General features: G+C 32.0%; 1 protein-coding gene across 1 annotated transcript; it reads right to left on the bottom strand.

The window, feature by feature from the left end:
- Nucleotides 1–80116: 80116 nt before the first annotated feature.
- Nucleotides 80117–140931, bottom strand: LOC124531989. Its single transcript, XM_047106595.1, has 8 exons — nt 140861–140931; nt 103211–103374; nt 88617–88828; nt 85566–85701; nt 82876–83009; nt 81949–82179; nt 80967–81138; nt 80117–80533 (listed from the first exon to the last, which is right to left on the bottom strand). Exons 2-8 carry the CDS (start codon nt 103272–103274, stop codon nt 80388–80390), a joined length of 1095 nt encoding a protein of 364 aa, XP_046962551.1. The 5' UTR covers nt 103275–103374; nt 140861–140931; the 3' UTR covers nt 80117–80387.
- Nucleotides 140932–144179: the final 3248 nt, after the last annotated feature.

Below are 144179 nucleotides of genomic sequence, written 5' to 3'. Positions count from 1 at the left end.
AACTGGTGAAGAAATTTGCAATCTTTTTAAATTAAAATTTGAATCCATTTTTACTCAAGATAAAAGTTTAAACATTACCAACATATTATCTTCACATAATACCTATCCCCATTTTTCTCTAAGCTCTGTATACATTAGTGAACGTTCCATTCATAAAATTTTGAAATCAATCAATCCAAGTAAAGGAGCCGGCCCTGATGGAATACCTTCCATATTTATTAAAAAAACTCACAAAAATCTAACTTTGCCACTAAAATTAATTTTTGAAACTTCTTTTAAGACCGGGGTATTTCCGTCAGTATGGAAAATAGCTAATGTAATTCCGATTTAGAAAAAAGGTGATAGAGACTTAGTCGACAATTACAGACCGATATCCATACTTAATCATTTTGCTAAAGTATTTGAATCCATTATTTGTCAATCACTATCAAAATATAGCTCAAAAGTTATCTCAACAAAACAACACGGTTTCTGTAAAAATAAGTCAACTATTAGCAATCTTGTAAGTTATGTTACAGATATCTCCAAATGCGTTGATAGCGGTGTTCAGGTAGACTCCATCTACACAGACTTTACTAACGCTTTTGACAAAGTTGATCACTTTATTTTATTACACAAGCTAAAATATTATGGAATACATGGGGAGCTACTGCGATGGTTAGAATCTTAATTAAAAGACAGACTGCAACAAGTAGTAGTTAATGGTTATATTTCTCAGACTTATACTGCATATTCGGGAGTTCCGCAAGGTTCCCATATTGGTCCTATACTCTTTCTGTTTTTTATAAATGACATCACAGACTACATAAATCACAGTGAGTGTTTAATGTTTGCTGATGATCTAAAGTTGTATAGACCTATTGAAACTGTTGATGATATAGTACTACTTCAGCGAGATCTGAGTGCTGTGCATACTTAGTGTATTAATAATAAAATGGTACTAAATATTAAATGTCAGCATATTAAATTTACTAAAAAAAATAAAAACTTAATACCATCGACTTACTACATAGATAATCAATTATTATCCGAAGTTGAAAAGATACGAGACTTGGGTGTAATAATAGATAAAAAAATGCAATTAAAAGATCACATAGATACAATAGTAAAAAAATGCTTCAAAATGATGGGTTTTATTAAACGAACATGACATGATTTCAAAAACATAAATGCCGTTTTAACTTTATATGCTTCATTATGCCGTAGTATCATTGAATATGCATCACCTGCATGGAATCCATCTTATAAAATTCACATTAGTCGCATAGAAAAAATTCAAAAAAGATTTACAAAGTTTTTGGCATATAAAGATAGAGGTTGTCCATATCGCGCAGACTATAATACACGACTGAAACACTTTAAACTTGCTACTTTGGAAAAACGTAGGTGCAATCACGACTTAATGTTTCTACATAAATTAATCCATGGTTCAATAGACTCGCAAAAGTTACTTTCTCAAATCTACATAAATGTCCCAAGAACGATTCCGCGTCATCCAATACAAAACACCTTCGCTATTCCCAGATTCCGTACAAATGTTGGAAAGTTTTCGCCTATGATCCGTTATATGAGCCGCTACAATAATATCACTTCTCATGAGATTGATATATTTAGCCATAACAGCAATAGTTTTAAGAAAAAAAATAGACTTTTTGCTCAATTAGTATTAAGATTTTTTATTTTTTACTTTTATTTGTTTTTAATTTTGAGTGATTTATTAATTGTTTTTTTTATTCCTTTATAATTCTTGCATATTTTTGTTTATATTTTAAAGATTTATTAATGTAGGAGTGTAATGTTTTGTAATTTGAAATGTAAAATGTAAACGCCTGTAGTGGTGTATCACACCGTACATGAATTTATTTCTTGCTTTTTCTTAATGTTTTGTGAATATGCCGATGGTGTTTCGAAAACTATAAATAAATAAATAAATAAAATAACATAACTCAAATTTACAAGATAAAAAAACAAAGGCACGAGCAAAATCTTTGAAGGTAAAATAATAAGTAAAATAACTAAAATTAACGTCCACTTTTGAGATATATGAGAACTACTTAATTATTCCAAGGAAACACAATCAATTCAGAAAAGTGAGTTTCTTAGAATAGTGGCGTCAGAATTTAAGTGACATTATTGCTTATTAACTAATATTATAGTAATAGAAAATCACAGCTTTCTTTTGGTCTAGTAAAGATATTTTTTTACAGATATAAAATGCTGTGTAAAACTACCCAAAAACCTTTTAAGCATTGCCACAGAATTAACAGAAGTAGCTATACTTCCTTAAAAAAACAAAAAAAAAACCATAAAACAAGAGCGTTCATCAGCCGAAAAAAGATTACAGTGGCGTGAAATTGAAGAGACCTATGACTAGCAGGGTTTAATTGATTTAACATAATGAATAAATATATAAGATTTCAACTTTAACTCTTACGCGATGAGTAAAATGCCACAGGCGATAAGATTTTTCAAGAAAAAACTGCTATTCACAGCTTAAATAGGTCTGGTCTTTGAAGAGATTGTGGGAGATAAAAGAACGTAAATATCAGGTACAGCGACATAATGGCCGCCGTTTCAAACCAAGCGTTATCCGGATCATATGCTTTCATTCGAGCTCCGAGTACAGTAGCGATTAAAAAATAAAAAAGTAAATATGTTTAGTTTCATAAAAGCAATTTTTTTAAATCGGTATGTACTTGTTCGAAATTTAAAAAATTCTGAACCTATAATATGTACTTTATATGTGACGTATATAGATTAATAAAATAATATATGCAACATAAAATTATCGTAAAGAGGATTCTTTCCAAAACAAGTGGTAGAAAATTTGATAATGCATTATTGTAGAGTTTACATTAGGTAATAAAATTCATTTGTTTTGATTTAATTAGATCTTTTATAAATAAGTCACACTAAACATTTTAATCTAATAAATATAAGTGAAAATAATAGAAAATTTTGAATGGTTAAGTACTAATACCAGTATTGGTTTAGTCATATCGAAATCAGCTTCAATATTACCCATTCGGTGCGGTAAACGTAAGTCGTATTTTCTTTTGCATCTACTGTGATTGCGAGTTTCCCACATTGAATGCGGTAAAACTATTTGGATCAGTGTTTCAGACCTTTTCAATAATGTTTTAATAACAACAGTGAAAATATGAAATAATCCTAAGTGAGCGCCGAGCGCTGATATCGTATGATCCTAAATATATGTGGCATTGATCCTATTTATTAGGACATTTTATTTAATTAAGATATTTTGGTGGATACTAACAAAGTTCGAAAATTGACAACTTTATATTTATACGTTTTAAATCCAACAGTGCAATTTTGTTGTGGCAAATCTTTATGTAAGTCTGTGAAAGATTATGTAGTACGATCTATTTATAATCTTGGAGCTCGAGATTCCCTTCGGGACGCTTCTAACAAAGTGAGAATTTATTTATAGTGGTATTAACATGAGATTTCATAAGCAGTAAATAAACGTTGTAACTTATAATATCAAGTTTTCGGCTCCATTAAGTTAATCATCCTTCTTGTGGCTTGGTATTTATTTCTTTACTTCAAAGACATGTCTATCAACAATTGTATTCTTAGTTTAATAAAATACTGATTAAATAAGACTAATTATGCGTAAAAATATTGAAGATCAGATAAAAAGTAAAGTATGACTGGATTAGTAAATACTTATTTAATTATTGTGTACAAGCCAGTTCAAATAAAAACTGTTGATTGTTTGTTGAATTTTGGTTTTCACGCTAAAAAAGCTATGCTTGCATAACCTAAGCAGCCTTTTCGCGTCTAATTATACAAGGTGACAAAGGTTTGATAACCAGAATCATATATTTTTGTTGCACTTTTTTCATATTTCACTCAAAAAGTCATCAAAGTGGTGTCGTTATTATAAGCCTGTACACATATCGTTACGATACATTATTAAGAATATTTCAAGGTTTTTTTTGTATCATTAAATAAACTCAAATTACACATGTAAGTCATAAAGATCTAGAGATGGCTAGTCATCCAAGAATATCTTGTAAAAATTCAGCTAATAAATTTTGCTAGCTACTGTAACAACATACTGTATACAAATGTTTTGACACGATTATAAGTACAACCCGAGGGACACCGTAGGTATAACCTAATTAATTCTGCACAGGTGGAGTCACAAGCAGAAATTAAAAAAGAATTATTTATTGTATATATATAATATTTAAAAAACGATTTATTTTATTTAAATGCCCCCATTTTCAATGAAATATCATCCTTTCGTGTACGTATTCCTTTCAAATTTTCAATAATTGGCATGAATATGGTATCTGTCTTTACTTTTTAACATCATTTTTCGTTTTCATTACAGAATTTCTTGTTTTTCTTAAATAGTTGTATCTCAAGAGGAATCGGAGCACGAGAGAAAGTTGTGACTTAAATCATTCAGGTATCCAACCTCAATTTTGCTCTCACTTGAAAATATATGGCTTTAATTGCATCCGCAGAATGATAATGGACCAAGAATTTTGAACAAACAGAATGTCACGTGTAAGGTCCGATTGGCCCATTCGAGATGGCTCAGTAGCTGCAGTGCGTTCATCTTAACCGATGATTGCGGGTTCAAACCAAAGCAAGCACCGCAAATTTTCATGCGCTTAATATGTTTTTAAAATTCATCTCGAGCTGACGGTGAAGGAAAACATCGTAAGAAAACCTTCATGGATCTAATTTAAACGAAATTCTTCGTTCGACCACCAATGCATTGGTGCCGCGTGGTGGAACATTCTCCTAATCTTCTCCTCAAAGGGGAAAAGAGACTTTACCCCAGTAGTGGTAAATTTACAGCCTGTTATTATTATTAATGTCCGATTACTTCGAGTACTTACCTCACCTAAGCTAACTTACTCGGAATGGGACTGAAGGTAGGAGCTAGGCGAGCACAGTACTAAAACATTCATCGTAGGAAAAGTGGTGCTTGTATCGTGTTGACCATTGAGACCTGGTACATGCACTGGCCTCTTGCAGTGCGCTAGCGGTAGAGGCGACGACTGGAAGCAAATCTGAGTAAAATCCGTTAGTCTGACAAGTGAGATAATTAAGGGAAACTACTATTTAGGAATTGTTTAATATTCTACACGCTATTAGTTGAATATTAGATTGTGCAATTTGAAAATTGATTTATTCAATTAATTTTCCATTTAATTTTGTCAACGTGTGGAATGCCATTCGCGCTTTGATATGGTTTTGATAGAATTATAGGTATTTGTAATTTCAATAGCTCAACTATAAACAGCCATATACATATACATTTTTCGTATATATATAATTATATATTCATATGTATAATTTTTATTTTAGATTAATAATTAACAATGAATAGTTATCATTGGTATCTGATCGTTTAATTTTTCCCATTTACTTTCCTAGAATCTCAGAAAAACCTTTAAGCTTGAAAAATAAGAAGCCATATTATGGATTAATTAATGGTGTGTAGAATAATTAGTGCATAATATTAATTAACACAAATCATGTAATATAAGTATAAAAACGATATAAATCAAATTATAGTAAGTTTTCTTTAAAATAACATTTTGTCATTTTATAGAATTTTACTAAACATCGGTTCGGCATGTAGATTCGACCGAGAAAAACTGCCAATAAATTATTCTATTTTTATCCTGCCTGATAGATGTTTACAATCTGTATAATCTTGAGTTCAATAGTATGCGAAGACGGTTTGAATTTATGAATTGAAAAAGGTAAGTTTCATTAAGACTCTCCTCACCTGGCATGCTGGTTCCTGTAAATTGTAATTATTTTCAATCAAGAAAATTATATAAAAGGGTAGTCAACAGGGGATGAATTCTTTGAATCTTATTTCAACGAATACCTCCCGTATGGCTATAAAAAGTGAACAAAACAAGTAATATTCATTTGATTGACAAGACAAAATCAAAGTTAAATTGTAATAAGAAATAAGAAATTCCAAACTCTCTGTTATAATATGTAATACGGTTTTCCTGTTGATAACAAGAAAACCGGCCAAGAGTATTTGAGTAGATTGAATCAAATTCTTCAGAGATCTAAAGACGCTGGACTTATATTATGAAGAGGAAAATGTAATTCTTTCCAGCGGCTTTACCTGATTTCGGATATTTCTTTATAACAATGTATTGCTTTCGTAAATTTCCTGTCAATTTCAAGGATATTGTCAAGATAAGGATTCTTACGTATGTACTGTAAAGGTATTTTTAAGTAAATCAAAATTGTCTGTCGTTGACAGAACCTTTAACTTATGTGTAAGTTTTACTATAATACACACAAGGATTTGTTTTCTTTTGTCATCCTGATATATGATAATTAATTGGACAAAATAGATAAAATATTAGTTTTATAAAGGGTATATTAAAAATCGTCAAAGTAGCATACGACAGCAATCTACGGCACCTACCTAAAAGATGAAATGTACCAATTGTTTTTTATTGAGTATTCCGATGTATAAGGGTACACTAGGTTACCAAACATGGGATTGGGTAAATGCGTGTATTTTTTCGGCTGATAAAAAACGGGTTTATTCTAAATGAATTCCAGAGAGAAGAAGAAGTACTTATTTTAAGCCTGCTTGTCAAGAAATTTGTTCAAATATTAGTCTACTATTACTCCAATATTATCGAACATAATACATGTCTAGTTACATATTTTCATTGATATGTATGACAGTGAAATGTAATCTTTATTAGCAAAAATATATTATGTACTCAGGCTTAATTTATTTGTTCAAAATCAAGATTGAATTTAGCAATTACAACCGTGATTAAATTGAAGCTTGATGTTCCTTTTGAGATTTTAAGGGATTCCTTTTGTTCAATTCTTAGCCATACTAAGGCAGAAATTTTAAAATAGGTGGCGCGCGTGTAATTTTTGTCATGTTAAGACTACACATCAGCTAAAACACTCAATTGAAAGTTTCCTGTACCTACTTATACTGCCAGCGTGCGAATTAACTGCGAACCTCATACGATGTATTTCGCAAGTTTGCCGATTTTCACTAGATGGCGTTGATCACTAGTTTTTTTGTAAATATTAGAACTATTCTGTAATAATTATGTTCTGTTTTGTTAGTTTCTATGACTAACGGTAGATGACTCTGTAAACTTACATAAATATTAATAATATTCAATTACAGATACTTGTAACAATATTTTTTTTACATTTTGAATCAAAATAATTACCTAAAATGAACTATTAAAAATGTATTATACTGTATACACATTATTGTTTTATGTTTACTTATTCTTAACAACTTTTTTTTTTTTTCGTTTCACAATACTTCGGTATGGCGTAGGCGAAAACGTAGGCGAAGGCGTAGGCGTGCCTACGCGTGGGCGTAGAGTAGATATAGTAAGGAGTGTAAACGCGAATGTACTTCTAAATAGTTAGGGTAATGTTGACCCTACCCTTATTTTAGTTAATTATCAAAAACGGGAACCTAAATAATATGTATGTAAAAATGTATAAGTAGCTAATATATTATTAACGTAAGCCTATTTTTGTCCCAGTGATTATGGGACGGTTGCACATGCAAAAAATCGATTATCTTCTCATTTTGAAGAGCCTTAGATGTGCAAAAATGTAAAGGAGGTTTAAGTAATATTTTTTTATGAATTAACAAAGAAGTAATTTGAGAGAACGGAAAATAGCTACTATCTATTTAGACAGCAGTGTAACAGCTAGAGAAATAATGAAAACGATAACAAACATAATTAAAGTAAATTGTTATCAAAATGTTTGAATTTTAAACGGTACTATTGAGTGTCAAGTGATTTTAATAGACAAAACCTAATCTCGCCAGTAATACTTGCTGTAGATTGTGAAATTTATGTATTCCGTAACAGTCGGCTAAGATATTTATTCTGTGAAATTAATTTGAATCTCCACGAATTGAGCCTCTCTTTTATTTTACCCTTACCTAGTATCCTCCTATCGAATTTTGTATCGTTTGTTTGAAGTACTAGGCTACTTTTTATGCTTAACACGCGTCGACCGACCGCTAAAACACGAGCAAAGCTGCGGACGATACCTGTATAATTTTATATTATTTTTCCGCTTCCGCATCTCTTATTGATCTGTGTCAGGATTCTTTAATCAAACATCCGAAATCTTACGATTTAATATTCCTGGTCGTGAACAAATATTAATATCTTGCGGTGTTTAAAAACATTTCAGTGTTTGTTGTCAAATCTGCGGACTTAAGAGCTGTCAACAAAGCCGTGATCTGTGATTATGTAGGTCAATCATGGTATTAGACTGGACGAAACAAAGCGTGTGGGTTAATCTTATTAATAAATTGTACTTTTTTATTTTTTTTATTTTATGTTATAGGTTAGCGGACGAGCATATGGGCCACCTGATGGTAAGTGGTCACCATCGCCCATAGACAATGAAGCTGTAAGAAATATTAACTATTCCTTGCATAGTCAATGTGCCACCAATCTTGGGAACTAAGATGTTATGTCCCTTGTGCCTGTAGTTACACTGGCTCACTCACCCTTCAAACCAGAACACAACAATATTGAGTACTGTTATTTGGCGGTAGAATAACTGGTGAGTGGGTGGTACCTACCCAGACGGGCTTGCACAAAGCCCTACCAAGGAACAAATTATTTTTATTTCTTAATTGTGTCCTTTGTAAAATTATCACATTAAATGGTCAAAATGAAACACAAAAGAATATTCCCAATTTCGTATGTCAGATCAGTCACTATAATTATTAGTTTCTTTTATAATATTTCTGTACTGCGTCTTCTATTTTAGTGAAGCATCATTAAGCTAAATATATAGATGTTTTGTTGATAACTACTTTGGGCCATCACCACATCAAACTAATTAACATTAATAAATGCCGCAGCGTCAGATATTTAAACACTTTGTATTATTTATATTGTAATCACTTACTTTTACTTTGGATTCTGGATGCCCAGTGAGGTCAGTCGATGTTTGACGTGTTAAAAAAAAGAAATGTAAGCTGTCAAGAAGCATAAGACAGAGGGTGTCGTGGCCTATGGAATTTAGTAAAAATCAATATACGATAAACCAGCTACCGATTTGTTGTATCATTTCGTAAATATGTATGACGATGATTGTGAAGCCGAACCAATCAAAACAAAAATAATCTTGCCGACTTACAATATAATTATATTAAATGGCATTTAAAATTACATAATATTTAAATATTCATATGTACACGTACACGTCGATTATCGCAACATGAATGAAATCAATTATGGCAAGACAAATAAATAAATGAGTAATTTAATGATAGCCGGTCACTACCATCATGAGATGCTGTCTCAGATATTAACTATTCATAACATCGTTATTCAGTGAACCTTGGAAACTAAGATGTTATCTTTCTAGCGTCAACAGCATAATTATATATCGTCGTCTTCAATTAATCACAAACCTTCATACATCTTGTACTAAGTACTACTTTTCAGCTCACGAACTTGAACAATAAATAAATAAATAAATATGAGACAACATCACATACATTACTCTGATCCCAATGTAAGTAGCTAAAGCACTTGTGTTATGGAAAATCAGAAATAACGAAATTACCACAAACACCCAGACCCAAGACAACATGGAAAACTAATGATAATCTATATCGGCTCGGCCGGGAATCGAACCCGGGACCTCGGAGTGGCGTATCCTTGAAAACCGGTGTACACACCACTCGACCACGGAGGTCGTCAAATAAGCATTGCGAGTATACCAGTAGCAAAATATTTTAAGTATCTTCCTTGGGGTTAGAGTTATATCAAAATTGCATTAAATTCAGTTCATTAGTTTAGATGCATAAGCGTAACAGATAAACAGATAGATTTTCTATTGCATTACTAGAAGTGATTGTTACCAATCATTTCCCAACGCGAAAAAATATAATAATGTTATGAAATCCAATAATAAATACACAATCCTTTTATCTCACTGAAGACGCGTCGGATTCATTATTCAGGAATAAAAAGGGTGCGTTGCTGAGCTACGACAATACCTATCGCTAGTCAGCTAGTAGACATTATTTTGAAATCCTTCGTAATATTCCGGTATTTGTTATCAGATAAAGAGAACATCTTCAATATTTTCTCAGGGAAAGTCTTTTCGCATTTGCAGACCTCAAACGAAGCTACAGAGCCGAAATGGCCAAGTAGCTAGAACGCGTGCATCTTAACTGGTGATTGTGGGTTCAAACCCAGTCAAGCACCACTGATTATTCATGTGCTTAATTTGTGATTATAATTCATCTCGTGTTCGGCGGTGAAGAAAAAAATCGCGAGGAAAACTGCATGTGTCTAATTTCATAGAAAATGTGTCACATGTTTATTCCACCAACGGGAATTGAAACAGCGTAAGTAGAATATGTTCCAAACTTTCTTCTAAAAGGGAATGAAGGCCTTAACCCAGCAGGAGGAAATTTACAGGCCGTTGTTGTTGTTGAACGAAACGACGTAAAAGTTGTTATTGATATCAAATTTTAACCCCGATCACTTTGCTTTATTTGTTTATGCGATCATAGCAATCTGGGCTTGCAATAGTATTAACAGATTGTGAGTTAATCGTAATCGAATCGAAACGCAATCGTCGCCCTTCTAACGCAATGATCCACTTGCGGTTCGGTCAAAGTTGGATCGGATGGTAATCAATCCGATACAAATAATTGGAATTAGTCCTCAGTTACGATCAAACGAGCTGAGATGGCCCAGTGGTTAAAACGCGTGCATCTTAACCTATGATTGCGAGTTGAAACCCAAGCAAGCACCACTATATATATGTGCTTAATTTGTGTTTATAATTAATCACGAGCTCGGCGGTGAAGGAAAACATCGTGAGAAATCGCATTGGAACAGAGTGGTGGAATTTGTTCCAAACCCTGTCCTTAATGGAAGAGGAGGCCTTATCCCAGCAGGGAGGGCTTATCCCTACGATCAAAATGCGATTTTTTTTGTGAGGAATAATCAAAATCGAATCGACAACATATGACATACGTTTTCATACGAAATAATAAATAATGTTAAACTCAGGTACCTGAAAAAATGCACTTAAAAACTGATGTTTGCATTATTATTTCCATAAAAGTTCACTATTTGTTAAAATAAAATATGTCAATATTAAGTTTTAACGTCCAGTGGAAATAACATAAGCGTACAAAATTTTAGGTATTCAAAAAAAAGTACTCTGACCACAGCTAACGCTTTGTCCTTCCGTTCTTTTGTTCTATTTCCTCTATTATTTCAGAGTACATACACACTATTTCTGTACATTCAAATAAAATTGTACAAATATATATCATATGTTTTTGTATAAAACAAAAGTTATCAATGAAACAATTTATGGAAAACTGAATTTTTGGCTTAGAAACTAGCAAACTATGCATTATTAAGCACAAGTTTATGCGCCAACACAGGTGTTCTATTTATTTCCTCATTCTCATTGTTATAAATTCGGTACGACCGTAGAGAGATTAGGCACATGATTTACAGTTTGCGTGTTTTTCAGTCATTATCTGGGTTGCTATCTGGTATTTCTTAATAGAAAAACTTAATTGGTTCAACTGATCTTTCGATTTCACTTCGAGACTCATTATGACCCTGATGCAAAGGATATACACTAGATCAACATGGAATTTAAGGTTATTTAATATAGTATTGCAGAGTTATCTTGATAAATTTCCGGAGCAAGATTATGAATCATAGCCATTAGTTCAATGAGGTTCAATGAGAAGAAAACATTATGTAAGTACAGTTGAAAATTGTTGTTATTCAGTGAAAAATGTTTTTTGGGTTGTGTACCAAGCCGGATTTAAACAGTGATATGTCAGAAGATTATAATTTTCTCTATATAGAAAAGAAAGACTTAATCCGACAGTATTATTATTACAATAAATTTGTAAATATTATAAGGGCTTAAATTACAGCTGGAACAAAAACATTCAAAATATTTTTTTTGTAAGATGTGAAACATTATGATCCGAAGCTTACTTATAAGCGAGCCATTAGTTCTACGAAGTTTTTAATGTAGGCCTTATGTACAAATGGAAAACAGTTTTCTATAAAACATATTGATCATTATACATAACAGAGAGGCGTTAATGATAATTGATCGCGCCCGACCTAAACGTGCAACCTCATTCAATCTCGGAATTAATTTAATCGTCCACTGAGATTTGGCAGATCGCCCGCCATGCTCAACAGGTCAGCGAGAACGACCGTTTACTGTCTGTACGTCCATTGTAAACATTTATTTATTTACATAATATACAAATTGTACAGTCTAATCACATAATTTAATTATATGAAAGTAATATTAAAAGAAACTTATGAAAATACAGAATTATAAAGTTTTATTTATATTAAGCATTACGAGAGTGATAGAATAATTATTATCTATAAAATATTTAATTATTGAAAATAACAAAGCAAGCATTTCACTTGAAAGAACAAAAATATTGTACATCGTAAAAATTTATTTGTAAATTGTTTCTACAGTAATGTTGTTGTTGATGTAGTAACGTAATACTATATAAATAACCCAAAGTTAGACCAAACCTCATCTTAGTAATAAAATTCGGTCTGTTGCTGATATTTTCCAAAAAATATTAAATGTTAGATACCATTTCATTTTTTATATTTGTAATAAAATTTATTATTCGTTAATAAAATTTAAATATTACTATTTAAAACAGATGTAATTGTCAATGACGTCATAATGTATTATGTAATAATGAATTGCAGATACTTTTTCATTATCTGTATTTATTCATAAAACTAGGTGTCGACTCTATCGTTTCTTTGAAGTTTTGCTTTTGATCAGCTGATCCAATTATTATCTCCAGCCTGTATTACTTTGCAGCGAGTTTGATCCAGATGGTATCCAAAGGATTTCGTTTTCAATTACAACTACAAATCCGTGATCATTTACAAATGAAGACAATAGGAGTAACTGACGAAGTGGTTGTTTCGTTATCTTTTAACATTGTCTGTGCTTGTAATAATGGCGTAATTGTCATCCTATTAAGGCTAAATGCTTAGATTATTATAACTATCGAAAAATAGTGGCCAGTACATGCTTACTAGTAAAATAGGATTTCAAGAGTGTAGCTGATTCTCACACTTTTATTATGTAGTCTCTTTGGAATACGTCAAATTAAATTATTATTACTGGACTATCATCTACATTACGGATTAAATAGCTCTATATTTATAATGTTAGTGAAGTAAGCAACAACTTTTATACTTCAAAAGTTGTTGCCTTCCGTTGATACGCGAAAAATCCGACACTACTTGGGCAGCCACTATTGCAAATAAAAACACAACGTTAGGTTACATGTTTCTCAATACATTTGATTTATCAGGCTGACCCCGTTCATACTGTTACTGTGTGTTAAATACTGAAACATTTACATTACATTACAATAGTAAAAATTAATACAGTCATTGTTTTACGAATGAAAAAATAAAGAGTCTAATAGCTCGTTTATTTCAATAGCACTACACCCGTATTACTTTGAAAAACACAACAGGATTAATTGCATGGGCTTTGTTTTGATTTTTTATCGTAGGATTACGTTTTTAATTTCTCATTTATTTGCGTGTGTTGTTTACGTAACATTTAAATAATTTACTAAAAAGTATTGATGGTTTGTTTGAAATTGGAACTTTTGTCGAATATAAATCACAAGGAGCAAAATGAAAACATGTGGGTATCTCTTGTACAAACATGGTATCCCGTATTTAATAACTGTAATAATAAAAATAACCATGTTAATTTAAAATCTTATATGTGGGGATCACAATATTCTAACGTTTTTCTACCGAAAAAGGGAGGGATCGATGTTCGAGATTTGTTTTTATTTTATACCATCGATTTCTTGGAAACGAAAAAAATGTGAATGAGTTATCGAAAAAAAAACCGAATTGCAAAAATTAACTCAATAATAACAGAGTATTTAATTAGTTAATTTTTCCTACAATGACGACTAACGACTGACACAACACGACGACACGTTACACACTGTGTAACGTGTTCCTGGGTACAGCCACAGAATAACTTTTATAGGGCGTTATATAATTTATATGTCTGCATATTGTTATATAATTTCTTTTAATTTATTATTTTACTGGAATATTTCGTAACTTTAAGTGTGTTAATGTCAAGTCTGTCGGTTCGCGGTTTGTCACTATTAGCGCTATTACAAATATTAACCATCCCTTACTTCGCCAATGCATCAACCTTGGGGACTAAGATGTTATGTACATAGTTATATAGCATGTAGTTACACTGGGTCACTCACCCTTTTGACCGGAACACAACAAAACTAAGTATTGCTGCTTGGAAATAAGAAATGACCATCCACTAAGCTTGGTAAGGAAGTGATTTTAACGGACCGGAACACAATTATATCAAGTATGGCTGCTTGGCTGTAGAATATCTGATGAGAGGGCTAATACCTACCCAGACGGGTTTGACGGGACAAAGCCCTACCACCACGTAAATTAATAAATAATGACGCTTCCACAAAGATTCATGGCTTCAGCCATATTAAAAATTATTGTTTTATACATAAAAATCAACATAACATGTTTTCATAATGTAGTTATTACAGCTTTATAAATTCAGTAACAGTGATATAAAATCATATCGGAGGGAATAAACGCAAAAAAAGAGTAAAAATCCGTTGAATTGCGCAATAAATTCATTAGGAGGTGACCTTAATATTCTCTGTAACCTTTTGCTCGTGTCGCTTTTCGAGTGGAGTTTTATATTTAAACTCATTCCGAAAGGCTTTATTTTGATTTTACGAATTCGTCAACCTTTTTGTTTTTTACCAATTTACTCATCAGTTGCCCGTTTGATTTGTTTAATATCTTTACATTTCATCCCATTTCGATTTGGAACATGTTTACAGATACTTCGATCTAATGGAATTCGAACTGTAGGTATTCATGTATCATATCAATTACCGTATCATGTTCGGTCAAATATCTCGATAATTATTACCAATTATAACATATCATAAGTACGATCGAAATTTGTAGGTCATTCATGTAATTGCCTTAATTGTAGTTTGTAATTAGAGTAACAGAACACATTTTTTAAACTATATCAATTGTCACAATCGAAGTTTATATTTTATGTGATACATTTCGAGTGTATGGAATAATAATTTGTAATTGTAGCCCACAGTTTGGTCTTTACTTAATAGGACTTATCTTAATCCACAAAGACGCCTCAATTCGGTCGATGGGTGGTTACGTTTTAGGATTATATTAGATATTTGCAGATTTCTTTTATCGCAAAGTTCAGATTAATAATAATTTATGCAGTTTTAGCTGTTCACAATAGATGATTTCCACATAAGGGTGGCGAGTCTTACTACTATGAAATTAATAAGTAAATTTAGTATTAGGACCGACATATTAAGATATTTTAGTTACCATAGAATAAGCGAACAGGAAGTGAGTATTACATTAAGTTAAGGAAATAATCCCTTTTAGTGGTAACCTGTTAAGTACAAATAACTGTACGACCTTTTCTTCTAATGGTAACGCTTAGTTTTATTACGAACTACTGAGATTTTTGCGGCTTCTTCTTGATCTCGTTGTTCTATATACCAGAAGTAGTGTACTTTTTAATCTAATCTTGTAAAATGTCAGTAGAAAAGCTTTAGTTTTCTTGTTATCAACGTGAATAAGCCATATAAATTAATATTGACGTCAAAATACATCAAATTAAACTTTGCCAAGCAGTTAATATTATAAGCATATAAATGTTGTATTACATAGTATTAAAAACAATATATAAATTTATGTATTATTAATATAGTTATTTAAATAACAATGAATTTTAAACGCTGTTTTCGATTTAGGTGACATCGGCTTTGCGTGTTGAACACATTTTTGCCACTAAATATAAAATTACACAAAGTATTGAACTTCAAAATTAATAATGTACTTGTTAAAAACACTGGTATTGTCACAACATAAGAGTATGGCAGGTATATGAGGAGAAATTGGCATTTTTAGGATGTTCACACGCGCTATAGACCGGGAGATGATGACACGAAATGTTCGGTCATTTGCACCAGTTTATGGTATGGCGGCCATTGGGAACTGACGGAAAAGTATGGCAAGGTGATTTTCGCGAATGGCTACTCGACGATGATTTGCTAATCAATAATTAGCCTGGTACAAGTTGAATTGTTTTATTAAAATTAATGTATTCGCGTCGGTATGGCGGGCTATGAGTCACACCCGAGAAGTATGGCATTACGCTACCGCCTGCTTCTTTTTTTTCAACTATCTGAAAATACAAGCGTTTGGTGGAGCAAAAACGCAATGCATTCGATTAACACACACGTGATTGGGCCTTTTTGTCTTTACGTAATTAGACCCCTGTGGTACAAATGACCAAATATTTTGTGTCATCATCTCCCGGTCTAATAATAACTAGTAAATTTAATGAAAATAATAAACTGAATTAAAATATTTTCAATGTAATCTTAAAAAAGTTTATTTTAGATTTTAGTCGTAGTATATTCTGATGACGTTTTTCCTCATATTTTTTTTCATAAATATATACAATTAAAAAGAAAAGCGAATACATTTTTTTTTTCATTTTTATATCGTAGAACGTATTTGTACGTATACGTGAAAACTTTAGCTACTGATCTATAATATTAATTGAACGAGATACTTCAAAGTTTTCCTTGAAGACTGTTACGTGTTGCTTGGATCCGAGTTAGTTAAAGTGAAATAAATACTTTAATACAAAAATGAACTTGGTGTAGAAACCTTTTAAATGTATTTTTATACTGCGTACAATTTAAAATATTCGTTAGAAAATAAGAGAAAATACCGATTTTCATTTAGATTCTATCTCTCTAGAATTTGTTACAAATAATTAAAATAAACTTGTAACCATGACATTAAATGTTTATATTTTTTGTGGTTAATTACTTTTTAATCTATAAATGTAATACAATTGGAGTGTATATTTGTAATATGCTGTTTACTATGCATATGTATGTAAACATAACATTTTTAACAATTACTGTCTGTCTATTTTTTCCGGCTATAAGGAAGGGCTAGACGAGGATTTTGACGGGACTTTCACTAGCTGATAACTGATGTAATAGGAGTAACTTAGACTACTTTTATTTTCAAATTATATATAAAATTATAATACAATCACGTTGCAGTGTTCATTTACTGTTCAGTTACACACACAGCTCGTTCTCGTGCCACCACACTGGCACGCCGGGAGCCCACCAAGGATTTAAAACCACAAAAGCTGCCTAATACAGAATTAATAAGTTTAAGTAAAAACTATAATGTTTTTGTTAAATTCAAACGAGCATGAAGTCACGGGCAAAACTAGTATTCAATAAGATAATATGGGCTGGTTCTGTATCTGGATATTTATTTCTTAAAACCATTGGACTGATTTATGGGTCGAGTTTATAAGACCGCAGTTTTCGAACTCTACGTTCGAACATCTGTCAATGTTACTCGATTTTTCTGTAGCAATTCTCGGTATGAGCCTGAAGTCTGGAAGTTGGTAGTGTACTAACCACAACTTAAGTTACTTTTTCGTCTGTACTTAAGTTTCTATTAAAGCACGTAAACATTTGGGTTCTACGTCGAATTACGTTACGTTTATTAGTATTGCCACTCGGTCGCAATCATCGCCGTTTAATGCCCATATACTCGTACACATATAGTTCACTTAAACTTATTATTGTAATTCTTACAAATAGAGTTAAAAAAATTACATAGTATAAAACAAAGTAACTCGCCGCTATATTACGTCCCTCTGCTTAGATCATTAAAATTACGCAACATATTTTGACGTGTTTTTTTATTAGATAGAGTGATTCAAGAGAAGAAAAACCATGATCATTTTAAAGGTTTCCATAGTGATGTCTTAAATAAACATATTCTGTAGTCCAATTAGTATCAGCATTGCACCCGTGCAAAGCCGGGGCGGGTCGCTAGTGAATTAATAAATTGAAAACTAATAACATAAGACTAATTCTTTAATCAAGATAAAGAAAGACAAAGGTATAATGTTTTACGAAATTTTTCACCAGCTTTGAATTTACAAAAATATCATCGTATTATATTTTTGCATTTACAAAAATATGAGTCAGAGCTACGATGTCTTGACTGCATAAGCAGAAATGTTTATGCGGGTCACGCTTGAAACTTACTTAGGCAATGGCATGAGTGCAGTTTTAAAACGACATGTATCTATATACACACACAATGTACATATATAACGTTCCTTATTTAAAAATCGGAACTTCGACCATTTAAATGAAATGATATGAATTATAGAGGTGTTCATAAATGATTCGAAAAATTATAAGTTTTTTTTATGAAGGTATATCATACTCGTATATAAAGAAATGTATCATTCTGGCTGTACTGTTGCACCATGATAATCTATTAGAATCTCATCATCGGAAGTGACAAATGAGGTAATCCGCAACGCTGGTAACAATCTTGACCACAATTATCAGTAACGAGTGATTTCGTAATATTCCCAAAAGTGTAGAAATATTCCACAACCAAAATTTAACACTTGAAATATAATTCTAGAGGTCAAATTATATGGAAATACTTTATATTTGTATTGTATTTTCGTAGTGATTTTAGGAACATTTCGACTGAAATCGTATCATGATAAAGGTCGGGTCAAACCTTTAAAGTTCACCCTTATTGACTTTAATGACTTCGGTGTAGATTTGTATTTTAAGCATAATTACAGCACAGCGATTTTTAGTCTTAAGAACTTAGATCCGTTAATAACTGGTTAGATAACTGGTGTGGATATTTACAACTGATTCATCTTTGACAATTATGTGTGTTACGTAACCTACAAAACCGTATATTGTAATATAACTATCATTCATTCTCCTTATTCCAATTTACTTGGGCTCGGCACGGTATGTGTTCTTCTTCCATACCTCCTTATTTGAAGTCATCTCACAAGTGATATTCTTTTCAGCCATATCATCTTTCACACAATCCATCCATCGTTTCATTGGTCGTCCCCTTCTTTATCCATCCACATTTATGCTAAAGACCTTTCACACAGTATGTTCATTATTCCTCCGCATAACATGATAACTTTTCGAAATTGTAAGCACTATATGGATTATAAACAATGATATTTCAAAATCAATAAAAGTACACCAAGACCACATTAATAAATGAACACGTACTCACGTTGTCCTAACTGGCCAGGAATTAACGTTCAGTCAATAACAATAAAAATAAAAAGAGAGTTTTTGTACTGATTAGAGAATTATCAAAGCGTTAGGGGAGAATGGCCCGTTTAGAATCTAATGTTGTTGATTTCATACTCGTAATCAATTTTGATTTGGTTGGTCATTTTCAAAATAGATTGCAAATAGGTTTCATAGATATATTTGTTTATTACGAGAGTTTGTGAGAAATTCAATAACTATGACAGCCAATCAATGTATGAATGTTTAAAGTTTATTTTTTTTTCTTAAATACTCTCTACTCTCTCTACTCTCTCTTCTAAAATACTCTCTGATACGTTCCAATGAAGATCATCATTATTGTATCAAATTATTATAAAAAAATAATCCAAAGGCATAACTGTCATTTTTTTATGACCAGGGATAAAATTATTTTTGGTGATACACCATGTAAATCACCATAATTTTTCTGATATATTAAAAGTTAATAGGATATTACTACCTGTAAAAAAACTATAACATTTCAAATAAGTAAAAATTAATTCAAAAATGTTAACTAAACGTATTATTTTAAATACTAAGCTTTCACTAGAATATGACAAAACAATGGTGCTAAATACATACCTTTATCCGTATTCTATTTTTTACCTAAAGCAGTCGATTGCATGACACACACACACACACAACTTACTTGCTTTATATTAGCTTTAGCAGAAGGGTATCAAACGGGAATCTCCAGATCTTGCTGTCTTGACATTGCTTCATGCTTGAATCAAAGTGGTCAAGAAGTTTCCATTAATGGAATTGAGGCTGGACTCTACGGCCTTCAACAGGGATCGATAAGCTGACAGAAAAGAAAAGGATTTAAAAACAAATCATATAAAAAATCATGTAAAAGCAAATTGAAAATATTGTGTTAATCATGCTTAGTTATAAAATAACAGTGCATCAAGAGCCGAGATGGCCCAGTGGTTAGAACGCAGGCATCTTAACTGATGACTGCGGGTTCAAGCCCAGGCAAGTACCACTGAAGTATTCATGTGCTTAATTTGTGTTTATAATTCATCTCGTGATCTGCGATGAAGGAAAACATCGTAAAAAATCCTGCCTGTGTCTAATTTCATAAAAATCCACATGTGTATTTTACCAACCCGCATTGGAACAGCTTGGTGGAATCTGTTCCAAACCTTCTCCTCAAAGGGAGAAGAGGTCTAAGCCCAGCAGTGGGAAATTCACAGACTGTTAAAGTACCGTAAAGTGCTTTAAACGAATGTTGGGCATTTTTATTGCCCTTTTTGGGTTCTTGCTCATAGTTTCTACCATAATGTGGAAATACCATTTTCAAATTTGAACGTTTCCTGTGTTCTATGATGTTTAGTCTCTTATACATCTAGTGACACTAACTCACTCATCCTTGAAAACCGAACCCAACAAAAGGTACTGTAGCGAAGTTTTTACGTTTGTTAATTAAATTTAAGCCTCTTTTGTATACAGGAATTAAAGTATTGATATTTTAATTTTATATAGACATTTATACATATTGTGTTTTTATCTTCAAACCTTAACAATAAAATACATTTTACTTCACTTTTATTTTTTAAAGCAACATACATAAAATTGTACTTAAGAAAATGATGTTACCTCACATACCTTAACTTAAACTCTTTCTTATATAATCATATCAAAAAAATACATTAAATTAAAGGATCATGGGGTTTCATGATTGTTGTGCTCTTTAACTCTGGATCACCATTCAAAACCAAAATAAACTACAGAAAGTGAGTACCAAAAAGTGTAATTCATGCTCTCCTATCATTTGGGCAGGTGAGCGGATAATCGAGCAGATAATTGGCACAGAAAGTGAATTTGGGCTTGCCCTACTGCCACCTTAGTCACCATCAAGTGAAACTTGGAACAGGTACCTTTGAATTGATTATAGGTATAATATTAAATATAGTCTGTAAATATGGCACTCTTCTATTGAAAATGTAGTATTTTCTTTCACAGCAAAGCGCGAAGACATAAACTCAAAAGTAGTGTTTATCCAAACTAGAACCTGCGATCCCAAACAAAGGTATTATTATTATAAAGAATATGTAATTGATATAATATAATTTATACTTGCCGATAAAAAAAGAACTTCTAAGTATAAAAATTTAAAAATAAATTACATACTTGGGCTTTGCCACGTGTGTAAAAGAGTAAATATAAAAAGAATTACCATCGCTTGAGCCTCATACAAGTCGTAAGAGCTGCGGCGTGGTTGGAAATGTGACTCAAATGACGCAAGAGCTGCTGCAATCAAAGTTTCACGCCCACTCGCAATCGCAACTTTACAGCTTCTAAGGACGCTCTTCTTGTTCGCTGCTGATGACGTATTATTCGTTCATTCTGCACCGACCATAAAGGTTTCCTATTTTACATAAAGACTTTTTTCTTATCTAAAACTAGCAACTGCCACGGCTTAGCACGGTTAAAATACTGTTAGTAAATATTCTATAAAATATGTGTTTGTTTTATACAAACTTTTAAAATGATGAGTTTCTTTACTATGTATTATATACAAAAACCTTTCTCTGGAATCACTCTAGCTATTAAAAATATTGCATCAAAATCCGTTGCGTAATTTTAAAGATCTAAGCATACATGGGACAGACAGCTGTAAGCGACTTTGTTTTACAATACGTAATGAAGTGAGACTGGTAAATTTATATCATGATGGTATCATCACGTCCACCAATATTGTCACAGTGAAAAATACTACTACTGATCTTTGGAAGTAAATTGTTTTATCCCTTGTACATATTGTCCCTTGTACATATCCCTTTTATCCATTGATATATTGGCTCACAGAATCTTCTAACCGGAACACAATAATACCAAGTATGACTCTTTCCCAGTCGTATTGTGTGGTACGAGTGCTCGGTATCCAAACAGGCTTATACAGTTCTACCATCAACTTAAACAAGACCATAATAAAATTATTATATTACATTGTTGTTAGTTTAAAAATAACAAACATTTTTATTTATAAAATGGTTTCAGAGCAACAGGTTTTAAAACATTCATATGATTTTATTACAGCTCTACTCGTAAACATTTAAATTTTATACGCAATTCAGTGTAACAAGATGACGAATTATTTAAGTTTCTAGAATTTCTAAACTAAGTTTTAAGGAAAGTCAAGTTTAAGCCTCACTATTTTCACTTTATTTTATGTCATACTGAAACATATATTATATACTAGTTGATAATTTTATCGTGTTATAGTTCAGAATATTCATCGTTAAACAAACATATATAATTGATACTTAAGAATTAAGCAAGTATACTCTAAACTTTATTGGATCAGCGTGGTGGAAAAAGATCCAAAGATCTCTCAAGTAGCGAGGAGACCATCGCCCAGTAACATGTAGACTTCGTCAACTGATTTATTTAGGAATACATTAATATATCACAATAAACTAGCGACATGTGTCAGTTTCGCATGGATTCAATTTATTAGTATAATCTCTACATTTAAGCCCTCAATATTTGAGCTATAGGGTCGGAAAAAAATATACTTTTAAACGGTGAAAAAAATATATAGAATTACTATATGTTGTGGATTATGCCCCTACATACAAATAAACAAACTTTAACTCTATATATTAGCATAGATTGTGCATAGTTGGATAACTATATTTAAAAAAATCCTGTAAATATTATCATTCAATTAAAACACGAATAATAAATCTAAATGATAAGAGTCACGAACACTTTCAATCTTCTGATAGGGGCTTAAATGTTTATTAAAAATTTACATAAAAACCAGCGCACTTCTCCCTTCCATAATAAAAATGTTTGAGCCGAAATTAGAGGACGACTGCCAATTTTTAAATGTCACGACTCATTTGATCGCCGAGGGTTTTAAATAAAACAGAGGTCGGAAGGGGCGATGATGAGGTCATCAAAGAACGTAATTAAATTAGGCCGACTAAAGCCCGGCTAGTAGGGATTTGCGCGAGAGGGCTTAACCTAAATGTCTTCTACTGTATTGTAATGGCTAAAAGGATACTGTCATATATCCAGACATGGATCTGGTTAATCTTAATTGCTCTGCCCCTCTCATTTTTAGGGGTATTTTTTAGATACGACTCTTAGTTAAGAATCATTTTTTATTCGTTAGTCAAAAAGTACATTTCAATTTATTTATTGTGAAATTAAAAAAAATGTTATGTATTCGAAGTGTCTCAAGTAATTCCATCTTCTTGTTTAAGGCAGATTTCCGTATACGACGAATGTATGTTTTGCGGAATACATAATTTTATTCAGATGAATTAAGCAAGTATTAATAGTCTGTTTACGAAATAAAAACATAGAAAAATGTAGGAAATTATCTGACGCAAAAAAGAACACAAAAAAAAATAGAAAAAAAAATGTTGGTATATGTACAGTGAATACATTCATATGCATTTACCAAGAAGCGGTTATTTTAATGTAACAAACAAACACATAAATTAATTTATATTATAGATATAGATATATAATTGTGTAGGTACACATGTATTGTCAGCGTGCTCTATCTTTATACCTATAGGCGAGTTCTACACGGCAGAACTGAGGAAATTGCATGTCGATATGTAAGCATTGCGAGCAACGCGCTGTCAGCCGTGTGACATGATTTCCGCCTTGTGGAGTTGAAATCATACTAATATTATTAAGTGGAATATTTTGTTTGTTAGTTTTATTTTCATTGTCACGCATGTGATATTCAGTAATCCCGTTTGGAATAAAACGGGATATTTACCATGCTTTTTATTTTCATTTCAGGAGATTTACGAAACCTTATCGTACATAATAATAATATAAGACATTCTTAGATAATGACGAATTATAGAGCTCCACTTATAAGAGTAAAAATCATGGTAAATACCCCGTTTTCAATACTGGTAGTAATAAAGTATAAAGGTCCTGAGAATGAACGAGGATGGATATAGAGGATAGGGACAACCAAAGAAACCATGGATGGATTGTTTGAAAGATGATATGGCTTGGAAAGAATGAATGAACCTGTGAGATGATATCAAAATCAAAATAAACTTTATTCAAGTGGGCTTTTACAAGCACTTTTTAATTGTCATTTAACAATTAAGTGAAGCTACCACCGGTTCGGAAAGTAGATTCTACCGAGAAGAACCGGCAAGAAACTCATTAGTTACTCTTTTCCAACATTTAAAAACATATAAAGTCATGTTAGTTAATACAATTATTTAAATTAATATATCCTCCCTGGAAGTCAACAGGTATTAATTCCACGCTTTTTTATCATCTACAAAATCTTGTATCTAATAATATGTCTTTTTTGCCAATGTATTTTTTACAAACGATTTGAATTTATGAAACGGCAAAGTTAAAAATGTCTGCGGAATTTTATTAGAGGGAAGTATGGAAGATGAAGACATGCTGTGCTAAACCCAAGTATATTGGGATAAGGGCAGGAGGATGATGATGCATGATATACAGTAATTTGATCGGCGAGGACTTTTAGATCGGGACAGCTGTCTATCGTAAAAATATAAAGTTGTATCTTCAATTGCCTCATTAATCTTTTGTTTAGATATAGACCGTGTACGATGGTTATGGTATGGTTTTTTAACCGACTTCAAAAAAGGAGGGGATTATCAATTAGTCTGTATTTTTTTATGTCTGTTACCATATAACTTTTGACTGGGGAAACTGATTTTAAAAATTTTGTAAAAATACCAATAATTGTAACTACATAATATAGTCGTAAATCGACTTCAAGGTAGTCTAATATTTTTCAATTAATTCAAAATGAACGAGAAGCTGCCACTAGTTCTTAATATAGCTTTTTATATAGTTTTTGGTGTAGTTTAGGTTTGTTTAGGAATCTTTATCTTGTGGAATAAGATCTTATGTATAACTAATATTGTCTGTTGTAGTTAAGGAACAGATTTTTTACCCCAGGAAGTATGTTCTGACTTTGCGGCTTACAAAGTTTATGTTTCTATAAAATCTGAACATATACATAATGTTTAGAACATACTTAGTAGGCGAATCGCAACTTTACCCGCGCGAAATTTATAAAACTTTACCTTTATCACACAAACGTCACTCCCTGCCCCATTTATCACTTCAAGGAGTGAATTAAAAAGGTTAGCCTTCCCCGGGACTGAAACTATCTCCATAGCATTTTATAATTTTATCTAAATCGATTCAGGTTTAATCGTAAATAACCGACAGGAATGGGTTGGCGGACGAGCATATGGGCCACTTTATGGTAAGTGGTCACAATGACGCTGTAAGAAATATTAATTATTCCTTACATCGTCAATGCGCCACCAACCTTGGGAACTAAGATGCTGTGTCCCTTGTGCCTGTAGTTATACTGGCTCACTCACCCTTCAAACCGGAACACAACAATACTGCGTTCTGTTGTTTAGCGGTATTTACATTTAGCGGTATTGAATCCTAAGCATATAGAAAAAAATTAAAACTATTAAAAAATAAAACTAATTTGGATATTTTAATTAAAAATAAATCTTTAATTTAGATGACAGCATCAGCGCTGCCTAATGTGTAGCGTTTTTAGTTAACCGATAAAGCAAATATTGTCAATCGAATTGAACATAAATAATAAACGAATGAATTCGAAATCACAAGCCAAAGTCAAATGAATATGAAAAGTTTTTCAATAAAACAGCTACGGAAATTACATGTACCAATCAAGGCTATTTGTTGTGATTACATTGCATGTGATACTGGCATCAGTTCAGTGTTTTTCTATTATTTTGAGGCATCAATCTGAACCAAAGACTGAAAATTCAAGCGCCACTGAATGTTAGTATTTTCTGTTAATCTGGCAATCGAAAACATCACAAGGAAACCTACATTTTTCGGATGAAATTTTCTACATGTATATTCAACCTGCGTTGGAGCAGACCTGAGACTTGAGCTAAACACAAGTCAAGTGTGTTATGCACACAAAAATAATAAAGTTGAAGGTTTTTTTTTAAATTATTCCTACTCAATTTACATAGATAAATAATTTAAGGTTGTAGTATACACAGCCTTAAAAAAAGATAATAAACATGTTTAAGACTCATCAATGTATGCTTGTTAAGGTTTTAATTTTAATTTCTCGATAGTGTTACAATTTAAATTTGGATATTTTCCGCCATGCCTCAAAAATCCTTTAAAAAATGAACTGGTTTCAAAATGTGAGGTGTATAATGATCAAAGAGCGAAAGAGATAGAAATAGAACCCTCTATTTCACCCGAAGATAATTGTTTACTCATTTATCAATAATTGTTTTAATATTTACTAATATTATTTACAGATAAAAGCAATTAAACTAAGATTCGTATCATATTAATAATATTGATTATAACGAATATATGGAAAAAAACCTGTAATATTCATTCTTAACGTAAAGTTTCTGTGACAGGTTTCAATATAATTGTAAACTGAAGACGTCTCTTCGCGCGGTTTACATTTATTTTTATGCGTCGGCCTCTATGTGGCCAGTAACTTTTTTCCGCTAAATCAAGTAATAACAATTAAAAAACCTCTTTATTTTTCAGAACATCTAGCCCGTCGTAGTCGAGAATTATTTCTAACTTGATATTAAAGATAGTTTTTTTCAAAATAACCCAATTGTTTTAATGTGTATTACCAAGTTGTCTGAGGTAGGTGCCAAGTCTGGAGAATGTACTTTAATATGTTTTACTTAGCAATCCTGTTTACATTGCTTCAGAAAGTTCCAAATAACATGTGAAACCTTTTAAATGCAAAACTGAAATGAGCTTTTAATTACTATAGAGCGACTTCTATTTTTGAAGTTTTAATTAATTTATTTTATATATTTTCAATTCGATTCTTTATTTCTCTTTAATTATGATACGAGACTTGAGGAATCAAAATTCGAATTAAAAAAAAAAACGAAGTGATAACCAGATGCAGTGGTAGGTATTGTCTCCACAACATTCAACTGAAAGTGTGAGTCGTAGTCGTTCGTAGTCCCCCGGTATTCACTTTCCATCAGGTGAGCCTCTTGTTCGCTTACTTCTTTAACCATAAAATACAACATACTACCAATCTAGTTAGTGCCTGTTACTCATCCTTCATACAGATACAAAACTATACTAAATGTGTTGCTCAGAATATACGGTAATTGGATAAATAAATAAATCTAAATATTAGACAAAATCACATACATTACTTTGATCCCAATGTAAGTAGCTAAAGCACTTGTGTTATGGAAAATCAGAAGTAACGAAGGTACCACCAATACCCAGACCCAAGACTACATAGAAAACTCATAAACTTTCTACATCGACTCGGCCGGGAATCGAAGCCGGGACCTCAGAGTGGCGTACGCATGAAAACCGGTACACACACCACTCGATCACGGAGGTCGTCAAATATAAAAACCTAATCAGACGGGTTTGTACAAAGATAATGAGATAAATGTAGGGGATGCTTAATATTAATTAAATTCACACACATACACTTGCATCAGGCCGATTTGTCTATCAATTTTAAATAAACAAATTTCATCATTATTTTACAGGACAACCTTAACTTTGAATTAACGTATATTTATATAAATATAAAATTGACGATCGTGTTTATTTTAAAACCGATTCGTTAATCCTATTATCGTTACATGATCCCAGTCGTAACATGCAAGGTTAGCGACGAGGTTGGCATCTTGCCAAGTAGATCAACAAGTAAAGAAAACTATGGGACATATTACCTTCTAAGCATTTATAGGCAATGGGCCAGTTTAAATTAGACAAGGGATATTACATCTTAATCTCACGGTGTAAGGTTCAAATTTCCCACTATCTATCGTGACAATTAGCTCTTTTTATAATAAAGAATGGAAATATTTTACAGTTTGCGTTTACAGCTTATAATTTCATAATGTATTTATGCATTTTCTCTAACCCAGATACCCGCTTTACATTGTTTAAAAAAACATCGTTTTCAGAATAATTTACAAGAAAATTTATAACACAATATCAAGAAGATATAATAAATACACAAATATTTAACTAAACTAAAAAAAGGTGTAAAACCTTTTTTAATTGCCAATTTTTGTGTCACTATAGAATATGACGTAAATAATATGACGTAATGTTAAATATAGCATACCTATACTAACACTGCTTACAAAAATTAATCAAATAAAAAAGTAATTTAAACCTTAGGTATCGTAACAGTTACAGGTCACACCGTTAATTACATTGGAAAAAAAAAGGCGGACAAGAGCGATTCGCACGCACACCGAAGATTCCGTATCACTAGATAGACAAGCAAACAGACACTGATGTAAAAAGAAGTTAACAATTTTAGACTTTTTTTCTTTATTTTTGTTACAACATATTACTGCATGCCATATTTCACGAATCTTGGTCAACGGGAGATAGAACAACAGCCTTTGTCGGTTGGTGGAATACGGCAGGATATCAATGAAATTAGACAGGTGTAGGTTTCTGATGTAGACATGAGTACGAGATGAATTATAACCCCAAATTAAGCACATGAATATGAATGCTCAGTTAAGATGCACGCGTTCTTACCACTGGGCCATCATGGTCATCTTACCATGGGCCAAATAAATACGATATTTAACTTAAACAGCCATCTTTAAATATATTTATTTGTCTACACAAGACAAATATACTTTATATTAATTTTTTTTTACGGACTGACGGACAGACAAGGAATTGATCCAGGTACAAGTTACAATTAGGGTTACTGTTTTACTTAAGCAATACGGAACCTTAAAAATAATAATTCAAAAATAGACATGGTATGGTAGCACCAGTTAAATAGCTATAAAGATACCCATAAAGATAGATTGGTATTTACCATACCATTAAAGCCTCGATCGTGGAATGAACGATGCATTTAACCTTACGTCATATATAATTTTAGATAAGGAAGAAGACCTTGACGAAGATTAATAAAAGAAACATTACTTAATGTGCATGGAAAATAATAATTTATTTACCATTTAATTGCATTTATTTTGCATATCAAAAATAACGCTCTAAAAATTAAAATTGATGATGAAGTTGTGTTCACCGGTAACTATATACATTCTTCAAAAAAGATTTAACAATTTCTTATACTACCATTGCGTCAACAACAAGCTTAGAAGCTCTGATGTTATGTTTCTCTTAACCATAAGTTCACTTGATCTTCAAACTGAATCACAAACATACATAAGTATTGCTGTTTGGCAATGATTGGGTGCTACCTTCGACGACCTCCGTGGTCGAGTAGTGTGTACAGCGGTTTTTATGGGTACCCCACTCCGAGGTCCTGGGTTCGATTCCTGGCCGAGTCGATGTAGGAAATTTGTGGTATTTGTGGTACCGTCGTTACTTCTGTTTTTCCATAACACAAGGGCTTTAGCTACTAACATTGGGATCAGAGTAATGTAGGTGATGTTGTCCCATATTTATTTATTAAAAAAAATTACCTAAGCAGACAGGTTTGCACGAAGCTCTACGCAAGTAAGTTCTAACATTTTATTGTTCACATATTACTCTCTATAACTTAAAATTTCCTAGTTAGTTTAATACTCACTGTTAAGTCTAATGATAACTTAATACAATTCCGAAGATGTTATTGTATTACACGAATTCCGTGAAGTGTAAATATGTAATTATTCTTACCCATTTCTTATTGCAACATTGGTATTCCAAGCGTTTAGCTTATGAGATTGTTGATTCTACAATGTTAATTATTTCTTAGAATAAGTGTCAAATTTACAAATAAAAAGTTAAAGTAAAGTAACAGCCTGTACATTTCCCACTGCTGAGATAAGGCCTCCTCTTCCATTAAGGAGAGGGTTTGGAACATATTCCCCCACGCTGTTCAAATGCTGGTTGCTGGAATACTCCTGTGGCAGAATTTCGATGAAATTATACACATGCAGGTTTCCTCACGATGTTTTCCTTCACCGCCGAGCACGATATGAATTGTAAACAAAAATTAAGCACATATATATAGTGGTGCTTGGCTGGGATTGAACCCGCAATCATCGGTTAAGATGCACGCGTTCTAACCTCTGGGCCATCTTAGCAATTTACAATTAATAACTTTTATTCATTTATGTTATTAAAAAGGGAGAATGATGGCTTATTTTGATTAGGATAGCGTTATTGCTCTGATCAATGTATTATCCTCGATGGATTTTTACATAAATTGGTATGCGAATTTTCATAAATGTTCCCGAATTGAAGGAAAATGTTTCCAAACAATAATTTATGTATTTTTTGTTATCATTATATTTACACATACATTCCAATTGTCAGTCAACTTACCTATAACTTAAAAAAATGACAAAAGTAAACCTAAGCGAAATAATTTATAATATATTGACTGGTATAACACCTTAAATTAAAAAAAATAACTCTTAAGTAGTCATTTTGGATTAGGAAAAATATAGGTTTATCAAATGTTGCACGAAAAATATAAGCTATGTTAACAAATATAAATAAACTGTAGGTATAAGTTACGTACATACTTTATATTTATTAGACTGTATTCTTAATGTATTTTCCTGATAATGTTTACTTTCAACCTACGTATGTAACGTAAGGTCTTGTTTTTATAGATAGTCTTGTTTTATTTATTATTATTCTAATTACAATAAACATTATCGTAATAAAAATAGTCAAAGAGTAAATCATTGGTTCAAAGGTTGCTCAGGTGAACGTCAAGATTATAATAGATTAACTATTTTCATCGGCGATAGGGCTTTGAGCATGGGCGTGAATGCGTGCTTGGGTGGGTACTGTAGAAGCTTCGGTACTAGTATATAAAAAACTTCATACATAACGTATTGTTTATTTATTATATCCTACTAATATTATAAATGCGAAAGTTTGTAATAGATGTATGTGTGATTCTTATTCTTTCACACAAAAACTAGGGAACGAATTTGGATGTACAGTAATACAGGTTATACATCAGAATAACACATAGGCTACAATTTATAATTATTTTATGCAATTTGGTCATAATATAACGATACATATCAAGTACCTTTGCGAAGACGGATCGGATCGCCAGTTTTTAATATGAAGATATATGTACTTACAAATCCAAAATATCGAACCCTGGTATCGGAAGTTATTCAGTGAAAAATGTTTTTTGAGTTGTGTATCCACCAAGCCGGATTTAAACAGTGATATGTCAGACGATCATAATTTTCTCTACATAGAAGAGAAAGCCTTAATCCGACAGTGAGTAATTAAAGGCTATTACAATACATTTGTAAGTATTATAAGGGCTTAAATTATAGCTAGAACAAAAACATTCACAATAAATTTTTTGCAGGATGTGAAGTATTATCATCCGAAGCTTACTTATAAGCGAGCCATCAGTTCTATGTAGTTTTTAATATAGGCATTATGTGCAAATGGAAAACAGTTTCCCATAAAACATATTGATCAGTTTACAGAATAGAGGCGTTAATGATAATTGATCGCGCCCGACCTAAACGTGCAACCTCATTCAATCTCAGAATTAATTTAATAGTCAACTGAGATTTGGCAGATCGCCCGCCATGCTCAACAGGTCAGCGAGAGCGACCGCTTACTGTCTGTACGTCCATTTGTAACTGTTTTGCGATCTTAATTTTAAACATATTTGGTGTTTGATTATGGAATAGTTTTTTCGTTATAACTATACTTTTTAAATTAAGATATAAAAATTGTGTCAGCGCACCGTGGTGTCAAGAATGATGTCGATTTTTTTTTTGTTAAATAGCAGTTTAGATTCTGCCAAGGGGCTTGGCATGCGTTTTACAATTAAAATTCCGCAGACATTTTTAACTTTGCCGTTTCATAAATTACAATCATTTATAATTAATTCAAAAGTGCTTGTAGAAGCCTACTTTAATAAAGTTAAAATATTTTGACTTTTTGAACAAGCAAACAATCTCTTTTTTGCCAACTAAATATAAGTTTAGTGGTCATATACCCTTGACAGCTTGTTACATGTGATTCTTAGATATTGGTTTTTTATAACATTTCATTAACATTAAGTAGAATTAATAAAACATTTGTATATACAAATATAATTTTTGGAATTTAAACGTTTTCACAATTGTTGCTAGTTCTTGTATACTAAGTGAATAATACACCACTCGTTTCCAAGACAAAGACAGTTTATTAATGTGTATTTTCCAGTGTAACATATTTTCCTTTGACAAAGGATATCGCGATTTAGAAAATCAAACTTTTTGAACAGCGACATCTATTGACACATGTTTAAAAATTATACATTCCGCCCACCATGGACAGAATGTCCATTGCTCTCACCCACCTTGATCAAACTTTTTATTCGAAAAAATGGACTGTATAAGTTATAATCGTATTTTTTTTCAAGGTGGTTAAGAACAAAAACTTAAAAATCTTAACCCAAATTATGGTACTAAAACAAATAACAATTATTTATAACAAATAAATAATCTTACTGACTAATAGGCAAAACACAAATTTTAGTTACTGGTCGCTTCAACAAGACACCTTTACATTTTAACGTAACCACCCTCGTAATATCGTCTAAACCAGGATGTTTTTCTATAATTCTACCTAAAAGCCATTTAGCTGGTGGGAGATCATCCTCTTTTACTAAAACTAAATTACCTATCTCAGGTTCAGGATTTTTGTTTGCCCACTTGTAACGATGTAGAAATTGAGTAAGATATTCTCTCGACCACCTACGCCAAAAATGTTGTAGCATTTTTTGTGTTAATTGCCACCGTTTTAAAGATGAAATAGATGATGATTCGTAATTTTTCTCTGGAACAAGTTTTATCGGTTCACCTATCAAAAAATGTGCTGGAGTCAGAGGTATGGGATCTTGTGAATTTGAACTTATTTGTGACAAAGGCCTGGAATTTAAGCAAGCTTCGATTTGATAGAGCAAAGTCGTAAGTTCCTCAAAGGTTAATGTCGCATTACCTATTACCCGTCGAAGATGATGCTTAGTAGATTTAATTCCAGCCTCCCAAAGTCCGCTGAAGTGTGGGGAATGCGGTGGAATAAAGTGCAAAGTTGTACCGTTGTTTGCTAAAGCCTCAGCAATATCTTTTGTCAATGTTGACTTCTCTTGAGCAAACAGAATTCTGAGTTCCCGTGCGGCACCAACAAAATTTGTTCCGCTGTCGCTATATAAGTCAGCACAATGACCGCGTCTGGCAACAAAACGTTTGAACGCAGCAATGAAACTTTGTGAAGTGAGATCACTCACAGCTTCCAAATGAATGGCTCTTGTTGCCATGCACACAAATAAACATATGTAGCCTTTATAGGCCCTCATACCTCTACCTTTAGACGTTCTGATCTGTATAGGGCCTGCGTAATCCACTCCACTACGATAAAATGCTCGAATTGGCGTTACACGAACCGGTGGTAACTGCCCCATCAATTGATTCCTTGTTAGTGCAGCGTGTCGTGCACAGACCACACAACTGTGTGGTCTGTGCACGACACGCTAGTTTAATCGCGTTAAAATGGTTGTTCGTAACTACGAACAACCATTTTAACGCGATTTTTTGCATCAAGAACCCAGTATTTACTACGAAGATAATTTAACATTAATTGTGGTCCGCCGTGTAATGTGTTCATGTGAGTTTCTGTCAGAATTAGGTTGGTAAGATGAGATTTTGAAGGAAGTATTATTGGATGTTTTGTGTCAGTTTTTATTTCAGCTTGTTCCAGTCGCCCACCAACTCTCAAGATACCTGCTTCATCTAGAAATGGATTCAAAGAGGTAAGTTTGCTCTTCTTGAATACTTTATTGTTATCTTTAATATCCTTTAATTCTCGCTGAAAGTTCACTGCTTGACATTGCTTAATACAAATATTCAGAGCCTCATTCAATTCATCACTAGTTAGCCATACTGGAAATTGACTAATCAATAATTTTAACTTCTTTATAAATCTTCTGCAGTATGCTAAAACCCTAACTAATTTGCGCAGAGAAGAAAATTTAGTCCATAATTCTAATTGATTTTGTTCTATTACGCAGTATACTCTATTAACCTTTTCTTCTAAGTTAGTGTCTATTGAACTTGTTCTATCAAATTTTATTGATCGATTTTTCAACCATGCTGGACCTGATTTCCATTGCTGAAATTCTGCTACTTCAGATGGATTTAACCCGCGCGGAGCACAATCAGCTGGGTTGTCACCAGATGATACGTGTGACCATTGATCTCTATTTAAGATGTTAAGGATTTCTGAAACTCGGTTGGCTACAAATGTTTTCCAACGACTTGGATGGTCGCTTAGCCAGGCTAGCACTACGGTAGAGTCTGTCCATGCGTAGATACAAGTTGTTGATATTTTTAATACTGCTGAAACTTCCTGTAATAATTTAGCCAAAAGTACAGCTTCACACAATTCAAGTCTAGGAATTGAGATTTGTTTAATGGGTGCTACTCTTGTTTTTGCAGTCAACAAGTGGACATTAACGTTTCCAATATCATCTACAATACGCATATAAACAATAGCAGCATATGCTTCATTGGATGCATCGCAGAATCCATGTAGTTCTGTTGTATTATTTGTCTCGCTAAAATTAATCCATCGTGGAATACGAAAATTTGTAAGTTCAATGAGTTCTTCCCGATACTGAGTCCAATCATTTAAAAGCTTAGATGGTAATTCATCATCCCAATCTATTCCGCTTAACCATAGCTTTTGAATAATTATTTTTGCTTTAATTATTGCTGGTGATAGCCATCCCATAGGATCAAACAGTTTTCCAATATCTGAAATAATTTTTCTTTTTGTTACAGGTTTACTGATAGGCGGCAGTTGTACCGAATACTCAAAGTTATCAGTTCGTCGGTTCCAGGTAAGACCTAAAATTTTTACTACTTCATCATTTTTTAATTCGATATTGCTTGTTGTTGCTTTATTCCCTTTGCTTATTTCATTAAGTAGTTCATCATTATTGCTTGACCATTTCTGTAATTCAAAACCTCCTTTTTCTAATAGTTTATTCATTTCTAGGAATATTTGTTTTCCTTCGGCTACAGTTTGACATCCGGTAAGTAAATCGTCCATATAAAAATCATGAAATACCCTTGAAGCTGCTAGTTGGAATTGGTTTCCTTCATCATAGGCTACTTGATGTAGTGTTCTCACAGCTAAGTAGGGTGCTGACGCGGTTCCAAACGTGACTCGAACTAAACGCAAATGTCGTATCTCCTTGGTATTGTCTTCTGTCCACAGCAATCGTTGATAGTCTGCATCTTGTTCTGTCACTTTTATTTGTCTATACATCTTGACTATATCTGTTGACTAAAGCTGTTGCCAATACAACTTGACAGTTAGTATTAGATAAACAAGTGGTAATGTTGTTGATGTTGGTCTCGTCTTTTGGTGTTTCGTTAACTAACATATTGGTACTGGTGTTATCAATTGTTGCTTCATGCAGCAAGGAATGATGTTTCCGTTTACAAATTCTACAATGCGTGGGCAAACGACACGATGTTACAGAATGATTAGCTCCTAAGCAATTGAAACACAAACATGATTTTTGCACGAAGTTACGTCGTGATGGCAAGTTTTCATTCGTAAACTCTTTACAAGTCCCGAGCTTGTGATTTGTGTCAGAACAATATATACATAATGACATTCTATTTCTACTGACATTATTGACAACGTGATGAGACTTAGTGACATTACTTTTTGTAAATTTACTACATAAAAATTCAAGCGACCTGAATCTATGCTCTATAAATTCTAAAAATTGTTTTAATGTTGGCAATTCATTATTAAAACTACAAACCTTAGCTTCCCACTGCTTGCGAGATTCATTATCTAATTTAGAACACAATATGTAAATTACAATGAGATCCCAACTGTCTACATTAACACCTTCATTTTTTAAACCATTAAGACATTCGTTAGTGGTATCAAAAAGCTCTTTTAAACAGTTAGACGATTCAGTTGTTACAGTTTTTTGACTAAAGAATCTTTTAAAAATACAATCAGTTATAAATTTCTTATTATTAAATCTATGTTCTAAAGTATTCCAACAAGTTAGATAGTTTTCACTGGTAACCGGTAGATGTCGCAACAGTTGCTCAGCTTCGCCTGTTAGATAACTCTTCAAATAATGGAGCTTCTGTACGTCATCCAACGAATTATTCTTGTGTACAAGAGACAGGAACAGATCTCGGAAGGTAGTCCACTGAGAGTAATGACCAGAGAATGTAGGTATAGAGATTCTAGGTAACTTCACGCAATTCTGGTTACCGTCAGCTTTCACACAATCTGAAGTGGTTGTATTGATATGATAGTATAGATGATCCTTCATTGCTGTTTTATAATCTGTATACAAATCTTCACCCTTACTATACATATTACTTGTGTTGTACTCCGACTTCATGTACTCTTCCTTCTTAGACTCAACAATTAATTTACGATGTGTTTCTTCAAATGAAAACCATTGCTTTTCTAAAGATTCCATTCTTGTTTCAATGTAGCTCATTGTAATTCTATCTTTTGGAGATTTCTTAAAGTTTATATAGCTTCTTTCTATTTTTTGAATAATGTCATCTTGTAATCTGATCCAGGCATCCATTTTATTTTTTCAAGAAAATTTCTTTGACAGTTAAAATTTGCTAAGATAAAATTGCTCTAGTTTTTCTAAGTCTAAAATTAGCAAATTATTCTAAGTTCAATTTTCACGTCTTTTTTTTTTAAGTCCAAAATTAGTAAATTATTCTAAGTTCAGTTTTCACGTTTTTTCGAAGTCCAATATTCACAAATAATTGTAAATGTTTGAAAGATTGACTTAGACGAAATTTAACATGGATTCCTCGGACGTCACGATAAGTCAAATTTTTCTAAGTCCCAATTCACTATGCTTGCTTGATTGTACACTACTTTATTATTAGTTACTTACAGTTTATTCTTCTATGACACAATCACATTCACTTAACTGCCATTTTTATATTGACACTTCATCCGACTCGATGCGACCATGAATAAAACACCACTCGTTTCCAAGACAAAGACAGTTTATTAATGTGTATTTTCCAGTGTAACATATTTTCCTTTGACAAAGGATATCGCGATTTAGAAAATCAAACTTTTTGAACAGCGACATCTATTGACACATGTTTAAAAATTATACACTAAGACCCTTATTAAAGAAAGGGGCTCAAGTAGCTATGACTTATCCTACCTACCGTCCTACGGTACATATAAAATATCTGTAGCTATATGAAATACTTCCGTATATATGTGTGTATACACATCACAGGTCATAGAAGTACTTATTGTATAACAAAAAAATGTTGTCTGCTTATTGTTTTTACTATTCGTTGAATATTGTTTTCATTATTTATTTATTTTTTACTTTATTACACTAATATGTCACAGTCTAGTTATAACAGGAAATAAGTGTTTAAAAGTAGGCGTCATATGTATAGGTACTACATGTGAAAAGAAAACTTGGTACTAAAAAAAAGAAATACATAAAGGAAATCTCATCAAACTGGTTTTCCTGAATATCTTTCTGAATTAGAATGAGTTCTTTTTTTTAATCTAATAAATAAGTTTATAGTCAGTAAAATTTTTAAAAATTATATAAATCCGGATATTTATATCAAAGCTATTTAGCTAACGTAATTTATCCACATAATATTATCACCCCTTTTCAACGAAGTCAGGACGAAGAATTGACTAAAAATTCCACACAGTTTATTGATTTGATTTAAAAGGGAAAACGCTCCACTGAACTAAATATGGACAGCGACGGGGGTTCTGACGAGTGGGACGATGAGGGATAAAAATGGAGGCAAAAATGTAACTAACGTTACTGGTGGAGACAGTAACGTTAGTTAGTTAGTTAGTTCACCCAGTATCTATTTTGTCCAAAATTGTATAAGTTATGTTATGTTGGCCAAAATTTTTGGTAGAAAATTAAAGTAAAAGCCATAAAATATTCTAGTGTTCGACATAGGTTTCTAAAAAAAGATTTGACGTAGTACAACCTTGGTTGGTTGGTTCATGTACATTGAAAAACCATTGTTTTACGAACATGGAATGAACAACAGTCACGAATTAATTACATGACATAACCTCAGTGGAACTTACCTACCTATTCAGTTAATATTCACGGGTTTTGAGCACTAAGCCATCTCGGTTTCTATAGTAATAAAGCGCTTGAAATGAATGAGAAATCTTTTTAATTGCTATTTTTTTTTTGTGAAATTATTAAAAAAGAAAATCTTTTTGATCATGCATTACTTGGGAGCAACATAATGGCTTAATGAAAATTCGCTTCGCATTTTCTTGTCGTAGATATTTCGGGTCAACGTAAAGAATAATTTTATCCCCGGTTAATGAAAAGAATGAAAAGAGGGGATGGAATTCAAAACTCCTTATCCATATTTAAATACGAAGCGAGCACAGCTATTTGTATAATTACGAATATACAGAAGTTTAGAATGCTATTTGTATACACATCTTATGCAGGAAATAGTGAAAATTTAATATAAAGATTTACTTCTATCGCTAGTTAGTTATATAAGTTTGCAAATTATCAAACATATTAAATATTATGCAAAAAAATCAATGAGTAGTAATTAAGAGTAAGTAATTTGTGTTTAATTGGAATCCAATTTTAAAGAAATTGTGCCACATGTATTTTCATCATTATCATCATCATCATGAGCCTGTATTTGTCCACTGGTGGACATAGACCTCCCCAAGGCGGCTTTATTTTCGTACAAATTCTTTGCAACTTCAGGTATTTGAATTTAATTTAATATATTTTTTAAATTACCGAATTGCATTGGACCTGTGTGATTGAATGAGTTCCAAATCGACAAAAGTCCCAGCCGTGGGCTATATACAGACTGTTACTGTACTTGTAAGAGTCTACTTGAACTTACAATTTTACATTCTGAATTATAATTTTGAACCTAAAGTGGCAGACAATATTTAAATTAAAATTTTATTAAATACCAATGTAAATTAAACATCATATAGTCAGTTCAAAGGAGGAATGGCCGAAACGTCAAAATGGTGCTATTGGAAAATGAGTCCTAAAACTTTTAGCTTTAAATTTCATTTCCCAAGTCTACTATTCGCCGTTTAAACATATTTTCAATTTCAATACAATATCATTACCAACTAAGTATAAAAATTATTAAAGTCCATTGCTGGGCATAGTTCTAATTTTCCTCTTAAGCTTAGTACTTATTACTAAAGCACTCTGTTCCAATGAAGATTTATAACATAATAAGTCTTTACTTAGACAAACACTGCTAACAATATAAAAAAGACAAACATAATTGAAACAAAAGAAATAACTTACAAATAACAAAAGAATAGTGTCGCAAATAGGAAAACCACTCAGCTTATGTCGGTAACCTAAAAGCCACATCGGGCTCTCGAATTCCAACGCTGATTTCCAGTGACCGCCTTACAATAATTGACGCCTACGCCGTCAGGAATAACTTATAATATATTTATTCATTCAATTTATATAATCTTAATTTGGCGTAGAATATAAAAGCGATATTTAAAGCGACGATATTCGATGAGGATTGACAGGCTACAAATGAAATTAATGTATTCCAAATTTACTCTGTGTCTTTATTAGGCCATTTGTGTAGGTATCCTTTAATTCATTTCCTCTCGTCACATACACTTATTGCGGTTGTGTAATTTTATAAATAAAGAACTTAAAAACACTTCGTTACCAAGCTTAGTGGATGGTCATTTCTTATTTCCAAGCAGCAATACTTAGTTTTGTTGTGTTCCGGTTATAAGGGTGAGTGAGCCAGTGTAACTCCAGGCAAAATAGGTGTAACAGCTCAGCCCTCAAGATTTTTGGAGCATTGATTATATAAGATTTGGTTAAAATTTCATACGGTGTTTATCTTTGTGGGCAGCGGTGACCACGTGCTGGCTGAAGGCCCATCGTCCAATTGGTCAGTCTACTTGCAAATTTCTTTTATTTTTAATTAAAAAAGAAGCACTTAAAACTCTACATTATTAGATGTATATATATTTTACCAACAATTTTATAACATTAAAACCGCCTGGACCAAATCGGCTTTGTCTTCCAATTGCGGTTTCGAGTTACTTAAGATTTAAGTAACTCCCTGGGCGATTATCCAATCAATTTTATCTTGTTAAGTTTGTTAAGTATATTTAATCTTACAATCATTTCCATCGTTTTTCCTATGGGAACTATTCGGTGTTGAAATTCGGTTACTATTTTAGATAGTTTAGTCGGTGTTAAACTAATTTGATGCTCAGATAGTATCAACTTAGGGTAGGTTAAGGCTCGTATTTCTACGGCATTGATTACGACTTTATGACTATTTAATTATAATAAAATGAAAAAAAATGTAGTTATATTACTGTTACTTGTTCACATTTAAACTACTGACCGATTATTGGAAAGTGTTTGACTCCCAGGGAAGGACTACTTACTTATATAAAATCACCCTTCGAGGGGGTAAAATGGGAGTTGATGATTAAATAATTAAGAGTTCAGCCTCCAGGTGGGAAATTAATCCTACTACATAACGGCTTCAAATCAATTTCGATATTTAACGTTAATAATAAAAGTAAAATTATAAAAATATGTATTTTCTTAATACAAAAATTTAAAGTCAATTTCTCTTTGTACTGATAACTTTGTATTCAATAATAAGACTTGCTCATATTTGCTCCTAACACTTCCAATTATGGGGTCAGTTATTAAATATAGAGTCACATTTAATAATAATAATACTTAAGTTAATATAACGTGTGCTAATGTAAAGGTTCCTTATTTAATTGATTATCTAATTAATACACTCATTGGTGAATGTATGAATGACAGAAAAGTGTATAGAATCAGTTAAGGATAAACGAATGCCGTACATTTTTTTTCTACACTCTACTAATTTACAATACGAAAGCGAGTTAAAGAAATAATAATGATTATTTTCTAAACAAAAAGAGTACGTGGAAATCACGAGACAAGGGTGAAACAACAAAAACTAAACTCTAAATTGTTACATATTGCAACGTTTCATACAAATTTAAAAATTTAGTTTTATAATTTAAAAAGGTCAAAATTTGAAGCTGTTATTAATTAATATTTGTTCAGCAATGAGTCGTTAATAATGAAAGCATCTAGTAAATATTAAGTGATGATGTACAGTGAACGTAATATTGGTAGGAACTATTTCATTATGGCGGAATGCCTCTGTGGGCAGCATTTAAGCATCTATTGCATTTAGAAATGTTTACTTGTAATAAAATGTAAATGCCTGAACGCTAATTTATAAATAAATGTTAGGTTGATTGCTACGTAAAAAAGCATAATAAGAATCATTTTTATTATTTATAAGTTTCTACTGAGTTCCTACTGAGTGCTAGTTAAAGTCTATTTGGATGAGGAATTAAATTAATATATAAAATCATTTTAAAACGAACCTCATTTGAGTTATTGTTTCAGTATTAATGTGAATTGTTGCATCCTTTGTTTGTGTATGTATTGGTTTGTAGAGTGATTGAACTGGTGCTATTATAAGCACTATCTAGTGCCTACATTAGCACTACTATACGTCTCTATGTAACAACTCAGCTTATGTAGTTTGCGGTGCATTAGTAGTCTAAGTCTAGTCTAAACCATCTTTTCTACCAATTTAATTCTATATCACTTATTAGGTCGTTTGATTTAAAAAAAAGAACATGATAGTAAGAGCTTTTTATACAATTCTTTTACGAAAACTCAATTATGATAACATTGTAACAAATGTTGGTTTAATGTCTTCCCTGGAAATCTTATATGTAAACACTAATAATTATTATAAACCACCTTAAACAATTTAGGAATACTTGATAAAAATCATTCGTATCGCAATATTCCTCGTTATTGATTCAGAGTTATTTATATATCGCGTAATGCTTAAAAATATACAAATATGAAACTAGTTACTGTATAAATCTTGATCGCGTGGAATGGTGGCAAGAATGCTAGCAGCATTTCCCCGTTGAATCGCAATTCCGATCCCCTGGGCAAAAAACGAACCGGCCTTCCTGTCACCAGTTGAGGCTATGAGGCGAGATGTTGTAATTTTGATGAAGCTTTTTGCACCACTACTCCAAGGGCCAAGCGTTTCGACAGCTAATGGATAACTTCGAAAATTTCGTGTAACTACAATTTTAAATGTTTCTTTTAGTTACACGTGTTACTAATTTAAAACGGGTAAAGCTGCGTTTTTATCTAGTACATAACAAATTTTTTTAACCATGTAATAATATAATGTATTGTAAGTTTATTTAGATGGTGGGATAGCCGAAGTATAAAATTTGCATTTGACTGGTCGATTGTTAGAAATAGATTTTAGATTCGTTGTTCTCATTCCCCTTTCATTTAACTTCTACTACTAAGATTAAAAATAGTTTTACTTATCATTAAACATTCTTTTAAATTGTTCCAAATTAGTTAAATTTTCGATGCAACCATGTATATTAACCATTCATAACATCACTAATGCGCCATTAACCTTGGGAACTAAGATGTTAAGCCCCTTGTGCCTGAAATTACACTGGCTTGCTCATATTTCCAATCGGAACAAAACACTACTGAGTACTGCTGGCCGTAGATTATCTGTTGAGTGGGTGGAGCCTACCTAGACGGGTTTGCACATAGCCCTATCATCAAAAAATGTCATTTATTTATTTTCGTGTGCGCGCAAGTGTTTATTTTTACCCAATAGTCAGGGGCCATCTGAAAATCAGTGCTGTGCATTAGCACAGCCTATACTGAGATGAACCCCTTGCCACCTACACTGTATTCTTTAAATTTAATTATTTTCTTTTGTATAATCTATGTAATGTATGTGTGTAGCAAAATAAAGGGTTAAAATGGTTTAAAAATAATAAAGATGATATGTTGAAATGTTTCAGCCTTCGAACTCGTTTATTTATGAAATACATTTTTATAAAAAAATCAAGTCTCTTACCTTTTTGCGAGGCTGTTGTATAATTTACTAATAGTGGCAAAATAAACTATGACTTACTAAGAATTTGCATTCCTTTACACTAGAATGCTTAATCAGATCTTAATGTACAGGCAGTCATTGATGTAACATTGTATCAAACGATTAAAATATAGAGTTACTTCCAATTGAATAACGTTATAGCATTATTGACTTGTGTACAGTAAAAAGTAAAGTAACAGCCTGACTAAGGCCTCCTCTCCCATTAAGGAGAGGGTTTGGAACATATTCCACCACGCTTTTGCAAAGCGGGTTGGTAGAATGCAAATGTGTCAGAATTTCAATGAAATTAGCCACATACTGATTTCCTCCGATGTTTTCCTTCACCGCCGAGCACGATATGAATTATAAACACAAACTAATCACATACATATATATAGTGGTGCTTGATTGGGTTTGAACCCGAAATCATCGGTTAAGATGCACGCGTTCTAAACACTGGGCCATCTCGGCTCAATATTGAATTGTGTTATTAAATCTATTCGTTAGACAAATTCAGATGTAAGTTGCATTGGTGCAAACGTATATTTTATTCGCTTCCTTTACATGTTATAATTTATTTATTAGTAAACTTTATTATCTTTGCATTCGTCATCTTGCCTCATACAATTTCCACGTGTCATGTGGAAATAAGTGTCCAAAAAAATACGAAAGAGATTTTTTGGATCATATTTGATGAAGATGAAGGTTATTAGATATAGAAAGGAATTTAAAACAAACCTTAAAATGTAAAATGTTTCCAACGGTTCGTCAGTTGATAGACGAAAGTTATAAATACGCTGAATTCCAAATTCCCAACTAGTTCAGAAGTGAGTGCGCAGTAACTCATATCCCTGAAACTTTGTCTCAGTCTAAGTTCAAGAACTGTATGTATGATCACTTCATACATTCAGTTCAATGTGTGGGTACGAAAGAATCGGTCAATTGAATTTGTTCCGGGTGTAATTTGGGTAACGAGGCGGGAATGACAAGGGTACGAAATTTTTCAGTTCTAAATATTTGTACATAATGTATACAGAATAATCAAAACATACTTTATTAAAGTTTTCGAGAATACATTTCAATTAACAAGATTAAATACCGAGAAGGACCAATAGTAATTACTCTTTTCCGATAACTAAGTTGCATGGATAATAAAATAAATTTTATTTAGACTACCTACAAATCAAAGACTGTTTTAACATCAACATGCTTTCTGTATTAACAGCTGAAGATTTAGAAAAGAACTATTGAAATCTATAACTTATCAAGTCTTTAATAAGTTGAATTATTTCATTTAAATGTGAGGCAGTTTACTTTCTTAATACGAAATACTTCTTTTTTTAGGTCATAGATGGATGGATCAAATGGTCACCACTGGGCATATGAGCACACCTACTAATATTTTTCCGTTTCGCAACACTTCCCTTCTGATCTAACTCCAATCACTGAAATTATTATTTATTATTAATTCTTGAACTCTTGAACAATGGTTCACCTTTATCAAATATTTCGCTATTCGCTACCCGACTCAGTATATGTATATAAGCACTGCGTCATTCTCGCCAAAAACGTAAAGATGGCTCCGCGACCCCGCTCCAGTCCTAAGCTATACTCTGATTTGATTATATTTGATGCATTATTATAATTGTAACTTTGAATAAATATGCAAGATTTAAACAATTTTTTACCAATTTTTTGGAACAGCGTGGTGGAATATGTTCCAAACCCTCTCCTTAATTGAAGAGGAGGCCTTATCTCAGCAGTGGGAAATTTAGAGGCTGTTACTTTAATTTACTTTACTTTAAACAATTACAAATGAATATAATTAAATGTAAACAATAAACTCTATTTGACCAATACTTACGGTATAATATTGTTACCATTCTGGGTGGTTGGGTGTAAAGAAACACTATTAGGTTATAATTTTTTTAATGCACATTAACATAGTATTTTAAACAACCAATAACTTAATTTACTAGTTACTTATGTTACTTCTTTTAATGACTATTATATAAAATTATGCCAGCTAGACTCAGCGTGGGTCACTTGGGATAAAAGGCAAGCTTGAAAATTCAATGTTTACTAATCCATAATTTAAGGTTGAAAATTAGGCGCCACTGACGAATAAATTAATTGATGTGGTTTGAAGGAATACACCGTTCGCCAGACCGGTGTAAACGAAATTTATAATATAATTAAAAGGGGGTACATCACCAAAGTTTCCAGCACGTGGATACCGTCAACGGCTTAGGGAACAGACCTGCCGTCCTTGGAGTTGCACCAGCCGCTATCTGGGCACACTCAACCAGGAACCTGGAGCTATTCACTCTTAATACTTCCGTTCAAGAAGTCCACGTGGTGGGTAAATCCCATTAAAAAAAAACCTCCTGTAATACGAAATATACAGGTTCAATAAGTTAAGCAAATAAGCAAATGATAAATACCTTTAACGAGAGATGTAAGCACGAATTTACCTTCTGGAGGTTCAAAGTCCTGCTTACACAAATTGACGATCTCAACTCCGGAGAACCATTTCAAAGGGTCACTGTAAACCACAATTTACACATGACTACGACTTATCGAATTGCAAACCAATGCACTTAATCAAAAACAAGAATAAAGACTTACAATTTTTTACGAGTCGGTAAACATGATATAAAGTTCTGTCAAACTTCAAAACTTCTTTGTTAATATAAATTCTGAAAAGATAACTGCTATTAAAGCACTGAATACTAAACAACCACAAATTAAGAAATGCAATTATTAAGACAACTCACCGATATATTCAGTATATCGAATTAGAAGTTTGGATTCGGTGTGAAGCCGATAGTTCCAAAATTCAAAAAGAACGAAATCGAAAGTTCACGAGCCTTTGAAAGGTTATCGAGGGTGACCAGTATCACTACCAAAATACCCTTAATGAAAAAGGAATTATATCCATAATTAAATCAGGGAAATAATTTTGGAACAATTATTAAAATTAAGAAAAGTCAAAAATGAGGCAAAGTAAATTTATCATAACTAGACTCCGACACCTACATCGAAGAACTAACCTTTAAACTGGAAGACAGCTATTAAATTAATCTGAAACGATGTGAAATGACCTCTAATAAAATTCAACAAACGAATTAGATGATTAAAATCTTATTTTAATAATTGTTTTAATGCACCTTTAAAATAAATGTAATTTATTTTATTAATTAAAATTTTAGAAAATGCCAAGTTGAAGCGTTATACTAGCAACACCGACATAAATTAAGTGGGAAATGGGTCAATGGCACGGAATTTAGCGAATTGACACTTTTTTGACGTTTTATATAATTATAAAAAAAAGTTAAAATTATGAAAATAATTTTTAATGTAACAATATTATAAATACATACACCTTTATTAAATACTAGCTATACCCGCCCGCTTCGCTGGGCATTAGTCCTAGAAAAATATTTTTTTAATTTTTCATTTTGTAATTAATTACTGATACAATGTACAAATAATCAAGACATATGCGAGATCAAATACTTAAAATTATTTCATTTAATATTCGTCAATGATGTTCTCGATAGGCTGCAGATTGGTCATAACACCCATAAACTTATTTATCAAGATCATATTTTCTTTTTTTTTGAATCCGGAAACAGATGTGATTTATGAGAATGTTTTTGTTGGTGTAATCTCGATGTAAAGTCGGTACGATAACATTTTTAATTAAATTTCTATAGTCCAGAAAAGTTTGTTATCACACCAAAAACAGAGGACGTTTTTGGTGTGATACAAACTTTTCTGGACTATAGAAATTTAATTATTATCCGGTTCTATAAAATATTCATGTTATAATATTTACAACCTTGTCATCTGTAAGTATCTCGTAAATAAATGTACCCTTAGGCTCGAAGTTTTGATTGGTTGCATCGAATGTAGTTTAATCCTTCGTTCTCGACCATAGCGTACATGTCAACAATGAATTGTTAAAACAGTTACTTATAGATTACAGATACTTCAGAATATGGTTAGATTGATTATCTCTAATTATACGATACAGAGCCAGTCGTGAGATTATTTTGATACAGTCCGAGATGATGTCCATCTTCTGCTCGCATAATCATAATTGGATAATCGTAATAATTGTCATACGATTGATATTTTTTAGCGACACCTTGATTGTTTTTGTGTCGCTTAGTGATAACAATACCTCGTTTTGTAATTTCTATACCGACAATTACAGTTGTGACTTCAAGAGCTATGGAAGCTTTAATACGCCTTTTATGCTCTGCGTTCTATCTGCATTGATAATTGCTTTGAATCATTCGTTGTTTCACTATCTAGAGCAGTTTTAGGCATAATCTTAAATTTAGCGATGATTTATCGATTAGTTGTGGTACTGAACATGCGTCGAAGATCAATCTTATTCTACGTTGTCCGTGAAATAAATGTCCAGAAATTGGGGTAAATCCCCAATTTCTGGACATTTAGATACTGGAAGAAGTGAACCAATCATATGATACACTTTAAACGTAGACGCGAAATTATTGTATTGTACAATATTTGTTACTCCAAAAGATGTCATTTAAAAGCATGAATTGTAATTTCTAATATACTGAAGGAAATATTTAGACTCCTTAATAGTTCCCGTAACGTAGTTAAGAAGAGGTTCTAGTGGTTCAACCAGTTGTGGGAAATACATTTTACCAGTGGAGTAGCATATACCAGCAGTTTATTTAGTGTGACAATATGGACATACTATATTCATTGAACCAATGATCACATCGGAGATTGGTTCTAGTTCTTGACTTAGTCTTTTTTAATCATTCATCATCCAGTAATTGGGCTTGTCAGGTTTATCAGGATCTTTTGATAAAGAATGTTGTTTGAAGGTCTGGAACTTGATCATTTAGTTGACTAACTGTTTTGGCAGCTCTTAAAGTAGAAATTCGGATTCTATTTGTTTCTAAACGTATTTCTTGTTGGTGTTTTGTTTCCGTAGCTCTTTTGGATGACGCTACGCCTATATTGTTGATATTCCGATCTTTTGTTTCTTCAATGGCATGGTGGTTTCTATTTATATAAATAAGTTGTTTTTTTTTTTGTTATGTGTCTTACGTTTACATTTTATACTAAATATTCATTGTTGTTGGAGTTATGAGTATACTTACCAATTATGATTATTGTTTACTTTCTTATAATCAAAACAGCTAATCACTTCTTCCCTTATATGTAATTTATATAATTCTCTCATTTTAAAATGACAATTATTATTGTTGTGATTATTTTATGTTTATTGGTGGCATATAACGGAAATTAAGTTAGTTGTTATGCTTTTTGAATAGATTTTCATTTTTTATTTTATATTTTATAATTATCGGTTGATCGGAATATAAGTATATCGTGATACACGTAAGGGCCATCTGTTGGTTATTTTTAATGATACGGATGAAATAATTACTTTCTCCATTAAACAATAGATAAACATACCAATTTTAAGAAAATCATTATTAAAATGATGATGATTTAGATCAAATAGTTTCTGAGTTTATCGATGACACACATACAAACACATCCTTTTGGTTATCTATATATACTTTTGTATGTATAGATAGCCTATGATTTGCGAAAGTACATGATTTTCCTGTATGCCAATTTTTATAATGATACAGAGACACAAAAATTTCAAAAATGGTAAAAATTAAGTCAGTCATAGAACACATGACGAATTACGACAAAAATAAGTGCACAGCCAGACCATAGAGATTTATATAATAGTATAGATTTAGTACTCACGTGGGATAGCTTTATTATTAGCGTATTTTATGTATAACTTTGGTGTTTCTATACCGATTTCTATGATTTTTTTATGGAATAGTTAATACTGTTAACTTTTGTAATTTGGGATGATTGAGAGTGTTATAAACGTAGGAATAGACAAATATACAACAATAGACACGGAGTGACACGTGTTATTGTGACTCAACCATAAAAGATAGACATAGGCTGTCATGGGATATTTTTTGTAACACGCGACGGAAGCTAAAAATATGGGATAACTTTCCCGTTTTTCAGACATTTCCCTTCAGTGCTCTGCTCCTATGGACTTTAGCGTGATGAAAAGTATACTATAACCAGCTCAGGAGTATGAAAAATAATTGTACCAAGTTTCGTTAAAATCCGTCGAGTAGTTTTTGTTTCTATAACGGTTATATGGACAGACAGACAGACAGACAAAAATTTTACTGATTGCATTTTTGCCATCAGTATCGACCCCTGATCACCCCCTGATAGTTATGTTATAAAAATATTTCATGTACAGAATTGACTTCCCTACAGATTTATTATAAGTATAGAAGTAAAAAGTTATATAAAAGTAAAAGTTCATTTAGACATTCCCTATTGTTATTTGTGTTAATCGACTATTGGAATAAACGATTTTTTTATGTGACCAATCTCTTGGAACTCGTTATTTATCCGATAAATGAATTCTGTTAATTTATGTCCTGTGATTTAGCTCGGGTGGCCATTGCTACGACAAATGTTTACCTAGATCCTTCTCTCTCGATATAACTATTTCGGAACGTATAAAAATAAACCTAACCTTAAGAATACATTTTTAGATGATATTATATTTTCAACCGACTTGAAAAAGGAGGAGGTTATCAATTCGTCTGTATTTTTTTTTCTCATAACTTTTCACTGGGTAGACCGATTTTGATAATTTTTTTTTGTTTGAAAGGTATTGCTTCCCGTGGGGTCCTATTTTTTTTTTATTTTTTTCCGATGATGGTATCCATATGAAAACTACTTAAGTCTTAAATTTGCATTATGTATATGCGCGACAAATAGGTGAATAACTGAAATTCACGTTAACCAATTTTGATAATTCTTTTTTTATTATATAATATATACCTCAAGGGTAATTTGGTGAAAGTTTGGTAAGGTTCTGAGCACAGGATCCATGACAAAGTAACGGAACGAAAGGGAACAGAACAATTCTGAGGAGCACGTTAGCGATACTCAGTCGAATCTTTTATTTATGGGTTATTTGGATATTTGAGTCACCTTCCGTAATGTGGTTATGTTTATGTAATTATCATAGTCGAATATTATAATCAACTAGCTACCCACCCCCTTTTCGCACGGGTGCAATACTGATACTAAATATACTACAGAATTTGTTTATCACATCGCAAACTTCTAAAATTATCAGTGTTCCTTTACTATATTGTTCATGTATTATATACACAAACCTTCCCCTTGAATCACACTATCTTTTAGAAAAACCGCATCAGAATCCGCCGACCCGGGACAGAGCCAATAATACCCTACAGTATATCTATCAAAAAACAATACGAGAATACTTTAACAAATATGTTTTTTACAAATTACCTTTTACACAATAATATACTGGATCAATCAAGGGGCTCGTATCGCTTCTTTCTTTTGATTGTTGGGGCAAGGACACCGTGGCTGACACCGGCTCCAAATATACCAATAACTATAACTACATTATATAATCGTAAATCGACTTTTAAGTAGTCTAATATTTTTCATTTCATTTAACTTAGGAAGACTCTAAAAAATATGTTGAATACACAATTATTTTTATTACTTTTTTGTGCATATTCATTTGTTTTAAAATAGTGTTTTGTTTGAAGTCGGTTTTTCTTTTTGTTAATTTTTTTATTTATAATCATTTAAAATGAATATAAAGTAATACAGTTATTATATAAAATTTATAAACAACGTTAATCGTAAAATAAAGTTCGAAAAGTAAGTACTAAACATGTATTTTTTACTATAATGCTGTTTTATTTGAGCAGCGAGCTTAGAAGACTTACTTAATTATTTAACATACAGAGTTCATACACTCATTTGCACTAAGAGCTGAAAAGCTATATTTTTATACAAAAAACAAATGCTTTGCCTACCTACCTATCCAATTCAAAATTTGTAAATTGAAGATTTTATATGATTAAGATTATTTTTGATTTTTCGCTTTACTATTCTACAAAACTAGAGGTTACAATATTGTAGTATTTTTCTCTAGCTTTATTTATTACATAAATATTATTACTGTAATAATGTTTTTGGGGGCCATTTTCTAAAATGGCGACGCGAGTGGCAAACTTACGGGGTAGCAAAATAATAATTAAAAAAATGCACGTCATTTAGGTATTTATCAATTTTCTTAACTCTCGGAAAACAATACACCACCTTTTAATTTACGTACCAGATGATTGCACTATACATAGAAGAATACTTTTAATGATAGGGCTTTGTGCAAGCCCTTCTGGGTAGGTACCACCCACTAATCAGTTATTCTTCCACCAAATAAAAGTAGTCAGTATTGTTGTGTTCCGGTTTGAAGGGTGTGTGAGCCAGTGTAACTACAGGCACAAGGGACATAACATCTTAGTTCCCAAGGTTGGTTACATATTGACGATGTAAAGAATAGTTTATATTTATTACAGCGTCATTGTACATGGGTGATGGTGACCACTTACCATCAGGTGGCCCATATGCTCGTCCGCCAACCTATACCATAAAAAATAAAATAAAAATGTGTATGTGAAAATCTGTATCATGCTATTTCAGGCTAATAAATATACTAAAAGCATCACTAGGTTGTAATTTATGATGAAAATCGATAATGTTCATTTATGGATTCTTGGTACTGAGTACCTCGAGCAGTTTCTCCGAAAAATCATAGTTGACATATTATATGAGAAAACTTTGATTTATTAAGTGAATTTCGTATTTTTTAGTATCATAGTGGGTATTTTCTTTTTTTTTAATTATTCCTTTTATAGAGTTATTACAATATTTTTTTTTAACTTGTAATATATATTAGAGCGTTTATTTAAATTGTATTTAACTATTTGATTTGAAATATTAGAACACAATAAAAGACGATATGCTAAGTTTTTTACTTTTCTGGGATTGTTACAAAGCTGATAAAAATATCTCTTTATGATTCAATGTTCACAAATTGCACAAGAAACTAATTAAAACTAAGTTGGACTTGGTACAAAGAGCGCATTTCCTTTAAGGAATATTTTACTTCTACTTTTGAAAAACTAAAGAGACCAAATATAATATCAATGGTTTCGTGGTACTGGAAATTATAAAAACCCACATTATATATGTTTTATATAATGTTATGGTTAATAGTTTCACGTTGTTTGACTTTTTATCATGACCATTGACACATGTGCTGTTGCCCACCAGAGATTCTATTTTGCGATTAACTTTGTCATAATTTGGTAATTTTTACGAACCGATACGATTGGGGAACCTTCAAAAAGTGAGCGTACTCCTTCCTTTAAGGCCGGCAACGCACCTGCAAGCACCCCGGTGTTGCAGATGTCCATGGGCGGTGGTGATCGCTTTCCATCAGGTGAGCCTCCTACTCGTTTATTACATAAAAAATAATCGTCACGAGGTGGCGTTGTGCTACAAACTTTATAATTATTTAACCAATCAACAAGGCCTTTGATAAATACTAATAGCTAAGACGAGGTCTGCTGGATGCTAATAATATATATAGTTTTTGGCACTGTCACCAATATAGTCACTGTGACAATTCTTCTTCAATTTTATTCGACAAGGCTGTAGCTGGTATGTGTGTTCGTATTTTCATTAAAAACACTATTTCTTTGTAATATACTTATGATTAATAATTATAATACTGACAGACAGCCAAACCACAAAACAAGCGACAAGTTAAAATTTTAAAATCGATAGAACACCTATTCCACCTCTATCGTTGAAATGTACGTCATCAACGAGATATCCGTGGAAAATTTCGTGACCTTTGACCCCGCGTAATTAGCGATACTCGGTTCTATAGGGCACGTTGAATGATTCATTTCAATAATGGAATTGCAAATTTTCGAACTCTGCTATGTGAGTATATTTTGTGTGAGTTACTTTTTTTTACACTGATATTTATCGTAGACTGTAAGCGCCGAATATAAATGTACCAACTGATAGCCAATATTTTTTTCGACACGTTCTCAGCGTTGATAATCTATCTACTTATAAATAAAATCAATCGTGAGAACTCACATTTATTTTTTAGTGTCTGTCTCGCCATCGTCGTCTTCGTTCAGTGAGAATTTTTATATACCCTAACAAGGTCTACAAATGTCAAGTTCTCACTTTTTATCTTTAATATTATCTGGTAATTAGTTATATGCCTTACACAATGTATTTTTGACATGGACTTTAAATTTTTAACAGGCTAAGTCAAAAATATCTGTATCTGTTTATTGTAAGTAATGCGGGGCCTCAGAAGGATTAAAAAAAAAGGCTTTCTTTCCAAAAAGTCTTCAGGTACTTTATGCATGTATGTACATATGTTCCCCTAACATCCTATTTAAAATATCTTATATTGATCGATTAAGTGTTTAAAACGAAACACATAACAAATAACAATAAACAAACAAAGCCATTTTGATATTAAAAATATGAGTTAGGATAGTAGAGAATTAATTATCGTTAAAAAATACAAATTACTCGTATTGTAATCCTAAAACGGGGTCACGTAAATACGTCATATTCTTTGAAATCATTTTTATAAGGCAGAAAAGAATACTTTACAGCGGGGTTTTTTTTTAATTAATTTTGGAATAATTGTTACTCTCAAGTTGTTCGAATGCATCAGAAATGTTTGTATGAAATGTCTTTGAATGTTTGAAAATTTCATTGAAATTAGACACACGAAGGATTCCTCGCGATTATTAATCATGAATTTTTATTACAGCCCTTTATTCCGAACAATAAAGTTATTTGTATGTATATAGTTGTATTGTTGTTATAAAATGTCCCTCTGTTCGGTGTGTCTTTTGACATAGGCCTCCTCCAAGTGCTTCCAATTGTTCTCTGTCTGTCGCTACTCTGGTCCAGTAAGGTCCCAAGGCTAAGCGAAAATCATCATGAATGATGAATAATAAAGACAAATTAAACACATGAAAATTCAGTGGTGCTTGCCTGGATTTGAAACCGCAATCATCGCTTAAGCTGTATTCGTTCTATTCTGTTCCGCCAATTCGGCTGTCTTTAACGTTTTTCTTTACTCGATGCTATTAAATAAAAACTTTTGATTTTTTCCTCTGTCCACCGGAGAGTTTTCAACTCCATATCGCGCTTCGAAAACTGAGGAAGAACTAAAATGTTGAATCCGACCCGATTATGCTTATCATTTACGACATCGCAAGGTCACAACTGCTATTTCGGGTTAAGGCATTGTATGGAAACATTTCTATAGACCTTCAAAACCTTGATTCAAAATGTACGGTCATTTCAATCCTCAGATCGTTGAGAAACTTTATTTCACCTACAGTGGAACTAGAACAAAAGAAGAACGAATAATAGTATAATCATATCCGTTTTTAATGTGTTTATCTACTTAAATAAAATTTTCTTCCAGCGTTATTAATACACAAATCAAATTTAATTCGCAGACTATTAAAAAAAACAGCTAAATGGCTTCAAGACTTTTTATTTCTGTTATAAATCATTTTAATTGTTTCGGTAAAGGGTTAACGACTGAAGGGTAAGGAGTCGCGGCGTAAAGAACTTTGACAAATGGTAATAACAGATTCTACTATAAATGTTAATGTTTAATAAAATATTAGGAAGAGCATTCATAATTATATTAGCTTAATGTGTTATGATACTTGAAGGGCGCTTGCGTAAATTATTATTCAATGTGTTTTCAAAAACAGCTTAAACTGAACATTAACTATATGTGTTAAAGCATAAAGTGGATATAAAATTACAACAGAATAAGCTTTTATTCTAAGCTAAAATTATTTTTCCTTTTAATCTTAGAAGTATTTTGAATGACATTTAAGCCCAATTTATATATTATATATAATTTACATACAATATTTGTAAATATTGTATATTCGGGTTTGTCATAAAAATAACTTCTTAAAATACAAGATTACGGATCCATGCTGTGGACCTACAGTTAGCAGCTATTGATTTATAATTTCCGATAGCTAAAAAGCCATCTTTAGTTCGTTGCCTCGAGGGTACATAACATTACGTTTAAGTTGTATTGGCACTTAGAAAAGCGACTTGAACTCATATGGCAAATATTGCAGAATATTTATTTTAAGTGGTAAATCACGATTACCAGTATGTTAATATGGAGCTGCCTTGTTAATGAAAAGTAATATTCATCTTAATGTACTCGTATGTGGTGGTGTGTAGAAATAACCAAGCTCGACATTAAATATGCAGATTCAGATATTTTCTTAATAATTTCCAATGTAAAAAGTGTTTAAAAAGAGATAAGCGAGAGAGCCAAGTGATAACTCTGTTCAACAGAGCATGTTTCTGTGAGGAGATATTTTCTGCAAAAATGATAGTTATTTCCCAGTATCAGAATACTTAAAAAAAAATATAGCCTGTTATCAACTTTGTGAAGCATACACGTAGTCCGCAAGCCACAAACTAACCCACAGAATAATTCAATTCGCTTCAACGAAATAACTGTATTTCAAACCGAAAGTTGAGCATTGAAACAAATACGTTACAAAACGCGGAACTTCACATTGATTCGCATAAATTAAAACGGAATTTGAACTCCTTTCATTAAAATTTACGCTATAGCTTATTACAAATGGCGCAAAGTGCAATAGTGCTAAGTGTTTATTAAGTCTATGCACGCCTGATGGTGGAACTATTAAGATTATACTTCATCTTCTTATCGCTAGAAGCAATCCGCCCCGGTTTTGCACGGGCGCAATGATATGATATCACCGTAGAAACTTCTAAAATTATAAATATTTCTTTTCTATATTTTCCATGTATTATATATAAAAACCTTCTTCTCGAATTATTCTGTCTATTAAAAAAAAAAATCAAAATCCGTTGCATAGTTTGTTATATATTTTTATAGTTTGCTTTGTTTTATACTATGTAGTGATGTCACAAAAACCTTAGTTACCTATTTATACTTTATATATTTTACTCGATGGTAGACTTTTGTGCTAGTCTATCTGACTAGGTACCATCAACTCATTTGATATAAATTCTCCCATTCAACAACAATTCGCAGTATGATTGTTGTATTCCGTTAGGAAGAGTGTAACTACAGACACAAGGGACTTAATTGCCACACTCAAGTGGCAGTGGGCGGGGCACATCGCTCGAAGAACCGACGGCCGATGGGGCCGATGAGTTCTCGAGTGGCGACCACGGACCGGAAGACGCAGAGGTGGTACCATCACAAGGTGGTCCGACGACCTGGTGAAGGATCTTTGGGGGAGGCCTTTGTCCAGCAGTGGACGTCCTTCTGCTGAAATGATGATGATGGTGATGATGAGCCAAGAACGAATAACTACTAGTGTTATAAGAAATGATTAGTATTTCCTCTATGGGTGACATGTTAGTTTTGCGCGTACAAGAAATAAAGCACTCATAAGAATACAAGAAACGCGAAGCTTGGCGTAGAATTGATCTTGATATTTCAGTCAAAATAATTAAAAGATGTTTATCGACATTTTTCTAAGTAGACGAAGTGCCCAAACTTCACACAGAATAGATTTGCTTATTAATAATTAATAACGTCGCTGACCCATGTTGCTTGCGGATAGCTATTTATACGCGTCTAAATGTAGAGTATGGTATCCACAAATATCTTTATTGGATACAAGTTTGATGAAAATTTCGATCGATAATAAAGTTATTTGCCTAATTAGATTCAATATGTTGATTTTTAACTAATCCCTTGTTTCACGTTTTTTTAATGAATAAATACAAAGCAATCTACATATGCTCATATAAATTTATCGTTTAAAACACAAACATTGACCGAATTTTGTGAATAAAAAACCCCTTGAAAACTCCTTCCTCCTCTTTTCAATTCTGCCACATGTTTACCAAACTTTTCCTGGAACCGGTTGCAATTTTTTTTTTGGGGCCAATGTGGGAAATCTATGCTTAATTGTGGGACGTTAATTTTTTTTTAATTGCTTACAAACGTCTATAAATGTATATAAATAATGAATAAAAATATATATTTGGTATATATAGTCTTGTAATATTATCTCAGGAAATGTCCTGTATTTTTTTAATTTAAAATTCTAATCTGTCTCCGTTTACCCAAATGAAGTGGTAACAATAAATCAAATGATTCCATAAATCAAGGGACGCCCATTAGTCGCCTATTGCGAGTACACCTGAGCCGGCGTCGGCATTGTCTGTTCGGAGTTTAGTTTATGGTACATTATATATCTGTATTGCATATATACATATATCAACGTAAAATTCTAATAATATTAGAATATATACCGCCATGTTGTAAGCCGTCAAAAGATTGCAAACGGTGTCCCAAGCTACGATAAGAAATATGAAATATCGTATCGTTCGGTTAAGGTATTTGTAACTCAGCCCGAGAAAATTGTAGAAATTGAAAGCTCACGTAGGCGGGCCTACCGTCAGGTCGTCACGTTAGCAAGCGATCCTGTGACGTCACCCGAAAAAACCGAGTGAATACCTCTTATTTTATTAATAGCTATTCATGTGTAAAAAACGCGTAATGCGTTTTTTCAGTGTAAACAAAGGCATTTGTAAGTTAACAGAAAATCATTGATCAATATAAAAATCTTCTTCAACTCTCATAATTAGGCGACTACCACAAATAGCTTTCTTATAGACCACAGAATTTTAAATTTCAACTGCATTGGCAGCAGCCCTTAGCCACATGCCTAAAAACATGCAAATACATAAAGAAAATTATATATACATACACACATACATAAATAACTTGCTGTTATTTTGAATTGAATATCAAAGTCCTCATAACAAATGGCTACGAAAACGAATGTACAGTTTTATGTGGGATACTAAAATTTAAATTTAAATAAAAGCTATTGTTACAACGGTATTGGGAACATATCTCTTGCGCGTCAAAATGCTGTTAGGACATTTCAACTTTATGCATCCGTAGTTTTTGAAATATGGTAGCTACGCCTCTTGGATCTACAGTGAAATTGTGTGGGTACTATCGGGAGCAAATAAGTTTATTTAGTTTTATTTTTAGAATTTGTATTGTCTTTCATACTTGTGTTGTGGGAAACGGACTGTAGTAATATTTTATTTTGACATTTATTTTAGATGTCATTTTAATTTCTTTCAGGAGGTCTGGTTCATTTTTTGTCTTGGTGATTAGACTCGTTATGATTTATATAGCAGCTATTTGTGATTTTTATTTTATATATAAAAGTAAAGTAAAGTAACAACCTGCAAATTTCCTACTGCTGGGAGAAGGCCTCCTCTTCCATTAAGGAGTAGGTTTGGAACATATTTCACCACGCTGTTCCAATGCGGGTTGGTGGAATACACAAGTGGCAGAATTTTGATGAAATTAGTTATGACATGTAGTTAACCTAACCTAACCTAACCTAACCTCAAGATGTTTTCTTTCACCGCCGAATACGAGATGAATTATAATCACAAATTAAGCACATATATATATAGTGGTGCTTGCCTGGATTTGAACCCACAATCATCGGTTAAGATGCACGCGTTCTAAACACTGGCCCATCTCAGCTCTCAGCATTTTATATATTTAATGTATTTTTCAAATGATACGAGAATATACTTGTTGTCGCAAAGGGTCGTGTGTAAGCGATCTGATTTGTTGTTTATTTCTGCTATATTAACTATTTCTACATATAATTTAAACATAGAATTTTTAAATTAGACATTTAATTCGAGTAATCTTTAATTATAAGATAGTAACAACTCTTTTACAATTAAACAACTTAGCGTACTTAAGGTTTTATTAGGTTTTGGGTCGTGTAAGTGTCTACCGTGTAATATTTTAAAACTAAGCTATAAAGCTTAACTTGCTATTAAAGTAGTAAAAGCACAACACTAGTTAAATCAACATTATATGATCCTTTTATACGAACATTTAAGTTTATTCCCTTTAAAACAGTGTGATATATAACATACTATATACTCGTTCCAGCTTCACATAGATATATCCACGACTATAATGACTATACACAACTGTTAAAAGAAGAAATTTAAAAGTGAAAATTTTTGCATTTTTCAGGCTACAATGGTTGATATTTCCAAATTTCCTAAAACATTATATGGATGTCTTGTTCATATGAAACTTCGACTTGAATCGTTCAGTTTATTGATGAACTGCATCAAAATCTGTTGTGTAGTTTAAAAATAAAAGCCTGCAGATAACAAGAAACGACTTTGTGTTAGTTATGCAGACACAATACATATTTTTTATCCCATATACAATTGTTGTTTGAAGTATCTACTTAATTTTGTTTTTTATGGTATAGGTTGGCGGACGAGGACATATAGGCCATCTGATGGTAAGTGGTCACCATCACCCGTAGACAATGAAGCTGTAAGAAATATGAACTATTTCTTACATCGTCAATGTACCACCAACCTTGGGAACTATGATGTTATGTTCCTTGTGCCTGTAGTTACACTGGCTCACTCACCCTTCAAACCGGAACACAACAATACTGAGTACTATTATTTGGCGGTAGAATAACTGATGAGTGGGTGGTATCTACGCAGACGGAATTGCACAAAGCCCTACCACCAAGTAAATTATAGTAATATTAATGGTCATTAAAATATTAAATTGTTAGTTATTATAGTTATTTTAGTAAATATGCCTAAGCAACTGAGACCCTAATTTGAGCCTCGCCTTTGTTTCTAGCAAAGAAATAAATATAATTGAAGTGAATTTGCCCTTTTAAGTCTATCTGTATGTTCAGAGTAATATTGAAAACGGATAAAATACAATCTTAAATAATTAATTGATATTATAGTGAATATTTTTGTATTCAAAAATTTAAGAAACCGTTAAAGCTATGCTTTTTTTTAAAACATTTATAATACAAAAATGCGGGTTACACTGCGGGAGACTAAATAGTATTAAACAAGGTTAAACTTACATACAAAACACTGAAACATAAATGCAAATATTATGAAATTATTATGTAACAGTAACGTTTAATCCTAATTCTATCAAATGCTGACAATATCATGTCAAAGAAAAGCGAGCGCTTTCTGATAAGTGTTTTCGTACTTAAAAAGGAAGACCTTGGTTTTATTATTTTCCTTATACAGACGAAATATTTGTCTTTATGGCGAGGTAGTCTACCCTAATATAGAAAATATTAATATACGTCGAAGAACATTCGAGAAATTTTATATCAATATCTTTTTTGTTATTCACAAGTCACAGCACACCCGACTCGTAAAACTGACGGCGCGTATGAAATGCCGCCGTTTTCATCGTAGTCAGCGTATAGTCCAATCACGACGGGTTTTATGAGAGGGTCCAGACGCAAATGTATATCGAGTAGCCTATTATGCAAAAATAAATTTAGAAGTCCTATAGTAATTGTTAATTAACACATAACATACAAAAGACACATATCATAACGAAATCATCAAATGTGAATACTTTTAAGGATAACTAAAATAACTTTTATCAGCATCAGTAGCAACCCATATTTGTCCAATGCTGGACATAGGCGTCTCCAAATGCACCACTGTAATCTATCTTCGGCTACTCGCATCCAGTATAAGTAAATATGAACTCCATTAAATGTTTCGTTTAGTAAAATAAATATAAATTCATTATAATTATTAATATTTACTACTGGTAAAAATGTAATAATACAGATGAAATAGGGCTAATAAATAACGCACAAACAAAAAAAAAATTAAAATTAGCCTTGAAATATCACGATTCTAAAGGGCTTGTAATAGCCTATTCAAGAAAAATACCTTGAAAAGGCATTTTTCGGACAGACATGGAGAGGGCGATTAGTGCTGCACACTCTCACTGTACTGGACGTCTGCGCGTTTGGACACCACTACCATTGGATGGAGTGGAGTCATATGCCCATCCAGTTAATAATATTTAATAAGAATTTAACTCCACTCACGTCTGTATGCAATAAACTCAAAATCAACCAAACGGATTTCTATTCGGTTTTGATAACTCCAGTTGACTATATAAACACTACAACAAAATTAAAAAGTAAACTAAACTCTTTATCTGTATAAATATTGTTAGAGTTATTTTTTGTTACACATTGTATAACTATAATTTATTAGAATAATTTAGTTAATAATATGTCGATTGATTATTTTTAGAAAATGTTGTAATGTAATATTTTAATTTTTCACGATTATTACGGGCCGTTTGTCTGATACTGGCCGGTAAGAAAGATAATGTCAAGAAATCGAATGCGGCGGCAATGTTTGGTGATATTTATTTTATTCATTTGGAAATAATAAGAATGAGAGGCTAAATTTAGAAATACAATAGGGGATGTATTGTAAAACACGTATTAGTGAATAAAATTAATGTGAAAATCGTGGTAATAAATAAATCTGGAAGAATATCGTTGTTTAAACACGTGACCATCCTAAGAATATGTTCAATACATTGTGCTTATTTTTCTATATAATTGCAAAGATTTAAATCGTTAGATGCGCCCTCACCTTCAAAAACTGTGGAATATTTTTTAAAATGCGTGTGTTGACAAGTCGCTTACGCGCTCACACAGATGCATGCGAAGTACGGTCAACAAATTCATCAAATTGTAAAATGTAAGAAATTAGGTTGTTTTAATTATTTGTAATAATTGCAAAAAATAATACACGTTATTACATAATATTTATTCTCCACGAAATAAAATCAATTTATTATACTTTTGCCTCTTTGTTCTCTGAACATTTTTATGAATATGATGAAGGCGTACAGCAGCGTAGCATTTAATTACGAACTTAATTAAATGTATTTTATGGATCCAAGTTGTTGTTTGTTCTAGGCAGGACAAACTCGACTAAATTTCGTAGGTGACCACGCCTCATCTCCCTGGTCTCGCTGTATTACCTTTATCCACTATTCTTTCCAAGCTACTAGATTTCTAAGAGCAAAAATATTTGACGGACTAATATTACAAAAATATTACAATGCAATTTAAAACATTTTTTTTAATATAATATTTAAAAAACATAATATGCCGACGCTACCACAGTATTTTCGCTGTTAATGTCCATTTATAGATGATCCCTTTCCAAACCACTTCCGTAGTACTTCCGTGTATCTAGTTATATTAGTTAATAGAATGGTACTGAGACAATAGTTTTATCTCTGTTAATTATATAAATTATGCCATACTACTTTCTCTGTCGCACAATTTCTTTCATTTCGTGGTCTTTTCGGACATCGGAATAAAATAAATTCAATATTAAAATAAATATAAATAGTTACGAGTGAAATGTTTCACCCTGGGCTTTATTAGTATTTTTTGAGTTGTGATTACACTTTCGAAAGGCACATGACGGCATTTTGCGATTTTTTTTGGATTATAATTAGAGCATTAATTACAATGGATGACGTCTGACTGTCACTGCGTATAAATGAACACTGGTAGTGAATGAGTAAGCTCACTCATTTCAGGATTGACACATTTTATAGCGGTTATACTATGGCAGGGGCGCATCTAACGATTTAAATCTTTGCATTGTATAATTGTAAAATTTATTAAAAAAATTTTAAATGATTTTGAATTAAGCTATTGTAGTAATTAAACATATTTTAAATATTTACGTATATGGTTAGTTTCTTGATTAATATTGAATGGTCGGTATTTGTAATCGTATTGTGATAATGTTTTAGTAAGCTTATTATGTGTTATTTGAACTCGATCTAAATTAGTTTTAGCTGCTGATCCCCAGACCTCTATTAAATAATCTATTCGGAACTTGATCAGGGTATTATTGACCGACAGTGTAGTGAGTTGGATACGGATTTTTAATAGGAAATTTCCAAATCTGGACTCTATTGGCATTGAATAAAATTGTAATGTCTGTTTGTAAAATTAAAATAATCGTTTCATACAAAATTAATTTTTTTTACAATATTAAATATATGGTTTTACACTTTTTGTTCGTCAGTTTATTATATCTAAACTCTGGAACGATTGGACCTATTTTGAAGGGGCTTTCATTGATAGATAGCTGATATAAAAATAAAACATATAACAAAAAATAATAATAAAGGCACGCTGAAATGTCAAATACTGTCTCCTACCAAAGACTTAATATCACAAAGAATTGCCTAATAAAGAATTAATAAGTTAGAGTAACGTTTTTGATAATTTAGTTTAATATATACTTATTATACATTGGTACATAGTGATAACCAAAAATATTTATATTCTTTTATATCCATTTAAAATTAGGTGTCCCTAGATATGATTTTTTATTCATAATAATTGCAGTGAGTACTAAATGACAACATTTAGCATTTAATGTCTCCACTAGAATACTCTACTGATAGACAACGACAAACACAAAAGCAATTCTATTAATATATAGATAAGGATTAAAATACAGAAGCAAATTCATTATTCATATTTATCATAAATAGAATCTTTCTCCTTGATGGACGTAAAGATTAACGTTGTAAAGTGCTCTGTCTGAATACAGCTGTTCGCCTGTAGGGATTGTATAGCAAAGATTTTTAATAAAACGTGACTGGTTTTCACTTGTATTTCCATGTCATTTACTAGTCGTCAATTCCACTCGATTCTAAATTCGAATTCATTGACAGATGTCTTATGCGAATAAATATTTCGTCGAACATCTATAAATGTCGATATTAGATTTAAATATTACACTTTTATTATATGTATCTTGGTGGTGGGGCTTTGTGCAAGCCCGTCTGGGTAGGTACCACCCACTCATCAGTTATTCTGCCGCCAAACAACAGTACTCAGCATTGTTGCGTTCCGGTTTGAAGGGTGAGTGAGCCAGTATAACTACAGGCACAAGGGACATAACATCTTAGTTCCCAAGGTTGGTGGCGCATTGATTATGTAAGTCTTTAGCGTCATTGTCTATGGGTGATGGTGACCACTTACCATCAGGTGCCCCATATAATAATAATAATAATAATAAACATTTATTGAGCAAATTACACTACTTTCACACAACATAAACAACGAAACATAACAAAATATCACTTATCCTAAAATACATTAAAACAAAAAATAAATAAAACAATAATAACTAAAAATACAACTACAATAGAACAAGTTTTGAGAGTAAAAAATTAATAATTAAAATAATATTAAACAATAAATAGTGTGCAGCAGTGTAATTTAGCCAAAAATGCATATGCTCGTCTGACACCCTATTCTATAAAAATGTACATTGTCGTAATATCGATCGTCAAAAAAGGTATTATATCTATGTTCAGCAAGTATAATTACAGGTAAATGGTTCACCAGCCTTTGTTTCTTACATTGAAAAGTATTTTGTAAATATAAATTTTTAATTAATTAACTTGTTAATAAAGTACGAGGATCTATATGAATAACAATTGACCCGAATCTCACGACGAAATCGAGATGTACAATGTACATACGAAATTTGTTTTGTATATTTTTTATATTGCCGCTAAAGATACGCTTAAGGACGAAAAATATATCCCATCAAAAACATAAATGTAAAATGAGAGCCAAGTTCAATATTATGAAATATACCTTGGTTGTTTACTACAACTACAAAAGAAGTGAGATCTAATTGGGTGCCAAGTTCCATTATCCTTCCTAAAATCATTTAATACATATATAATAACATTTCTCCTTATAACTTAGAATAATGTAGTGTAGACTAAGGTCTGACTTGGCTAGTTTTCATATACGAATTGTATTATAGCTATTATATACTGTTGATTACTATTTAGTTATTATTATAATTAAAACGCAACGCAACGCAAATGCAAACGCCTGGGTTTAGTTGACCATGGACGATGGTAAATGCTTTCCACCACGTGAGCCTCATGCTGTTTGCTACCCATAACGCCAACCAAGCCTAACACTAAGCCATCTCGGTTTAAGCAGTGTCGAAGTCTCTCTCTCTATTCTTAGATATTTTTAAATAAATAATAATATGAGACGTAAGCACACAAAAAATATGCAGAAAGTATGTAAGGAGGATTCTTAATAGAAATTTACTAAATTGTTCCAAGTTAAAAAAAATATTTCATAGAGGTAAAGAGTCACTGGTTAGAGAGGCTGCTACGGCTATATATGTAGGATTATTATAATAAATGGCCAATTAACACAAATGCTATAAACAGCCGCAGTTAAATAGCTCGTAGCTCACTTGTGGAATTTGGCAAATTGACTTGCGGTGTTACTGTACTTTGATGAGTGTATCCCTAAAATGGTATTATTAATATAATCAATACACATCGTAATCAACTGTAACTTTTTTCCTTTCTTGAGGAAAAAATTTGAGCTTATTCCAATAATGCAGGTCTAATCGGGTTTTTAGGTACATAATATGTGGCATATATTTTCCTTAACCGTCAAGCCCGAAATATTTTTTTACATAAATTAAGTATACGAAACGTCAGAGGTGCTTACTAGGGTGTGATTATAGAATGCAAATATACAGACACACACTTACAAACACGCGTGCCCACATAATAGTAAATGTTATTTTAATTCATTGCTTAAATTGGTAAATATTTTTTTGTGTATTTGATTATTATCATTATTTTCACAATTTTTTTTTTCATTTACTTTTATAATAAGAAACAAATTTGCAATCTAACAATTAGAATATCCAGAACCGATTAAATACGTATCTACTTTTTTAATCAATTCTTACAAAAATAATCTTTAACATTTCTAACTTAAAAAATAATGGACAGACTTTTTAAAAATCCTTTTTTTGTGAATGTCAACTCAATAAAACGAACCTACTTACCAAATTTTATAGCTCGAGCTTTAATAATTTACGCTCAGCAAAGATTAATCAGTCAACCAGGATATAGAATTTTATAAGTATAGAAGATCAAATCTTATAAAACAGTGAAGTAACGTTCTTTATTGTTACTATACACGATAGTTTTATGAAAAGAAGTACTTAAAGTCAGTTATGTATTTAAAAAGATTACCTTATGTAATACTGTAGAGTAGGAAATTTCACAAACTACCAGTCTGATGTGAAAAATCCTTTCTACGTTAGATAGCCAGTTTATAGGAGAAGGTTATGGCTACTTAACTTGATGCTAGGACCCTAAGGAGTGGAGCAGTAACCGTAAATGTCAACCAATCCGGCAACCTGTAGGCGAGTTGGAGAATTGCGCAAAAAACTTTTTTCTAAAACATTACGTGAACTAATTTCATATTTCACAATTAATGTGTAATATGATTAAGAAATTATTAATTGAAGTATTACTATTTAGTCTAAACTTTGTTAATTTCGGATGTTATTAGTACCGAAATGAAAACAGGCTGACAGGCCCGTTGTTTCCCATGGCGGCACCGACGTTACATACGCCAAATATATTCTCCTCCTCTCGATGATCTAGAGGAGGAGATATAAAGATTTACAATTAAAAAAAAACTATACGAATCTTTTTTTATGACTAACTGGCGATTTTCCTTGTGCAGCTTTGCATACAAACTTTCAGTTATTTCTAGGTAGGTACAACCCAATCATCACAGTTTGTACTACCAAAGAGTAAAACGTGGTATTATTGTTTTACTTTGAAGTGTTTGAGCATATCAAACAACACCAAAACTTATGTCCTTGTTTTGTGCGACTCCAACCTTTTATTATTAAAAAATAAAGAGTTACAGTGACGCTGTAAAAGATCGGTCATATTTCTTAAAGCATTAATTTGTACTGGTGTTGGTGACTACTTACTAACAACAACTTAAGGAAAAAAATTATAATTAAGTCATAATAATCAGTAGTGACTCCTGATTTTCATTAGCAATTTCTCGGTGTACTTTGTAATTGTTATATTATAACTGTCACTTTTGTTAGGAAACCCATTCCCCAGACTGATTTCTCTTTTTATTTTTATGAAATTTTAAAAAATCCAAAGACAAAAGCCGTGTGTCCCAGCCAGTAAATAAGACTTTAGTAAAGATCAGTATTAAGCTGATCTCTTATCGGTTGCCCGAGAGCGAGTTTTAAGTACAAACAATTATTAATGTCACGTCTAATGCTACAATCAGTAACCCGTCAAGCAATTTATCCAACCGAGCTCAGGTAACTTGAGAAGGGTAATATGTAAAGGAAACCTAGGGGAGGACCCCTCGTGGGATAAAAATAAGTGTGAAGTAAGCGTTTTTTATTTTTGACGTGTCATGTATTATAATTAGTATCGTTAGTCAAAAAGATAGTCATATATACCTGGTCTTTACTAGTACTTGCTCGCAGCTTTCCTCGCGATATAGGGTGTTAGTCGTCGTGTGTTAGGCTAAAAAGTAGCCTATGTCCTTTCTTGGATATCAAGTTTGCTTCATACTAAATTTTATCAAATTCGGTTCAGCGGTTTGGTCGTGAAAGAGCGCCAGTCAGACAGACAGACAAAGTCACTTTCAAATTTATATATTAAATTGATCTTATTAATATATATTTATTGATGTAGATGATATCAATTTCTGGCTTTACTCGTGTACAGTCTTAATTCGAAACTAAAAGCCGGCTAATATTTATTTAAAGAAAATAAAAAACATTATTCAGTCACGTCTTAAAAACTTAAAACAAATTATATTTATATTTATTTATTTATATACTCTTTATTGCACACCAATATATACAAAAATAATAGGAGTAAAACAAAATTATAATTAAACGTAAATAGAGGTTTGGGTGGGATTTTTTCAATATATATATATTTCATTATACATATGTAGATATATTTTTCATTATACATAGTAAATAATAAATAAGCAATCGAATTATTGTATTCGTATTTAGAATACGCAAGTTGAAGTTAATAAAACTCAGACCCTTTAGTTTATTTAGGCAGTGAAAAAGAGGTTATATAAATAGACCACTTCGCATCACGTTGCTTGAATCAAAACGAGTCGTCGTGAATCGCTTGAACTGTTCAATTTAATTCGGTCGCGTTATAGTGAGAGAGAAAGAGAATATAAAACTCTTAATTTTGATCTTTCAAAGTATTAAATTGAATTTTGTACAAAAAATGACATGAAATCTCTTTGAAGTCTTTTTTATTACAAAGATTATGTAAATTTATTTTTCTCCTTTTGATGGCGATCTGGAATAAGAAGCGTCTGTTCTAACAAACAACAGAATGAATTTTGAGTTCTTCAATCAAAGAGGCCTTTAGCTCGACCCGTTGTCATTGTGTGAACAGATTCATTTTCCATTTTTTAAATAATGGTTAGAACGGACTCATGGTCCAACTTATGATGGATAGTCATCAGCGACCATATACGTTGTGACCTTCGAAGCTAAGATGTTTTCTCCCTTATGCCCATAGTTATCTGGCCGATTCATGCTTCAAACTAAAACACACCAATACCAAAAACAAAATCTTTCTGTAACGATTCCTTCAAGTATTAAATTTATTTATTTTATAATATAATGTAAACATAGCTGGAATGATTTAAATAAATTTATTTACTATCTAAGTATGAGTACATGAAAATGATATACTCCTGTCCGATTTCAGCTAAGGCGATCATTCTCAAGAGATATAAACCAACAGCGCTGATCATATTATATTGCACAAGCGTTTTCCTAAGCATAAATGCATCCTCCCGCATGCTCCTCATTTTCTCGCTCTTATTATCTATTTGTATTGTTAAACTTCCCGACTCAGAGCTGAAATTGAGAATTTTTCAACACAGGGTTTTGAAAACGGGACCTTGAGATCTACAGTATTCTAAGTTACTGACTACTGAGGCAGTGTAAACGATATTGTTACATAATTTCACTTGTTAGAGAAATAAAAAAGTCAAAAAAGAAACGACTTAAAGTAAATTAAAAGTATATTTTCAAAGTGTAATTTATTCACAAAATTCAAAGAATGAACTTCGGCCCTACCGAAAAGATTACTTGAGTAAATGTTATATTTAAAGTTAGCCAGATAGAGGCTATTGCGTTTTATGTCGTCGTAGACGTCCTATCTCGAGACATTAGCCTTTAACTCCCTTACGAAAGTCATTATTGTGTCATTGTATAGACCCCATCAATCACGGGTCTTTTTACGAATTAAGGAGAGATAATCTTACCTTTTGTTGAACTTTTTAAACTATATGTTACGTATGTTATGTATATGTTTGTTATCTGACGACCTCCGTGGTCGAGTGGTGTGTACACCGGTTTTCATGGGTACGCCACTCTGAGGTCCCGGGTTCGATTCCCGGCCGAGTCGATGTAGATTACCATTAGTTTTCTATGTTGTCTTGGGTCTGGGTGTTTGTGGTTCCGTCGTTATTTCTGATTTCCATAACACAAGTGCTTCAGCTACTTACATTGGGATCAGAGTAATGTATGTGATGTTGTCTCATATTTATATCAGTGTTAACGCAGAGTTCTCGATCTCTTATTTATATGTGATTCATCGTAAAGGAATAAAGAGATATAGTTGTATATAGTGTTGTTTTTTTTTTTCGTTGTCGCCCGAGACTTTGTCTACGTTTTAGGGATTAGGCATAAATAGTATGACCTTGCCTGGGTTTGAAACTTGCTATATACCATGATCTGTTTTTGGTCATATCATAACATTCTTTATATAGAATATATTGTAATTGACATAACAAACGTACTAAGTGACATAAACTTACTTCGACCACCGGTTTTTCTCGACGGAGTCCCATGCCGAAATATAAATACAAAAGCAGACAGTCTTTCCTCTCTTACTCTTCTATAATCAGACAGAACGATACGAGATTCGATACGATAGCAATGGCGATCGATGAAAAGGAACGGGAAAACCGTTTAATTAAATCTACAGTTTGAGGCACTAAGTTTGATTAGCCGGCACGTTTGAGTATTTTTTTTTAAATAAATTATTATTTTCCAACACTTTTGGAATTGAAAATTAATTTGCTTTATTTCTAATTCTGCATTCCGATCCTTGCTCTAAACTACAATGTTGCTTCTATGATATAATGACACGGGGTTACTGTATTAACCCATGTAGCATACCTTGTTTCCGCCCATTTTCGACCATTACCAGATTCCTAAAGTTACTTAACATAGTAAGTATAAACAATAGGAAAATAAATTTCAATTTCTTTAAAAAATTCAATTAAAAAAAAAGCATGTAAATTTTTAATTTACAAAAAATTGTTAAACAGTATCTACGCTAACATCAATTTGCATGTATAGATTATGTAATTAATTTCCGAGATTGCTATAAAACTAAAAAAGAGTTTATACTGCATTGCAACAGTTGTCGTGAATATTTTTAGTTTTTACTTTGAAGTTATTACATGAAACAGGTACGAGTGTCATAAGCAAAATAAAAAAGCAATGATCAAAAATGGAACACGATATTCTTTCTCCATTCCTCATAATTTTATTTTATGAGACCATTGTAATATAACAAAGATCTAGTATTGGCTTATTATGTATTGGACATTTGTTTTGACTACCTATCCCTCTTGAATTCACATGAATATAATAAGGGTATATGTAATTATAACTTTTACATTGAAGAACACACATAAAAGGAATACTTTTCGTTTCTTTTTTTGGAATTAGTAATATTAAAATTCGGCTTTTCTCAACTGTATTGTACGTACTAATCGCAATTAATGTTTACATGAAACATTAATTGCGATTAGTTCTGTTTATTAATGAAAATTTCATTGGATTTTTTTTGCGTAATTTAAAAGATCCAAGCTCTCAGACATCGCGAAGCGGCTTTATTTTATAATATCTAGTATTAGATAAAAAGGTAATATGTTATAAAAATTTCAAAAATAATAAAATTCATGTACATATAAAGTAATCGATATAAACATATTTTTTTTCTCAAAAGCAAGAGACTGGAGATCAAAGCTAATTTTCATAACAACACAACAAAAGAAAGACGATGAGGAGGGCCGTATTTGTCCCAAGCAAAATATATATTTATATTTGAACATTATTAGCCGCACCACGTAAATTTATGAAAAAAATTCTCTTTAGTTATAAATGTACTCCATGTTATATTTACATTTACCAATATTAATTGTACATATCGACTCTGAATTTGTTCCGAACACCATACATTTTTACTTGAAACCCCAAAACTAAGTCATCTTTTACGTCAAATTTAATTACAATTACTTCAACGGTTTAGTTCAATGACTTACCCCTTGTCAGGAGTGGGAACGACATCAGTCCAAGTGAGCAGAATTCAATCCGTACCGGATTTTTTAAAATTCTCCGAAAGCAACGGTGTTCACCGTGTTTCGAATACTTGGTTGAAGGTGTTGGATACCCATCTCTATAGGCATCAATCAACCCTTCATCAAATATTATACTGCAAAACGCCATTACAAAGTTTTGTTGTGTTTCAGTTGGAAGGGTAAGGTCAGTCTGGTCAAGGATGACAGTACTTTGACGATGCAAAGAATAGTTAATTTTCTTTCACTTCATGAGCGGTGACAATTATACGCACCATATTATATATACACCATAATGAGTCCGGTTTATTTGGTTAGTGATTGATTGGTCAAAATCATTATCGCGTAATTCTAAAATATAAGTATTGTTGAACACACATAAACACCGACATTACTTCCTATATAAACGACTTAAACAGCGACCGCTCTTTTTATTTTACGATGTTTCCGCAGATTTAAACCTGATGTGATCACGAGATTTGATCGCAGTTACACACAAAATATAATTCGCAAAATACTAAAGTGTACTGTTGAATTTGTTTCGGAATAAATAAAAGAATATACTCATTAATTATTAAATATTCTTCACTTATTTATTAGGTATATGCAACGATTACGATTCCTGTGTATTCCTATAATATTTAAAGATATTATACAAGAAAAATATTACATAATTTAGATGGCGTACGTCTCACTAATAATTTAATTCCTAAACCTTATTATATTTTATGAATAATTAATTAAATCTAAAATTTTATTTGAATATTTAAGAATACAATTAATAATGTAGAATAGTTCTTAGTAAAATAAAAGTCAAGTCAATCTTATTAAATCTAATTTATGCAATGTCTTAAAATTCCCTCCAACCAAAATTTAACTCAAAATTGTCAAGTTATTAAAAATCCAATTAACAACTTGAAATTGTCAGGTACTTATTTATTAATGATCTTAATTTCGAAATTCGAGGTATTTCACTCAACATTATTGCCGGGCATTAAAATGCCTAAAAAGGCTACGGCACATTGAATACACATACCGGCAGAGCGTTGCTTTATGGAATTACTTAATAAATAGACCAATATACTGTTGCTTCGTTTTAATTGATTAGTAAATGACCTCATCGCTGTCTGTAGACAATAACTTGAAGTTTTTTTATATATAAAATATTTATATGAATATCCACACCAGCGCGATTTTTAAGGTATTTTCAGTCTCGCAAACCACTCTATGTAGTCTCCGTAAATATCGAGTTAGTTCTTCCGAATCGATACTTCAAGAAAAGTCGTTCTTAAAGGCCAGCAGCGTAACTGTAAGCGTAAGGCTTCCGCTGCTGCAGTGGGCTTCCGCTGCTGCAGTGGGCTTCCGCTGCTGCAGTGGGCGGTAGCCGTAACTTTCCATCCGGTGAGCCTATTGCTCCTTTTCCACTTTTTTTTATCGAGGATTTTCTTATATTTATTCAAGGATTGTAAGTTTGCCGATCGCCCTTGAGATTAATATTTGTATTTATAATTCATCTCATGAGGTGGTCATTTTCCTGCAGTGAAAACACAGGATACTGAAGTTTTGTGCTTAATTAGTGCTCGTAGTTTATTTTAAACTCGGCAGTGATGGAAAACATCGTGAGGAAACTTGTGTTCCATCAAATTCTGCCACTAGTGTAGCCAATCCAATCCAATCCAATCCATCAGCCCATTTCCGTCCACTGCTGGACATAGGCCTCTCCAATTGCACGCCACTGAGATCGTTCTTGGGCTACTCGCATATGGCTCTAAATGCATCACTCACACAAGCCACTAGTGTATCCACCTGCCCACAATTGCTTTTGAGCAGCGTGGTCGAATTAGTTCCTTACCGTACTAGCTTTAGCTCATAAGTGGTATCTTTACAGAATAGTACTTTCGTTTTTTTATATTCACAAAATAAGTAAGCACTAAAAAATATTTCCCGCCAAAAGGAAACACGTAAAGCGTAAGTACAAACGTAAATTATGAATAATTCACACGTTTTCGCCGAGTCGTTATCTTTCATGATTTTTTATGATCAGTGACATAATATTTTGTTATTCCTTCCCTACAAAATATGATGTCTGATTTTATGTAATAAATAAACAATTTTCCACCTCCGAGTCAAATGTATAAGTACAGCTCGTATATCTCCTTTGCTTATGTACCTGTGAAAATTTAATGATTAGAAAGAAAAAAAAATTTGCTACGTGTTCTTCATTTTTATAATTGTCTAATAGATCTTTATTTTAACAGCCTACAATGCATTATAAAAACATAAGCCGTGATGCAAAAAGCTTATGTGTATAACGATCCAAATATTCTTCTATTATTTCAAATTATGTATTTCTATGTCCTATTTTAAATTGACCTATTACTACTCAAGTAATGAAAAAAACCTCCTTCGTCACCACAATCAAACTGTATAATTTTATCTGGATATTTTTTTGTTCAGAGACTTGGAATTGGTATTATCTACGAGGAAATGCTGCTAGCATTGTCGTCACCCTTTCACGTTAATTTGTACTGTAACATTTTTTTTTATTTTATAAAATTATTTATAACAAATAACATGACAAGATGTTATAATATGATTAAGTATAAACATTAGGCTGCTAATGTATAGATGGATGCCTAGCTGTGACGCTGTGCTTCAGATATGTGTGCTCTAGCGAATATTGACTGTTTTACGTAATAATCCAAAAAATATTGACTTAATTGAGTTTTACTGTATGGTTTCAAACGCTGCTGTAAAGTTTCAGCTGGAACAGTATTCCATAGCACTAGAAAGTGGTAGCTAATTAGTTGTTGTTGTCAATTTATCTTATGATTATTTAATAACTAATATAAGTCCTTGATTTATTTAAATATTGTGATTGAAAAAAAAAACTATCATAAATAGATAAATAAAATTTTAACAAAAAGAAAACAACAACACTATCTTAAAACAAATGAATATGTACTAAAAAGTAATAAAAATAATTGCGTATTCAACATATTTTTAGAGTCCTCGTAAGTAAAATGAAATGAAAAATATTAGACTACTTAAAAGTCGATTAACGATTATATAACGTAGTTATAGTTATTGTTATATCTGGAGCCGTTGTCAGCCACGGTGCCCTTGCCCCAACAATCAAAAGAAAGAAGCGATACGAGCCCCTTGATTGATCCAGTATTTTATTCTATAAAAGGTAATTTGTTAAAAATATGTTTTTTGATAAATATACTATAGGGTTTTCTTGGCTGACAACTAAAACTAAAACTTTTTTTTTAATCAATCTGTCGTTTTCGCTATATATACATTTGAAAAAAAAATTAAACTATTCTAGCAGCATATTTTTATAGCGTATTGTTGTATCATATCACATACAGATGCAATGCAAATAAAAATATCTTATTTATTATACTCAGTAATGCTCCTCCGGGTCACCAATACAAAAGTCATGAATAATTAAGTTAAATACCAAACAAACACAAAAATAAACTGTTCAGACAAAAATACGTTTGTTTATGACAACAATACTGCTATAATAAATCGTATTGTAGTTCTCCATTTATTACTCGGTTGTTCGGAAACAATGTGACATATTTGAATGACGCATGCATATAAGAAACAAATATAACAAGACCAGAATCATATACATGACGTACTGCTGCCGCATAAATTCATCATTAACGTCATTTGCAGTTTCTATGACGTAAGTTTATTAACAGTTAGCTGACGTAATACGCGTGTTAGGAAATTTGACTGATAAATGGTACTGTGGCCGGACGTTTGAAATAAACTTGGTTCATTGTCTGACAGCTTTTGTTGTCCTCATTGGTCTAGTCACTAGCTCGCTAGGCTGCTGAACGTGATACCTAGAATTCGAAACTTAGAACGATCCAAAAAAAGGTAAATTTGACAAGAAGTTTTAAATAGTCCGAAGTTTGGTAACACTTGACAAGTTGTAACACTTTAGTGCTTTGATAATAATGTAAAGTTCGGATTTTCACTCATATATACATGATGTAAAATTTTCTATGAGACTTCTATCAGATGACTAATCTCTCTTAGCTGGACACCGATACGTGGTTGTTAATTTTGTGTGTATGTGCGTGCACGTGTGCATGTGTGCGTGCGTGTGAAAGAGTGATAATACAGATAGTATTGTCAATTATCCGTTGAAAACCAACGTGACCAAAAGCCTGAAGAGCCTTATTGTCACCATCACAAACACACTAGGATAAGTAAATTACCAGCTTGATAGTACAGATGACGCTGTAAAAACGTCGGTAACACATTATTGCTAAAAAAGACTTAATTCTTAGTAACAAAAGCCCGTAGGCGGATGCAACTAGTTAATTTTAGATATCATTTTAAATGTTCTTATATAAGGAATACAACAACAGCATGTAAATTTCCCACTGCTGGGCAAAGGCTTCCTATCATGTTGAGAAGAAGGTTGGAAACATATTCCACCACGCTGTTCCAATGCGGGTTGGTGGAATGCACATGTGGCAGAATTTCTATAAAATTAGACACGACGAGTTAGAGATGAATTACAAACCCAAATTAAGCACATGATATTTCAATGGTGCTTGCCTAGGTTTGAACCCGCAATCATCGGTTAAGATGCAAGTGTTCTAACCACTGGGCCATCTCGGCTCAATATCACAAGGAATAATTAAATGTGAAACATATATATATACGTACACTTCGTAGTGTAGCTTCGTATATGATCGTGATGACCCACTCAATTTTATATAAGTATTTTATATATTCTTTGTTTTAGACGACCTCCTAGGTCGAGTGTTGTGTGCACCGGTTTTCATGGGTACGCCACTCCGCGGTCCCGGGTTCGATTCCCAGCCGAGTCAATGTTGATTATCATTACTTTTCTATGTTGTCTTGGGTCTGGGTATTTGTAGTCGTTACTTCTGATTTTCCATAACACAAGTGCTTTAGTTACTTACTTTGGGATCAGAGTAATAATGTATGTGATGTTGTCTCATAACAATAACTGCACTTAAAAATAAGTTCTAAAACAGGTTAGGAGCCTCATTTGCTAGAACAGGAATATTATTAAGGAATAACACAATGATAATACAGTTTATTCTTTAAAAGCTTTTATTTCACCACGTAACGTACAACAATAAAATTATTATATTTCATTTTTTACTTTACAATGGCCCGAGGATGTTAACAAAAATATTTACTATACTAACAATCGCTTCAAGCATTACAAATTTACATTACACATTAAAAACTGAAACGTGCTTACAAAACAAATGTATTTCACCAAATAACTTAATTTAAAATGGTACAAGATATAATTCTATTATTATAATGTAATTTGAGAGTTTAACACACGAATTGTTTATTAACTTGACCAAATATCGTTTATTTTCATTATCTTGTACATATATATGTTTGCGTTTATGTGTGCGTCAAATCCTCTTACTAAAATGAGATGTAAAATACGCACACTTTTAGTTCTAGTGAAAATATCAACGAACATTTTTGATTTGACGTTTTGCACAGATTAAATAAAAATTCGTTTTTTTTTTTATTTAAATTAATTAACCAGTTGACATTGAAACTCATTCGAAATGCTATACTAAATCATTTACAATGATGAGGCGATTATCAGATAACTGGTCTCATGTTTTCTAAATTTACAACTAATCTAGACTACGCAGTAAATAAAATTTACGATATTACTCTATTTTTAAAATATATTTCGCTCTTATATTCATTGACTTATCACATCATTTAGCCTAAACAAATTAATTCTCTACAATTCAGTGTATAGAGCTGCAGGAAGACATATAACACCAGACCACGAGAATGACTTAACACTGCTCACGTAAAAGTCAATCCCAGATCGGCAATTACGACTATATTAAGTATATTTAATTTAACAGCATAACACTATTTATATCGAAAATATTTTTTTTTTTGAAATACACAGATAATTTATATTAATTATTATTCAAATAATCTTTTCACACAACGCCCAGCCCGAAATTAAAACTATAGTGCATTTTTGAAGGCAGAAATTTCATAAAAATTCCGGAGATAATATATGAAGGCTTACTTTATAAGATAAATGAAATAAGGCAAACTTTGTTTTGGTATGTTCTGGCACCGTTAAGCTCAAGATAGGAAAATTTTCTATACTAATAGATTCTTTTACTAATTTAATCATAGATGTAGGATCAACACACGTACTCATATTACGTTATTTATGTTTTTTAAATGAGTAAATGATTTTGGAAGTTTATTAATTATTTTATTATATTATTATTTTATTTGATAATTTGTTGAATTTGATATACGTAGTGTGTTCATGGAAAATTGAGATCAAGATTTAATAACGACTTGTGATATTTATAAGTAGTTTTTACAACACCTTCGTAATACATTATGTAAATATTCAAATAAAATAAATATAAATATTACATTGCATAAAATATCTATATAAATGTAGAAAATAAATATGTGTTTTTTTAAATAATTGTATTACAATAATTGACACAAATATATAAATTGATCGAATTTAACATTTATAGAGCGCATAACAAATTAAGATCGTATTCATTTTTTCTCAAGCAAATGTTTTTGCAAAATAAATAAAAACCAAATATGTATTATTGATGATTTTTAAAAATAGAACTCATGTACTCGAAATTTTATTGGGATAAAGTAAAACTTAACTAAGTTCTATCGTTTTCTCTCGCATTGACAACCTAAGAGTATGAACTTTTCGATAATAAGCGAAATTTACCTTTTTAAGAACTCCAGTTATTGCTTCAATAGAAAATAATTCGATTTGTTTTAATAGGTAACAACATTTTGAACTAATTCATTCATAAGCCCAAATGGTGCTCGAGACACAGTTACTAAAGCACTTCTATAGTTATTACACTCAAGCGACCTGAAAATACTTCAAATTTTAATAAAGAACAATTTTGTTCTTTAGGCTCGATATTCTGCTTCAAGCGCGTCGTTACCAATTCCTTGAAAACAAATGAAAATAGCTGTTACACTTAAAATTAATCGCGGAAATTATTTGTTATTATTCTTTTTTAAATTATCTAGAGTGTCAGTTACGTGCCTATGTACTTAGTTCATTTAACTTGATAAATGAATGATATGACTTTGAAAGGAATGTTTCCTTGTTTTTTGTATCTTAGAAACGTTTCTCTGCTATAAACCAGAATTGAAATAGATATTGCTTCAGTAAGCTATATGAATCGACTATTTTTCAATAGAAAGTAATATTGAACTCGAACAAACCAGACTATTGTTTGAATGCCTGTCAGATATTTATGAATATATTTTTAAAATATACTTTTTTAAATCTACGTGTACTTGATATTTCAGTAGTGACAACATTTAAAGCTGAAGTTATTTTTTTTTTATTTTTGACGTTAGTCTTTTTGTTATTTTTTTTTTCAATATTTTATATTCAATGGTATTAGTGAATGCGGTATGGAACGATGTTTATTATTATGGATCATATTTTAGTTATATATTTGTCTAGATAGTTTACAATTATAATATTTAAAACAGACAACACTTGAAATAGTATTTTGAGATAAATATATAATATTAAATATTTTAGTAATTGTTCCTTTGCTTACTAATAAAATCATTGTACAAAAAACAATCGTCTGCTGTTATTTCGGTACAATTTTGGAAACAAAAATTTTCATTTTAACTAAGCCAAACTTCTTCCAGTAAGCGCATTTGAGCCATCATTTTTTTTTAAAGTAAAACAAGCAATGATTACTATTTACGTGTTGGGTGTCAGTTCCTTCCAAAACTATATGACATAGGTAGAGTTTGGGGAAAAGCGCAGGTTCTTCTACCTCTAAGTAACAGACAGAGTAATCAAATAATATTCATTTGCAACATGTAATTATCTCAGTAATTAGAAGTGATTACACTATTATATAAATTAATATATTAATATAAATGCAAGTTTTTTAGAAATATGTACAGGTATATTAGTTTTTCATATAGTAAATTTAATATAAAAATGCTGAGACAAATTGATATGGAATTTGAATTGAAAAAAGTAATCGATATAAAAAGGTTTTAAATTATTATTATATGTGTTAAATATTTAACTGAAATGAAAGCGCGTTGAATTTTAATGGCTGAATTAATATTTGAGTCTTTAAAATAATTAAATTAATAATATTGTCTTTGATTACCGATTTAAGGAATTAAATGATTACTGTTATGAACCCTGTTAAAGAAGCTGTGTAAGGAGAGATTAATTGACTTAGAGAAAGCTCTTAATTAATGAGAAATTACAAACATACATCTTTGAATAATGTCATATAAAAACAATATTAAATTCTTTAATATACTCTTAAATACGAACACAAAGATTTATTATTTCTTTTATTATTATATTCATATTGACAGTATATTAAAACAGATTAAAAATATTTTACACGGATAAAAAGCATATAAGTCGAACTAGAAGTATATTACAAATAGACTTTCAAAAGGTTCTCATATCTACACTAGAAAAATAATTTTATTTTATAAAAATAATTTTACTACCATTAATAATTAAATAAGGGCGAAAATATTATGAGATCACTAATAAGTTTTAATATGAACTATGTCTATATTAATTTAAGCGATATAGATCAATGCAAGTAGCGTTATCCATATAATATATAGCGCTGTTGAATGCTTAAAAATTGAATTTCGTTTTTCAGTATTTTATTATTTTATATCCGGTAATACAATTACACCGAGCTGAAAATATAATATTATTAGTGTGAAAACATTTTGCACGATTTAACTATATGAAGCTATATATTCTATGGATATTAAACTTTGTTTTTTTTTTTTTTAATATAAAGGTTGTCGAAGCTCATTTATTAGGAAGCCGTAACCAATCAATAGGAATGGGTGATAATTCTGAAGACGTGTGGATGTCGCATTAGCATATGTTGTGTCGGTTCGCGGTCTCTTCAAACTGAGTTCATTCACGGCCACTGAAATAAAATATTATATGGGTATAGGTATTCGACCCAACTATTCGTATCAAAATTTCAAACAAAACTTTCGTTTCAAAAAGTTTTAGTGGATTTTACGTGTAATAGAATTAATGAATGGTAAAAGTTTCCAACTATTAAAATTTTAGTACTAAGGCAATATTAGTTAATATATATTGATATTTATTGTAACATGATTAAAGCACTTTAATTAACTAAATACTTGTTTTTGTTAGTCAATTATGTAGTCTATAAAATTAAAGTTCAGTTAAAATATTTAATCGTTAATACTTAGTGGATAATTTTCTGACTGACTTTAACCAGTTCGATTTCCATCTTTGAGATTTGCCCTGTGCTACTTTTCGAGAGACCTTTCTTAGGACCAAAGAAGCCAGGATCTTTCTCCATCCATGGGAAACCTGAAACTTAGTACCTGTAACAGTTTGTTTCTTGATATCTGCATATCGTTCCCCCGGACCAACTTCGTCGGGTATTGTAGCAGTGCATGTAAGCTGAAGTCTTCCATGAGCCGGTGTCCGTAGTTCAGCTATCGATACCCATAGGGATATTGGAGGCGGGGATGGATCTCGGGGTTTTTTTCGAATCTGGTGATAAAATATTATAAAGTAGCTACATTAAGCAATTTCACCTACGACTATTTTGATTGCTCTACCTGGTACTTTGTGCGTTTCCTCCTACGACTATTTTACGTACACGTGCATTACTCCTTCGTTTGCAACGTGATTTTATTTATTTAAAACATTTCTCTAGAAAAAAAAATCGAGTGCGTAGATCCTGAGATAACAGCAATCAAACAAATCGAGTATATCTCTTTATATAGAGTCAAGCTACAAATACTTATTGTATTACGTAAAATATACTGTCAAATATATCTCACGCTATTTTTCTTGTTCAAATAAAAATAATTATATCCGCGAATGAACGCTTTATTGATTAACAGTCTGGCAGATTACCTCATTTGCTGGTAAATTAATCTTACTATTCAATTTACTATAATCATTGACGATAATTAAAGTTAATTAATTACGTAAAACGTTTGTCTTTCGGTCTGGAAAATTAAGAATGTTATGTTCCAATAAATAATGTAACTTATGTATATTTTAAATATTTGATGGTAGGACTTTGTTCAAGCTCGTTTGGGCCATGCCATGCCATAGCACTTACTCATCAGATATTCGGCCACTAAACTAATACTGTTGTGTTCCGGTTTGAAGGGCGAATGAGCCAGTGTAACTACAGGCACAAGGTACTTAACATCATAGTTGGGAACTATGGCTGCGCATTGGCGTAAGGAATCTGTTACAGCGTTAGGTGACCCATTTGCATCATAAAAACATTTCAAATTAATTGAAATTAAATTAAAATGAGAAACTTAAAGCAATTTAATAGCAAACCTTAGCAACGTCATCATTTCCATCCTTCAGAGCGCATTTACTTTGCTTGGTCAAGTTGGCCGGCGACTGCGTTGTACTTTCGCTCACTAATGCCCAGTACTTGGCTGTGTAGTTGAATTCGGGAGCAATATATCTATGTTGGTATTTCCGGTGACGGTAACCGCTTCCGCCCTTGGTCCTCGTTGAACTTGACACACGGTACGAGAAATACCGAATGGATTCGTCGGGCACCTGAAAATTCATTTGCGTTAAATATAACAGAAGGAAATTATACAGTAATATAATTATGTCAAATTTCAAACATTTATAGTTGTTGAGTAAATCTGAAATAGTGAAACACCTTGTCTAAATTTCTTTTACCGATTCTTCTCTGGTCTGAGAGATTTATTTTCAATTATACATTTAATAAATTGACTGTCCCGTTAGTATATATGCGTAAGGCTCCCGTGGTTCTGGGTTCCATCTCAGACCGATATAAAAGTTACTGAGTTTTTCAATCGAAATTTAACAACATATCTTAACATTTGAAAGTACTCCCGCGCCTTTGTTACTGTTGGAATTAGACCTGAACTTTTTCAGTCATGTCCATCATATATGAGAGGGAATAGGAAATTCATGTGTGATTTCGCACACACTTATGCTTTCCAATGTCCTGTTGGCAGGCAGAATATTGTATTTATGTATAACATTCTGAATGCAATATTCAGGAGAAATATTTCTGATGCAAAAAGTTACCCTTCCGTCATGTTTAAATAGATAATATAATGATAGCAGAAAAAAGTAGTCATCACATATACACAAAATAGCTACGTATCCATAAATGTACTTTACGTACTTATTATATTTACGTTTGGTTTTTACTGCAAATAATCGATTCATTATTTTTATTAATTTGTATTTTGTTTTTAATTTATAAATAGTTTTTACCTTTTCATTGTCGATATACCAAGTGAGACGCGGCGCAGGCGCAGCGGGCGCACTCGTACAATTGGCACGTAGCAACCCGCCCACTACCACATCAGGCTTTCCGAAGGTTATTATCGGAGGGTGTTTTTGCGAGTCTGTTGAGATAATTAATATTTTAAAGATGTCTATGCTACTATTAACGAGTCGAGATGGCCCAGTGGTTAGAACGCGTGCATCTTAACCGATGATTGCGGGTTCAAACCCAGGCCAGCACCGCTGATTCATGTGCTTAATTTGTCTTTATAATTCATCTCGTGCTCAGCGGTAAAGGAAAACATCGTGAGGAAACCTGCATGTGACAAATTTCATAGAAATTCTGCCACATGTGTATTCCACCAACCTGCATTGGTACAGCTTGGTGGAATAAGTTCCAAACCTTCTCCTCAAAGGGAGAGGAGGCCTTTAACCCAGCAGTGGGAATTACAGGCTATTGTTGTTATTGTTGTTGTATGCTAATATTATAAAATCGACTGTAAATCTATTTGTATCTCTGTGTGATACGCTTTAACGGCTGAACCACTAATATGGTGACGATGATGAATATAACCCCAAAAATGGACATAGGGTCCTTTTTTTCCCTTCAAGAGGGTAAAGTTGTAGACTATGTAAAAATATTTTACTGGAGGATTTCTCATCACTGACCGAATTCCTAGTCTAATAGCAGTTATATTATAAAATTATATAAAAATCAAACAACATAGTGAAAAATAGAAGAGCAATTGGCGTAGAAAGCATTAGAAATATAGACTACCTGATGAGTACTTCTTTAACAAATATTAACCATTCCTTACATAGGCATTCGCCATCAACTTTGGAATTAAAGTCTTTAACCCTCGTGCCTGTTGTTACATTGTTCCATTCACCTTTCAAACCAAAAGAGTATTAAATGTTATCTGATAAGTTTGTGTTACCAGACCAGTTGGGATCGGCTATTAATAATGCTATTACTATTGTCATTTTTGTTCACTAATTTTAAATTATTTTCTGTATTCGTAAATATTAGCACTGCATAGAATAAAATATACAAGATAAAATTCCTTGAAATTAAATGCCGATAAATATATCTGCAAGACTTGATAGTACCGATACTGCAATTTACAACATTAACTAAATTAAATTGAAAAAGTAGTCTTGTATAACTAATCCACTTAGCTTTACGTCTATACCAAAGAGTAACAGGTTTATCTATGGTTACCATTCGATCTATTTAAGGTTAACAAGCCGTCAGTAATCGTTAACTTGCTAAAGGTTTTTATAACATTAATGGCTTTGTAGATAGCTCGTCTTGGGATTGACACGATCGCCTCTAGGTCGTTTCAAATATAATATTAATTTATATTTACAGTGATGTTAATAAACATTTTGGATCACAAAAATATTCCGCTGATTCAAAATCAAAATAAACTTTATTTAAGAGAAGCTACCACCGGTTCGGAAAGTAGATTATATCGAGAAGAACCGGCCAGAAACTCAGTAGTTACTCTTTTTCAACATTTAAAAAATACAAAGTCATGTTAGTTAATACAATTATTTAAATTAATATACCCTGCTTGAAACTTAACAGTTATTAACTCCACGCTTTTTTATCATCTATAAAATCTTGTATCGAATAATATGCTTTTTTCACCAATGTTTTTTTAATAAAGGATTTGAATTTACGAAACGGCAAAGTCAAAAATGTCTGCGGATTTTCGGGTATACTTAGGTCTAGGATGTTTCTTTTCCAGTGATAGATTTTGACAATCATTAAATGAGTGTCATGCTTCTATCCTTACGAATATTAAAAAGGCAAAAGTTTGTATGTATCGATATCTGTTATTCTTTCACGGAAGAACTACTGAAAGGAGTTTATTAAAAATGTACAATAAAATATCTTAAACATCAGAATGGCACATAGACATATATACATAGTATGAGAAATTTGATAAAACTCAAACTTCGAGTGTTGAATAGCCCTTAGCCACACACGGATGCATTCATAAATATTTATGGTACTGTTATTGGTATTATCAATAGTATTAATATTTTAGGAAGTTAGTCAACTCGACATGTTGACTAACATTTTTTTTGGCCTTCATTTGTGTTTAAATGGCACAGATTATTTCGCCAATGTCATGTGCGATGGAGAAGACAAATAACTTTAATGTCGAATTAATTTAAATCACATGTCATGTTGGATTATGACAGATGACAAATCATGTTAGAATAATGTGGGTTAAAGTTTGAACACACGTTTCTGTGCTCTATCATATATCCTGCACGATTAGTTAGTTTCTCCTGGGAGTTTTAGGTCGACATCGGTCAGAATGTTATTATTTATTATCCTTAAATACGTTTGTATAATATCAATTTATATGTATTAATTTTTAGTACTTCTTTTATGTTAGGATCATTGTAATATATAGGTATATTTTAATGTATATCTACAATTTATACGAAAATATTAAAAACTTCAGGTGTGTAAGTGTGGAGGGAGCACCCTATGTCCATTTGCTATATCTTTTAGAATGAGGATACAAAAACACATAAAGCTAAACAATCAAACAAACAAATAAATAAACTTCACTCTTATATTATTAAGTTAGGACTTTAACTTGAAAACTGAAAAATAAATTTACAAGTAAGTTTAGTAAATGTACTATTCTACTTACATACGACGGTAAGCTGGTGAGGCGGAGAGGCGGCCGTGAATATGGGCGTCTCGAGGGACACCTCACACCAGTAGAGCCCGGAGGCGGTCGGGTCCAGATTATCAAGTGTAATAGAATTCTCAGTCACCAGAGACATCTGAAAATGCTCAAGTATATGTCATAGCTCTCCGTTTGATAAATCAACATGAACTAAAAAGACAATCCCTCAATATTTGTGATGTTTGACATCCATGTAAACCATTATTAATGTAAAGAAAAAGGCACACAAAAGCTTCGGAGATCTATGTGACATTATTAATGCCAACACATGCAGATATCTTCGATACCACAGATACAGTATTAACATATATTAAACAAATGAAAATAAATTTTTACTTGGCCAGGATTGAAACCGCATTCATTGTGGTTTATGTATTCTTACTACCGAACTCATTAAACTTATTATGATAATTCTCATAGCTGTTTATTAAAATATATATGCATGGATTTAGTTTGCAAACCAAACATATCCACTAAAACCTTTAAGGCTGTACCTTAATGTTATACGAACCCCTTACCGAGGTGAATATCTCAAGTTTGATCCTTTCAATTCTGACCACCTGGCACGGTTAAGTTAAAGCTACTTACTAAAAGCTATTAAACATAGCTAAGAATTGAAATTAATAAATTTTATAATACATGAAGTATTAAAAATGTTTTTACTGACTGGGTGACTGAGTTAAAGGTACTTAATTTTTTAATCATTATAATCAAGTTGACGAGCAAATCCAAAATTCAATGGTAAGTGGGCAACGCTATCTACAAACATCGGTACTGTAAAAATTATACCCATTCCTTATATCTCCAATGCGCCACCAAGCGAGGTTACTAAGAAATTATATCATCATTTTTACTTACGTTGGGGTATTGACCTTTAAAAGGTAACCAGATACCGGATAAAGAGAACAAAAAAATCAGTACCAATAAATTACCTAAAATTAAAGTACTTTTCAAGACGTTTTCGCAATTCAATTGTGTTAATGTAGTGTTTTCGTAGCATTGTAAGTAAAGGCAATTAAATTGTAATGGACCTCCGGACGAAGAAAACTCGTACTCTCGACGTCTGAGAGCACGCGGAGCTCCCAGTCAGCTAATGGCCGCGACAGGTGTTTCTGTATGTGGCAACTTGTTTTTCAAAATGTCAAGTAATATAATAAAAAGAAGATTGCGATTAAAACCAAGGTAACTTCCTTGAAAGAACTTAAGGAAGTTGGAATAATCAAATATACTACAGTTTACGATACTCATTTAAGCAAATAAAAATTTGCTATATGCTATATATATACAGGGTTATTGGTAACTCGACGTATATCCATTAAGACGAATCCAAAAGTCACCCATTTTTGAGTTATCACGTTTTTTCAAAATTTGTCAAAAATGCAACTTCAAAAATTTATTTAAAAAAAGTATCAATTAAAATCTATTTTTTCTTTTGTTTTATAAAAACGATTAAACACTGGATATTTGTGAATATAAATATTGACTCCTGAATCCGCATTAAGCACAAATTTATAAAAAATAACTTTCATTTCTGAGACTTCTTCGTGAGGATAATAGTAAGGATAGAATCCTGCATTATTTATTGTAGAACTTGCTGTGTGTGCTGTGCTCTGTTATTGAGAGCTCTCGGATTACAATGTTTTGCTTTAGCGTTATTTGACATGCAATATTTTGTTTAAATTCACTTGTTACTATTACTATTCGGTTATTCGGCTCTTATTGAAAAATGTGTGTTTTTAACAAAATTTTCTTTTTTGACTATTTGATATTGATGTGTAGCTCACAGTGGTTTTCAATTAGATTAACGAGTTCAGGTCAGAGTAACAATTTTGAACTTTATCCATAAGATCCATTTAGCTATCATTTAGATATCTAGTATGGTTCAGCTTAGTATGGTTCTACCAGCATTTGCATTGTAAGCGCAAAAAATCTGTTTATTTAAGACATTACTTCAGGAATCTGGAAACTAATCAGTATCTACTTAATTGTGCATTAATAACACTTTTATACTTTTCACCTTCAAAAAAACTGCATCAAAATCCGTTGTGTAATTTTAAAGATCTAAGCATACACAAGGAAAGCGGTGAGCGGCATTGTTTCATACTATGTAATGATTTACTATAGAGCAAACTTTAAAAATATACATATATTTTATCTCATACAAAACTCCTGACATTTTACTGCAACCAAACAATGTTAAATACGTTCCTAAAGTTTACATATTTCAAATAAACATTTTGAAATGTACGGCCGGCGGTGTGATCATTGTGTTGTGGTTGCGTCGCATTTGTAGTAAAAGGCATTAATTAAAAGTAAACCTCTAGCTTATATAATAAGCGTATTTCCCAGTATAAGCTTTTAACGATGATATATAAAATGTAGGTAGAACTAGTACAGATCATCTACGGGAAGGTCAAAGCTGGTTTGCTTTGAAATTTTTGCCAATTTTATGCTGAGATATTTCATATTCTGTTATTATAGTTTCTTAATATTTTCTTACTAGAATTTTTGGTTTTTACATTCCATTAATAAATATATATGTACATCACCAATTCTTATTTTTAATATTTATATAATCTAGTAGTTCTCTCATTGCTGGGCTAAGGCTTCATCGCCTGTTGAAGAGAATATTTGGAGCGTAATTATTTGTTTTAATATTTAAGAGTACACGATAAATGATATACGTAACTGATTTCGAGTAGTTATTATCAACACATGCTACTGCAAAACAACAATACTTAGTATTTAAGGGTATATTGAAGGGTGAGCGAGGTAATATAGCGAAAGGTCCATGTCATGTCCCTGGTGAAAATAACATCTTAGTGCCTAAGATTAGTTAGCGCATTAGTGATTTGAGTAATGCTTAATATTTCTTAAAGTACGTAAATCTATGATATCGCCTATCTATATGACATAAAATAAATAACAATATAAATATAATACTTGCCAATTTCATGGTACATATACATTGACAACATTTAAAAAAATAAATAACAACTAAAAAGTACTCACATTCAGTTTTCCACCAGGGAATGTATAATTCGTGTACGGTGGTTTCCTCTCTCTGACATACTGAAGTAACTTCGCACCGGACCTCAGAAATTCCACCTTATATAGCAGCTGCGGTGGTACTTGATGGAGACAGCGAAGAGTTGCTGAGCCACCACGTGCGACCCAGCTCGGCGCTGATATGCGCACATCGACCTCCGTCGCCTGACCGCTTCCTGTAAAATGGTTGTGTTAGCGACATCATTTAACGTGGCTTTAACGTTCGACCACAATCTAATTTAAATTCATGGAATAAATATCGTACAAAATATTTTATCATTCGTATAACTTGTACGGTAATTCGTGTAAATAGTACGACATAATTTTGACATATACAGTTTAATTATCGTATATTTTATGAAAACTATTCAAGAACTATTATTAAGAAAGCATTTTATCTCATCATATCATCATCAAATTCATTTCAATATAATCATTTCATAATAATCAATCATCAATAAGGTTTCCACGTTCTCTTTTCTCACTTATCTATTACGTTAAATTAAAAGAAATTTATTTAAAAAAACAATGACAAAATGTTTCTTAATAAGAGCTCATAAATTTTATAAAATATTCAACTTGAAAAAAAATAACAAGGAGGCAATCATATATATACATTCCCAAGGTGTGCTATCAACCATAAACTCACTCTCTACTCCCACTAATTGTATAATAAACTTTCGCACACAAGGGCTCTTTAATTTTTTTTATTTGATAGGTTTCTGGGATCCCGTTGTGGATCCATATACAACGCCTCACAGGAGTAACAAACTTGTACCAGTGCCATCATATTCACTTTTTGTAGAAGGCTACATTAATCTTAAGTACTATAGTAACTTCTCTTGGTTGCGAATTACATTTATATCATACAATTTCCTTTATTCGTTAATTGCGAGTTTGTACGCTATCATGTCTTCCGGGTCATTTAAAGTCGTTAGCCCTTTGTCTGAACTCTGAATTCTGATTTAACACATCTGACAACAATAAATGACTAGATCCAGTTAATGGCTAGTGTAACTACGTTTGTACACACACTCGACACTATATATTTTGCGTAGTTGGGTAATATCTCTTATGATAGTATGTTGTGGGTGAAATCGGTCAGAATCATTATCAGCATCATCATATTAAAAATTATTCTTGTTAGTTAAGTTTTCGGAATTTCCTAATGTAAAAACTAAACAAGCATTTATAAACTGTCGTTGATACATAAGCTACGTTTACGAAGTGCTCTGACGTTATATAAAATGAGTAATAATGAATCAATCTACGGTAGATATATATTAAGGATAGGTGGATTAAACTTCTCTAAAATGTAAGAAAATTCTTTTGCCACGTTTTAAGAAATTTATGGGCTCATATTTAAACGTTATGTTCTCAATGATTTTTTAATAACCTACCTGTAACATTACCTAGCATACATGTTGGCTTTTTAAGGTGATTTAAAGCATTTGTAGGAAGCTCCGTGTATTTTATTTGTTAAAGTATTAATATCGAAATAAAACTAGTTATAACGGATTTGAATCGCGTATATTAATTATTTTTGACATCCCGACGTTTCGAGCACTTTACAGCGTTCGTGGTCATGGGTAGTCGACCCGTTTATTTTATTTCAATGTGTAATAATCGCGAAATTATAAGACATTAAAGTATTTATAATTTTTAAACACATAGCGACAAGTTCATGATGTTCAAACGCGTATATACAGTACTATTAAACGAAATTCTACCATACACCGCTCTTAAAGCACTTCCTAGTATAATTCAAATTGAGAACAAGCATATTTTGTCGAACAACGTAACAATTTAAGCGCTTCAAAAATGATGGCTTTTGTTTAGCATTACCCTTCTATTGCATCGATAAATTGAGGATTACGTTGAAGTTAAGTGAAATTTCAAATTTATAACAAATAGTGAAACAAAGACCCGAGATGGCCCAGTGATTAGAACGCGTGCATCTTAACCGATGATTGCGAGTTCAAATCCAGGCAAGCACCACTGAATATTCATATGCTTAATTTGTGTTTATAATTCAACTCGTGAAGATCGCTAGGAAACCTGTAGGTGTCTAATTTCACAGAAATTCTGCCATAAGTGTATTTTACTCTAGAATATGTTCTAAGCCTTCTCCTCAAATAGAGAGGAGGCCTTAGCCTAGCAGTGGGAATATTTATAGGCTGTTGTTGTTATGTTATTATTGTAAAACAAAACAGCAATATTTGGAATGAGAAACAGGTGTACGGATCATTAAATAAGTATTTTAGTTTCACAAGAGTTTAAATAGACAACGTCGAATTACAAATTATCATGTGCACATAAAATTTACATAACAATAAATTCACCAGTTGAATAAAGTAAAAGTAAAGAAATACACCAATTACCATTAAATTTACCCTTTCAGTAAACTTGATCATATGTCCCGATTCACTACAGAACCCGTTTGTATTATCTCGTATTATCAGAATTACCGTATTCCCCATCGCATGTCGACTTTTTTTATATATATTATAGAATAGAATGGCTAGCGTATTACCTCAGACCTGCTTAATGGAAAACGGTCACGCAAGCGCGAATTCCGAGAAGAATCCAATTCTCTCTTCACGAAGACCTTTAAATTATAATTTTCCGGGACGTAAATGCAAGAAGAGGAATCCAACGGTTATCTATTTGTATAAGAAACGAAGATGCAAAAACATCAAAGCGTATTACATTTCAAGTTTAAAATTGTTTTTTTTCCTAACTCATATGTATTATATTTAAAATTATCTGTGGCGTACTTCGCGCGCGTTTGCGTTTGAATTTAACAACAACAGCCTGTAAATTCCCACTGCTGGGCTAAAGGCCTCCACTCCTTTTGAGGAGAAGGTTTGGAACATATTCCACCACGCTGTTCCAATACTGGTTGGTGGAATACACATGTGGCAGAATTTCTATGAAATTTGTCACATACAGGTTTCCTCACGATATTTTCCTTCACCGCCGAGCACGAGATGAATTATAAAGACAAATTAAGCACATGAATCAGCGGTGCTTGCTTGGGTTTGAACCCGCAATCAACGGTTAAGATGCACGCGTTCTAACCACTGGGCCATCTTCTCTTCATCTTGAACTTAATAAAAATGTTTTTTGGCAGATTTTACTATGACTCATTAAGCCTGTATTGAGTCGTTGGTGGAAGGCACTTGACGTGACGGCGGAGTGGCTAGCGTGAGAACTGCTCGCGGTATTTGACGGTCTTTATAAATTGCAGTGTGACTTTAATATTACTTATATTTAATACTAAAATATAAGAAGTTTACCAAATTTCAGACACCAGGCTATTTTGAGGATTTATTTTGTTAAAAAAATCCGTTAATTTCTTTTTTTTGGATCGACTTGGGCTTGGAACCTTGGTCCTCTGAATACGCCACCATATATACATATCTAGTAGTTACTAGACCAATAAAATCAATATGAATGATGCAAATATTAACAATTACAGGACCAAAAAATCTCTCATCGTACATAAAATTTGCGCATGGAATACAAAAAACAATTACATTATTAATCGCTGGAATATTCCAATTGCTAATTTGGAAAATATTTGGTTTTCCAGTGTCCTGTTCATTGTTAGTTCCAAACAAAGAGTGAGGGGATGACGTTTTTTACCCTTTGTAATGTAAAATCGCTAGCACGTTGTTTTATTATCTTAAAAAAAATAAGGAACATTAAAACACGATGAAAACTTTTCACTTTGTAAAATGTATTCTCCCAAACAGTGCTTACTAGATTACGATATTGTTTTAACATTAAACAACAAATACATCTCGGGGTTTCCACTAATACTAATCTTATATTATGGATCTACTGAGATGGCCTTATGATTAGAATACGTACATCATAACCGATAATTGCGGGTTCAAAGGCAAGCACCACTGAATATTCTTGTGCTTAATGTGTGTTTATAAAACAACTCGCGCTCGGCGTTGAAGAAAAATATCTAAAAATATTTCAATGAAATTGTGCCACATGTGAATTCAACAACTCGCATTGGAGCAGCGTGGTGGAATGTGTTCCTAACCTTTTCCTAAAAAGGAAAGGAGGCCCGGCCCAGCTATGGGAAAGCTATAGGTGATGCGATGTACTAATTTATAATTAAACGTGAACGTATAATTAAATACGAACGAAGTAGGAATTACTATTCACGTTTAAATTTAAAAGCAATTGATGGTTTTAGGAAACGTGTTCCATTTTCCAGAATACATTTATTTGTTAAATATATTACAATATAAAATCATGTAACGATATCTCAGTCATTATGCGCACGCAGTTGTTTTTAATTGGTAAGAATCATTCAAAAATTTCGATTAATTTATATAAGGTTCGTGACTTTTTTCCCGCAGATTATTCCCGAATATTTGTAGAAGTACTATATCGCTAATTGTTAGATGAAGCTGAAGATGCTTACTTAAATAAGGTTGGTTAATTGGATATTCATATCAAATTACCAAAATTGTTTACTATTATCGGCTCATAAATATCAGATATATTTGATTTCTGTGGTATTCAAAGGAATGTAACTATACCTACAGTCTGGTATTTATGAAACCGGAACGCACCCGTCGCAACTCTTTCCCAAAATATCGCGAGACCAATGAAGCACGACCACGAAAGAAAATATAAATAGGTACTATTTTTGGCAAAAGAAAAGTATTGATGGATTCTATTTTTAAAATAAATATTGTGTTTGCCGTATTTCGTCTACTGCAATTTCTACTTCTACTTCTTATCTTATACTGCACAAGTGTTTGCGAAGCCACGAGGTAAGCTCTCTATCCCTTTAGTAAAAGAACCGGATGGAACAGCATGATTCTTCGGACTATACAGCCTGAGATTAGATGCAGGATCAATGGCTTTGCGTGCTTTTTTAAAGGAACCTAAAATACTTTCCATATATGTACTAGACTAATCTCGTACTTACTATGTGGAAAGTCTCGACCGAATAATATAAAAAAAAAGCGTGATGTTAAAATATATCTTTCTATAAAATATAGAGAAGCTGTGATAGGAACTAACATATTCTTCCTCTTCTATTCTCTGTGCTAATAAAATCCTAAGCACCTTGTTATTTGAAAAAAAATTTTGGATAACTTTTTACTTTGGTTGAGGTCGCCTTATGCTTAAATTTTATCACTATTATTTTGCTGGTAACTAAAAGTATGGAATACTTATTCATATAAAAAAATAAAACAAATGGATGTATTTAAATGGGCACAATGTACCAAAACTGTCTTTTTTAATGATACATTGTATTGCTTTTATATTATATTTTTTTCTATTTTTTACATACGAAACGAGCAAATGCAAATGGGCATCTAATGTTAAGTGGCGTCCATTATACACCTCTAGTACTACGCTTTAATCTTTAGTTCTAAGATTGTTCCATACCATTTTCTAGTACTGTACATTTCGATATAAATTAAAAAGTATTTAGTAAGCATCAAATTTTACTTCATCATGTTCTTTTTATTCTTGTATATAACTTTGTCATAATAAAGATTAAAAATATGTTTCGTCATGTAATAGCGTTTGATCTTGTTCAGAAATCAAGTTTTTACATCTTCTTAGCTCCTCATCTGTGTCCCTAATAGATCATTCAAAGTTGAGATTGAAATAAAATTAGATCACTAGACAATGAAAATTGCCTTTTAATTCTAAAAACATATTATGGAAGGAAGTATATCATTCAGATACGCGGAAACAGGTTATACATACAATAACAGTCGTGTTGTTTAATTACAGTTTTACGTGTTTCTATCTCGTTTGTGATTTTTAGTAAAGATATTACCGAACATAGTAATTAATAACAAACACTTATTCCGAAGCTATATTTTATGCGAATAGTAATTACCCCTTTAAATACAATTACTACGTGTGTTAATTATTATGTATGTTATCTTTGTGATGTTGTTGTCATTTATTTTTGTGGCATTAAGAATAAATAATAATAATTAACTTTAAACTCATTGACATAAAGTCCACATTAACATAAAGCAACATACGTTTCATGTTAATTAATATTATCTGTGTACATAAATAGGTAGATACGTGTAAGTTTAAAATCTGTCGGAAACATAATATGCAATAGGTATGTATTGATGTTAAGCTCAGCTGGCCTCTTCCCTTTGAGGAGAAGGTTTAGAGCATATTCAACCACTCTGCTCCAACACGGTGTTGGGTACAAGTGAGGCACAATTTTGATGAAAATATACACAGGCAGGTTAACCCCAAGATATTTACTTTACGACGGAGCAAAAGATTAATTAATTCGGGTTAGAACCCGGAATCATCGTATAGATTCACACGTTTTAAACACTTGCCCATGTCGGCTCTCAACGTGACGACGTCGTAACGTGTTTCTGTGTGGTAGCCCTAACTCAAGAAATTCTAAAATTTTCGATATAACTCTATTTTTATTATGTGTGAATCCTTAACATGTTCAATTATCATATTAATATCGCATGTCACTCCTGACTTATTACGATCGTGTTCTGTAAGTTTCAAGTCTGTCCTTACAGAATATCTGCTGGTAATAATTATGTTTTTCGTTCCAAACCAAAACAACATAGACGCTAAACAATTGTTTGCAGATGTCAACATGTTGTTGGCAGGTAAAACAACGTCGAAACAACCATAACAACGGTATGTTTGTATATTGGAATTAAGTCATTAATTCAAATTAGATATTCAAGTTATTTTATAAACATCAATTATTAAGAAATATATATTGCTGGGCTGATGTTGAGGATAATGAAAGACACTAACTGGTTCACGATTTATTAACGAGACGGTACGATTATACGGACTGTGACGCACTTGATAGACACTCTGTTTTACATATGCAATGCTTCGACTTTTATACGTGATATATGCGATACACAGATGTGAAGTATTTTAGTCATAGAATATGTAACTTTACTAACTGTTTACTTTAATACCTATGTACGGCACCTATGCATCTGATAAATATGTGTAAGCCAAATTAAGGCAAAGCAAAAATATTTAAATATTTTGAACACAACAACTCGTTGTAATAAAGTTTTCATCATAGCCATTATGTCTTAAGCCGAGCCGAACAAGTGCTTAGAAAGCGTTTATCTTAATCGATGATTGTGGATTCAATCTCAGCATCATTGAATTTTCAAGTACTTAATTTGTATTTGCAGTTAATCGTGTGGCTATGAAGGAAACCATCACGTGGTAACTTGCACGTGTGTTACAAATTACCTCTCGAAAGGGGGGGAGAGGTTTTTGCCCTTTTATGGGATATTTCCGGGTGTTTCTGTTTTTTGTATTTCGATTTGTGAGCTGTTGTAATTACAGGAAAAAGGGACATAAAACAGTTTCCAAGGATGGTGGCGTATTGGCGATGTAAGAAAGGTTTAAAAAAACTGAACCTAAAGTGGTGTTAATTTTATGAAGCCAGCATTTATTTTATATGGATAGCTTATAATTATGTTTAACGATGTCTTCAAGAAATACATTTAATGATCGAAATTAAAAATAATTGCTGTATAAATCTTGGCCGATAAAACAACGAATCAAGCAAATACCTTACTCAATCCACTCAATTTTGGTATCATAATTTGATATAAAATTTACATACCACGGAAAAATATTACGTTATTATACGATATCAATTATTATTTATGGAAAACAAAATATTTTCCATTTACAATTTTTTATACGAATTGGCTTCAATATCGTAGCTATTGATTTTAATAAAAGCTCAAATTTTATTTGTATTTTCCACGTATTGTTTACCGTTTTTCCACTGGTTGTTTACTGCGATGTCAACTACATTACGTTATTAAACTCAGCCCTAACTTAAACTGTGGCAATATCAAATGATCATCATGTAGTTCGTAGATTACAGCTGTCTTGTTTAAAAGAACTGACTTTATTCATTTAAGCTATACATAAAATAAAATTGGAGTGTTTCTTTTGGTAATACTAAAATAATCGCTTTTTACTTAATGCTAATGTTTTTTTTATGATATATGTAGTTTGGCGGACGAGCCTATGGTCCACCTAATGGTAAGTGGTCACCATCACCCATAGACAATGACGCTGTAAGAAATATTACAATTTCTTACATCGTCTATGTGCCACCAACCTTGGGAACTAAGATGTCATGTCCCTTGTGCCTGTACACTGGCTCACTCACACTTCAAACCGGAACACAACAATACTGAGTACTGCTATTTGGTGGTAGAATAACTCATGAGTGGGTGGTAATAACTTTTTGTAAAGGCGCACACAAGTCGCGCGCACGGCTATTGATTAAAAAGATTGTATGACAAATAATTAAAAAAAAACAATGTAAATTGATTAAAACTTCCGTAAATTGATTCAATTTATCTTATTATATATGCGTACATCAGTTTACATAGAACTCAACAGATGCGAATTGCTAAATACCAAAAACATTTTAGCGCAACTAGTAAGAAATAAAATTATGATACATAAATAATTATTAATTAACGAAGTCGATTACTGGTAGAAGTCAAAGTTTTGCAACCTAGTTCAATCTAGATCACATAAAAGTAATTTAGACAAAGTTCACGGAAACGAAACTTACTTATTCAGATTTGAGATGAAGTCATCACTTTGGGTCATCACCTACGCTGTTTCTAGTACCTAAGTATAGCTTTAGATTATTTTTAAATTCGTTACATAATAATAATAAATTTATTCATTTTTTTACATTAGGGTAAAAAAATAAGGAGTAAGGAGTAATAATAAGGAGGTCTCAACTTGTTCTTATTACAAAATGCTTAGTTTAATTAATAGTTCTAAATACTGTGGCGTTTATGACATGTTGACGATTTTTATATTTTAATACCATATATTAAATATGCAATAACATATTGATGCAATTCAATTTGCCAAAATTAATTGCTGCAAAAGGACACTCGTTCGCTAATTGCTACAGGTTTTTTAATTAAATAAAATCTTGCTGTAAAATGAAAATGTTTCATTAAAAAATTTAAAAACGTACCTAATGTTTACATAAGCATCCACGTAGTTTAGCTGATAAAACAAACTTTAAAAACAACGGATAAATCGATAGTGCATCAACAACAATAAATATACTCGTAATACTGTTTTGCGATCGTGCCGGTCGTCGAGTATGAAATTTCATAATAGATTTGCTGATTTGCACAAGCCAAAGATAAACCGTGCCATACGTGCTTAATTGCGCAAATTGGCTTACACGAGTAAGAGCAAAAAAATACTCAAACGTGTGTCGGACCTGATGGCACAAAAGGCACGTCGATGACGATAATACCCTGTTTGCACTTCCGACACGCGTCGCTTATTCCGGACAAAGACATTCATCATCCGTCCGGTCCGGTTGTAAATACGAGCCGTAACGATTAGGTCGATTAGAATGTGGAAACTTTGTACCTAGTTTTGAGATGAATAACTTATTTAATAATGTTATCTTAAATTTTCGCGATTATTACACATTGAAATAAAACTAGTTTTAACGGATTTTAATCGCGTATATTATCGCGTATAATCGGGTACTCTACCCATGACCACGAACGCTGTAAAGTGCTCGAAACGTCGGGATGTTAAAAATAATGAATATACGCGATTAAAATCCGTTAAAACTAGTTTTATTTCAACTAATTTAATATTTCTACGTTTTTTTTAGACTATTTCTCGATAATATTGTCGTTATCGGTAATCACAAATGCACGTCGCATAAACAATCAACAATATTTCAAAAATTTACATGAGGCTTCTTTATTAAAATGGCTATAAATGATATGCAGGCTAAGGTTTTTAATGTTTACGTTCTATATAAATACTCGTTTATTCACAAAGAAATGTATGGTAGACGATAAAGATTTAATTTACTGAATACTTAATATTCTCTACGTCTCTGATAATAATAAATTGAATCTCAAATAGGATTTCTGTCAAAAGTCAAATGTTTTTTATAGTCTACACATAATTACCCTTTACTTTCAACGAAAAGGTAAAGCGTTGAAGTTAATTGGTTTACATCAAAACTTGAGAAGTTTTTACGTCCAAGTATTTATTATCTACTAGTTTTCGCCTGCGGCTTCACTCCTGTTTTAGGGGTTGATTGGCATATGTTATACAAAAAAAATAGCCTATGTCTTTTCTTGGAGCTCAAATTCTCATACCAAATTTCATCAAATTCGGATCAGTAGTTTGGTAGTGAAAGAGCGACAGACAGACAGAGTTACCTTACATTTATAATATTAGTGCAGATTTGGATTTGGAACTGGAAAGCAGAGATGGCCCAGTGGTTAGAACGCGTGCATCTTAACCAGTGATTGCGGGTTCAAACCCAGGCAAGCACCGCTGATTCATGTGCTTAATTTGTCTTTATAATTCATCACGTGCTCAGCGGCCAAGGAAGACATCGTGAGGAAACCTACATGTGACAAATTTCATAGAAATTCTTCCATATGTGTATTCCACCAACCCGCTTTGGAACAGCGTGGTGGAATATGTTCCAACCCTTCTTCTCAAAGGGAGAGGATGCCTTTAGCCCAGCAGTAGCAGTTGTTTTTTGGAAACAACTTGATAATTTTAAAAGACGCTATTAATGACTTTAACTTACACAATGATATAAAGAATTATCTTTGCTCTTGTTAAAATGTAATTCACTGTCCAAAGTTTACGCAAACAAAGCCAAGAGCTCATACCGAATACATCTTCCTAAGATGAAATATTACGTAGTTTCTTGTTAGCAAAGTCCCATTTGGAAGATGTCAATAATTTGGAAGGCGGGATAAGCAGCTACGTTCCAGTTAGTTCTTGCAATTGCATATAGCATTGAAAGATAATTAAAATTTCAAAGAGACTTTTGAAAGGAAACCATAGGGTATCCGGTATAAATATCTAATATGCTATTGTATTGAATCTTTACATTTACTCCTGTATAAAATACATCCGTTATTCTTAAACGTATCATTCGATTTAGGCCGAACAATGAGGAGCATAGTTCACTAAGCCCGTTGCAAGTGACAGGTAGAGAAATAACGTCATTGCTCTCAAGTAAGTTACTTCAATTTATCTAAAGTAAGTTTGACATGCAGTTAATAAATTTACACTTGAATATATAGTACCATCAAACTGAATCATAGCTATATTTCATATAAAAATGTATGCTTTCCCGTCGTTTGTGTTCCTGTCATATTTTATGTCATGGACAGTTTTGAAATCTTCTTATACCTATTTATGTAAGAGTCTGATCTCAGCCAAACTGAATTATAAACCAACTCCTATCTAACGAGTCGAAAAGCACAACTTTGGTGGTGGGACATTATATAGACATATTGATTTTAAATTCACACAATTCACTTGGTAGTAGGGCTTTGTGCAAGCCCGTCTGGATTGGTACCACCCACTCATCAGTTATTCTACCGCCAAATTACAGTACTCAGTATTGTTGTGTTCCGGTCTGAAGGGTGAGTGAGCCAGTGTAACTACAGGCACAAGGGACGTAACATCTTAGTTCCCAAGGTTGGTGGCACATTGACGATGTAAGAAATAGTTAATATTTCTTACAGCGTCATTGTCTATGGGTGATGGTGACCACTTATCATCAGGTAGCCCATATGCTCGTCCGCCAACCTATACCATAAAAAAATAAAAAAACATATATATTACTTTGGTTATATACGTTTTAGTTACATGAATTTAACTGTGACACACAAATGGTATTAAATATGATGATGTGCATAAAACCGGTCATATATCAATCATTTATAGCAAAATGCATGGTTTGATAACGTTCTATAAGTATCTACCTTCACAATGAGCTGGACTGACCAGGACTCAGAGTAATGTTGATTAATTATTATTAATGAGCGAGAGAGTTAGCACCTGCAGCTAAACATGTTACTGGTTTTGGTTGAAATCGTTAAATAGCTGGTAGAAGAATATTGATGTCTAAGTAAATCGAAAAAACAACCTAGCACTCGGCTTGTCCCTATAAGGTAAATAAAATTATAAATAAAATGAACCTATAAGGTAAATAAAATTATAAATAAAATGAACAACCGTATTCGAAGATCAGTTACGAAAAGTTTTGAATGCTCAAAATTAAACAAATAGCTTAGTTTAATATTACATACTAAGGGTATTTTTTATAACAGATTAGGAACCTAAACCTAATGAGTGTACAGTACAATGTGTAAAATGGACTAGTGCTGGTGTCAAATTGTCTTCTCTTTTCTTCCCTCAGGTTATTTTTTAAATTATTTATTGATCAACGTTAATGGGACTTATTGCCAGAAGGTATTTTTCCATTACAAAAAATATATGTACAATCTATTATATATTCTGAAAACAGTATCAATAAACCATTATATAGCTTGAGTAGAAATAAGATATAAGTATTGTTTAAAGGATTGTGTAATTGAATTAATCTCGAGTTAAAGGTAACATCACATTATCTAATGAGAAGTACAAAACAAATTCACAATACTTCTACTTGTTTTTTTTCTGGGATCTATTAGTCAAGTTACAGTTATTATATTAGAATTATCATTATCTATATTAAGGTAAGAAAAACATCACTATTAAATAGAACACAGGAAAAAACATCTATGTTATCCCGCCGTAAGTCATTAAACGATCTCAAGATGAGGAATATTTTATTTCTCTCATCAAAATATATTTATTTTTCATTCAACAACGCGTATTAAATTGGTTCAGGGTGTGTTAAACTAGTATTTTGTAGACATTGTCCTTATCCGAAATTGCTCTTGAAAAGAAGCTTTGCTCTTGAAAAGGGACATTAGGAAATAATTTTATCATTAACATTTTTGTATATGATGAAGACCCATATGACATATGATACCAAAATGAAATTGAGATTCATACACGAACTTTTTGGGACAAAATTTCCTAATCTCTGTTTCTCCGATTTTTAGACTTAGGGCGTTCGACCTTTATATCATTTGAATAAGTGTATATTCATTTTTTAAATATATCTTTGTTTTTTATTTTACACTTATGCCCTTTTAGATTAAGAGTTATCAAATCACCTTCTGTGCCGTGTGTGCCAAGTTCAATAAACGGGATTATAGAAATCTTTCAATCACATTTATACAATGAATCAGAAGCATAGAATTCATTAAAAGAACATGAAGCAAGGGTAAGACAATCCTATGAAATTACAAAATACAATTTGACAAAAGCAAAAAAACAGTGAACTTACTTTATTAATCATTTTAACAAATTATACCGGACCGATTTTGTTTTTTACTAATACTATAAATGCAACTGTACCTGTCTGTTACTTTTTTACGACCCAACCGAACTTGACAAAATTTGGTATGTAGTATCTTGAACTCCGAGAAAGGATAAATACTATTTTTTATGGCTAACACCTGCTGGCTGAGGGCTGAACATCTAGTATTATATATAGAAGTAAAACTAGCAATAATACCAACATTTTAGTAGCGCTTCGAGTAATATAGCGGCGTTTAGATGCATATCAAACTATGTCCTTTGTATGTAAAATATTTGACGCTCTTTTGTAATTTTCCACGTAAAACAATTTAAGTAGTTTATTATACTATAAATTTTAATAGGATTCTCCAAATAGCAGTTTAATGTTGCAAAAGTAACATATATTTATATCAATGCTCACAAAAATGTTTATAATCCAACTGTGACGTTCTTCTGGGTTATCATACATGACAGAACGTTGATAATACAGAACATATGGTTATTTTAAAGAATATAATCCATTTGTTTGCTCGACAGCTGAACCTTTGAAATTTGTAATTGTGAAACATCACGTAAAGCTATGACGAGGAGGACAAAATGTGTGTGAGCAATCGATGGTATTATGTGGGTAAATTGGGGGTTTTCTATTAAATTAAATTATAAATTTCACTCATTTAAAGTCGCGTATTCGAAATCTACAAGAAATCATTTTTATACTTAAATTAAAAACTTGATATCAATACCTATCGCGAACGCAATCACTCATCATTCAGCTTTAATAATAAACTATTCATAAAGTTAATATTTGACACTTGAATAAGCATCGTTTTGTTAATTTTGGTTTGAAGTTTATAAACTAACTTCATTATATTTGAATGAGCGAATTATACATTATATCGGTAATGTGGCCAATTAATTTGATGTTACAAATTAATCACATTAAAACGTTTAGGTGTCACTTACGTAAATTAATTTCTGAAGCATAATGTTAAATGAATTTAACGCAGAGAGAATTGGTTGATGTAAAATGATTTTAGACATTAAACATTTCAAGTTCAAAATAAATATTTTTGTTATTGTCGTCATTAAGTTTTGAACAAACAGATTAGTATATAGTTTAAAAATATCTGGATGTGTCGTATTTTATATGAATATATATGTAATATGTATATATATATATATATATATATATATATATATATATATATATATATATATATATATATATTTCTGATAACAAACTTAAAATAACAACACTCAAAAGTAAATTACATGTAGGTAAATGATCTTACCTCGTTTTAGGGCTGATAACAGGAGCAGTGTTGACCACCATGGCAATATCCGAAGAGGCACCATCACCCACGCTTTTATTTCTAATTACACCATAACTGTTTTCTGTATCACTTAAAATCACTCCTCAGCCGTCATATTTACACACAAACTTCAACATCACTTGCTTAAATTTACAATGGAATTATTTATGTAAATTAAAAGTATTGAATCAATTATCCTTTTTAATCATATAATAATGTATTCAATATATAAATGCATTTGTAAAATGAATCATAAGTGATTTACGTTGTAAGTGATTTAAAATATAAATAAGGTAGACATATTATATTCAATGCCCTATCCTAGAAAATTGTATGTTGAGATTTCAAATCAAATTCCTATATATTTATAAAAGGTAAGTGCTGTAATTTATCTAAATTTGAATAACTCACTCAGTTATAATATTTTAAATTACATTTTTTTTTATTTAAAGTGATGTAAACAATTTTTGACAAAAGATTAATTTTTAAATAAATTTGGAACCTTAAGACATTATCTTCTGCGGATTGGTAAATACAGACATATGTATATGGAATATAACACTGCAGGTTTTTTTTACATTATATTATTTTAAGTTATGAGTACAAGGGTCAAAATCACCAAGGTGGCGAATTCCAAATTCCATTTTTTGATAAATTGACCTAGCAGCTATTACTTTGATGATCAGCCTAAATGATCACTACACTTGTGTTTTAACAATATTTACGTTGGCAGAGCATATAATTGATTACTACTCTTTTAATTTTATTTTTAAAGTGAGCTATCACTGAAAAAAATCATTCCGGGAACGTTTTTGTGAAGTTTATAATAATATTAAAATATTACATAAGTATTTATTTTTTACCTTGTTCGATAGCGTATATATGTTATTTATTATTAAAAACTAAAGAAATGTAATGAAATTGCCAACAAAGACGTCAAAAAGCAAAATATAGTGAAAGTGGATCTATTATGACAATTTCTCTGTATAAATTATCTAAATATGAGAAATATCAGTGTCTTATATATAAATTAACATGATGTAGGTCTAAAAAGTTCGCCTTACTTTATTATTTACCAGGGCCCTTTTTAATACCTAGAATAATAAATTTATTATCTGTGATTTTAGTGATGTTCCCGGAAATGATGAGGTGTTCTCGGAATGATGCGTGTGTTCCCTAAATGACGATATAGATACAATTTAGGTTTAGGTAATAATGAGCAATGTGTACGTCGTACTTATTTATTAATTTTGGCATAAGGATTCTTAATTAACAAAAACGGAACTTAAATCACTTTACAGTCTTGTAATTTGCTGTTCACAGCCGATTAGATATTCTTAGTAATCATATTAAACTTTTATTATGATGGTATTAATCAAACCACCTAAACATTATACTTTTTCGTAGTTAATATTAAATAAACTTTAAATCAAAACAAGCATTCTAATATTAAATAAACACAAGAATATAAAATATATAAAATGAAAAGAAACAAACATTAGAATTTTTCATAAACATCAATATCAGTATCAAAGTAATAATACTCTCTATTATTTTCTTTTCTCAGAAATGGCGTCGAAATAATACTTATTATTTGCTCAAATGCAACGTAGGATACATCACTCGGATCTAGTTTAAATTTTTTTGCATTATTACAAACCGAATTCAAGAACGTAACTAGAATTTCTCCATCATCTTCAACACCTGTCTTACAGATGGCAACATATCTGTAATTTAGAGCTTTCTTTTGTGTAGGTACTGTAACTAAAACAAAGGTTCCAGGGGATATTAAATTTGGGTGTAGGTTTTCCTTGTCTTGATTGTAAGATGTACTAGCTTCAACAGTAATTGATTTTTGCGCAATCTGCTGACGAAGAGAAATCGACATTAAATCTTCCTCATCATCGGATGATGATGAGTAAATGGTGTTGTAAATGCTCCTTTTCTTCAATTGCAGCAAATCTTGTAAATTAATTGTATCTATTGGCTCTTTTAGTTCTGGAGACTTATTTGAAGGTATTCCCTTGTCTTTTGGTTCAGAGTTCGGATATAAACTTCCAGATAATACTGACATTCTTAGTTGCTTTTCAAAACGGTCGTGTCGGTATGTTTTAATCGTAACTTCCGGTCCTCTTTGCCATGTAATTTTTGTAATATTCATGATACCTGGTATGGCATCTATGATTTTCGGAACCAAGTCTTTTGCTGTAGAAATGTCATCATGAGGAATCTCTTTTACCAGTATAGTAGACTCCTTAAACAAATCCACTAAGTCTGAGGATGTTTTAATATCGTGTCCCATTAACACACGCTTATCGGCAGTCCTTTTAAGAGTACCACCTACGCCATCCATGGGTCCTTTGCCATGGCCAGGTTCACTGTATGTCCAAGTAGCTTTTGTTATCTGTTGGAATTCCTTTATTAATGTTTGTAGCCAGAGATGTATGTTAGTTCGGTTACGGTATTGTGACGTTGGCCCATCAGAGTAGATATGAATGGTGTTAATATGTTTATTTTTCAATATTATTTGTAGGATCGGTATCATATGAGCCCATACTGCATGGGCTTGATGATCCAAATTTTCACTCACGGTAGCAAAAGATGTGGATTTTAAACCATTGTCAACGTTGCGTGTATAATATACACCTGTATGAATAGACAATTGATTTTTTGCAAAATGTGTCGACTGGATTTCACTTGCGTATTTAGTGGTATAATTCTCCGAAAAGTCTATCTGTATCATTACCTCTTCTTCAGTTAGATTTTCTTTCATCTCCTTTTTCAGTTTGTTATAAATATAAATGCCATACAGATGTTTTTTCATAACTGGAATATCTTCAATAAAAGCCGTTTTTAATTCATTCACTGTACTTGAAATTGCAGCCTTTTTTGTGATCTTGAACTTCTTATTCTCGCCTTTTACAATTTTTTCTTCAATAACAGATTTCCATTGGAAATATGTCACAGAATCTGCATTATCAGCTGACTCAAGCTTCGGATTTTTACAAGTATCACAAATACCATTCATGCAGTCATAGGATGTTATGTCGCAACTATAATCCTCGATGGTTTTCTCTACACTCGTGTGAGTAACAAATTGTTGTAAGTTTTTTAATTTGTTCAGTTTAAATTCGAAGTTTTCGTGTTTGACACATAAACAAGATTCTCTGTCTCTGAATGTTGGAGCTACCACCCAAAACGGTTTTGCTCTTAATAATGTTGCATATGGTAAATTTATTCCAGTTTCTTGAACGAATTTTGACGTCAGTTCTTTAACTGTGTATAAAAGGAGGCGTTTTTGCTTCTTAACACCGTTTCTCTTCACAAAATCTCTCTTGCCTGGGCACATCCTGCTGACATCATCTCTTTGGAAGAAATCTTTTACTTTTTCACGAACTTCCGCCGTCAAAACAACCTCACGTATTTTAGTATCAGACTTCAGAATCGATGTACTAGTTCTCTCTTTTGGCAAAAAAGTCTTAGCCATATGAAGCAACTTATATTTCCGTAGCATGTTACCGCTAACACATTTTTGGAAGACTTCCCTCTCTTTGGAATTTTTTCTTAAAGTACAGACCTTTTCTTTTAATTGTGTAGTCAGAACTTCGTTAAATAACAGATTCTTGCGCACTTCTGGAGGCACGTCGACATTTTTAATCAATGCGTCAACTTTGCTGTTAGGAGTTGTTGGTATCTGAACTTTTTCCTGTTCCCTTTTTTCTTTTCTTCTAAGTCTTTTCTTTAAAGTTTCATACTTACGTTTTATGTTAGCAATTGTTTTCTCTTGTTTTTTTATTATACGGTATGCTTTAGCTCTATCCTTCCGAACAATTTTTCTTCCCACTGTTCTTCTTACTAAAGACCGTGCTTCAGCTAATTCATCATCAGAATGAGGCGGAGTATTGTTTACTATACTCGATATTGCCTTCTTTTTTTCTCTGTATTTTTTTGAAGCTTCTTTCCAAATTTTTCTCTGCTTTCGCTTTTCTCTCTCAGTCATCTCATCAATATTTTTAACTTTCTTTTCAGCTTTTTTTTTCTGATAATACGCTCTATCCTTCGCTCTTTTTATTTCTCTCTCTTCCTCCGTCATCTTATTTAAAAATTTCCTTTTTCTGGCATTTGCTTTCTCTCTTTGACGTAAGTAAGCCGAACTATTTTTTTTAACTTGCTTTTTCGGAAGTTTTTTATTTTTTCCAGCCACAGGAGACTCCATATTGCTAAAAAAGATTAAACGTACCTATATTATAAAATATGTTAGCACAACATCTACTGAATTAACTAACCTATTAACTATTGTTATAACAGGGCGCGTTTATTCAAAAAAAGTCATTTCGGGAACGTAATCATCATTTCGAGAACGTTCCGTCAAGTCCAGGAACGGTCCCGAAATGACCGTTCCCGAAATGACTTTTTTAAATAAACGCGCCCTTTTTAGATGGCAACCATCTTTGACATCATGTTTGGCTTTGTTATTGTAAAATATTTGAGGTTACTATTTGTTTTAAAACACTACAAAACATATTTTTTAATATTCCAAGTTGAGAAACGCATTCCCGGTATGATGACGTATTGATGTACGCTCTCTAATTTATTGAATTGAAAGATACTTACCACTTATTTTCAATTGTTTTGGCGAAAATTCTCTCGACACACCGTTTATTTACATCGTTCACATCACTGTACCATAGACAACTAAAGGTTACGTTCAAAAACTGAAATTTTACCGAGAATTTAAGTTGCGTTCACTGAAATGACGCTTACTTTGCCGGACACAATATTTTCAATTGATTTTCTTTAATTTGTTTTCTTTCTTTAATAACAACAATAAATAATTGATATAAGATACAATTGTAGGCCATTAAGTAAGAAAAACTTTTCATTTTATTTTACTTTATGAATATTTACAAAGTTAGTTTCTGAAGATTGCTATTAAGGACGCGTTCCCGAAATGATTTTTTGTTGGTAATTGTTAGAATAATAATGAATGTGCTTTACTTTTCCTGTATAAAATATTATGTACAGATAATATGAACAGAGTTAAGTAATATTTACAATAACGATTTGCTTAAATAAACTAAATTTTAACATTTATTTCCTGGCAAAGCTAATTCTCCACCTTGGTGATTTTGACCCACAAGTACGTTAGTTAGAAGTTAATTGTGCTTGTGCGAATCTTTTGTTCAAATCGGTATATTGAAATAATGATGGACCATCTCAAATATTCATCATTTAGTATAAAATATTGTTGTTTAACATTGTCTGCGTCAAGTATTCATGTACAGTCGGGTTAAGAAAAGGCTCGTCACCTTAATATCTAATTTCGTGTGCTCGGTATGAGCGATAATCTGCTTTACCGATCGAGAATGACGTATAGCGTCGCAATGATTTGATGTTTAGATTTAAAAGATTTTAAGACTTGATAAAAATTTTCTTACTCTGACTGTACCTACGCATACCTCCTACGCAAGATCATTAAAAAGAAAAAGTATTTAAATTGAAAAGTAATTCTAATTTATAATGTATGTCGGCATTATACATCATACATATGAAGTCAACAAAAAGAAAGAGTACATGAAAAGTAATATGTTTATTTGTTTTGTATAAGAACACCGGATGGGACACAATAACAAATATTTTGAGACGGTACCTAACGAGCAGATCGAAAAAAGATCTAACAAATATTCAAACCCTTAACAATTATTGTAATTATTTCTAATTACACGAAAAAAATTAAATATTAAATTTACAATGGAAGCCTCACAGCAATTGGAATTTTGTAGAAGCCGTTACACAATTGACGGAAAACGGAAGGTTGCCATTTAAAGGCAAGCCATATAATTTAATGTGAGAGGAATAAAACCAAAAGTGATCTCAAACATTTACAAATTCTTTTGTCTTTAGTTTTTGTGTGTTGCAATTTATTTTTTCATGAAAATCTACGTTCCAAATGTAAGCGTATTTTTTGCTGAATTCGTAATTATGTTCACTTTACGTTCTTATGAATTAGGTAGAAAATATTTCATATTTTCACTCTTTTAAAATATGAACAAAATGTCATAAAATATTCTTTATTTCAAAATAAAGTTATCTTTATGCAGAGCGCACCTTTGGTTTGATTGTAACTCTAGCAACTTTATATTTACACATAATAAAATTTAACAATTTCATTTCCGCTGATTCTTAGTGCGTTTTTAATCGATTTTAGCTTTTGAGTGACAATTCCATTTCAGTTTCGTGTAGTTCTATTAGAACAGAATAGAGCCACATCTCAATTCGTGGATATCAAAATAAGTGGATTGAATGGGGAACTCCAAAACCAACGCACTTCCAACAATCACTCCCAAGGTTTGGTTTTAGATAGCTGGCCCAAAAATACTGCCATATCTATACTGATTACACACTGCACTCAAATATATAACATAAGAGCAAGTGAAATATAATAATAAATTTATTCATACACGTAAGAATATACGTGTATGAATAAAGGCTTTGGGATTTGATATCGCTCCAGTTGTGTAAGCTGCGTGGGGCACATACTGTGTGTGTGCAGTAATAATATCATTTTTTGATGTTTTTTTTTATATTTTAAGATTTAGTCGAATGAGTTACTATATCTTATTTTCACGTTTTTTATTCATTTAGAATTTGCTGAACTAACGTCATGCCTCTATCTGTCACATTGGAATTTTCCGCTCATGGAAGTGCGCGCTTGAACAGTCTTGATACACGATTGACGATGTTGAATCTGGGCAGCAACATGACATTACACTGCATTGATTCTTAAAAATTAAACTTTTAATATGGGAGGAATATTTTATGAAATAATACTTTTAATAAAATATTCCGCTTTAATCATATACTAATGGTATTAAACAAAACACGGGCTCGTTTGTCAATAGGATACGATCAAATGGGCCAACTTATCGTTAATGGTAAACGTTAATTGATCTTGGAACTGTAAGAAACATTAATTGTTCAGTTCACCACATCCTCAAGGCCTAAACCACGAGAAGTAAAATGTTATTTACTTAATGGCAGGCATTAAACCAGCTGACTCACCCTTTAAACCGGAACACAGCCATCGATAAAACAAAATAAAGATGTTTGGTGGTGTGGCACGTAGAAAACAACAAACAACGCTTTATTAAATAATTGTTAGATATAAAACAAATATCATTTATATTATATACATATTTACTAGCTCTGTCCTGTGTTTGAATTTTACAAAAAAGTTGTCGTTGCAGCTTAAGTTACTTCTTATTACGTCAATTCTCTGCCAGTGAAAATCGCATCAAAATCGGTCCGGCCCTTTCAGAGATTAATCTAAACAAACAGACAAAAATTGTGAAATATGTCATTGAGATTTATGTACCGTGTATACATACAAAATTGTGCATGTATTAATATTAGGTTTTTTTAATATTATACACAGACACTACAATTTTATTAAATATAAATGCATATGTAGTTGAAGTTTGTCCTTTAATACTTTATACATATGCTGAAGTGGATGTGTTTGACTCCGGACGTTACGTGGTTTATTTATAAGCAATAAACGTCAAAATAGTCTTAAAGGGTCGTCTTATCAAAACACATCGAATCAATATAGGGCACGCGGATATCATTTTTCGGCAAGATGTCGTTAAATTCAACGACTTTATATACAGATAACATATTTTAAGATATCATACACATATATTTTTATTTGTTTACAAGTAATATTCATTGAAAAATGGTACTCGTAAATCTAAGTTTTGCTGTTTTGAATAATTATTGTACAAACTTTTATTAAAGAAAATTTTCAAATTACATGTTTTAACTTATATAATAATCTTAAGAGTATATTTGTATTCGATAATAAATAAATTTTAGGATGGAAATTTTTAACTATCGCTAAGCTGAGATGACCCAGTGGTTAGAACGCGTGCATCTTTACTGATGATTGCGGGTTCAAACCCAGGCAAGAATCGCTGATTTATGGGCTTAATTTGTCTTTATAATTCATCTCGTGCTCAGCGGTAAAGGAAAACATCGTGAGGAAACCTGCATGTGTCTAATTTCATCGAAATTCTGTCACATGTGCATTTCACCAACCCGCATTTGAACAGCGTGGTGGAATATGTTCCAAACCCACTCCTTAATGAAAGATAAGGCCTTATCTCAGCAATGGGAAAATGTACAGGCTGTTAATTTACTACTTTACTTTACGAGGAATAAAATATAATTTCAAAAGAAAATTGAATGTCTTAATTGGTGTTTATAATTTATATTGCGCTCGGCGGTGAAGTAAAATACCACGAGGAAATCCGTATGTGTCTAAATTCAATGAAATTCTGCCACATGTGTTGCCAAAACTATATTGAGCCCGGTGCCCCAAAGCAGTTGGAAGCTATAAAATCTTCTCATCAAAAGGACAACAGGATGAGTTAGTCCAACCGTGGGAATTCTACAGGATCAATAGTCAAAGACACGAATTAGACTGTTAGTTTTTCGGCTTACTTTCATCTCTTTAATATTAAATCACGATATAGGTGAAGTTATATCTTGAAATAGTTTTTGTTCACAATCCAACGTTGCCTAAGAAGAATTTATAGCGCGCACGACCTCGTTGGGTCGACAGACGACAGTAGAAATTACTTGATACCAAATATAAATACTTTGATAATATAAGTCCTTTTTAAAGTGAAATAAAAATATCTGGGTCTGAATTGTGCAAGCCATATAGTCTCGTTGTTTGGACATTAGGTGATTTTCATTATTTTTTTGGGGTCATACTTGATGTTTCTACAACTTTAGTGAATTTGGTTCCAAATTTATAACTATTTACCAAAACTTACTAAAATGTTTAACAATGGGATTGTATAAATTTTCATGGTGTTAAGGCTTTGAATAGGCGCCACTTGCCCATCATATATTGTAACGCCATAAAGTAATACTTAGTGTGGTGATGTTCTGGCTTAAAGCACTAGTGAACCGAAAACCATCACTGATCACACCATGGTAATCCATATTTCTAAAAGTGCCGTTATCTAAGTACGGTAGTAGGCACTTGTCCTTAGTTTGCCCATTTGCTAGTCTGCTTATTATTTTAAACCAATAAAATGATTTTCAAAATGCCGACAGTTTTATTGGAAACGAAACTAATATATACTATTCTGCAAAATATGAAAAAGCTCAGAATTAAATCAATTCTAATCTAACGTCTGACCTGTAATGTCATATACTATTTGTACGAGTAAAATTACTTTGAATCCGCTTGAAATATTTAGGGTAAAGAATTTTTAATTAAAGGAGGTCATTTACCTGCAAGGTGAGTGTCACAGCACACCTGCTTCTTTAATTAATTAACTTTTACTGAACCGAAATCTGAAACTGCAAATTTGATATACTTTAAGAAATTTTTCAAATGATATAGCTTAATAATAATGGATACATTTAAGGTACTTTGAATTGACTGGCTCTTTGATCTTGGTGCTTGGTTCTATAGGTCATTCATCGCAGCGGTTTTAGTGGGGAATCAACCGGTTACCCAGAGGTCCAGGTACATTTCTGAAGGTTTCGGCGGAGTGAAACAAAAGACATAAAAGGGCACAGGATATACGTATATATAAGAGCACAATACCGATTTCTTAGATACGATCTCGAGACTGGATCGATTAAAGGTTATGAGATGAGAGCGGAGTATTTTTAGTCGCTATTTGGTCCCAAAGACCATCTGAAATCATAATAATAGGTCATACTCCAGTTTTTTCCAGTTCAATTTTAGTTGCAAATTTTCGAGTGACATCAATATTACTGGTTGATATGCAAATTGTGATATGGCATTAAAATTGAATTACCCATCAATAAATATTTATACAAAATACCTAAAATAATAATAATAGTATTTCAAACCGTCCTGAAATGAGTTTATGGAAATGAATCCGACGCTCAAATGTTTTTACAACCAATTGCTAATTATGGTCATTATGCAAAATTTTATTTTTTGTTTATATTGCTAAAATAGTATTCACTAATTGTTCTCAATATACTTCCGAATACTGGATAATAAATTTTGTTATGGCGTTGCGGGTACGTGTATTTCATTGGATTATCTAAGGATCTCATTATAAAAGAATTTGGGTGACACCCAATATTTTGCGAGAGGTGTAATCTTGAATGTCATTTTCTTGCATGGCGAGTGTACGTGGAAACCGAATTTCATCACGAGATTTTACATATAACTTCATTTTGATTTTATAAATCTTCGCTTTAAAGGATTTTAAATTAATTTTTTTCCTGATATCGAATTTTGTTAGTGATTTTCTTGCACTGATAAGTGATCTGTCGAAAAATTGTGACCCGCGAAATATAATTGCAATTTAACGCATTATTTTTCGCTGTTCCTTGAGCTGGTTCATTCAACCGTTAAACCAGATCTCAATCACACGTAAGTATTAGTGTTTGTGGGAAAATTAGACCAAGAAAGACCATCAAATCAAATCAAACTATATTAAGTAAAGTTATCGCCGGTTTGGAAAGTAGATTCTACCGAGAAGAACCAGCAAGAAATTCAGAAGTACCCTTTTTCAAAATTCAAAAATACATAAATCACCATAGAGATTAAATTCATAAAATAGCTGTCATGTTACTCTCAATAAGTAACAATGAACTACATAAGTATATCCCAGGGCTTGTTCATAATTGTATTTAAATTGAAATCCATCTTGAATACAAGATTTCTAAAACAATAGAATTGTCTACGTTTTAATTAATGTAAGTGACTACTTCATTCATATCAGTTTTATCAATTAATTAAAACAATAAATTGTTAGCTTACATCGCTAAAGCTGGTTTTGTTGATGTAAAACATGACATAATGCGAGAAGTAAGTATGCCGTAACGGGACACGTCACGCGGGTTTATTTTTCCCTCTGTGAAACTATACACTTCATTACTGTGTGTGTGGAGAACTATAAATAGGTTGACTATCGATGGTTGACCTTGACAACTAATCAGGATATCGATAGTACTATAGATAGTATCGTTTTGTACAATATCGATACTATCTAAAATTTAGGCTTAAAGTAATGGTTTTGCAATATATTATGAATAGTTGCTCACGGGCAGCTATCGATAGAGTATCCATGCTACCGCTAATCCCTTAACTATCGATAATCTATCGATGGAAAACTTGACAAATCCTTCATTAATGTAATTTTGGGTCTCACGTTTATTCAAAAGATTTTAGGAATTTCGAAGCCTACGATAGATTTTGTTTTCATTTCATTTCATTGTAAACTGTGTCTCATCTGCATCTGGCGCCAAAATGATAGAACCTCTTTAATGTATTATAATTGTATTGTACATATATCGGATCAGATCTTATACAATCGTAGTACTATTCTCTAAACGGCCACTAACTTTTTTCGCGCTCTAAAATTTGTTGATTCGAAACAAATTATTAAATTGCAATCCATAATCCTCTTTAATTTTCTGCTCATCTAAGGCCGACTGGCCTTTTTGTTTACACTGGACTTTTCAAAATGCGACAATAATTTGTCTTAAATTTTCGCGATTATTACACATTTAAATAAAACTAGTTATTACGGAGTTGAATCGCGACTTTACAGTCTACCCGTGACCACGAACGCTGTAAAGTGCTCGAAACGTCGGGATGTCAAAAATAATGAATATACGCAATTCAAATCCGTAATAACTAGTTTTATTTAAATGAGACAATAATTATTTTTTATATGAAACTATCATCCTATAATCTATTAATAAATAAGATTATTGTAATAATATTTTGTATTTACTTTTATATTCGCGAAACTATTCGATTTTCGTTTTATTCCATATTTATTTAATGGTTTTCGTTAATCATAAATATTGCCATCAATTTCGATGTTTCACATGTTGCGGCCGTTCCGCACCGGCCATATTTATTATTCATACATTCTGTGGACACTTGCATCGAATAAAAATTCTGTGACATTCTCATATGTATCCACTAACTCGAAGCGAAGTAGCGAGGTGGATTAATATTCAATCCCTTTGTTCACCCGTTATCCCAGCCGTGGGAAGCTTAAGGGCTATTTATTACTTATCATGTAGAAGTAATAATGAATAATAACTACGTAGAGAAGTTTTAATAGTCAAGCTTCTCTACATAGAGTTGTTATATACAATTGACTACAATGGCTAAGTTTCTTTGAAAAGTTCTGTTTTATTACAGAAATAATTCGCAAAGAATGTTCCACTGGGCATTGTAACAGATCGCCTTTGTGTTTTCTTTAAATCCTTTGAAATTAATCGGATAAAAGAATTTGTTTTAGGCTATTTATTTCGTATATCATTTTTATTTATGTAATGTTCTTGCGTATTTTATGCGTTTTCGCTTTTAATTTAATTTGTTACGTTCATTAAAATTTATTTATATACCACATGCAACTTAATAAAAAATAAAAGTTCACTTTGCGAGAAAATATTTTCCTTATTTAGCGGTCTTAAGTGAAAACTGCATCAAAATCATTTGAATGGCTATTTAGACAAATGTAAATAGCAATTTTACTCTATGAATTGAAATTTTCCGCTGAAAAGAAACAGACTTAAAAATAATCATTAAAAGAAACTTTAAGAACTATGATAGTATAATTATTAGTGTATCACCTTAAACGCGACCGTATACTGTCATCTTAGAACTACAAAAGGTTTTTTTATTTAAAAAATGTTCGTTTCAATAGAAAGTAATGCATATATATCATGATGTTATTAAATTCAATGTTGCTGTCATGTAATTACCTTATCAACGTAGCGTCATGACTCTAATTAATGTTAATATAATTTTCAACTCAAAAATATCAAACATTTAATGTAGCGTTAATTACATTTTAACCGACGTCTAAAAAGGTTCAAGTAATAATTCCGATATACATAAAACATATTCATTTCTGGATATGTTTGCGTATAACTGTCTTGTTGTTGAACTGATCTTTATGATTATTTTTGTTTAATTCTACCTTCTCCTCTAAGGGATAGGAGGCCTTTAGCCCAGCAGTGGAAATTTACAGGTTGTTGTTGTTGTTGTTGTTGTTGTTGTTGTTGTTGTTTAATTCTTGATCACTGAAACTGAACCCGAAAATCTGTCAATCTTCAATACCTTAGACCCTAAAACAAAAATATATGGTAAACGTTTTACACTGGTAATGTGATCTGGACCAAGAGACGATACTTGAATTACTAAGGCAAAAAAGTATTTTGTTCAATACAACAACAACAATACAACAAGCAATTTATTGATAGGATTACATAGAGAATAGAAATTCGTGGAGAATTTGTTGACTTCCAGACAGGATATATTATATACATAACATATAATTGTACTTGGCTAACATGACATTATATTTTAAATGTTGTCGAAGAAGACTACTGATATACTTGCCGGTTATTTTCGGAATCTACATTTCGGACCGGTAGTAGCTTCACTTCATATAATCTGTAAAATAACGATTCAGAAGAGCTTGTAAAAGCCTACTTGAATACGGTATATTTTGATTTCATTAGTTTTATGACTTTTAGCTTATGTATGTAAGGACATTAATTTTTTTTTAATTTTACAGTTGACAATTTTCGATTAAAAAACCCGTGGTAAAAGAAGACATGAAATAATTAACAACTGCTGTTCCACTGTTAATATACAGCAGAAAAGATGTATTATGCATTGATAAAGCACAAAAACTATTATATGGCCCAGAAATAGGGTAAACTTGTTGAAATAATAAAAAAATATCCGATAATATTTCCACGGCGTAACTCCACGTAAATATAAATTTAAGAGTTATCCGACCCAACGTGGCACGGGTACGATTAAGGTTTTATCCCTCGGTGTAAACAAATATTACAAAATAATCAGTATAAAATATTATAGTTGCCGGGTTTCGACCTTATTCAATGTACCCAGTGTTAATACATTTTAGCAATACAAATATTATATATTAGTAGTTTTCGCTCGTGGCTTTGTGTTAGGGGTTGGATGTCAGGTATTATTCACCCTATATCTTTATGAATTATAGTCGGTATGCTATTCTGATGTATAACCTATTTTATTGTACAGTTTGATTGATATATATTCGGTACTTTTTGTGTGAAATGTACATTAGTAAGAATTAAGTCGTATTTTGTTGATTGCAAGATAATAGTTGCAAGATGAATATAGGGTACATAGTATGTGTAAATGATGTTTATTTTGTGATAGAGTACAACGGTAATATTATTATTGTAAATAAATCTTTTTTGTTAACGTACAGAGGAATAGTCGGTAAGTTGTTTTACAAAGGAACGCTGCCAAATATCCGATATTCGAATTGAGGAAAGTAAATAATATATTTGTTCAATACTTGTTGATTTTCAGCAAGGATACATTATACAGTTGTATTGAATTGACAGAAATTTGTATTATAAATGTTGTATGATTTTTCGCGTTTTTTTTGTTTTATTTAAACGGACGTGCGGTAAGATGTGTCACACGTGTGTTTAATTGTGTTTAAAATGAAAACGAAGTATATAATCCGTTCGGCTTGAAATGACGGCCTCCCAGCACCATTTACCCTTGTGATTCAAAGCATTTTTAATTATCTCGGGGTGAGAAAAAATGAGCCGGCTCTCCTGTCGCCGGTGAAGGTAATAAAACAGGATTTCGTTTTAAATACAAAATTTTAGCACGTAATATGTACTAACACGGATTCCATAGAAGCTTAGAGTTTGTTGCTTTAAAATTATATATATGTATTTACGAAGAAAATACACACATAAACTTCGATATATATTCCAAATCATTCTGTATGTTCCCGATACTCCCGAACTCCAAAACGGATTTTCATGCGGTTTTCACTAATAAACAGAGTAATTTAGTTATGTAATTAATTATGGTTCTTGTGTAAATAAAGCGAAATACAAAGATAATCCTTAAACATGTATTTCAGATATAATAAAAATGTACAGGGAGGATATTTGTTATAGGTCGAATAATCTACGTTAAAAAAAAACAAATGTCCATCCGTGCGAATCCGGGACAGACCGCTAGTTAATAATATAAAATCACGAGCCTCGATTAACCTTAAAATTCAAATGAAAATATCAAAAATTCATACGCGAATTATACATGTGTCAAAATTTGTATCATACAAGTAAATTCTGTAAGAAGAAAGTCGAATCTCACCGCAGAACTCAAGCGTCAAATGTCAGAATGTGATAAGCGACATCATTCGGTCCGCCCGAAGTGAGATAGGAAATCTAGACACGCGGTAGAGTGTTAAGCCAAGTTAAAGTTACAGAAATGGCGAGCAACACCGTGTGTAATATTTCACGATCCATACAGAATTACTCTGCAGCTGTTGAAAACCGATGTTATATGCATCATTAAAATAATATTGCTTTGGTGCGCGATGTTTAAAAAACTAAGTATTTATATATTTTTATTCCGTGTGAAGTTAGGCTGTTATTGAAATAAAATAAAATTTTCTCTTTTATTTCATGACCTTTAAATTGTTATACAATCGCTTAGCAAATAATTTTTATAATAAACCGTCAATAAATGTAATAAATTTTCAATACGACCGCAATTTATCATAGAGACATCGACGAAGGTGCCCGCTACGTGGATCCTTTACATTTATTCATACAAAACTATTCTCAATTCCTCCATAGTTATTTAACATTTCTCGTTGAGGGATTTTTATTCCGTAAATAAAAATCGTCACGGAATATGTCTGCTGAATTATATCTCTGCCAAAAACAGATATGTTACATCTCTCGCTACTTATCGCAACGTAAATCTATGTTATGGTATTTATTTTATACGTTAAAATGTATGAATGGAATGTATTAATAACATTTGAATAGCATCGGTACACGAATGAATCAATTGGACACCTGAGTCATCATTGCCCATAGATATTATCGTCGTAAGAATTTTTTCCCATCCTTACGGCAACTGAACAAGTAAATTGGCGATAAAATAAATAATGATGGTAAGATTATTATTGATACATTTTCTTATTCATTTATTTTTTTGGTTCTTCAACGATGTGTAATAACATTAAGTTCTATTCTATGTGTCACAATTACTTAAAACGGAATATGTACACGCTGATTTAACTTTTTAATTTTAAAAGTAATTAATTTTTTTTTTTTATAAAATATAAAAAATTGGATGGATCAACTTAGAAATAATTTATTCTTATTTTTATAACACTTTTACAAATTATTCCGGTCATATCATATAACGGGCAAATATTTTTATTACATAGGGCTTTTGAAACCTTAAATCGTCCCCAGATGAAAATTTTATAAATATATAATATATTTAAAACATATATTTATAAATATTAAATTTATTAAATACAAATAATATTTAATGAAATAATTAGTTTCCATCGTATAATTTATGAAAATTACATATTTCATAATTTAGCAGACAAACATTATCCCAGTTTTAACAAAAAATATATAATTCGTATACGAACCCTGCAAGAGGTTATGCCTTGTTACGAATTAAGGTCCAAATATTATTAAATGATTGGAGTGATATTTTAACAATGAACAGATTACACACAGTCGGATATTATCAGTTTCATACAAAGTGTTACCGCAGTTGCACTCTCGTTAATTACTCATAACAACATACAAATACGTTATCAATAAAGTCTGCAAGTGCATCTCACTAGCTAAATTAATGGACAATTTGTCAGATAGGTTGGTATATTTTATGATCACTGCGCTCCTTGAAGTATATAGCCCATAACTATCATCAATAAACGGGCTATTTATTGGAAATACGCTTAATTCAAATTGCACTAATAAAGTTTGAAATTAACGTGTTTAAGTCTTTTTTTATAGACGTTTTTAGATAATGATGATGTGTAATGATTAAATGTTTTGTATCTTTAATTATATGTTCAAATATGGTTTGTACAAAAAAATAGGGCAGCATAGAACAGCCCGCATAAACAGCAACTGAACATGAACAAATCTTGCGGACTCTATATGATACGACCAAAAAAGTAGACCTATATACAAGCATAGTCATGGTGAATGATGCTAGAAATAATACAATAGAAAACATGATTGTCGTTTAATTTGAATTAATTTGTAAATGAGTACATCTATCTTAAAAATATGATAGCAAAAATATCGAACGATGTTTAATTGATAATACTTCAAAGAAATTTTGGTCGCAAAAATTAATCATAAAAGAACACTACGACCTCTTATTGAAAAGAATAATAGTGATGCTCTTACCCTTTTAGGTAAAAGCTTCCCCACTTTTACCCAAAAGGGTAAAATACTAACAGGAACTAAGATTTTGATCCTAAAGATATGAAATAAATAAAACAATATTAAAAAAATAACTATGAATTAATATATCACATCTAGGCAATTCCACTGCTTGGTGGGGCTTCGTGTAAGCCCATAGAGATAGGTACTACCCACGTGGGTGTGTGTAAACAGCAATACTTAGTAGCTTAGTTTCACTTTGAAGGTTGAATGATACAATGTAACTAAAGGCTTACTGTCTTAGCTTCCAAGGACGGAGGCGCATTGCTCATGGAATCTTAATATTTCTTAATACACCAATGTCTACGTCTACGTTGGTTTTCGAATATAGAAAAACTCTGCTCTACTTGATAATGTTCTATGAAGCTAGAAAAAATGATACGGGCGAAAAAAATTCTACCACATCCAACAAATCGCACCGATACAGCATAGTAGAGCTACAACCTTTATTCCTAAAAGAACAACAAACCTGAACCCATAAGCCAGATATTTACGGTCGCTACTTCGAACCCTACCACTATTTCGACTGGTTATATAAATTAAAAAGGCTTTTCTGTTAATACAAATGACTTCTAATCAACTATTCCGTACACCGATTTGCGATTGATTGTGAGTGTATCGTGAAAAATGCGAGATCAGAAGATACATCGTAGCGCAGTACGCAAGAGTGCTTTTAACTAATAACCTGCCCAACTCATTTGTCCACCCGCCCCGCCATTAAACACCGTCGCTACCTGAGAGCATTGAAATGTAATAGAAGTACCGTTTCAACATATAAAAACCAAAACTGATAAAAAATAATAAACTTGTTGAAATATCTTTACCAAGAAAATATAATACATCCATTATTTCATATAAAATTAATTGTAAGTTCATAATAATATACCGTAAGTGAATGGCCGATTTTAGTCACGCTGAAAGTAATATTGCACAAGTATAAGCACAAAAATAGGCGCATTATTGGATACAACTCAGTTGTGTTTCAAATAAAAGGGCGAATGAGCCAGCGTAACTACAGACACAAGGGACATAACATCTAAGTTCCCAATGATGGTGGAATAGTGGTGTTGTAAGGATTGGTTAATATTTCTTGCAGTGCCATTGTCTATTTGCAGTGGTGACCACTTGCCATCAGGTGACCCATTCACACTTTCACCTTCCTTTATTATTAAAAAATCTCAGTTATTCCACTCACATTGACAAAATACTTTATAAACGGTTTTATATGCTTGACACACCGGTAAAATCCAGACGCTCGGCATCTTGTGAGAATTTTTGTCACAAAACCTAATAACTATTTATTGGTTTGACCCAGCGGTTGGAGCTTAGGAGTTTGAGACCCAGCCCCTACATCGATAAGGTTACAACACATATAGTATATATACATATGCAATTATTTTATACATACTATATTTATTTTCTCAAAATAAATAATAGTTTTATTTAATTTGAGAAACCGAACATTTTTTTGAAAGAAAGTTGTAATAATATCTTCCTAATCAATATATAACTTTAAAGATTTTTTTCCCGTATGTGTATGTGACAGTTAAATAAACAAATTTGTCTTTATACTGAAAGCCAATTGGTCGCCTATTACGTCATCCGCTGTCACCGACCAATGATCGTTTAGATTTAAGCGTAATTAGCTAATCTGACATTGGTATACGTTTCAAAAATTGTATAAAAAACAGCTGCGTTTTCACTACGAATTATCGAATGAAATCTTTAAATTATAAAATTTAGTTTTACAAGTTGACACCTGGTCCTCAAACTGGGAACTGTCTCAGAGGCCAGTGTCCTCATAAATCATTCTGTTTTATAATATAGATAATTTCAAAATACCATGACATTAGTGAAATAATTTCATAAAATACTTCGTTACCAAACGTTAATAAGGTCTTAACTGACATTCAGTTGCAACATGTTATTCTAAAGGCGTAATTCCTTTTCTTATCTGTTCTTAGGTCAGGTTTATTTAACATCTAAAAATAATAAGTACAGACAAGCAAATTCCGTCTTAGTTTCAAAACTTTTAAGGTTGAAATTGGATAGTAACGATAATCTTACAAGCAACGTAAAGAAGTTTCTCCCTTCTAAGATTGTACACACTTACCTCTCTTTAATCTAATTTATTTTGTATGGCATTTAAAGATTGAGTTCTGTTATATAAAAAAGATTGAAATTGCATTAATTGTTATAATGAAGAAAAGAGATCTGGTGTAGAAAATTATGAAAATGTATGTACCAAAATCTATTTAAGTTGACCCAACAATCATTGGGTTCAAATCTTCTATACTAAATAAATATATTTGAGTGTTGGCTTTTGGTATATTAATAATATCTCCATTGATTTATTATACTTAATATATGAAAGGTCGCCCGCTTCGTACAAAATTTTATCAAATTCGATCAAGTGGTAAAGACTCGAAAGAGCACTATTGCATTTTTATATTAAAATAGGTTTATTAAATAATACGTAGCAGAAATGTAATGTAAAATTGACGATTTATTATCGAATAATAATAATAAAATAATGGATTTATTAAAAAGTAATTGTCATTTCATTATTATCACCACGCTCATTAATTATAATTTTAAATTACTTTGACAGTTACAAATTAGAATCATGACAAAACTATTTGAACTGTGTCTGAAGATTCATTGATCTTTAAGTCTGTTTTAATCCAAAGCTGAAATCACTTCGTCCGCGATTTCAATAGACTCTTCACAGATTCAATCCAATCCCAATAGCTTTAGCTTCATTTGTGGCAATAAAGCGCTGTAGAAAACATGAATTTAACTAAACTAGACGTTCAGTTTAATCTTCTTAGAGTCTATAAAAATAGTATGGACTAAACTTATATAACAATTTACTGTGTGGTAAGATTACTTTCTATAACAGACTTTAAATAAATATACTTTATCTTACTAGCAGCTGAAAGCAGCTTTAAGCTTCTTAATGTCAAGCGAATGTTTTATTTCTCGTATAATTAATTAATTACACAATTTCAAAGTATAAACTTATTGGAACTCACGTCATTGCATTGCTTCGGAACCTAATTTATATTACAGAGTTTCCTTAGTGTTACTTTAAAAATATTTTTTGTTCAAAACATGAATGACTAGTTATCGCCCGCTATTTTCTTTGCATTTTAAGGCTGATCGTCAGGTGCTAGGCAAAAGCAGTACCTTATTATGTCCTATACTGAAATCCTAATTGATTTTGGCCATAACAGCCCTTTGATGCCAAATATGCAGGACGTAATATAGTGTATATTTGTGTGTGCAAACACAACAAACGTTAGGTTGCTGGTCAAGGGAACAAGGTCTAAAAATTACCAACTCCTCTACAACTTTACAAATTAAAGTTGTTGCTAAGAATTTATCGACATGGAAGTAAATGCTTTGAACCCAGGACGTGATGTGATCGCATAAATTAGCTACTAAGTCAACGGGGCAGTCAATGGAAATTAACCTTGGGAATGAAACGATCGCCTCCTGGCTATTTCATCTCATATACAAATAAAAAAAAAAAATAAAAAAAACCCGCTGAGTTTCTTTCGCCGGTTCTTCTTAGGTCAGGGTATTTTCTTTTCTGAACCGGTGGTAGTGTTTCAATTGACCATCAATAAGAAAGTGTAATGCTTCTATATTGAATAAAGTTATTTGAGTTTGAGTTTAAGTTTGAATTAGATGGAATGAGCACAATTTCGAGGGAATTGCAAAACATCGAAGAATTACTACAGCATGCGTGAAAAATTAAAATCGAAAAACGACAGTACAAAAGTTTACTAATTCAGAAAATAAAGATAAGTAATTAATGCTATAACTTTAAATAGCTTACACACTAATCAACGTCTCAGAATTGTGTTCACATTCCCAGAAGGCGTACAGAAGAATTCCAGTGTTTTACCTTCGTGAGATATTGTCATTTCTTGTCGACGTCTCGGGGCGGAAATGAAACGAACATACACAGTTACGCGTTCCTCGAGATGCTGCAAACGACGTAATATAAAAGCAATCGCGTCGCTCACGTCTTCTCATTAAGGACAGATTGATTCATTAAATATTCTACGAAATATGAAATGTCTTGATTTCTGTATAGAAAATAAAAAATAGATATAATGTTAACAAATGAAATTTATGTAAATATACTTATTATACTTATCACGTTGTGAGAAGGTTTATTTTTTAATAATTCAACGAGTACAATTATCATGTATGAAGACATTTGTAGGTCAATTACCTCGAATTTCAAATATTTATGCAATATTTTGAATCCAAGAAAATACTAAGTTATTTTCTTGAAGTTGCATTTTTTTTCATTTATAATGGGAAGGTTGGCAAGAAGACGGAACATTTACTATCATGATATATGATTGTCAAACTAAACACTACCACGGCTTAGGAAAAGAAAATATCCTGACCTGAGAAGAACCGGTGAAAAGGTTGTCAAATTTTGATTATTTAAAAATATTCAAAATAAAAAAGAAAGGAAGCTAGAATTATATTCGTTCAGTTACTATTCGAACCGGATCACTTCACTCAATACAAAGTATTGCTATTCGATATCTATAAAATGTCTATATAAATCAGTCACTAGCCTTATCCGATTTAATAAGGGTCAGCGATTTGAGTGAGCTGCATGAAAAAGGGATTTCGCGGACGGCCGCCTACCTGTTTGAGACCAACCCTCCTTGAAAGTCCTGCGCTGGTGGTATGATTCTCAATCACTATACAAGTGGTTGGAGCTCTTACGTGGTCAATCAATCGATATGGGTTAAAATGGCGGCCCTGTATTGTACTTTCCTAGGACCTCGAAATTCTTTAACCTTATCATAGAATTTGTGGATTTATTGATTATATTTATTACATCTATATACCTACTACTTCTATAAACTAATATTGTAAATACCTACGGTACGCCGTCTGGTGATACGTTTTCACGGCCATGGAGTCCCAAGGATGAACTTACTTTACTTTTTATAGGTAATAACTACTATCAACCACTGAAACACGAACGAAACCGCGTGTGTCAACAAGCTATTTTAATGTAAATGCTGCCTTACTTCGATGTTTTGATGTATTATCGATTTTGACAACGTTCCAAGTTTTAAAATGATTCGCCGTTAAGAAATTTCTAGCAACAGGAGATGAAATAAATTAAAACGTTGACATATTATTGTGCATTTTTCTTTATTAATATATGTCTGTTCATAGTATTTTAATAGTGTGGGGTCAGGACTGACCCGGCATGAAAGTCTCGGGTCATGTAATAAATCATGATATTGAAATCTCACTTTTTTATGTCATTATGTACTTCGTACATAATTATTTAAGCAGCGCTTCCTTGTAACCATCAATTTATATAAGTCACAGCATTTTGAATAACATCTACATATTTATTTTGAATGGGCTTGATCTGTACTCTTTATAAACTTCATATTATTACTCATTTATGAAGGCGGGAAAGGTTCGCCGAAGGAGTTAATTATGAGTAAAATATATTTATGAGAATTTCTTAATTGCTTTGGTAAATGGACAAAATGCATTGAACATGTCATATAATAATAATTTAAAAATTGCAGAGTAATAATTATTGCCAAAAATTATATCAAATCAAATAAAATCAAATTAAACTTCATTCAATTTTACAAGCACTTTTGAATCGTCGTTTAACAATTAAGTGAAGCTACCACCGGTTCGGAAAGTAGATTCTACCGAGAAGAACCGGCAAGAAACTCATTTTCAATATTTAAAAAATACAAAGTCATGTTATTTCATACAATTATTTAAATTAATATATCCTGCCTGGAAGTCAACAGGTATTAATTCCGCGCTTTTTTATCATCTACAAAATCTTGTATCGAATAATATGCCTTTTTTACCAATGTATTTTTTTATAAACTATTTGAATTTAAGAATCGGCAAAGTTAAAAATGATTAAATATTATGAGTTACATCATTAATCGTAAATAAAAACCACCAACAGTACAATACAAATAACACTAGTATATTGTATATTCAAGTCTAGATTCCTTGGTAATGGTTTCAAGTTATTTGATTGTAAAATTCACTAGCAGCTCAAAACAGGAAGTTGCCAATGTTACATTCGCGTTCTTGGAAAAAGAAGATATGCCGTTCCTATTTCCTGTATCTTCGGTCGTATAGGATTGATTTCCTATCAAATTATGGAGTAAGAGAATAAAGAGTGCATGCAATAGGCACTGAAGTTGAATTTCTATCAGGACAAATGTAAATATAAAACGTAAAAAGGAATGTAATTATCAATTTTTGTCTCTATTGGAAAATCCAATTGCAGAGAAGGGTTCGTGGGTTAATTCATGCACTGTTTCGATTAAGCCAGGCCATTTTTTGTAGTGAATTCACATATAAGTATAAATAAACCGACTTCGTAAATTAAAAGCGAGATTAGAAAATAAAATGAGATTGGACGGAGTGAACTTACGATATATGTGACCTGGAAAATGGATCAAAGCAACCATACTTTGGTCCGCAACGATAACAGAACCTAAAGAGATCTCTGATAGATATTTTCTTATACATCTACTGGATGAAAACGAAGAGGATTATTAGATTTATAGAGATGTATTAAATTCAATTTAAGATTGTTTTTTCAAGTTGGCTTTTATAGTTCTATGCGATAAAATATTAGCTTACAATTTCCAATTCTTGACAATGTCGCCGACTATTGTTCAACAATTTATCAACTTTTATGTTAAACACTAAAATTGTTGTCTTAAATTTTCGCGATTATTACACATTTAAATAAAACTAGTTATAACGGATTTTAATCGCGTATATTAATTATTTTGGACATCCCGACGTTTCGAGCACTTTACAGCGTTCGTGGTCACGGGTAGACTCGACCGACCGACGGGTACCCGTGACAGAGAAAATCCGTTATAACTAGTTTTATTTAAACACTAAAATTATTTCCGCCAATACGATAACAACACAAAAATAATTTCTCCAAAGTATTATATGTTCAACATGGAGAGAAATGAGCTGAAATAAAAAACCTGCCACACTTTCCGAACTAATAAAGAAGTTGATTCCTTAAGTGAGATTCCTTTACGAAGATCTTATTCTGAGACTAAGTTCTGTTTTCCAATAGGTAAGGTGCAAAAATACTATTACTAATATGATTATCATATTATTGTTAAAATAATCTACATTCAATATCCCTTTTCTAATATATAATTCGACTTCACACATACATATATTCAAGGTTTTATCTCGAAGATTTTCCCTCGCCAAAAAGCATAGATGATATTATATTTTTAGAAGATCGAAAAGAATTCATTCGCGTATCATTCGCTACATTTTCTTATAGTTCTTGAATTACTTTTACTAATATCTGAATGGCCATTGGTGGATGGTAACTGATTATGCAATAAACAAAGATTCATATTTAGTCATATTAGTATGCGACGGCGGAGTCTAAAAAATGTTTGCAACTTTTGTTTTATCTGAATTCAATTATTCGAAAAACAGTGACATGACAAGTGAGATTTACGGTACTAGACGAAATAACCCTCAAATGAGGGAAAACTCAATAACAGCCTGTAATTTTTCCACTGGTGGTTTAAGGCCTCCTCTCCCTTTGAGGGAAAGGTTTGGAATATATTCCTCCATTCTGTTCCAATGCGGGTTGGTGGAAAACAAATGTGGCAGAATTTCTATAAAATTAGACACATTCACGTTTCCTCACTATGTTTTCCTACACTGCTGGGCACGAGATGAATTATAGACACAAATCAAGCACATGAGTAGCAGTGCTTGCCTGGGTTTGAACCCGCAATCATCGGTTGATATGTACGCATTCTAATCACTGAGCCATCTCGGCTATATAGGAAGAGGTATCTCAAGATGTTTAATAAAAGCCTTACAAGACTTTCAATATCCACTACCTCACTCTATCACGAATTTATCATACCTCTAAAGCATAAAATCTAAACTACAATTGGAACTACTAAAATATATATTTAAACATGAAACGATAAAATTACCTCTAAATGTATTTATAAATCAGGGAATAGTTGTTACAATGTTTTAGTAAATCTAGTAAAGTTTAACGAAAACATTTATACAAAAGCAACGGAAACAAATAATTTGCTTAAACTACGTACTCTTATTCCTTATTTTGTTACATGATTACTTATTCAATATGTATGCCTTTAACATTTCTAGTAAGCCAAGGCGAAATACAGGCACAAGATATAATATAATCCATTAGATTTCAAAGTAGTGCGTTTATGACGTCAACTCTGGAGTTTTGAGCAAACTACCTATAGTTTGCTCAAAACTCCAGAATCTTAATATTATAAACTTGTATCTTGTTACAATATATATCTAAAATACTTTGTATACTATGATTATTTTGAAATTGTAAGCCACCATACTGTGTATTGTATGTAAATCTTATAATCTGTTTAGGGTGAATTCAAAAATTTAAGCTTACTAAAATGATTCTGGTGGCCTAAATTCCTAGAGCTCAAAGATCTACGTAATTTTAGTAATGCCAAGATTATTTCACTATGCTTCACAGAAACTTATTAAAAACCAACATTCTTTATTGCTAGACGTCAAGTTCCAGATACTCGCAATATAATTTGCTAGACAGAATTTCTGGAGTAGTTCACTTTTGCAAGGAACTATTCGCAGATTACATTAAAGTTCCTCACGATTTTGAGGTTGAATTCTTTTTTTGCATCTGGATTTGTATACGATGAGTATGGCCAACATATGTACATTTAAACATATTAATTTGTGCATATACTTTTATAAATAGGGATTGCTTTCTTTTAAAATACTATTTTACTTATTATTATATGGATGAGTAGTGAAAACGTGTAAACCTTAACTTTGACGTTGGATTCAAATCCAAAAAGAACTACTGATTTTTTATGTTCTTAATATGTGTGAAGGAGAACTTAATCTACATTCTGCCACATGTGTATCCGCAAAACTGAATTAAAGCAGCGTTAGAATTAAGTTTTAAGCATCTCAAAGGAGGAGAGACCTTCGCTCAGTAGTGGGATATGAAGCGTAAGCTTTAATTTTCTATTTAGATTGTAGTAATATTGGATAAACTAAGTGTATTTACAGCAAAATGCTATAAACCGTTATGTCTGTTTGAGCGATTTCAGCTTGTGTTAAGGAAGATTAGACACTTCGGATTTAATACATATATTTTTTTTTTTCAAATAACAAAAATATGTTTATTATTGTATGTAGTAAATTGATATTATAAAAAAAATAGATCCCGCTGAGTTTCTTTCGCCGGTTCTTCTCAGGTCTGAGGTATTCATATTCCGAACCTGTGGTAGATTTTCGACTATTAATAAAAAAGTGTAAATACTGCCATTTTGAATACAGGTTTTTGACTTTGACTTTGATAATAGTGCTAGAGTTTTTAAAAATCTGTCACTTCATATTCGTAATCCGATGGAACGGCAAATCACAGAAATGGTAAACTATGATTATTTCCCAATTCAATACTCCAGTTTGTAACTGATAATTTCTCGACAGAAAAGAATACAATAAATTTGTACCGGCTTAAATCGGGGCTACAACCTAGGTTAAATGGATCTAAAAAGGTAATGTAACAATCACAAAAAACAGTTCTCAAGGTTGGTGGCGATGTAATGAAAGGCTAAATTTCTCACGGCACCAATTAGCAGTGGCGACCAAACCAACAGGTGGCATTTGCTTGTCCATCAACGTATGTTCCAAAAAAAGATACATAATCATGTAGGTACATAATTCATACAGCTGTCTAACTTAGCCATGTAATGTTTAATATTTTGCTAACCATACATAAGCATTGTCGCATAATGCCTTCGCGGTCATACTACAGCGAACCTTTTATAGGATGTTAGGCAATTCAGAACGGTCTGCCTTTCCACCAATTGTTTTAAAATTATCGCCCAAATAAAATAATTGAAGATTAAAAGTTGAGGACTACGGAGGAGTCTGACAAAAATGAATATTGGTTTTCTATTTATTTCTGTTATGCACTTGCATTCATTATACGAAAATTAGTTTTTTCGAAGACAAAATTAAACAACAACAGCCTTTAAATTCCCACTGATGGGCTAAAGCCCTCCTCTCCGTTTGAGGAGGTTTGGAACATATTCCACCACGTTGTTCCAATGCGAGTTGGTGGAATACACATGTGTCATAATTTCTATGAAATTTGTCACATGCAGGTTTCCTCACGATGTTTTCCTTCTAAGACAAATTAAGCACATGAAACAGCGGTGCTTGCCTGGGTTTGAAACCGCAATCATCGGTTAAGATGCACGCGTTCGAACCACTGGGCCATCTCTGCTCGACTCTTTATCCAAATTAAATTATTATAAATTAAAACTGCTTTACTTTTCTCGTGGTAATTTAGTTTGGTAAGGTAACGTAAATGCTAAAACCAATAATATGGCTTCATTGTTGAATCGAAATGAATGTTGAAATTGTATCAATTATAAAAATTACATTACGTACTGAGATTATTTCACTTCTCTATTTACCTCCAGTAACAGTTACCAGGAAATAAACCTACCAAACTAGTAGATTCCTTTTTAAATTTAATGTAAGCTAACTGTTGTACCTTCGTACGTCCATAGCTACACAAAACTATTTTGATTTTCGAATTCGCGGACAGTAATATTCTGAAAATTGATATAGGTATTTTACGTCAAAGTAAACTACATGGGGCTAACTGTGAAAATTATTTTATTGAACAAACTTAATACGTCATTTAAGATTATATCCAATTACAATATATCAAGTCCCAATGTAGATCTAACCAAAATACGTTAACAAAGATTTTTGTGTATTATGTATATGTTACAGTCATAGTGATTAAATAGCTATTATACATAATGACTGGTCATTATATATAATGGCCAAATTCACTAGACAAAGTAATAAATTAATCACTTTGTCTGGACATTATTCATAATAACGTGTCAAAGTTAGTCAAAGTAAAAAATACGGTCTAGCCGACTTGTTACCCCTCCCTCTCTTCATCTTCAACTTTACGCAAAGAATCAGTTCACTGTCTGCAAAGAAACGTTTTTTACAATAGATACCGTTCCTCAACATGAAGTTGCCATCAGGGAATGTGCAAAAAAAGAGTCACATTTTGTTGGCCAAAGATTTCAGCATTGCAACTGTACTAGAGAATGCGTTTCAAATTGGTGAAAATGTAAAAAGTCAAACCTCATGTGTAACTCAAAATGTCACAAGAGCCTTAATTGTAAGAATAAATAATAATTATGACCTGGTTAATTAATGTCAGTTCGTTTTAAAAACTTTATTATTTTTGTCTTTATTGGGTGTTGATCCCTGGGTTTTTATTTTTTTGTTTTATAGCCAGTGAGCTTTAAATTTACTTTATAAATTAAAGTAAAATAATTTTATAAAAATGTTAATTGACGTGAAATTACTATCTTATGTTATTTTATTTTTTTAAATAATCTTTATGATTAGTTAAGGCAAATTGAAATATAATTTTATAATTTTAAACGCATACCTACGTGTTTTATTACATTATCTAAGTCATCGAAGATATTATATATAAAAGCTAGTTAATGTGATTAATTTTGTGTCCATTATCACTTTAACCAAACTGAGTAGATATTATGCATAATGGCTAGCCATTATACATAATATCCAGATTTATTACTTTGGCTGTAACATATATATTATGTTATCATTATATTCATGTATTTGTCCATGTGTACGTGTTTTCAAATATTTTATTCCTAGATGACGACACGATTCTGACCGAAACATAACTTTTTTTACTATTTTACACTGTTATAGTATAAAATAGTAAAAAGTTATGTTTCAACGGTGGTAGGGCTTTGTACAAGCCTGAATGTAGATACCACATGCTTGTCAATTATTCTACCAACAAAGCAATACTTAGTATTTTGTACATCGGTTTTGAGAGTGAGTGAGCCAGTGTAACTATAGGCACAAGGGACGTAACAACTATAGAAACTCATTCAAAGTTAAGTTAAGGACGATATAGGGAGAGGTTAATATTTCGTACTGCGACAACATCTGTAGGCGATGGTGACCACTTACCATGTGGTGCACCATTTGATCGTCTGCCTACCTATGTATATAAAAAAGAAGTACAAGCATGTTTCCTAAAGGATACGATTATTATACTAAGTGGTTGCTATTTTACAATATATAAAAAGTGAAGTTTTGGCTAATACTTGTAGTTACACTGCTAAAAATACCGTCGTGAGCTGCTAATAGTTTCGCCTAGTCTCATCTGTTACTATTTAGGGAAACACTTTCCGTTTCCGAGGAAATCAATATTCCCAAACGTGTAGGTTTACTTGAATAACGCTTTTCCAAATGATATTTCTCTAGATTCAGAATTAGATACAGATAATGGAGACTTGAATTAATAAAAAAACATGTATCATGGTTAAATATAGATAAATTGGGAAAAATTCTACTGGTAATCTTGGAAGTAAAACTTCTCGCCTTTGATTTACGCACTCTCCTCAAAGATAATATCGTTTGAGGATTGAATTATTGATATGTTGGTATTAGGTGCTCACTCTAATTTACTTGTTAGCCAAGCCAAGCATAGGACCAAGTGCTAATTGAAGATTTCGGAGGTTTTTTTTTTTATGAAAACGATTCTATTGATAAATAAAAAGGGTATTTTTTTATTGGTAATTTATTTATCTCGTGTTAATTCTTTTCTCATCTATATTTTATACATTGATGAAATTTGAGAGAAATTTTAATTGTCTTAATAACAAAATATACTAATATTATAAAAAGGAAACTCTGTTATATTCGAGTTATCCCATCTATTCAGGATAAATATTGGTAGAATATTGAATAAATGTGACGTTTATATTCTAAACTACTCATGCTCTGTCACAAACATTAATGTACGCAATTTATGTCTCAGAAAATATACATATTAAAACACATTGAAATATAATATAAAATGTAGTAGTTTTTGTAAAGACCCGGGATTAGAGAAAGAAGTCGTCTAATAATGTTGCTAATATAGATACCTTATACAAATAAAAGGCTTAAATACTTTTATGTATCATGGTAAACGTGTGTATGACGCAGGGAGCGCTGACCTCATTTGGATAAGGGTTTTAATTATTTGCTCCATGTTTTAATATCCCGAGATTGAAATTGCAGACACAAACAAATATTATTTATTATTAATTAACATTATACATCGTAACACGTTTCTAAAACAAATATTAACGATTCATTAGCTTGGTAAAACAATCGTTTTTGTTTCCTGAAATAACTCGATCTGATTCGATGTATAAATATTATAAATAATCGAGTTATTGAGAAATAAAATAAATGCAATTAATGTTAAACGTCAATACCGTCAATCCATCAACCCGTCATTGGAGCAGCGTGGTGGAAATTGCTCCAATCATTCTCCTCAACGGGAAAGGAAGACTTAGCCCAGCAGTGAGAAATTTACAGGCTGTTGATATCGTGTCAATAGTGTAATGGTGTATCGGCCGCCTAGTGGTGAAAAAAGTCGCAGGGTCCACCCTTTGGGATATTGTACACACAAGTGACAAGCTTAAAAACAGAGGTAAATGTGATTATTAGTAATTCCTTCATTTGGAGCATTTGTATCTTTATACAGTAATGTTTTTGTGATAAATTAAATTCTATTTTATACTTTAACGTAAAATACATGCGACCTCACAGGGATAGTAGAATAAAAATAAAGTATCAATACGATCTAGACATCTTCCAGTATCATTGAACATGCATAAAAGACATACGTGTTAAATTTATGATTATTCCTTATGCTTTTTTTATATGCCCAAAAAACTGGGCACACAGCATGCAATGATATAATATGCCTTGTTATAATATTCTCATTGAAGCGTGTAAAAACTTTGATGTTCGCCGCCTCAGCGGCATATTCTATTTCTATGTCCATATAAATGTAAATTATGCCGCCATGAGGGTTGTTCCAATCTCAAACGTGGCATTTTGTTTTTTTTTACCTTTTGAAGATTTTTCTTCCGTACAACAGTTTCGCATTTTAACGTATCCCGTTTAAAAACAATAACCAAATGCAAGGAATTTAATTTACTGTGTAAATTTTATTTATTCAATTCTTTATACATAAAATGAATTAATTCATTTTATTTGTAAAAAAATGAATACAAAAATGTAAAAGTCATACAATAACGTGGGTCTTTTTATATAATATTATTTAATTACTATCGCTAACGGCGCAGCTTCGCCCGCGGGAGGTTTTACCGTGTATTTATTTACAGAACGATTGGGTTGTTTCATTGATAATGTTCATTTTCTTGGTTTGATAAATAGAATATTGCTTTGAATTGGTCGAGCACGAAAGTTGAAAACAGAGGGGACGCAGCGTACCTTTAAAACAAAAGGTGGCATAACATTGATAAACAAATTAAAAATATTAATTAAAAGTAAAAATAAGTTTGTTCAAAGATGTTGCTCAGTTACGAGTAAAATTCTTTAAACATTTTTTTTGTACACAAACAACAAACAAGGGAACATTGTTATTTTTCTTGTGCTTGCAATTATACTGGCTCACACATCGACGGCTATGCTAATGATTACTGTTTGTCTGTAGAATATTTGGTACATCTCGGGAAGTAAATAGGCCTTATAGTGCCAAAATTAACGCAATACATGATTATATCTATAACGCTATGTTAATGCGTCAATTATACTGAAGGGACTTTATACTGGTCGAGAGACGTTACATTCAAGAGTTACCTTAAACAAAAGATAACATTCTAGAACATCTCATTGAGTATAAAAAAAGAAATGAAAATATTATTTTATACGAGACGGAATGAACTAAAACATAAGAAAAGTAATTTACTAAAAATACTTTATAAATTACTAACAACTAGCCCCGGCTACGCACAGATTTAACTTAAAAAATAATGGAAATAATTCGATATAAATTATATTATATACGTCCTACAACAACAACAAAAGTCTGTAAATTTCCCGCTGTTGGGCTAAGACTTCATCTCCCTTTAAGGAGTAGGTTTGGAACATATTTTAATGATTTTACATTTCCAATTCCACGCTGTTCCAATACGGGATGGCGGAATACACAATTGGCAGAATTTCTAGGAAATTTTAAATATGTAGGTTTTCCTTCACCGCCGAGCACGAGATGAATTATAAACATAAATTAAGCTCATGAATAGTGGTGCTTGCCGGGGTTTGAAATACACGCGTTCTAACTACTGGGCCATCTCAATGTTTAATTCCTACCAGTATTTTGTTTACAAAACGTCTTTATACAAACTTTACTTCTCCATAATATATTAATAAGTACATATTTTAATTAAAGTTTTCTTTAGAATAGAAGGGCCTAACGGAACACGTGATTAGGAACGATACACGCGTTGACACATTGGCCCCGTCTCATATCAGGGAAACAATGTCAAAGGCCGGAGTCGCAGCGGAAGCGAAAAAACGATGCAAATATTCGTCTCAAATTAAAGATTATATCTTTGTACCGCATGCAGTAGCACTTGAACGAGTAGAAAAACATGTATCAGCCTCCATCGAGTGCTGTAACAAAGTATAATCAGGCCACGTTCACAAAATTTCATATTGATCGGTTAAGTAGTTTAGACGTTAAAGCGTAACAAATATGCAAACTCCCTTTCGCATTTGTAATATCAGCTGGGATGCCCTGTCTTATTGCATCCACTACTGACAGGAGATTTGTTCATTTTTCGCCCAGAGAATAGGAATTGCGATTCAACTTGGAAATGCCGCTTGCATTCTTGCCACCATTTCACGCGTTCATGATTTAAACACAAGCTATTTTTAATTTTGATTCGTATACACTTTAAGTCTTTAAAGTAAATAAACGTACTAAAATATTCATAAATAATATTTAACTAATGTCCCTTGATATGTAAATACAACTCAACTCGTTCAGACTCTGTACCGTAATTATACGGAATCTTCCAACGTGGCAGTATAACAATATAACGGTAATATAAAAAATAAAAAAAACTAGTAAACACAATCCACTTAATTGGTACGCTTTACCATCTAACATCTATAGTCAGTGTTGTTGTGTTCCGGTTTGAAGGGTGAGTCAGCCAGTGTAACTACAGACACAGGGAACATTACATCTTATTTTCCAAGGTCACTGAATCATTCCACCAAAAAGAGCAAGACGTTCAGTAGTTAAAGTTTTTTACAAAAGTAGACATATAGTAAGCATTATATACATTCATACTTACTTATGAATCCCGTACGAAAATCACCGAACTTACTCCAGACTCATTTATTATTTACTAGTTTCCGCTCGCGGCATCGTGTGCAGGTGTGTGTGCGTGTGTCTGCGTGTGTGTGAAGGGAAAGAATTTTATTACAAATAAGAGACTGCTTCTAAATCTTTCTCGGTCCCAAATTTCATTCAAATATGTTCAAGCGTTCTGTCGTGATGGAGTAACAGACGTTTATTCACTCAATTTTTTTATTACAATATTGAGTATCTATGCAATAATAATTTATGTAAACTAAGCTTCTATTAATATGCACATTAATAAATGTAAAATGGTCTGCGCGATTTTATTATGGAATCGAATACTTAGCCCGGTAAGGATGAATTGTCTACGCGAAAGCGGTAACTTGGTTTTGTTAGTTTAAAATCACTACGCCTAATAAATTATCAAGATAAGATATTTCATTTTATCATTAGTACCTCTAAGGAAACCATAAATTCCAAAGACCATAATGATTATTTACTTAAGCAATCAACCGACGCCTTGTAAATGAAACGTCTTATCATAAACGCCTACTCGGGATATTACCTCGAGATTCCCCCACAAAACTTAAGTGCCACTTAAATTATGATAACATTTTATATAATTTGGCAGCCAATCTGCGACAAATTTCATTCTATTTTTAAATTTACTTGAGATAGACACGTAGGCTATCGAATATAAGTGTTAATGGCCACCATCGTTTAACACCATTGATAGGCTAGTATTTGAAGTTATATAACCCATCCCGTAAGAACTAAGAAGATCTTAAAGCCTCTTTTATTTAGACTGGACTTGTATATATTTTTGTGTGAGGTGCACACTAAAGTATAAAGTAAAGTTTAAAGAAAAGATTAGTTATTTGTGTCCGTAATACACGAGCTCTTCCATCCTTCAACCGGAATACGACAATACTATTTATTACTTGTCTGCCCTAATGAACTAAAAGTCCCTTCCACTAAGTAAAAATGTTGTGAAATTTTAAAACGTTGTGAACAAATACATTTAAAAATAGTTTGAATATCTATGTATTCCGTTTAATACGAATTGAAATTCACAAATTATTAAAAATACTAAGTACCTACTGTAGTTGGCGGTAGAATATCTGATGAGTGGGTGGTACCTACCCAGACTGGCTTGCACAAAGTCCTACTACCAAGTAAATGTATGGTGATGTAAAAATAAAATTAAAATGGGACCCCACGGGAAGCACTACCTTTCAAACAAAAAAAATATCAAAATCGGTCCACCCAGTCAAAAGTTATGAGGTAACAAACATAAAAAAAAAATACAGACGAATTGATAACCTCCTCCTTTTTGAAGTCGGTTGAAAATGATTTATATCTCTTACAACGCTATTTTTTAACCGACTTCAAAAAAAGGAGGAGGTTCTCAATTCGTCGGGGCCTTTTTTTTTTTTTTTTTTATTTTTTATGTATGTTACCGAATTACTCGAAGATGGCTGGGCCGATTTTGACAATTCTTTTTTTGTTTGAAAGGGCATGTTTTACAGGTGGTCCCATTGTCAGGAGATCAGGATCTGATGATGGGATCCTGGAGAAATCGAGGGAACTCCTCAAATTTTATAGGCACACCTATAGTGATTTCGGTTTTATTCAAAGTGCCTTGGTTATATGCTCACGAAAAGTGACATTTGATGAAGTGGAACTGATGATGAAGACCACAACTAGTAATCAGAACCTATTAGTAAGTAACTATTTTACGGGCTTAGTTCTATTTCTTTAAGATAGTCGTCAAGCAATTGATGTTAGTAAACATGCCTATGATGAAGTCTAGCTGATGGTGGACTACCAGGAGAACTCCTCAATGATTAACGGCATTAAAGTGAATGACAAACACTACCAATTGTAATTATAAATAACAAAACAACACTGAAAAGCCGTAAATAAATTTTTATAAATAAAAAAAAAAACCGCCTTCAAAAATTAACTAAAAAGAAAAAAATAATCAGTTACATCCATATCCAATTTACGATTTTTTAATCACCTTTTGAAGGCGGTGCCAACAAAGTAAATAAATTCCTATATTGAAATCATTTAATTTGTATCGATAGTAAGGTTTGTCTAATGGTGTCATCTATACAATAAATAGATTTAGTTTTTGTATGTATGTATTATGTACCTATATGCATATATAGCAATGTTGGCACCGACTTTGAGAGGTGATTAAAAAATCGTAAATTGGATATGGATGTAACTGATTATTTTTTTCTTTTTAGTTAATTTTTGAAGGCGGTTTTTTTTTATTTATAAAAATTTATTAAAAACGGTGGTGACCACTTACCATCAAATGGTCCACATCACCCTACCTACATCATAATCTTGTATTACAAACATAATATTGTATTTGACGATAATGTATAACCTAAGCAAACGTATACGGCGTCGTGTCGTAATTATCATGCGTATCAATCTATCGAGACGTTTAACTTGATGTCTTTACCGACTTGTAATTTAATTAAACACGACTTCGAACGGAGGCTTAAACGCGAATATTAGGTAAGAGTCTAGGTGTTATTTCAGTGGTAATTAATTTGTGTTCATATAATTTATCTCTTTTTTAGCCGAAAAATGAATCAATACTATAGTGAAATTTTGACAAAAATGTATAAAGCCTCGTTCATCTAATATGCATGAGAAGAAGGATTACGTGATGAGAGATGATGACAGAATATTTGAAGGCTTTAATATTATGAGATATCGTATTTTCCAAAAATTTTTATTTACGATCATAATCACCATCATCATAAAATGAGTTTTTCCCAAATAAATAAGAATAATCACTTAAATTTTTTAACTGTCAATACGCTCACGGTTATCCAGATGTAAGTGTAACTTAGCAACTTAAATATTTGTTAAAATACTGTAACCTGCTTATGCAAACCATAAATAAGCGTAAGAAATTTTTGCGTTATATTATAAAACCTCTTTTACTCGTTTGGTAAATAATACATATGAATGTATTAAACAATGTTGTAAACTACAAGATAATATTTTAAGAACATCTGAACATTTGAATCATAGAATACGTTTAAAATTATGAATAGTTAAATAAAATCGCTAATCTGATAATCGAATTCTGCCGATATACATTTACGTAGAAAGCATAATACAAAATGGGGAGTTAGTGAAGCAACTGTACTTAGGTAGCGATAATAGCCTCAGGCACGAAGTTCGCCCTATCTATCGAACGACTCTCTTCCGAAGCATCCATTTTAGCTAAATAAAATCTAGGTCACAGGAAATTTCGACCTTACCGACATGCACATAATATACCTACATATTCGTACCGAGGTATCCTTAAGGGCTGCCGTAGCTACGCCTAAATTGAAAATTCAAATCGGAGAGTCTTGCATTCAATTTCGATAACGTAACATGATATAGCAAATCCCAAATGATCTCATAAGACTATGTATACGAGTATAACATTGAAATTTTTGATGAATCTTAAATATTACTTCGCTTTTACTTAATAATTTGTTTATTAATAATCTCAATACGATGATTTATACAAAAATGAAATTTATCTTGAAAGCTCGGAGCACCTATTTAAATTGAAATTAAAGTTCATTTTAAAAGATGTACTAATAAAATATTTATTCTAAATTGATACAGTTAAATATTAGTCGTAATATTTAAAGAGTTTATTAGATTTTAGTTTTTCGTGCGTTGATCATGCGCAATGAGAAAGCGCGCAAAAAACCAATCACACTTAACTTTTATAAAGTTTTACGAAAAAAAATAATTAAATCTGTAATATCGAAAAATGGAATCGCAAAAATATAATATTTATATTTTATAGAATTATAAAAATGTAGTCAAATACAAATATAAATTAAAGCTAATAAAGTAAATATAACATCCTAAAACAAGTTATCTATTACCGAAACCTGTTGTATATTCAAATTTTAGACGGCGCAAAATGACTGTCATGTATCATTGGAAGAGGGTACCTGTAGCGTCTATCTTTTTTACACTCGCGGCAGGGGTAGATAACACCGAGCGAGCGGTTCGCTTACGATCCGTCGAAGTACTGAAGTCTGAAACACCCCGCCCGCCTCGCATCGACCCGCGGCGCTCCGGGCGTAGTGAAATTGTCTAAAATACTGTAAAGACTGCTTGGTTATCGTCGCAACTAAACTATAACGAGATGTTCACAGATTTGATTCCCGCGTAACGCTTATTATTTTATCTTTCAGTTTTTTTTTTACATCCGTAGCAAAAGTGAAGTTGAATGTAAATTCGATCACGCTGACACGACGAAAAGATATATTAATCGAAACGTAGCGGTTTTTTTTTCTTACTTAGTAATTGTTTACAATTTTGAATATATAATAAATACATAAACAGGTGGCGATCATTTGATTTATTTTAAGTGTAAAAAAGTATAATTATTATGGTGTCTAAAGTGATTTGAATAAATTGAAAGTGTGGTCTTACCCGTTGGATCAAATGTTGTAACGCAAGTTTTATCAAAATCTACCTAGATATGTGTTTTAGTGGTATCCGAGTTTTAAGTGTTAGTACTATTTTTTGTTTATCATTTTATCTATTAAATTGAAAATATAAAAGTATAGCATATAGTGCTGGGCTAAGCCAATGTCTCCCTTGAAGAAGTTTTAAACCTTGGAGCAGTGTGGTTTAAACTCTTGTACATTGCATAATTTTACTGAAATTAGACACATGCAGGTTTTCACACGATGTTCACACGATTGATTTCCTTTAATGCTAAACTCGAGATGAATTATGAAAACAAATTGAAAATTTACTGAATTTTGAACTTGCAAGGCGTTGAACTTACAATCATCGTTAAGATGCACGCGTTTAAACCACCAAACCAACTGGGCCCCTACATCTAATAGAACAGAAAATATTAAAGGATAGTGTAGAAAAATCTCTTTGAATAGAAACTTCGTCTTCGTATTGTTACGAAACGCAAACTTAAAGCAGTCCTCGACCAGTATTTTTGTGACATAATAATATTACTCTGAGACTATTTTAAATTCGCATTAATATTATGCATTTTGTTATTTATACATATGTACCTATTTAGTTACTATCTTTATGTATGAGATGGGACAGTGGTTAGAACGCGTGCATCTTAACCGATGATTACGGGTTCAAACCCAGACAAGCACCACTATATATATATATATATATGTGCTTAATTTGTGTTTATAATTCATCTCGAGCTCGGTGGTGAAGGAAAACATAGTGAGGAAACTTGCATGTGTCTAATTTCAAAATTCTGCCACACGTGCATTCCAACAACCCGCATTGGAAGAGCGTGATGGAATATGTTCCAAACCCTCTCCTTAATGGAAGAGGAGGCCTTATCCCAGCTGTGGGAAATTTTCAGGCTGTTCTGTACTTGCTTTTTCTTTACTTTTATGTATGATACTGGTGATAAGAAATGTTATGTGAAAAAATTAAAACGCATATATGCATAAGAACAAACAATATTTCTAATGAACTCAACTCTAAAAAAATAATATCTAGCTAATATATCAGCTACCAGTTTTTGCCAGCGGCTTTGCTCATTTTATGGGTTGGCCGTAGGTGTTAGGCACAAAAAATATGGCTTATAGAACACTTTATATTATAAAATTCAAAGTTATTACGACTATATCAAACAATAAAAGTTACTATATAAATCGCATACTTTGACTACTAACTAGTAGTATATAAAAAACTCGTTGTCACAGGCAACTTTGCTCGTGTTTTTAATGTTGGTCATCAAGTATAACATATAAAAAAGGCTGATGGCTTAAAACAAAATGTCATCAAATTCGGTTCAGTAATTTGGTCGTGAAAGAAAAGCACAGTTTGTCAAGTATAATTAGTTTCGCTTTAATAATATTAGTATAGTAAAATTAAAATAGTTAATAACATACAATAGATAAAAGCTCCAAAATTAACATATATAAACGCATGAGCTGACTTTGTGTTTATATTTGAACTCTTGGCAGTAAAGGAAAACATCGTAAGAAAACCTGTCTGAGTCGGATAATGTCTAATGTCAAATAATTATGTACTTACTTGGTATTAGGGATTTATACTAACCAACCCAATATCAGGTATTTTCCCGCCAAACAGCAGTACTCAGTATTGTGTTCAGGTTTGAAGGGTGAATGAGCCAGTATAAGGTTAGAAGCGCATTGGTTATGTAAGAAAAGATTAATATTTTCAGCATCATTGTCTGTAGGCGGTGTTGATCAGTTACCATCAAGTGACCCATCTGCTCATCTTTTTCTTCATGATATTCATAGATAGTCTATCTATGAATATCATGAAGAAAATTTAGTAACCATCGCGCCAGATTGAACTAAGTTTTAGATTGGTATTTTTTTTCCAATTGTAGTATACAAATATATAGGTTGTTACTTTACTTTGTAAAAAGTAAAAGTAAAGTAAAGTAACAGCCTGTACATTTCCCACTGCTGAGATAAGGTCTCCTCTTCCATTATGGAGAGGGCTTAGAACATATTCCACCACGCTGTTCCAATGCGGGTTGGTGGATTGCACATGGGGCAGAATTTCGATGAAATTAGACACATGCAGGTTTTCTCGCGATGTTTTCCTTCACCGCCGAGCACGAGATGAATTATAAACACAAATTAAGCACATATATATATATATTGGTGCTTGCCTGGGTTTGAACCCGCAATCAACGGTTAAGATGCACGCGTTCTAACCGCTGGGCCATCTCAGCTCAACTTTACTTTGCTTGCATTATTATTAGCAGCTATAGCGCACCTACAAATGTATTCCACTAGGTCTAGAATGACGCACGTAAAGTTACGTGGCCTTCGACATCATTCCATACCATAAATAGTGTTATAATTTTTCAAAATGTACTATTAGTAAAACTAGCGTGTCGATAATTTCTACCTTATATAATAATAAAATAAAAATCATAATTGCACTTCTGATATTTGCCATATATCACAATATATTGCAAACATCGGAAGTGCGATTTTCATTTAATAAAGATAAAAGTCTTTGTGTCACTATTTTATCTCTAATGCAATATTTTTATTACTCTTGCCAGCCCGCATTAATGAAATGAAAGAAGCAAACACATTATTATTACGTATAATTTATAATAAAATAAATGTACAGAATGTTTGGTATATCATATAGCAATAAATAAATGTATAACGAGGAGTAAGGCATCAGCTCGTTATCAGACATTATGATATCCAAAATATAAGGCTAGTCGTTTACGTTCGTAATATATTTCTTTCGAGATTCTTTTCAAAAATCCTTTTT

This window comes from Vanessa cardui, chromosome 8 (assembly GCF_905220365.1).
Source record: "Vanessa cardui chromosome 8, ilVanCard2.1, whole genome shotgun sequence".
In the NCBI taxonomy this organism is placed as follows: domain Eukaryota; kingdom Metazoa; phylum Arthropoda; class Insecta; order Lepidoptera; family Nymphalidae; genus Vanessa; species Vanessa cardui.
Note: the sequence above shows the minus strand (reverse complement) of the source record. Positions and strands in the feature narration are given on the sequence as shown.

What these genes read in the sequence shown, in the direction of transcription:
- LOC124531989 (XM_047106595.1), bottom strand. Translation starts at nt 103,274, where the DNA reads ATGGTGCCTCTTCGGATATTGCCATGGTGGTCAACACTGCTCCTGTTA. An exon ending in GTTATCAGCCCTAAAACGAG is followed by an intron (nt 88,829 to 103,210) that starts GTAAGATCATTT and finishes ACCATTTTACAG; the next exon opens with GAAGCGGTCAGGCGACGGAG. An exon ending in TCCCTGGTGGAAAACTGAAT is followed by an intron (nt 85,702 to 88,616) that starts GTGAGTACTTTT and finishes GAGCATTTTCAG; the next exon opens with ATGTCTCTGGTGACTGAGAA.